The 142,531-nt window shown below is 44.1% G+C and overlaps 9 protein-coding genes, 1 non-coding gene and 1 pseudogene across 18 annotated transcripts in view; 7 read left to right on the forward strand and 4 right to left on the reverse strand.

Moving 5' to 3' along the window:
* LOC126525683 (uncharacterized) overlaps positions 1-9,317 on the forward strand; it is a 14,549-nt gene extending 5,232 nt beyond the window's left edge. The window contains exons 1-2 of one of the 2 annotated variants that reach the window (XM_050173595.3): positions 3,205-3,420; positions 7,965-9,317. In XM_050173595.3, coding sequence (XP_050029552.1) covers positions 3,291-3,420; positions 7,965-8,479 — 645 coding nt within the window. In that variant the 5' untranslated portion in view covers positions 3,205-3,290 and the 3' untranslated portion in view covers positions 8,480-9,317. Of the gene's footprint in view, positions 1-3,204; positions 3,421-7,964 lie in introns of those variants that run through there. The other variant, XR_011896140.1, reaches the window with a different exon arrangement.
* Positions 9,318-18,712: 9,395 nt separating this feature from the next.
* Positions 18,713-49,547, reverse strand: TBC1D16 (TBC1 domain family member 16). Of its 2 annotated transcripts, none has more exons than XM_055067791.2 (14): positions 49,217-49,547; positions 46,429-46,574; positions 44,167-44,387; positions 43,025-43,368; positions 42,245-42,456; positions 41,559-41,766; positions 40,756-40,950; positions 39,653-39,828; positions 38,576-38,740; positions 38,113-38,261; positions 37,209-37,343; positions 34,818-35,004; positions 34,002-34,337; positions 18,713-30,773 (listed from the first exon to the last, which is right to left on the reverse strand). In XM_055067791.2, exons 1-14 carry the CDS (start codon positions 49,305-49,307, stop codon positions 30,552-30,554), a joined length of 2,787 nt encoding a protein of 928 aa, XP_054923766.1. In that variant the 5' UTR covers positions 49,308-49,547; the 3' UTR covers positions 18,713-30,551. The 2 variants fall into 2 exon arrangements, with proteins under 2 accessions (XP_054923766.1, XP_050029983.1); XM_050174026.3 differs by having other exon boundaries at positions 46,429-46,661; positions 49,217-49,306.
* Positions 35,771-35,843, forward strand: TRNAT-UGU (transfer RNA threonine (anticodon UGU)). The gene has a single exon. It is a non-coding gene; the product is annotated as a tRNA-Thr (tRNA).
* Positions 49,548-49,664: 117 nt separating the features above from the next.
* mRpL12 (mitochondrial ribosomal protein L12) lies at positions 49,665-53,947 on the forward strand. Its single transcript, XM_050173598.3, has 5 exons — positions 49,665-49,838; positions 49,987-50,152; positions 50,428-50,502; positions 52,800-52,931; positions 53,625-53,947. The coding sequence occupies exons 1-5, from the start codon at positions 49,756-49,758 to the stop codon at positions 53,739-53,741; spliced, it is 573 nt and encodes a 190-aa protein (XP_050029555.1). The 5' UTR covers positions 49,665-49,755; the 3' UTR covers positions 53,742-53,947.
* LOC126526082 (U2 spliceosomal RNA) lies at positions 51,628-51,802 on the forward strand (annotated as a pseudogene).
* Positions 53,948-54,793: 846 nt separating the features above from the next.
* LOC126525687 (uncharacterized) lies at positions 54,794-55,813 on the forward strand. Its single transcript, XM_050173600.3, has one exon. It carries the CDS (start codon positions 55,101-55,103, stop codon positions 55,500-55,502), a length of 402 nt encoding a protein of 133 aa, XP_050029557.1. The 5' UTR covers positions 54,794-55,100; the 3' UTR covers positions 55,503-55,813.
* A 2,681-nt stretch (positions 55,814-58,494) lies between these two features.
* On the reverse strand, positions 58,495-90,151 carry Tif-IA (RNA polymerase I-specific transcription initiation factor RRN3 homolog Tif-IA). 3 transcript variants are annotated; one of them, XM_072289918.1, is made up of 13 exons: positions 90,054-90,151; positions 77,423-77,512; positions 76,221-76,353; positions 75,953-76,040; positions 73,977-74,145; positions 72,551-72,634; positions 71,888-71,999; positions 70,546-70,688; positions 68,948-69,081; positions 67,270-67,454; positions 64,551-64,800; positions 62,649-62,733; positions 58,495-59,327 (listed from the first exon to the last, which is right to left on the reverse strand). In XM_072289918.1, the coding sequence occupies exons 3-13, from the start codon at positions 76,288-76,290 to the stop codon at positions 59,208-59,210; spliced, it is 1,440 nt and encodes a 479-aa protein (XP_072146019.1). In that variant the 5' UTR covers positions 76,291-76,353; positions 77,423-77,512; positions 90,054-90,151; the 3' UTR covers positions 58,495-59,207. The 3 variants fall into 3 exon arrangements, with proteins under 3 accessions (XP_072146019.1, XP_050029543.1, XP_072146018.1); XM_050173586.3 differs by lacking the exon at positions 90,054-90,151 and adding an exon at positions 78,640-79,183; XM_072289917.1 differs by lacking the exons at positions 58,495-59,327; positions 90,054-90,151 and adding exons at positions 61,512-61,660; positions 78,640-79,189.
* Positions 79,294-89,691, forward strand: LOC126525676 (uncharacterized). Its single transcript, XM_050173588.2, has 7 exons — positions 79,294-79,559; positions 82,147-82,909; positions 85,771-85,899; positions 86,689-86,736; positions 87,989-88,064; positions 88,835-88,896; positions 89,598-89,691. The coding sequence occupies exons 1-7, from the start codon at positions 79,318-79,320 to the stop codon at positions 89,646-89,648; spliced, it is 1,371 nt and encodes a 456-aa protein (XP_050029545.1). The 5' UTR covers positions 79,294-79,317; the 3' UTR covers positions 89,649-89,691.
* Positions 90,152-91,208: 1,057 nt separating the features above from the next.
* Positions 91,209-93,590, forward strand: LOC126525691 (uncharacterized). Of its 3 annotated transcripts, XM_055067641.2 has the most exons (3): positions 91,209-91,589; positions 92,465-92,721; positions 92,881-93,590. In XM_055067641.2, the coding sequence occupies exons 1-3, from the start codon at positions 91,348-91,350 to the stop codon at positions 93,480-93,482; spliced, it is 1,101 nt and encodes a 366-aa protein (XP_054923616.1). In that variant the 5' UTR covers positions 91,209-91,347; the 3' UTR covers positions 93,483-93,590. The 3 variants fall into 3 exon arrangements, 2 of the variants coding, with proteins under 2 accessions (XP_054923616.1, XP_050029560.1); XM_050173603.3 differs by having other exon boundaries at positions 91,223-91,589; positions 92,465-93,590; XR_008611142.1 differs by lacking the exon at positions 91,209-91,589 and adding an exon at positions 91,598-92,390 and having other exon boundaries at positions 92,465-93,590.
* Positions 93,591-97,858: 4,268 nt separating this feature from the next.
* On the reverse strand, positions 97,859-107,500 carry LOC126525692 (uncharacterized). 3 transcript variants are annotated; one of them, XM_055067644.2, is made up of 7 exons: positions 107,363-107,500; positions 106,936-107,221; positions 106,224-106,312; positions 103,829-103,924; positions 103,278-103,357; positions 102,192-102,289; positions 97,859-99,474 (listed from the first exon to the last, which is right to left on the reverse strand). In XM_055067644.2, exons 3-7 carry the CDS (start codon positions 106,289-106,291, stop codon positions 99,322-99,324), a joined length of 495 nt encoding a protein of 164 aa, XP_054923619.1. In that variant the 5' UTR covers positions 106,292-106,312; positions 106,936-107,221; positions 107,363-107,500; the 3' UTR covers positions 97,859-99,321. The 3 variants fall into 3 exon arrangements, with proteins under 3 accessions (XP_054923619.1, XP_054923618.1, XP_054923617.1); XM_055067643.2 differs by lacking the exon at positions 106,936-107,221; XM_055067642.2 differs by lacking the exon at positions 106,936-107,221 and having other exon boundaries at positions 107,274-107,500.
* A 3,411-nt stretch (positions 107,501-110,911) lies between these two features.
* Positions 110,912-142,531, reverse strand: part of Marf1 (meiosis regulator and mRNA stability factor 1-like protein) — a 56,294-nt gene continuing 24,674 nt past the window's right edge. The window contains 11 exon segments of the mRNA XM_055067962.1: positions 110,912-119,556; positions 121,667-122,151; positions 125,559-125,794; positions 125,797-125,887; positions 127,032-127,309; positions 132,570-132,784; positions 134,464-134,509; positions 134,823-135,056; positions 137,211-137,410; positions 139,142-139,317; positions 140,261-140,457. Of these exon segments, the coding sequence (XP_054923937.1) occupies positions 119,438-119,556; positions 121,667-122,151; positions 125,559-125,794; positions 125,797-125,887; positions 127,032-127,309; positions 132,570-132,784; positions 134,464-134,509; positions 134,823-135,056; positions 137,211-137,410; positions 139,142-139,317; positions 140,261-140,457 (2,277 nt within the window). The 3' untranslated portion in view covers positions 110,912-119,437.

The raw sequence follows: 142,531 nt of genomic DNA on the forward strand, positions 1-142,531 counted from the left end.
TGATTGATTGATTGATTGATTGATTGATTGATTGATTGATTGATTGATTGATTGATTGATTGATTGATTGATGCGATTATTACGAAAGAATTCTCCTTCCTGTCTGCACCTGCAGGGAGGAGATTTAGAATGAATTGCTTGTTTACTAATGCGAAAGTATTGTATTTCGTGGATCTTCAGTGGGCAATTGACTATAAATTAAAACGCAAGTGGTCGGAGCCGACGTTAAGTGCAATCGCTTAATCTTTCGACGTGCAATTGCCGCGCGCGTGGTATCTAAACACGCTTAACTACTAAACTGCGCACTGAGACCACGAGCGACGTCAGTGTCACAAATACTGGAGTGCTTGCCCTCGCGGCCCGCACTCCATTTGTCCGAACTTCGCGTGCTATTTTAATAAGCTTTCGTGGCTGCTCCCTAGCCTCTTTTCACCAGAAACAAAGGTAAAGCAATGAACTGAACTGAATTGAATTGAACCTTGGTGGTATGTTAAGAAATACAGAAATTCGAGCGACTTGGTATAGAGATTCATGTTGTCAAAAATGTGCAGATCCAACGCAAATGTCGGAATCTATGTGAAGTCAAGGCTTCCTGAAGTGGTACGACCATGGTTTTGTGCCTGCTGCGATTTGTTTTTGTCTGTGATTGGGTGAACGAGTTGATTGCACTGGCTTTCAGTCCTTTCTTCTATCACACACCCCGTTGACTTCAGTTGAATTCGAAATCCCTTTTGTTAACCTTTCCGTTCCTGTGATGAATTCCGTATTGCTTTGGCTGGATTACATGGAAGTGACTTCTGGTCCATTTTAGATTGCTTATCATAAACCACATATAGAATTGGCCGACAGATTCGCGTTCCCACTCCATTTATTTAGGTTGCCATTAATTTTGTGCATACATTCTGTATATACAGCGGCTAGGCACAGATATGTGAGCGAAGCCTACAGAATGTTGAATGAAATTGGCACAAAAGTCAAATCTCAATTTTAGTAGTACATAGAATATGCAGCTTCAAAAGACCAATGCTTAAAGTAAATTACCCTTCTACAACACCCCAAAAAAAGTCCTTCTTACCTTGAGAAAAAGCTTGGTAACCCAGAAAAGACGCAAAAACGAATGGCGGGGGGCGGGGGTGGGGGGAGGGGAGAGGCGACCCTGGCTTGGAGTTTGCACACCACTACACCGTGACTTCATAAACTTGCATAGCGTCTGTTTAGGCCTAGTAAATTTGTTATCGGTAGACATGGCATGCATTGTATTCTAAAAGGAAGTTAAACACTGAAGTTAAGGGGCTTCAAGCACTTTAATCGACCACTACGACTCAAATACTAGAAAACAAATTGAAAGCCCTGAGGCCACGCTCCTGTATTGGCTATGGGGTTCCGGCAAGAAAATTTAAGTGACGTTGTCCTGCGTTTTCTTTTCTAATAATGAACCTATCACGCTAAACAAACAAACAAAAAAGCTTTCGAAAGTATTTTATCAGTACACATTTATTAGTTTTTCCTCTTAGTTTCACATTAAGTCTTAAATAACTATTGCAAGCATGATCGTCGTCAGCGTCATCGTCTCTTTATTTAGATATGTGCTAGCGCCTAAATCATTACATTCCGCACTCGTCGCCTGCGAACGTTGCTATAACAAAGAATTGTCTTGAGTGGCGTTACGTGAGCTTCTGTATAGCCCAGAAAATACACAAATCAGTAGTGATTAACGCCCATCGTAGGAGATAAATGGCGTGAAAGCAAATATGCAGCCGACTCCCGGAAGAAGATAAACGATACCGGCTTCATGGCTCAAGGACAACGCTCGAAATGCAGGTGATACGTATCGCAACTGTGTCTCGTAATCGAGATGAAAAGAGGACCCCTATCAATTGCGTGATGTCACAGTAATCGGTTGCAAATACGAGTTACGGCTTGGGCCGATGTCATTGCAACAGCTCGACCAACTCCTCTACCAATGTCGGCCAACTTCGATCATCCCGCAAAGAGTCATAATAGACACGTCTTATCGTCGTGGGCACACATTGCTGACTGTACGTCAAACCTTGTGAGTGAGTGAGTGAGTGAGTGAGTGAGTGAGTGAGTGAGTGAGTGAGTGAGTGAGTGAGTGAGTGAGTGAGTGAGTGAGTGAGTGAGTGAGTGAGTGAGTGAGTGAGTGAGTGAGTGAGTGAGTGAGTGAGTGAGAGCATGATGATGATGGTAACCTTTCAACCCGCTAGGGTGGCTCCGCTCAACGTCGCGCTAGGTCGTCGGTTTTCTTCCTCACCGCCGCAGCCGCATTTTTCATAACAGCAAAATGAAAAAAGGGGGGAAGAAACGGTAATGTAACGCGCTTTGGTTGCACATTGGAGAACCTCAGTCCGCCAAATAAATCCTGATTCCTCCACTACAGCGTCTGCCCCCAGTGCTGGACTCGATAAATAAATAAATAAATAAATATTAAGCATTTCTATATATAATCAACCTGCCTGAATTCAAGAAGTCAGTCAATCGATAATTCGATCTCAGTCCCGGTTCACCGAACCATCGTTCCTCCCGTTGGTGTTGATGCAAAAAGCGTAAAAGATAGGTCGTAACCGCGAGGGGTACGACCACACCGCGAGAAATCACATCATATGATAAACAAAACGTCCGACTTCCGTGCCAATTCCCTTTCCCCTTGCAAAGCGATTGTGAGTACGGTGGGTCGAGAATGGGGCATTCGTGATCAGCAGCAGCTCGCCCGTAAGCGCATACAAGTTTAAGAAAAATGTGAATGTTTCCCTGTTTTTCTGGCCTTGTACTGGTTCTCGTGCGCGCCGATCTTCACGACCTCTTCCATTTTGTTTCAGCTGCATCTCGTACCGTCCGGCGCCCCTGCGCATCTTTCTTTATCTTCGTTCGCTCGCTTCATATCGCCGACAAAGCGATATGGCTCGAAGGAAGTGCAATACACAATGATCTATCACCTCTGAAAGGGTGAAGCCGTTCCAGCAACACACACACACACAGAAGAGAGAGATAGAGAAAAGCCCTCCGTGCAAGCGAGAACTCGAGATTCTGAGAAATCAAAGAGCTTAGTTGCTATATATTTATTGTCACTCGGCGTAGGCTCACACTCAAGAGGCTCCGACTTCCGCCCAATGTGCACGTACATGCAGATGATCGTGCCAAGAGATTCCCGTGCTTAGGCCACTTAAGAATACCGTCCCTAGATAGCGAGGTTCTCGGGCAGGGTACTGGTGCACTCGGGTGCGTGCAATCCATCGCGAACCTTCTCATGAGCGAGCAGGACAGCGTGCTTTATGCCTGCGAGCACAGCATTAGCGTCCATCTTCTGCAGAAACAGACCCGAGGGTCGAGTTGGAGGTCGTCTTGACAGGGCTTTAAAAAAACCTCTTATACACCTCTTAAAGAGATACGATATACTGCTTGGTAAGTCAATGCAACTTTCCCCGTGTTTATCTTCTTATGATCAGACCTTCTCCTGTGTGTGTGGGACTTTCCTTTTTCTTTCCGTGCGAAGCAAGATTTCTAAACATTGTAGTTACAGGTGTTCGTTCGCGTTGTGAGAACGTTAAGAGGCATATTTTAGCGGATTCACAGTGCAACTACGCAATTTGTGAACTTAATATTTACGGGAAACCGACGGCACATGGCGACAGCAAGTAGATATATGTATAATCTTTAGCTACATTTTATCTGATTATGCATCTTCTGATATGTAATGTGCGACGTGTCACATCGTATGGAAAGGTCTTTGGAATGGAGCGATGTACCTGACAATTTCAGCACCGTATTAGTACATAAATTTCAACGCTAAAATAGTGCAGAACATTTACGTTTATCAGAGGTTCCTTCCGTAAAGTTGCGCTTTCCAAACGCGAGGGTTTCACGTCGTCATAGACTACAAATGATGTGGATCTATACATTGAGAAATCGCGACAGTCGGCGTGTTTATTTGTTTGTTTGTTTGTTTGTTGTTTGTTTGCTTGCTCCTTACTCGTTTGTTTGCTTGCTCGTTTGCTTGCTTGCTCGTTTGTTTGTTTGTTTGTTTGTTTGTTTGTTTGTCTTTCTTTGTTCGTTTGTTTGTACGTTGGTCTAAATTATTTAATGATGTCTCTGAAATAGCAGCCTGGAGTTCAATGAAAGCATGGTGCCAACTGAATTCGTACAAACCGAATTCAACTGTTTTTTTTCCCTTCACAGTAGCTGGGCCTATAGAAGGGATCATGCACGGGTTTTTAACATCAAACTGATCTTGTATATCACAACACTAGGCTGTCGGGCAAGTAGGTTTATGGCCACAAACTTGCAGCACGCAATAAATATGCCAGAAAAGTATAGTACAATCGGCCACAAAACCTTACGAGACACAATATTTTCGAAAAAGCTAAGTTACCGCGAAGCTGCGGCACATAGTTTCGATTTCGAAGTTTCGGTGTGCCGTAGTCATTGCGACATATTTCAGCTATTTAAATTAACTCACTGTATATATATATATATATATATATATATATATATATATATATATATATATATATATATATATATATATATATTCCGCGCCGTGCCGCAGACTTTTGTGGCCGAACGCATGCATGCGTCTGTCTCTCTCCTATTTTAGAGCTCTGCAAGTTTGCGCCGCTTATAGTTATTAATGTACTACTGCCCTTTAATACATATGATGGCGCCCATGGTTTTTAATGGTGGTAAGGATGACGATGCCTATGGTGATGGTCATTATGACGTCCTCAGGCGAGTCTTCTCTCAAATGCTCTCGCACTGACCATGACAATCCTCGATAGATTGTCTGTATCATAGCTTTTTTTTTTTCTATTCGACACGCTGACCTACAGAAAGGAAGTGCTTAATGTCGTGAAAGTGCCTTTATTGTCCTTATTACACTATACACTACGGCATTTGTTTTCAAAGCGTGTCATTGGAGTGTGACGACTTGAGGCGACATTCCGCGCGTATGCAATTGGTTGTTTATTTATATCGACAGATATACAAGTAATGAAAAGAACATTACTACTGACCGCAGTAACTGTACAGCGGTGTCTTGACAGCTGGACAGTGGTCAGCAATGGAGGGGGGGGGGGGGTTGATGTTAAAAGGACAGGGAGACAGCGTAGCGTTGAAGATAACGTAAAGGTAAACTATTCACACATTTACAACAGGGCGACTACGCAAACACATCCCTAGTTCTCTTGTGAAGCGACTTTGTCGAGAGAGTTGGTCACCCGGCCCCGGCACACTGGCACCGTTAGGTCACGCAGAGCAGCCGGATGGAGAAGCCCGACTGCTCGAGGAAGTCGCACAGTGTTTTGTGAGTTGCCTCCCGCGCGTAAAGGGGGACCACGCGTCCATATAATAGCGCTCGAAAAACTAACATTTGGCCTACATTACACGAGAGTGGGCGATTGCGGCTGGCCAGTCTGTGCTCCTGACGTCACTGCCACCAGCTGTTGCGAACACGCGTGATAAGTATACAGCGAAGCTTAGATAAGAGACAATCAACGATAAACATACGGCTGAGGCTGAAGGTTCGCGTGGCTATGTGAAAAACACACGTGTAGTTATTCGCATCAGAGTTATATCACTCAATTCTTGAAATGCTCTCTTCCAAGAACCAGCAGCTCTGAGCGCATGCACACCGTAGGTGACAATGGAAGACCCTTTCAAGATGTTGTTCATCGTAATCGCCGTGTAAATGTACCAAGTGTAAATGTACCAAAGTTCCGCAAAGGAGCTCCCCTGGTTCGCTGCATGCAGCCAAAGGTCGGCGCTTATCTCTAACCTGGTGATGATCTGATGCCCTTCTGGGGCTATTTTATTGGCGCTAATATTCTGAATCTGAGTGGCCGACCTGCCAGATAAGATAAAAAACCCAGCTAGAAAACTTTTCCGAGGACTCCGAGTGTCCATAAACATACCACGACGTCACCAGCGTGCATTTACAGAGACAACAAAGTGAGCAAGCTAAAGAAGCTAAGCTAATTTTGTAATGACAGAGTATACTTGAGCCACTGGTCAGCTGTCTCCGCACGGTGGGACATGAAGGATTTGTCAAGTTGTTGTTCTACCTTTGCTAATATCAATTGCAATACACAGAGACCAAAAAAGTAGCCATGGGACTCATGTGACACAGCAGTGTCTAGTGTAATAGCATCGCGTGTATATATTCTATTAACTAGGACACACTAAGCAAGGTCTTAATGTTTCATTTTTAGTTTCCGGAGTTTTCGCAGAACTTTCTGTGTATTACACTCCAAAAAAGTTCGCACCCTTTGGGGTGTATATCTGCCACAAAGCGATAATCATCATCTGCCTTGATGCGTTTCCTTTCTTGAAAACGCCGCGCCCGCTACTTTCCTGTCGGGAATGCTATCATGCTGATAACGCGCATGCCGTTCGTTACTGAAAAGTACCGGGCTCGCAGCGTTAAAGAAAGGAAACGCATCAAGGCAGATTACGATTATCGTTGTGTGGCAGATATACACCTCAAAGGGTGCAAACTTTTTTACAGTGTGCGCGCAACCGCTGACACACGAGAGCCAACATACCGCTGCGATTACACAAAGAGAGAAAGAAACTGCAGAATCAGTAGCAGCGTTCAGGGGCGATACTGGTCAGCTAGCCCAAGAAAGCTTTGGAGCAATGTGGTATTTCGGCATAGCATTACTGTTCTACCATTGTGGTTACTGTTCCCACTTGCTACCACATGAGCATGCACGTTGAATCTCGCGCATGTACAGACGGTGGCAGGCGACAACGGTAATGGTAGACGATATGCTAAAATACTATTATATAGGGACGATCATCTCGCATTTACCACGACATATGCTGAGTGTCCCGCGTAACTTAGCTAACGTTTTGAAAAAATGCAAATGTCACGTAGCTGGACCGAATCAAATTTTGTTTGCCGTCCATTGGGGCAAGTCAGGCTATTTTCTTTTTGTATTTCGGCTAACTACGTCATCAGTTATTGTTGATTAATAAAATGCTCGAATATTATGTTCAGCGCAAAAGTCTCCGTGAAAAAATTGTAGACCATCTTCAAAAATTCCAGATCCATCATTTTGTTGCTGAATACGTGGTACATAAACGTTTTTTTTAAGGGCCTGAAAGAAACGCCCCGAAATACGGACATATGTCACAAGGCCCTTTCTTGTACTTCGTATTCATCATTGATACTTTTGCTCTGAATATAATAGCTGAGCAGTTCGTTAATTAATAATAACTAATCCTGCAGTTAAGCGAAATACAAACGATAGTCTGACTTGCTGCAAGCGACAGCAAAACAACATTACCGAGGTTTTGTCGAGCTACGTGGCAGTAGAATATTTTTAACTTATTGCACAAGTTGCATGGGACACATGGTACAATATGTGGTGAGGGCCTGGAGTAAGGGTTCTGTCTCAAATGAATTTTCACAAACCCAAGTGTGTACCCATTTTTGCATGCAGCCGCAGTAACACTTAGACATTACGATGGCTACGGCTGTACCATGACCTCCGTGCAAGAGATAACCCAAGCTGCCCTTTCAATTTCACAACTTTTATGCCTGCTTCTTGTGTATATAGTACCCAAAATGCAGACCACAGTTCGTCCTTCCCTGCTTTCTGGGCTAACCTTGAGAATAGCGACCTCGCTCCCCAGACTACAATCAGCGCTCGTAATTAAGCCAATATGATAGCACTCGAGAGCTGATAGAAGCCAACGGTCGCACAGGACATGACGCGGTTTCTGAGCAAATAGGTTTATCCTGTCCCGTATATCCTGTATCCTCCCGGCATTTGAAACGTCTGCACTGTCTTGAACATACACGTTCACAAATCACTATTGCCGCTCTCTTCTGCTGACGTTTCCGCGTATACTCTTTTCCTTCGTGCTCAGCGCCCGTTTTCGTCTGTTTGCCTTCACGAGTACTCGAAGGCAACGTGCCAATACTGTCGTCTGCTCTCTTCCCGCAGAACCGAAGGCCATGGTCAAGTTCCACCTGCCTTCGGCGCTGGCGCGAAACGCCTGGCGCGCCTTCAACGTGGGCCTCTTCCTCATCGTCATCGGCATGGTTCCGCTGCTGCTGAGTATCACTTCGCGTACGCGCCTAGACGTGGTCTTCTTGGCCGGCCTAGGCCTAGTCTGCGTCGGGGGCACGCTGTTCCTGGTCTCTTCCTGCGTAGCTGTCTGCGACCACGTCCAGAACGTCGCGCGGCCAACGCCGGGTGACGACGTCGTGGTCGGCGGCGGCGGCGAGACGGTGTGGACCATCGATGCACCGCCCAGCTACGAAGAGGCGGTGGCCACGATCCACCTCAGTTCGTCGAGTCCCAGCGTCCAAGATGCAACGGCGCCGCCCGTCGTGACCGTTGCGGGAAGCGTGGCCGTTTCCGTGACTGACGCCGTTGCGGCTTCGAACGCTTCGGATACGGCGAAAGCGAAATGCCTCATATTGACAGTGCCCGGACCAAAGTCTTCCGTGTGTTAGAGAACATTCGCTGCTTTCGCGCCGAGCGTGCGGTGTGAACTTGCTGCTCTCGTGCAGATCTTGGTGAAATCTTTCTCGTCGGATTATCGATCGAGAGTTTTTCGATCATGCCGGGAAAGTTGAGCACGCCTGTTCTTCGCATGCGACGACACCCTTGAATTGCGCCGCCAGTGAACTTCAGGACGGCGCGTTGTTCATCCTAGGTCGATGAGCACTTCTTACGAACAACTCCTGACAGTGCGAAGCATGCGTAACATTGACCGACTGGGGGCTAAAGGCGGCACAGGGTTGAAGACACCTCTAGTGGAGGGATACGAAAGTCTTATCCCTCGTTATATTTTGCCCTGAGAGCACCAGTACCTGTTATCGTAGTCTGCAGTGTTGGGACCGGTGTGAACACCTCCTAGGGCTATGCTTCAAGTTCCTCCGTGAAGGTTGCACGTCATGTTTCTGACGATGCTGCGCGGACTTCAACACGCCTGGAAGTCAACTGTCACTGTCGCTTCGCTCAAAGGCGACGCTGAGACATCGGACGTCTGCTGAAGCTGTGTCACCGAACTATGAAATCGGGAGCACTGTGGATATGCTACAGATTGAAGGGAAACAGATCTGATAACATCAGTCGGGGGTGACAGTTATCCCCCTCTTACACTCGAGTAATGGTGTCATTGCATGAATACTGAGGCAAAAAAAAAAGATTGATTTTTTATTACGTTTTTATTTCCACCTAGAAAAATTGTTTAATCAAACACTGCGCGCATCTCCTTCTACCTGTACAATTGTTCAAAAAATGCTTCCTGATGGCAATGGTGACATAAAGTATTTATTTCCGACTAAACTACATAACTTGCGTTATCTTATATTTAAAGTTGAATGGACCATCTATTCCAAGAGAATTTGACACAACGATAAGAAGTGTGCCCGTGTAGCGAAAGCTTGGTGCATCGACATTTGAAATGTCCGCATAATGCCAACGTTGCGAAATCGCCGACATTGAGTGTCAAGATCGCGTTGTCCAGCTTTGAAACGAAAACATAACCGGTATAGTACTTAGGTGTTAAGGATGGCCTTATCATTGAGACATGAGGTAAAGGGCAACAAAAGCTATTTTTTGGAAAGCCCGAAAGTTTTGGCGGCACTATAACAGTGCCTACAAGGAGCAGTGTCATAATCCGTTGGCATTTCTTGCACACGGATGTATCTGAACAGGTTGGCACGTCGCAGTACGACTTGGCGGCAACCAAGCGTTCACTCATCCATATAGGGCACGACACAACAGGGATAGTTATTACCTTGTGATATTGCATTCGTTCAGGAGTGTCAACTCCTGAACTGATTATCTGTGTACTGCATTCACTTTTGTTTCTCTTTTATTGCGTTTCGAACGTGTACATAACATTAACTTGCCTGAACAAAACTGCCCGGTTGGAAGTAAGCCACATATTGTGTAGCAGCACTTCTGGCTTTCTTGCGTAAGCGTTCGACTTTCGCCCATCGTACGCACACGACCTACACAGCATGATAAACCGAACGCTGATAGCGAAAAGAAAGGGTGCAAAACAACGCGTACAGAGTCAACGTATACGAACAGGTGAACTTGTATCCGTCAAGGTCTTGACAACGAGGCCTTGGCGAAGACCTCGATGTATCAGCTATACGTCCTGATAAAAGTCTCTACGAGACGAGACAAGGCCACTCCTCGAAAAACTGAGAGCAAGCCGAACAAGAGAAGTTACATCCTGGATGATAATGTGCACAGCGCAACAGCGGGCTACGAACAGAAAGGCACGACGGTGGCCTCCAAGCGCCGACTCCCAACTGAACAGATAACAATAACTGGAAATTGGTACTCAGATACCCGCTGTCGGAAATCCGACAAACGACCACGTAACCTCGAGCATTCCATTATATATTTATTTTCTTGAATGCGTACGCCCACGTGATCACAATCGCCAAAACAACAATAACTCTAATCTTTGAGAAGAACCAACGTAGGTTAATAATATGACGCACCCCTCCCTGCAAAATTTCATGTAAAAAAGTTCCTTTTCGTACAAGGCGAACGAAGGTTTGCTGACACAAGAGCCTTTAGCAAAGCCACGGTCATATGTCCGCGGCCAAAGTCACGTCACGATGTCCCGCTCCCACGCGACCACTTTCTGCGTCATGACGTCACGAGAGTGATCAATTTTACTATTCTATGTCGCTCTAACAGTCGCCTCCCGGGAAACGAAAACGAAATTGGATGTAGGAAAGCTATAAGTAATTTAGGGCGCTCGATCACTTGCCAGTATTTCTTGCTTTCGAGGCCAAAGACCTTAATTTACAGCACAAAAAAATATGAGTAGGAATTCTCATGTCAGCACGTCTTTAATTTGATATGACAAACACGGCAATGTTGCCGGTGCATTTCCTAGAGTCCGAGCGGTCGACCGGGGATGTATGCAGGGACCAGCGAATGTCCAGTTTCATCCAAATCCCTATACCACCCTGCACCACCTCAATCCCCGGCCAAACCACTCTCATAAGACGTTCAACCGTTAAAGGCGTGAGCATTTCTATGCCGACCCTATGAGGAGAGCCGTCCGTCTGTATGACCGTCACGTAAGGCAAATCGCCATAAAGAAAATAATGCATAAAACTAATAAAAAATCTAAAGGGCAAACATTGGCGGTGGCGAGTTTTGAACCTTCGACCCTCCGCTCAGAAGCCGAGTATCTTACCCGTGCACTGGGCTGAACAGCGCCCCCCCCCCCCCTTCTTTTTTTTCTTTATTTCCACATTGACCAGCGCAAGCACAGTATAACAAGCATTCGGGGAATCAGTCTCTAGGAACTGGCAACCTTGCGCAATTCCGTTAATATTTGCGCACGTTTAACCATGTTTCAACCCTAGGGAGTCATTCAGGGAGTTTGAAACTGGTAGACAGCTTTAACTCTACTTATGCTATCCTTGAAATATAGCCTTATCGGCTTCATGTCTATGTCAGCGTTGCGAACTGCCATCCTGGATCGTCAAATGCTATGGAGGCCCAAGACACACGCTTGCAGAAGGTGAGCATTTCTGAACCATATGAATGTGTTCTACCGGCGGTACAAAACAAATGTCAAAAGAGAACAGTTTCTATGAAGGCTTTGTTGAAATATTTGGTGATGGTGGAATAAAGGCCATCTCTAGGACCACGTGTAGAGCCGACTTGGAGCATTGTAGACATCAGTAAAGTTCCGACTGCGAAAATTTAATGCCAAACGCGCCACACCTCCGATGCGTTTCGGTGGTCGGGGGATGCCTTCCGTTGGGTCTTTCCTTCACCCACCGAAATGCCGCCGATCTCTAAGGACTCATGGGCTTTGCGTCGCACAACACTGACAGATAAGCAGTCAATGAGTTGGTAAGGATGACAAGCAGTTATGAGGGGTTACATGAGTCTCAACACGGTTGGTAACAGTTCGACGCGGATGGCTAAGGTACTAAAGAGCGATGTGGGCTTACAAATGGGCGCAATTATGATAAGGTTGGTAAGGACTGATAAGAGTTGATAAGAGTCAGACTGAGTTCAATAATGTTGATAAGGACCCATAATAGTTGATAAGGGTCGGATAATGTCCTGTGAGGTTGATAAGGACAGATAAGAGTTGATAAGGATCGAATCAATACGGTAAGGTTGATAACGACCGGTAAGGGTCAGGTCGAGTCCGATAAAGTTGATAACAACCGATAAAGTTTTTATACTGGTCCGATCAAGTTCGATAAGATTGATAATGACGCCGGGCTGCGTGAAGACGAGCAAGTGGCACAATGCTTACGCATACTTCGGACAACTCCAGTGGAGTTTCTGCTGTAATTTTTTTACACTGGCCCGAAATATTGCCTGTGGAATGCCGTACCGATAAGCAATTGTTCATCTCTCCTCCTCTGCAAAGGCTACTACCGTGTATTTAGGAAGAAGTCACTGCAGCCATAGGCTGTCTCTGAGCCCGATGGAGGTCAATGTAACCGCGCGCTCCACATGCACAGTGGGAATAGCAGAGACACGATCACACACCTTTGGCAGCATACGCAGGCCAAAAACGCGCCATGGAATGGTGTCATGGTTAATGCGAATAGCATTATTTGCCTAGCTCAGCCATTTTGAGCATATCTATCTTACGCCGGCCCAATGGCCAAAGCTGTCTACTTGCTTGAGTCACTGGGTATGTGCCCCTGGCCGTGATTCCGTCGTGCTGGTTATATCGTCGTCATTCCAGCTTCGTGTCTGTGTAATTGTGCACTTGTCTGTGTACTGTGCACTTGTGTCTTACGGTTTTATAAGCCAGGAGTTATTTATCCGTGGCTTGAGACATTCCTTTAAGGGCTTGAACGTTCGAACCGGAAAACATGTGCATAAGCATATTTTTTTATAAATGTTTGCAAGAATCTTTCGTAAGCCGCATCTGCTTTTTTTTTTTTTTAGTTATACACACCATCCCAAGAAAGACCTGTGGGACAGTCTCGAAAATGAAGACAGTGTTCTGGCATTTATGAGCCGACCAGAACACGCATGATGCGGCTGTTATTGTGTACCGATGCCAATGGCGATGGATATCAACACGGGTAAGTGATCACTAATTGCGTAGAATAACACACCGCATCTTACAGAAGGCACGTCCCAATTAGTTACATCCTCAGACGTCGCAGAAACGCGCGTAGGAGCCCACCGTGGGGGGCGTATAATCGCTTTAACTTTGCGCTGCTAAGCACGAGGTCGTGAGATCAAATCCCAGCCGCGGAAGCCACATTCTTATGGGGGACGGGAAAAAAAAACGCCCGTGTAATGTGCACCCAGAACCGCAGGTGGTCAAAATAAATCCGGGGTGCCCCACTACGGCGTGCCTTTTACTCATATCGTGCTTTTGGCACGTATATAAAACCCCAGAATTTATTTTTCAACTCGCGTAAGTGACACGATAAAGTTTTGACAGAGATGAATAGTGAACAGAGATTCTCATTCTAATTCCATGTTACTCTCACCAATCATAGTTATACTAAAGCCACCTCCAGAAACTAGTTGATACCTGTTTGTGTTATCAAAATTCTAACAATGAATCTAAGCATGACAGAAACTGCACATACTTTCGTGATGGCGGTCGGTAACAAAAAAAAATCTAATTACTGCATTTAAGAATAACAGCTTCAAAGTGAGGTTCAACGCAACAAAATTCAGAGTGAAGCTATGAATTAATTAAGTAAGAAACTAACATTGACACTTTACCGCCAGGTTAAATTCTCAATGTGGTTCACGTAAGAAGACTTGCAACAAAGGAAAGTATACACATCTTATGAAACAAACCGTGTTTCCGAAAACATGACGTTAAACCACCCTTCTAGTTTGCCCCCCCCCCCCCAAAAAAAAAAAGTCAAGTTCATTTTTATTGTTTCCGCCAGATGCATGATTAAAATGTGTGCAGCTGCATCATTTCGAACCTTGGTTTCTGATTATATCTAAGCCAGCAAGGTTTACTCAGGTCCATGAAAAACAAGGCAATAAATAGCTTATCTAAGTAACACAACTGTTGCACATCTTATCGAGGTCGGCCGCGCAATGTATGATAACCGAAGGTTCGTGTACATTTTTCGAGCAATGATTTTTATGTTCGCGTGCTAAGCGAATTGATAACCATTATTTATTTATTTATTTATTTATTTATTTATTTATTTACACTCGCGAAAAGTTTTCATTCCTTCGCGCGGCGCACAGTTGGGTAGTCGTCCGTTCTGTACGGTCACGTTTTCACAGATTGAAATGCTGGAGTTCACGCTGCTTAAAACTTTCCATTTTTCAATCCACCTGTCTCGCAGTGGCAGCTCTGAAAACCGCACGATGATACCGGGTTAACTGCCTCGTCGGTAGCCTATGCACCACATCCCAATCGCTATAGCCGTCAACTCTGACAGTTTCAACGATTTTCCCATATCATTTAGCTTTGCTAGGAGGTTTTCATTATCGGATACCGGAATTCCATGCACTTCGACGTTCAACCTCCTGCTGCATCATGCAAGGTCATTTACTGAGGCCATAAACATACCCACGTAAAGAGCGTCCACTCGAGCCGTTTCGCGACCGAGCAAGTAAGGGTCCGACCACCCGCCAGGCGGCGTAGCAATGCCCGCTTTCACTTTACCTCAAAGATAGACAGTTTATCATACATCCATTGGGTTGTGCCCACGCGTCCCGTTTCCATAGAGACGTTGATGCTGCGCCGGTCACGTGCCGCTGGTTACGCCACCCCACCGTGCTATTAAACGCGTCGCCTCACTTTTGCGGTGTCTCCGTTTGTGTGCAGAAATAATTTTGCCGTTTCTTGCGTTAGGAACATTGAATGCTGAGGCTCCAAGTTGCTGGATGTCGCCTGGGATTGCATTGTCCTCGATTTTAGAGACCGTTTCGTTCAGGCTGGCTATTTCCTTTTCTTGTGCTACTTGAAGATTAAGTATTGCATAATTTTTTGGACATTAGCTAAGTTAAGGCGTTCACTTCTACCTGCTGCGGCACGCTAGCAAGTTTACCTATGGTTTGGGGGGCTAAGTGTGCCAAAAAGAGCGAAAGTTTGGCATCCATGCATCGCCTGGCCATTTGCTGTTTTAGCTTTTGGCGCTCTTCGCGCCGAACGTGGTCATGCCTTGCGTCCGTCCTTGCCTTGCTTAGCATCTGTATGCTCACTCGCATCATGCGGAACAATCACCGGAACGGCAGCCTTACCCACATTCGGAGCACTTCGTGAAGCGAACATCTGTCGGGTAGGGGTCGTTGCAGAAACACACAGCCTCTTCGTGGCTTCACCCGGTGCACACGCCGCTGTGCACTCAACACCAAACACCAAAGCACTCGATATAGAGAGCACCAAACAGCACGGTGGCAACGGAGGCGGCAGCAGCAAAGATACGGCGCAGAATAGGTAGCTATAGGAATAAACTTGAATTTACAAACCCATAAAGGGTAAAGATGTAAGGGGACTTCTCCTTCCGCTGCCAGCGCCACCGCCCGTGTGACCTGCTAATCAACTTGGCCACCACGAGCGCGACCAGCACAGCCAAGTTGAATATATAGTTCGTGACTTCGGATGCGGGCGTTGTTCGCGACACAGCGCGACGCCGCACGAGAGTATACTGCTGAAGCGCCGTAGAAACAGCGCCCTGGAAGATACCAGGCGTCCCACAACGCTGACGCGATGAGTAACGACGGCAGCGGCGTTACGGGCGTCACAACTCGGTGCTGCACGAGATGAGACCGGCGGGAAAACCAAAACGTCGGCGAGCTTTTTTTTTTTTTTTTTTTGAATGCGCCGTGATAGGATTGAAAAGGTTTAGCTCGACGTTTTCAATCTGTTCCGTCGGTATGCATGTAGCTCCCTTGCAGGAGCACGCTAATATGTGTGCGCGCAACGCTCGTGTCAGTTTAGCGGAAGCCATGGAACGCTGCCCCATGGCTTCGGCATAGCTGATAGAGCGTGAACGTGACGGTGCCGTTCACTTGGTTTCGTCGAGTGCACACGTTCGGCTTTCGCAGCCAAATGCGCTGCGCATTTCTGAAGACCTTCTGTAAACCATTACGCACGGCCACGCGCATGCGCCGTCGGTATACAGCAGCACCGTCTGGGCACCCATTTAAGGTATTTACCCGCTCCACTCTGTATAAAGTGAATAAAAACCGGAACACAGAATCCAATATCAATCCAACGGAATCCAAGGTTTTCTGCGGCGCCCATGGTTAAACGTGCTGGTGAAGCAAGGTGAGGGGCGACGTACCGCCCCTTCTGTTTCCCCCTAGATGACGAAACGCCCCTGCGCCGATACCAGGACAGCACGTCGGCGCCGGCGCGAATGCGACACGACTGTCCGCATAATCGCAATAAGAGAACTGCAGAAGCGAAACAAGGGCTATTTACTGTTTATTTATTTAGTAGACCTCCATCGCCTATACTGGCATTACAGTAGGGGAGTACATCCTACACAAGGAGAGAACATTTTTAAGTTTTATGGAATTTGAAAAAATCGCCTGTGGCAGCTGGCACAATGCTTGTCCTTGAGCTGCATTATTCGAAGAGGCGGACATTACTAACACGAGAAATTGAAACACATATAACAACTAATTAACTTCTTAATTACCTTATAGCACATATTGCAAGGAACTGATTGTAGCCGGTGAGGTTGCAAGACGTATCCAATTGAAATCAATTTCCAGGATGACACCAGTTTGGAGATACATTATTTCCCAAAGCGTGGGGGCGAAACACATGGGCATTCCAGTTATCTTGTGCTTCAATGCATAAAATAGTGTTTTGTTAAGAAAGTGAGTGGAACAACAGTACAATTTTAGAGCATGTTTAATGATACATACCTCCAAACTGGCATCGTTCTGGAAATTCATTCCAAGCGCATACGCCTTGCAAAGAACTCACTGGCTACAATGAGTAAATTTCAAAATGTACCGTAAACTTATTGATTTATAATATAATTAGTAGAATTTCGCTAATTAGCTGAATATGTGTTTCCATTCCTCGTGCAAGTAATGTCCGCATCTATGAATAATCCAGCTCAAGGACTAGAATTATGTTATCTGCAACAGGCTGTCTTTAAAAATTCCCTAAAACTTAAAAATGATCACTCCATACACATCGTACAATTGACGCTAAAATCAGGCACACAAACCATGATAGAAATTATCATTGGACACGATGTAAGCATTTGCAAGATTGCAAAAAAGAAGAAAATTTCAGTGTCTTACCGTCCAAGGGAAAAACGATTAACTCAAGGCGCCGTCACCTCCAAAAGGAAATTCATAAATTTTAAGATTATGGTCTCTCTTTTTTGTACGATATATGATGGCAGTGTAATATACATTCCTTTATTTATACCTGTTTTAGATTACTATATAAAGAATCGCAGTTTTGCCTAAAAGGAGAAGCACTGATTGTGACAGCAAATTATTAGACAGCTGTATGAATTAAGGATAGTAGTTTTATCGGCTGTCTAAACTCGTAAACATACTAGCTAAATTAACAAGTACGGTGTCACGGACGCACAGGCAAACATGAACACATCTCACTCGATGAGCGCAGACACTTGCTGTCAAAACGCTGGCGTTAGGAAGAGCGGCAGCAGCAGCAAACGAATTGACCTTTGTGTGGCCTCTCACTTCAATGTGAACTAAGCAGCGAGAGCACAGAGCGCACGAAGCTATCAGCCCTCGTCGCACTCTGCTCCCATCGCAGATCGCTTTTAGGACGGGGCCCGCGTGGCCGCGCCATATGCAGCAGACACCGGAGTGGACAGCTTGTGCAAGACCACTGACAGCAAAACTTGTTTTACTTTTATGCTTTAATGAGTTAGCATGTGTCTAGTAATCACAAAAATGAAACTGTAAATTATCCAACATGATGTAAAATTATTGAGATTATCATTATGACGATCAATTCTAGCGTCATTTCAAAATGAGCGCCGCACCGCAGCAGTCACAACTGGTAGGTCACGTGATCACATGACCTAAAAAATCGGCGACGTAGAGAAGCGCACGTGTTGATTTTGTAGTTGCGGAATTCGCTGGCTGGTCGCGAGCATGTTACACTATGTCGTCAGCGTCAGAATCATGGTCATCAGCATCGTTAAGGCCGACAACTTTGTGCAGGTCAGAATCACTACTGTAGTGGATGTAGCGAATCATTTTTAGGTTGGCCCCTACAGAGCAGCTGGTCAGAAATTGGCAGTTCATTCCAGTTAACCTTAAGGGGAATTATTTCGTATAAATATCGCTAAAAAAGATTCGTGTGTTCAATATAGAACATGATTCATATTACTTCGGTTCATTAACCCCACGGAGCCTGTGTCACTTTTGTTACTGAGTTTAACACCTTAATATTATAACTTATCCATGGAAAACTTAACGCGAAGGCCTTGTAGAGTTTTCGATACGCTGCAGTGAAGTTTCGGCTGTGTATGACTTATGACCCCATAACGAAGTAATTATTAAGTGTACTAATTAAGTTTTAGAAATTTCACCATACTTTTCGTACGAATAAACTTTCCCTGGCAAGAAGTAAATGTTTTCCCATTTTGCCTTGATATTGAACAGTGTTTGGGCTTCGTGGGCTCATAATTGTCTTGACTGCAGGTAGCACCACATCCGTGTAACTGCCATTGCACATTGCAATGCAGAGAAGTGCACCGTGCGGCTCATGATCAACAGCTACGACTCTCGTCGTTTTATCTTAACCTTTATTCCAGTATATGCACAGCTGTACATATATGCATATGTTCAGGCACATTATCACCGCGGAACTGTGTACACACGATTATGTACAGATACCAGATACAAATCTTGCAGAACACGTACACAGTGAGCAGATACATTGCACAAGCGACAAAAAGTGTCACGTGATCGAACCGAGCAAAAATTTTCCACAGTGAGATGTCCAGGGCAGAGAGAGGTGCAAACATTGTCTCGCCATGTCCTTTACATAAGATGTAAAGGGAAAACACTGAAATATGATAAAATTCAGAAGTTAGAACTCGTATACGTACCAAACAAAATGCACCATGTATGCTTTGACGCATTGTTCCATTAACAGAAAAGTAGTGAGGACCATCCAGTGGACATTGCTGGTAGGTTACCCATCGTGCTGTGATGAATTTCACATCCATGTCTAAATGGAAAGTTGGTGATAGCCACTATGAGATGGCACAGCCAAACAGGTCCTGTATCTTTTCGTCTACTGATCATATGCATATGTTAAAACATGACTGGGTGCGTATATATACTTGTATAATAAGTCATAACTGTGCTTTATCAATTTTTTAAAATCAGATCTCCCTGGAAGTTTCAATTACCACTAGTTGACTGTGTGCAATCTCTTTGCAAGTGAAAGTTTGACCGGCACTGACAACGAAAGAATACTGAACACCTAACGAGCTAAACACATAAACGAATGTGCAGACTCATTTCAAGTGTAACTTAATTGGTCTGAGAACTAAACTTCTTGAGTTCGTGATCTGCAGACAGTTGAAGTGCCGCTGAGGACTTCATAGAGCATCTCAGTCATTTGGTGGGGTGACAGTGGATGCAGTTTCCAATGTACCAGTCTCACAGGCTGATATCAAGAGCCTACAAAACTCACTTGACTGCATAATCTCCAACATTCAGTGCCTGAATCAAAAGAAAACGTCAAAAAATGGCAGAAAGAGATTTTGCTCCAGGATAAATGTTCAATACAAAAGAGAGTTTGCCACTTTTTTCTGTCCTCGTTTCACTAGCCATGACTAGTAATGGCACAATAAAAAAAAATATGACCAAGGCATTACGCTTGGATTTCCTACGAGACTATGTGAAAAGAGGATGAGCTGGCAAATGAAAAAAGCTTTGCTGTTGCAGCAAGATAGGCCTCCATTCAAGGTGGTGACTTGATACTGACTCTACAGCAAACTGACTAGAAATCGTGCAAATCTCAAATTATGGAGGAAGAAAAAAGAAAAAAAATCCATATTTGTAAACTTGTACTTCATGGGTTCACAACTAGGCTGCGCAGTAAACTTGATGGATGCATTATGAAATCGCTACTTTTTGCACTTTCTCTCAAACAGCTGACTGCCAGATATTTCACAGAACCTTGCTCACCCCCGCCCCTCATTACACTATCACATTTCACTTACACAAACACAGAATACAAGCAATGCACAATGCTACCTACACGTCACTGTCACCATAATAGTTGTCCCAGCCATCATCATCGCCACAGAGGGACAAACGCCTTCCTAAGCAGCCCTCTTCTGTGCCAGCCAATCATACCCTACCTCTGCAAGTTCCCTAATATCATCCCTCCGTCCAATTCTATGCTGCCTTGTACCCTATCTCACCAATTCCACGCAGTGCAGCGAAATCTGGAGTGCACATGTCAGCCAATCAGCAACAAAAGCTGGCTACACGGCTGCAATTTTATAGCGATGTGTTCCACTCAATTCTATGCCACTCTTTATCATCCACTCATTCTGTTGATAATGTGGGCGAAGCATTGCTCTGATCACTGATGGAAGTGCAAAAAAGGAATAGCATCGGAAAAGGCATCGCTACAAAATCGCGGCGCATGTTTCCGTGAGGGAACGCTCACCCCATTGCGCACTACTGATTCTACCATGACTCTTTCATTCAGTTAGCATTGCACACACAGAGGATCATCAATGGCAGACAATGGAGGAGCGTTCCTTCTGGTCCTCTGTTCAGGATGGCTGATGCAACCCACAGTTCTCGCTGTACTCCTCAGAATTTACGGGACGGGTTATAGACCTTATTTCCCTTCCCTTGAAACCAGTACCGTTGCCCCAACAGACCAGCCGTTCCATGTGTTACATTATCCGGCAAATGTTTCGCATCAACCTTGCATTAATCTACTAATGCAATGAAGGATAAAATTTGCTCCAATAGCTCCAGTGCACTTCGTAATTTGCCCCGACCATCACAAGAGCCAGTGTAACTGCCAGTGTAACTGTGACTTGCGTGTTTCCACAACTCGGTTACGGAGTCTGACTAGCAGTGCTATGGATTGTGCACGCAATAATGCCTCGTTTGGCAGCTCACAACGGCACATCTTTTATCGGCTCATTTTGCAAAACTCGCGCGTTAGAGCGTGCGTACAAAACACATACAAAATCTGGCACACTAAGACAACTAGAGCTGATTGTGCTCGTGCGTCTTGCAGGAATCACGGAATGGTTCATTTTTCAAAGCCATTGCACCCGCCTGGCTCACGCAACTGCACGTTTGATAGTAATGGAAAAGGCGTAACTCCCTAGACAGGATTGCACATCATAATCATCGTAACACAAACATTACAAGTACAAGGACTAGATCACAAGGGGGTACATAGCACACAACTACAATGCTTTATGTACCAAGGAAAAAACATCTCTTTTTTTTTCATATTTGTGATGAGTTCTTACACACTTTTGAAGACAGAAGCAATATTCAAACATTTTATCGTGCAGCTGCTAACATGAAAGAAAATGTTACAACACATACTCAGTTCTACAAGAGTTGTATGTATGTACATTACTACTCATTACACTTGAGCCCAATAGTATTTTTCTTTAACACACAGCCAAGCTAAGCACTTTAACTGCTTAACCGTTTTAACCATAACCTGTGCCAAGTCATGCTGTCATAATTACAGACTCACTACTAGGGCACTATACGGTTTTCCACAAAAGATCTCATAAAGCGAGCGCTTTAGGTAAGCTTAGCTTAAAAGAATTTCTCCATGTAATGAAACGGTTAAGGGGTTAAAGTTGTACAAATTTCACTTGACCCTTCCACAGTGCTGAACAGGTGACCCGAAACTTTAGCACACTATTACAGCTGCTCCAAGTTTCAAAAGAACAACAAAAAGTTCTCAAAGAGGAAATGATTATAACTAAGCTGTCATTTCGGTTCTTCTTTTTTTTTTCCCATTATCTTTCCTATTTCTTGTACTCTTGATATCACATTTCACCACAGCGTGCTCGTCACTAAGTGAACGCAACAGTAAAAGATGGAATGTATCTAAAATGTGGAGAAAACAAATCTAAGCGTGATTACTACAATATAAGGTGTGAAAAACATAGAATATCCACTATGTAACACTGTATGTGCAAAGCACACAACACACATCTCACATCACACTCGCTTGCGCGCACACAGCTCTGCACGCTTTGCAGTAAAGACACTGTCACAGGCTGCATGCTGTACAAAGGATTTGCGCATTTTGCTCAAACAATTCAACAAATTAATCCAACATGAAAAATAAGGTAACAGTGTGAGGGGTGTAATGCCACAGGGACCAGGTCATGCCAAAGAGTGCCATGAAAAATAAGAACATAAATGGCGAAAAGAAAAGGAAAATTGCAAACTAATGGAACATTTTCACATTTTACAGCTTGACGAAACTTAAAGCACGTTAAAGTAAATGTCACTCATTTCAGAAAAACACTTCAATTGAGCCAGAATGTGCCTTGGCTACAAGCTGAAGAGTATGTTCACTGGCCTAACTATACTATTTTCCAGTTTTCATTTACGAGCAGCTAGAGCAATTGGAAAACCATCAAAATAAGAAATTAAAGAAAAAAAAAACATGCTGCATAAACTGGGAATAGTTGGGAAACAAACCAGTTCAACCAATCACTTATTTCCAGTTGGGCTAGAGAGCAAAAAATGCAAAACTTATGCCAACTAGGACATCGTGCATTCCAATAATGGCTGCAGAGCAAACAATCCTAAAAAATAGGAACTGCAAGTCAATTATCCAGGAACTCGACTAACGTTTAAAGTTGTAACTATTTAAACAGTGTGTCTTACTTTCAAACTGACTAGAATCACTTTGAAAAATGCTGTTTTTGTCACACAAGCCAAAAACACAGGAGGGTCCCTGGTTATTGTCAAGTAACTATTAGAAAACTAAAATTATTAAATATTAGAAAGAAGCCTTGGATCTCAAGTTCCTTTCAAATAAACATTGGATGTAGAAATGGTCCACCCAGGCAACTGCTGTGCTGATTTGAAGAGAATGTGTTGCTCTTAAGATCTTAAGTTCAATTCTGCCTCCAGTTTATAGTGGATGCTTTACTGAGGCTCTGAATTTCAATTAAAAGGAACACTGACGAATAATCATCAGTATTTCTTAAAATCTGAATCGTCATATTTCCAAGCCTGTTAACAATGCAACGAAAAAACACCTAGGGTATCTGCAAGCAGCAGCTGACAGAGCATTCAAAAATATTCAATTTCGCCATGCTAGTTTCCATTTATTCCGTTTTTAGGTCAACACATTATATAGTTTAATAAAGCAATAATTCCATCTATGTGAGCTTTCCAAAGGCCTTATTTCGCCATTTTAAGTCCTTCAATATTACCCGACGCATTGCTGCTACGCTACTCAAGTCATTCTTTCAACTGATGTCTTTCTGGGTCTTTTTTGTTACTCGCGCACTGACCGGTTCTTCTAAAGCCACAAAACATGCCACCAACGACACTCCTGAATGCTCCCTAACCTCTCGCTTCCCCAACACCCTCCCGTGCCCTTCTTTTTTTTTCTTCCTTTTCCCTCTTGGTCTCTTTTCTTTCTTTTGTTCTCCCCACCTTCCCACTCTCCCACTCTTGTCCCCTCGTCTTAGGAACCACGCTTACAGACGTCAGGTGACAGCGCTCATTTTCTTTGCACTCTCTCCCTTTACAACCTGCCGCCACCGACAACAACTGCACATGATGTCACTCTACTAACCCGTTAAAACTAACATGCCGAGGATGCCTTTGGCGAAGATAGGTCCTCCTATCGAAAAGTTGGCCAGCCTTTCTGAGGCACCTTATCCCTGTTTATAACGTTTATACCACAGTGTGCTACTCCATCTGTCAGCCCCTTTCTTGATTTTGGATTTGAAAGGCCTTATTAGTAATTTAGGGGTGTTTTCTGACATCGTGTACGATAGACCAAGCATCTGTTTCTTTAACACTAGATCTATGCATCGCAATGCTTCAACTTTCTTTCATAACTTTTTTTTTCTTTTTAAACTTCTGTAAAATAATTGAAAGACTGCATAAAATTTACTCTACATGAGTTCGCAGCATTTGACTTTTTTATTTTGACTGCCACCAACTTCTCTCAAGTCAATTCAACTGTTGCCTAAGCAGCGTGCACCCGCATTGCCTGTGTGTAATGATGTGGAAATTAACAGCTAAACTTTCCTCTGAAATCACTTGCTGAGAACGCTTCTTCTAAAGTAAAGTGAACCCGCGCTGCACTTAACTGGTGCTAAAGTTTTTCAAGTACAAGAACCGCACATCACTACGACCTTCAGTCAATCTGAAAATAAAGCAGTAAAACGTAGGATGTACCTGCACAAAATATCGAAGAGCAAGGAGGCTGCATCACAGGATAAAACTGAAGCCAGAAAAAAAACTCAGCCCGACACTTCGTCGTGCCGCGGAAAGCTTTAGTGTGTTCAGCCACCGCCCTAGCGTGCTGAGCACACGCTCTTCTGAATAAAGACAACGGGCAAGACAGCAATGTGCGACTGTCACAGTCTTTGGTTTGAACAAAGACTACAAATGTACACGTTGCAACAATCGGTCGAAGTTGCACAAAGCATGAGGAAGAAAATGTGCGCAAGGCGGTTGGCAAAGCGCCCGAAGAAGCGCATGTTGATTAAAAGCTGCTGTGGACCAAGCACACCGGGCCGAGTCTGCCGAGCACAGGGCCATGTGTTGGGTTCACGTATTTAGAGAAAAAGAAAAAGCGAAGGGGATGACTCCATGCACAGTTGGCTTGTGAAGGCTGAATGTGTGAGGTCATAATGCTCCCTCCTAGCTTTCTCTTTCCCCCTTCTTCCGTGCAAGATGTCCTTACTTCGACTTCTCACAATACCGTAATTACATTGTAAACGACTTCAAAAACTAAAGCCATATTTGGCAGAATCTCACTAGGTGAGTCAGTTGTAGGACATGCAAACACAGAAATCTCTAAAATAATGTGTACAACATGACCTGAATTTTGATAATGCAAGACACAGTCAACTCACTTTAAAAGCAAAGTAAGCTTAGAAATCTCTTTACATTATCAGAAGTTCTGGTTAACAAAAAGACTACACTGACTCTAGACAACTAAACAATAGACTATGAACTGTCCAGACTATCGAAGAAACCATTTTAACAGCACTTATCTAAAAGGAACATTCAAGGCAAAGATTAAGTCGAGCTAAAAGCGATCGATTAGTGCTCTAAAATGTCAAAATCACAAATTTCCAAACAAGAATGAAGGTTTTATAAAGTCAAATGGCATAGGCATGTTGGCAGATTAGCAACGACAACAAGAAATCACAGATGCAGCTTCTGACGACATCTTAGTGTGTGCTGTTTAGGATTCGTGTAAGCAGCAGTTGACCACTGACCAAAAAGAAAGGTAATTAGAAGGATATTTCGAGATTTAACAAATTGGAGTTTCTCCAATTAGCTTTTCCTAATGCTACACCTTCGTGCCACTCTGTTGGCAGTGGATAAGAAAATTTGGTGTCACCTCTGTGCAGCCAGCCTTCCGACTCACTGAGTGTCTTGGTGCACAGCAAAGCATGGCCTCAAAGATTGCTGACAAGATGTGAAAGTTCTGTGCTGTGCTGATGGCTGGGTGAAATATTTCCACTTGGTTTCTTTGCCACCCTCAATAATACTCTTAGAGACTCACTCACCTTTCACCATGGAACACGTGCCAATAAATTTTAAAGACTGCAACGTATCGCAGCAGCACTGTAATCTATCGCTCTAGCTGGGCTTAATATAGCTGCCTTTAAAGGGCCCCTCACCAGGTCTGGTCATATTGAGCTGACAAGCGCGGAGCACACATTGCGCAATAACAATAGTGTCTGGAAAGTACTACATCTCTATGCGCTGTGGAAAGACCTGAAATTTCAATCCAAATGCAGTTTCCCTCTTCACTCGTAGCCGCCGCGCTCCAAGCCGGACGGTGACGTAATCGTGCCCCTGCGCCTACGTAATCGTGTCCACAGTGTGACGTTGCTCGTGGTGACACGTGACTTCGAGAATTATTCAAGACAACATCTGTTATCTGTACGATCTGTTGCTTGAATTGACGAATTGAAGTATAGAGAAATAGTAAAACACACAAACGGAATGTCTGCATGTTTTTTGTTTTACTTCGCACCGGAGCAAGAGAGATGTACTTCGACTTCGTCTGCTGTTCCCACGGTCATGCAGTCACGTGCGCAGGTACCGAAACTATGCCATTTTCTACCGTGTTCCAGCGCGTGATCACGCTCTGCGATCCGCTTGTTCTGCCTCAGTATTCGTGTAGCACTTAATTATACCGCTAGTCATGTTTCCTTGTGCACAGCACGCAAAATTGTGCACTGCGCAAACGAGACAACAGCTTGCGCATGGGGCGGTCAGCGGAAATGCATAGTGCAGGCAAAAAAAATGAGGAGAAAAAAAAATGAAGGCGGGGCCTCTGACGAGGCCCCGCCTTACACCCTAGGTGAGTCACGCGATCCTCGAGGCCTGGTATGGGAGAATGCAGGGAAAGAATTTCGCTTGCGAAGGCTAGACGGGGCGAGTGGGGAGAGCGTCTTGCTTGGCAGTGGAGCCCGCCTGCTGAAATCATGGGTTCGCGGCACTGAAATATTTCTATCTCTGCTATTAATGAGCCAACTTGAAAAATTTCTTTGCGGCAGAACGCTCCCTAGAGGACACGTAACAACTTCCAGCTTACAACCAAAATTTGCTATGGGGCCTGGTGAGGGGCTCTTTAGTGTTCCTTTAAAGGGCATCGCTGCAATAACTACCAATGTGAACATGAACAAAATAATTTGCCTCCTGCTGTTTATGGAACTACAAAACTGAAATTCTGAACACCTAAAAGTGTTCGTATCTCTCCAAGCGCAAACCAAATGCTCGTGCCTTTTGCAAGCACTCAGAAAATTTGTCCGGCAACACATCAGACTAAATCCGACGATGTGATGCTCAATGCAGTGAACACTAATGCCATCATTTGTTATCAAAATTGCCGCGCTTATGTGGACACTAAGTCTTGTCTAAGCTGTACAGTCCGCAGTGGTCCAGATACGATTACATATCATAAAGCTATCGCTTCTCTAGACAGTCCACCCTACACACCATTACATAATCAGCATGTAAAAATAGAAAAGATTACGCACACGCACAGGCTCTTATGTTGCCCACACATGTCTGGAGTAAAAGATTGTATTTTTCACAACTGTACTATGCCGCCTGTCACTTTATGAAACACGGCTTTGGAGAAAGAGCGTTGAGTATAATGTCGGGGACAGTTCATGCGCATGAAAGTACCAAATCCTAAACATGCATAATCCACTAGCTACACTCCAGAGAATTCAATGCTACATTTTCATCACATAGCTCGACATAGCATGCAACTTCGGTAATGAAACGCATCAACATTGTGAAATAAGAAAGAGATGAGCAATCCTTTCCTCGTTTCTGCTGGAATGAAATCGCAACTTGCTGTGATAAGTGAACATTTCTACTGTGGGGAATTCCACAATGGCTTAAAGGGACAGTACAGAGAGAAACACATCAGTTAAGACTGATAAAGCAGTCTTTCAAAACTCTAATCTTCATGAATTTTGCGGGCATAGATTGATTATTAAAAAAAAAAGGAGATGAAGGTCAGAGCTCTCACCGTAAAATCGGCACTGGCACGTCAGTGTGAAGTCAAGGATTTCAAAGACATTTTCATATTCAGGCTGTGGTGGTTCAGTAAAAGTTCTTGCAACTTGCTAAGTTCATGCTTTGACTCTTTTAGGATACAAAACAGTCTATTAATACCAACAAAAAATTAAACTGGGTCTGAGAAGACGCTTTGGAACCCTTGTCACTTCTTACTAGCACCAAATGTATGTACTGACTTCTGAGCATGCCGCATTTTATCGTTTTATTTGTTCGGCTTTTTTACCTTTCTTTCTTTGGCGAGTTGCACTCGCTGTTATTGTTTTGGCAGTTTCAATTGTTGTGTTGGCGAGTTCCGTTTACTGTATAGCTATTGTTTCTAATTTGCCATGTGCCGTGGCCCTTTTTTTTTCTTTTATGCACATCTTAGGTGACCCTTCTATTGTAATTATGCCCCTTCTGCATAGGCCTGCAATATTCCCTAAATAAAAAAATAAAAGCGCACAATGTCATGACGAGATGGTGAGGGAATTCAGGGCAGTCGTGCCAGTCCACTATCGTTTATGAAGCCTCTTCTCACAGTAAGAGTGGGTCCTTTCTGCTATTGTAGAACATTAATCTAGCAATACAGCTCAAAGCGTATTTCTCTTAGGTGTCCCTTTAAATCAGTGGCCATTCAAACACGATTGTTCAACGAAATGTTTTTAAAAAGTTACAACCTTCATCATGATACCATTCATCTTCCTTGGACACGACGCACACGCTATGGCTACAGAGAGGGCTTAAAATGTGCGACAAGATGCAAAGAAGGAACACAGAAACTCTCCAGGCTCATGAAAGACTGCTGAAATACTGCGACAAATGCAGCGATTCTCCTGACAAGGTGTCAAAAGTCACCGTGCCACGTTTCTCTTGGCTTTTTGTTTTTGCCTTAACAACGGGTTGCAATTAACCTGGACTCGACTGCGGGAAGTCACGCTCCCGAACACATCGTAAAAGGAAGCTTCACCATGGCAGCTCCCACCCAAATACATTAGATCAGAGAAATAGTTTCAATCAGCATTCGCTGCACCGAATTCGACAAGGCCTGCGGCAGTCAAATGTTGAAACACACTAGCACTAACTACAGGAAACAGGTTCTCGATGTAGGTCATCAATATTTTTCACCAAAATTGTTGAAGATTGCCAAACAAAAAGAATGAAATGGAGCCGTGAAGCTTATAACTCCAACTCGGCAATAATAAAGTATATCGCGATGCTGTGAACGGCCTCCATTGAATGGACGAAATTGATGTTTCACTCTGATATATACCACTAATTTATGAGTAGGGATTTAAAAAGAAAACCTTGTTAGCACTGGAACGATTTTATGCAACCTATAAATTCATACATCACAAGTGCTTGCATCAGATGATTTAGTAGATGCAGTTTACAGAACCCCGGCACCTGTTTTTGGTGAGGAGTTACGAATGTATAAACATGGCGCTTAAATTATTTTTTTTTACACGACTCATTTTTGCCGATATTTTTTTTTGGAAACCATGAGACTCTGAATAAGAATTCCGCTTCTAACAGTCCATAGGCTGCACCTTGCAGGCAGCATCACCGCTTAGGCCAGATCCTGCGGCGCTCTTTTAAGCAGGGCATGCAGAAAGTGTGAATTCCAAGGACAGCAGCTGCGATGAACATGACTGGCAAGACAACTGCTGGAACAGCTGTCCTGACACTAGGGAAGTCATTGCGTCACGGTGGAGGACTGCAATTTTCAACCACTCCGAACTGTCGCACCTTCTCCCCTTCGTTTACCTTCCCTGCATCGCAGGCATGTCTGCATCGAGAGGCCTGCTTTCCTGCACAGCTGAGTTGTCTAGCAGCTGAGCAAGCCTCAGATGGAAGGGTGAAACATGTTATAATGAGCCCAGTATCAGCACACAGCAAAATCACAACAGCCAGCTAGAACAGGCTGAAGGCCCAGCTCAGCAGCCCACGGTTTGCCCACTTCATAATAGTCATCAGAAACCTCAGGTAAGACGGAACTGTATGCTGGAGGCCAATTAAAACATCAACTGCTATCACTGTCAGTCACATTGCTCACATGATCGTCAAACCCACGTGGGCATGGGTGCAGCTGGTGCCAAGTCACATGATTCAACTAGCTGTCGCAGCCAGATGAACCAAGTCACACCTACACTCGACACTGAGTCGAAGTTAAATAAAGCCCTTTGCTGTACACTGCAGTGCACGAAGGGATAGAGGTGAGCGAAGGTGAAGCTTGAGCCACGTGTAAATGCCAGGACATGTTGACTTGTCTTCATCAGGGCAAATATGAATGGAGTCTGCCTTGACCAGAGTGTATCACCGTGGAAGAACGAAACACAAACAACAAGTTACAATGCAGAACGCCTTTCGCAAGTAATAACTAGAGAGCACCACCCGGAACCATTACTTGCCCGAGCACTAAAGATGGTACAGGTGTCACACCAAGTGCATCAACTAAAATCATGCCAACAACGCAAACTGGCCAAAGCAGAAATGAAAGAGTGAATTCTACTCAGGCCCACCTTGCTTGTGTTTCATCTGTCCCTGATATTACTACTGCAAGGCTTGCACATGCGAAGACAAGCCACCATGTCAAAGCATTAGTCACCGGTCCGTGCTAATGCACCCCTCCGGTCTCTGCGAGTCAACGTCCTCCCCGTTGATTACCCCCAACTTCTGCACTTACGCGAAGAAGTCCTGCGCCCTCGAGAACAAAGATGCGCGCGATGAGTAAACATAGCTACTTCCCTTCAGCTGCTCATCATTGTTTCCGAAACGGAGGAACGGGAAAATGCAGCTGCCACCCGGAGCTGCAGAGGCTGAAGATCAGGGAACGTGGTTGGCGGCGGCGGACCCCGCCCCCGGCGAGGAAGGTGCCACCGGGTCCTGGCCCCTGTGCGGACACGACCGGCCACCGTGGCCGCCGCGGCATTCGACGACTGGCTCGTGACCGCTGTCCCACATGCCGGGCCCGCACAGCTCGCAGAGGCCAGCCAGCGTGCACGGTATGCAAGGCAGGAGCCGGAACTGGTGCAAGAGGCCCCGCGCCTGCAAGCGACCGCGAGGTGTAGTAATATCACTGCACCGGCGGCCCTGGTATGTACATATAGGTACGTACATATATTCACTTAGGTCAAACACCTTCTAGGCCCATTTCATCTGCCTAAATGCTGACTTTTCAGTAGTATTTCCATTATTCTGTACCATCTATTAGCTGTTCTAGTATGTAGTCGTTATGCTCTGTTCTGTTGCAATAGTGCAATTATATTCTCAAATGTATAACCTATTTTATTCATATGATTTCTTTGCGAATATATTGCGCTTTACTATTCTGACCGCCCCTTCATTGTGCTTCTTTCACGTTTCGTCTTTCTTTTTATATATCGTATTTCCTTTTCATATGTGTTGGAATAACTGGAGTTGACTGTATACAAAAAAGAAATAAGGTTATTATATTTGTGTTAATGAACTTCCATTGCAGTATTTGTTTTATAATTTGCAGTCGTTCCTGCACTTGGTATTACGAGGTCCAACATTGGCCTTGAGCTACGGGACTTCTTTCTGCATGCATTAAACACAGTGTGCCTATTACCATCACTGTTATCAATAAACGTCTAACTTCAACTTAAAAAAAAAAAAGGAAAGTTTGATGCTATCATGCTATTTCTGCTGTATGGGAAGTCGCAGGTATCACGGTGCTGATGTGTGCTGCTTGCAGTCATTAAGCAAAAGAACGAAGTTGTAATTTCTATCTCTTCCCTATTTTATTTTGTATGGTCCAATGCAACACTCACAGGGAATTCTGAATGAGTTTGTTTATCGGAAGTCTACATTCAAGTTAGGTAATGTGAAGCTTTACAGTTTCAGTTTATTATTATTCGAGATACAGCCTGGTAGATACAGCTGATATAATGACAAGAGTCCGAAAGTCAGAGACTGACATGGCATCCTAGAATATTATTTATCACAGAGTAAACATATACACAAAGCAGCTGACCATAAACACATGCAATATAATGCGTTACGTATGGCAACGTAAAGAAGTAACTGCTTAAAACAAATTAAAACACCACAAATAAAATAAAGTAACCATGATTATATTATATACATATAAATAATAAAACAAGGCACTTTGAAATATGTAAGGTTAATTAAATAAGAAATAACGTTTCAGCTGATATTTTGAAATTTTCTGTATATTTCTCTGTGGAAATATTGCTTTTCAGAGAAGCTGTTCAGGAGACTTCCACAACCATTTTCATGCGACCACAAGTGGCAGCATGCACGGCAGCAATCAAAGAAGAAAAAGCAAGGCCACCTGTATCAGAGCCTTGAATACGTTTTGTTTGAGTCATCATTATCAAGAGTTACAGAACAAAAGTTACCTTGCCTTTAGATCACTCAAATAGACATCGATTTCAGTGCTTGCTAACCTTAGCCAGTAATGAATCATCTTTTTTTTTTCTTAAGACACATTTAATTTGCTCCAGTTAATTAAGGCGTCAGATAAGGGGGGCCCAAATCACTGAACATTTTGCGGGTATTGCGTCTGGTCCCCTTGGCTAAGATCAATTTCGGTCCCGGCACCACACCAAGCACTTCAACGTTCACATTCCCGCGCAATCGTTGTCTCTTCAGCGTCAGCTTTGGAGGCCTTGGCCAATCAGCGAAGGCCTCCCGAGGGACCTGCGAGGACGGCGTAGCAACCTCTGCTCCCAAGGTGCCCTGTTTTACATTTTAGGAGTGCGAGAACTCCCTTATACGGCTTTGCTGTCCTTGAGGTACGAGTTCCTCGGATTCGCATACATCTGCAAAATTTTTTTTTTTTGGTTCATTTGTTTGTTGTTCTCAGACCGTGAGAAAAAAGTTGGTTGTGGGTCCTGCTGCAGAGACACCTTTTTGCATTCTTTCATTCAGCACACGTCATGAGTCTGGAACCACCTGCTCACTAACATTGCTTCTATCATAGATTAACGCTTGTCCAGGCAATCTTCGTTTGCGTTTTTACATTGCAATTAATGTACACGACCATGTCTTCTTTTGTGCCGTTACTATACATTATTTTTTTCTCTTTTCATATTTATAGTTTTATGACCGCTTGAATTTTTTCTTGTTCTGTTTCACCTTTTGATAACTTTCTTTTTGTATGGATCGCCTTGCTCTCACTTATGTTTCTATTGTGTAAATTTCCATATTTTATGCTGTTGCTTACTATCTGAAACCTACTCCCCTCTGCAATGCTTTGCGTTTGAAGAAATAAAGAATTATGGAGATTCCACTCACTGTGGGAATCGATGTAAGCAAAGGTTTCTGTACTGTTTTGCACTGATTGACAATATTTGGTGGGGATGTCGACCACATGCGACAGTAGTTCGGTGATGTTAAATGTTACCTTGCATGCATCACTTGTGTTTGTCTGAGACGCATTTGCTCGAGGCATTGTTCTACGCCACTGTTCGTAGCCTGCATCACCGTTGAAGCGTTGGTTTGCTGGTCGGCTACCTGTGTAGTGTTGTCTTGACACTGCGGTGCTCAGGTTGTCCCAACAGACAAACTTGCACTGTGGTTTCTTCCTTTTTTTTTTTTTTAGAAATAGCAGAAATATGCCATACCGCACCTTGCATTCAAATTTTGTCCTCTTTGTCTGCAACTTTAGCCATGCCTAGTATTACCGTTTCCTTTATTACGAGCCCCCAAACAAGCCATGCTTTCGGACCTGACGGCACCTTTCCCCTCTTTCGCAATCCTCCCATGTATACAAGCTGCCACGAGCCAGGAGTGGCAACATTGTTGTTCACCCATTCCGTTGGCTTTGCCCATTCTCGTTCTCCTCTCTCTACCCCCTCGCTACCATCCTATCTTAGAAGGACGGCAGTTTGGGCTAATTTATTAGAACCTGCTATCCTTTCTCTGGGCTGTTGCACACAAGTACAAAGGTAAGCACTGAAGGTTCTTCAGTTCTTTTGCAGGAGGCTAACGCAAAGTTACAGCCATCTAGAGGGCATTTTGTCCATGGCTAGGGAGTTCCAGAGGTCATTGTGGCAACAGCCAGGGTACTCCAGAGGGCATTGTGGCAACACCCTGGGAGCTCTCATTGGACAGGCCTCATAGACTCCTCTCCCACACCCTTGCCACGTACATCAAACACGTTCTCAACCAACTTCCAACATGGCATGCCAGACAGCAGCAGCAGCCGTAGAAAAGTCGGAGAAAGAGGCAAAGAAGGCTTTGCTTTAATAAAAAATAAACGCAGTTATTCGTGCACTTGACATTCACCTTGCGGAGCACCAGGTCACCATCCATGTGTCCCGCCAGGGAGCTGAAGTGGAGGAGCATCTCGTCGGGACGCATTCCCTGGTCGACGACATCGCCCCCGTACAGGGCCACGATGGCCGCACCCAGGAACAGGTGGAACCAGTCGGTCTGGTAGCGCGCCCAGCACGCCTCCCACATCTGCAGCGCCTCGGGCTCGGCAAACTCGCGCTTGAAGCACAGCACCAGCCAGCGGTGCACGAACAGCAGCTCCAGGGCGTCCGGGTAGTGCTCGCACTGGCTCTCCAGGTGCGCGTAGAAGCGCGGAGTCATCAGCCGCAGCAGCTCCCGCATGTACTCCTGAGCACGTGCCAGAGATGCCGACGTCATGGAAACCGACACAATCAAATCGCGATATGACAAACCTGGTTAGAAGGAATTATCGAATATGATGTAGCAAATATTTTTCTTGCCCATGCTGTATTCAGTGGACAGTGGAGGCATGCATACTCAGTTATTGTGCATAGATAAAATATACCCATTCACAAAGTGTGTGTCAGCTTTCGAAAGATGAGGTCAGTCGGTAGAGCTCTATAGAGTGCACAAAAGTGACCAGTCAAATTTACACTGTCAGAAAAGTTTATGGGATACAGGATTTGTGAGCAAAATTGAAACCCAGAAAGCCTGGGCACATACATAGCCTCAAATTCAATTTTGATCTATAATGGTTTTTGCAACTTGCCCTCCGATTCATTAAATTTCGTCACAAAACTTGTATATCATAACCTTTTGTGGCCAACTGTACTACAGAATGAAAAAAAAAGAAGAAGTTACACGTACCAGGTTAAGGTCCATGTCGCCGTCCTTGGGAGAGCTGACAAAGATGGTCCTTTGCATGAGTCCCACAAAGCACCAAAAGGCTTCCGATTCGTCTTGGATTTCAGCCAGAACAGGTGCGAGGAGATCAGACATGCCCTGGGTGTAGCCCAGGTTCGGGTTGCAAGCCGCATAGTTGAGGAGGATGTTCCTGACGGAGAAAAAGCATGGGCAAAACTAAGCCAGATCACCGAATGACAGCTTGCAAGACATACAGTTCAACCTTAATACCGTGATTACAAGTATAACAAAGTATTGTGTGAAGCGAATCATAAGAGGCCAACAAACAAAGACACCAAAGACAACATAAGGGAAATTACATGTATTTGTTAACTGAATTGAAGAAATGATAAATTAATGGAAATGAAAGTGGATGAAGAAACAACTGGCCATAGGTAGGGCAAGAACTCACGCCTTCGCATTACACGTGCGATGCTCTTTTTTACCAATTGAGCTACTGCGGCGCCATTGTCCCATCCACTTTCTGGATGGGAAACAGATGGGTTCATGACCCACATGCAACCAGTTGTGTTTTCATCCGCTTTCATTTCCATTAATTTATCATTTCTTCAATTCAATTAACAAATACATGTGATTTCCCCTATGCTGTCCTTGGCGTCCTTGTTTGTAGGCTTCTTGTGATATGACTAATAAAAACTGGGCCCTCAGTTTCCTTTCTTCTCACTCATTACACAGGAAGGCCTCCGATCTGGTAGCATTGATACCTTCAGGTTAACGTGTGGGTTTATTGACCAGTTGCCTTCACCCAAAAAGATCACATGCACGTGATGCCTACGATAAAAAAAGGATGTTCTACATCAGCCGTCAAGGCCGTGAGGTGTGGCACTGGCTAACACTCCCAGGTTTAGTGCTAGTGAATAAACATAAATGCCCCAGAAAGTAGACGGGAAAACGGTGCCGCGGTAGCTCAATTGGTAAGAGCATTGCACGTGTAATGCAAAGACGTGGGTTTGTTCCCCACCTGTGGCCAGTTGCATTTTCATCCACTTTCATTTCCATTAATTTATCATTTCTTCAATTCAATTAACAAATACATGTGATTTCCCCTATGCTGCCCTTGGTGCCTTTGTCTGTTGGCTTCTTCGGTTCAGCGAGTTTCGGTTTCGCCTCTGGAGGGCATGTGTAAAATAAACATTGGCTCATGTTACTCGCCGACCCGGGGAGCAGACCTGACGCTTCCTAGGGAAACAGACATGCTCCTGAGGCTGCTGCCTGCAGTCATGTATACCTATTATAATAAATAGTTAAACAGTTCAGTGTGACCATATAATCATCCTCTACATGGCTAATAAAAATTGGGCCCTCAGTTTCCTTTCTTCTTGTATATAACAAAGTAATATAAAATGTTTCTCGCTACTATCAATGCGTAACGAACACATTTTATAAGGAATATTGAATATAACAAAGGTATTAACAAGATATATAAGGTATAAAGGTATATAACAAAGGTATGCAAAATGCATACACGTTGCTGCCATAATGAATGCCTGTTCTCATGTTGACAAGAGTCCTTGCTATTTAGAATTTACCTAATAGAGTTTGAGGAAGCCAAAACCATTGCTTAATCGGCAGGTTAGATAACTTGTCAAATCAAAAAGTCATTTCACTGTGTGCTCACCTGCAAGTAAAACTGTGTTTTATTAATAAAGGGAGAAATTGACAAATTAAAATATTGTTAAATCGAGACTTCACTGGACCCACAGTTTAGTTAAAGATACTGCATACCTGTGAAAAGCCATTCACTAAACGGCGCTGCAACCCCAACAGTTTTACCCCAGAGACACTGAAATCATAGCCATATAGCTATTAACCATGTCGCTATGTATCTAATTAAGCTTTTCATCATGCTTTAAGTACCAAGGACAATGATGGTGATCTTGCAGACTTTTGCAACACCAAACATTTTTATTTACAATATTTTCCCTGCAGTTTCCCACTAAAGCCTTCGTTTGGCCTAATTTCTCCATAGGCCACACTACACCTTACACTACAGTCTTCTTTATCCGATAACACCACTGGTCACCAAAAACATGTAGCCTCTGAACTTGGCATGCCATCATTTTATCATAAAGGATACCCTGTGGTGTGCACCTGACTGCAAGTCAAACTAGCAGCAAACAACAGCAAGCCGAAACATTTGACGAATGCACTCAGGAACTTTCTGTGTACTAGGCAAAACTAGTTTCGTGTGAGCAGTACATTATGTCACCAATGTCTTCATCTACAGAAACAAGCACCATGAATTTCAAGTTGTCTGTCCTTTCGAGCCCATCACGACCTGTGTGAATGGAGAGGCTGCAAAGAGAGAGAGAGAGAGAGAGAGAGGCTGCTCACTTCATGATCTCGATGTTGGGATTGTTGTCGCCTGCATAGAAAGGATTGGTCCGGTCGGTGCGCACTACATCCTTCTCCACGGTACACTCGACGTTCCGCCAGAAGGCCTCGCGCTCAGCCAGGCTCATCCGCTCTCTGGAACGAGACGCGGTTGCTCTTTTGCACTTTTCTTTCACGATGTGAATCCAACACTCTATGGGCAGCATAAGCGATGTGACGGTTCCGGAAACACTACAAGCACCGAGTTGCACTTTCACGCAACCACTGCTTGCCCACTTGTACTAGCGGCACCATTACGTGGAGTTTTGGCACATAAAACTCCAGAATTCAATTTTTTTTTAGTTACGCAGCCCCTCAGCAGTAATGGGCATTACAAACGACAGTGTGCCTCACACAAAAACAATCATACCTCTAGCAATGCACACCTCAAAAACAGCTGAAAATCCACACCACAGCCTGTACGCCTTCTTCTATATGCCTGGTACATATCGTCTACACATAAGACATCACATACTAAAGAGAATTCAGACCCCACGCACTCTGGGAATTGGTATCAACAAAGCTTTGGTGAGCTGGTGAGGCACGAAGGCGCATCTCGATGAGAGATGCACCATGGACTTCAGTGGCAAACGCACTCCACAACCATCAGCCAAGCTAGTGCCACAGCCATCTGAACCTTCGGACACTACAAAGCTCTCGTACCATGCATTCACGATTGCTACTCACTCAAATCAGTGCCTTGTTAAGTAATGCCTAAGTAATGTCAATCAAAAAATCGTCTGCGTTCAGAATGTGAATGGTGCTGCAGCAACTCAAGAATAAAAGCGTCACTTGATGAAATACTGAACTATACTTAAAAGTGTCTACTAGAATCGAATCACCCAAATCATGCACTGGTCATTACCTCAGCTTGCGAATATCCTGGTACTCGAGAAATCGGTCGTTACGAATTTGTTCTCGCTCTTCGAACGTAGTTGTGAAGGCATAATGTTGTAGTAACAATGGCCACGCCTCTCTTCGTAGCCTAGGGTCTAAGCCTCTGAAGAATATTGCCTGCACAGACAGAACAACCCAATTAGTCATACAGTCAGCCATTAAAGCTCATTAGCAAGCCAATGAAACAATGATATCCATGCTGCCAGAGACAGTAGAGTCTTAGCAAATGTAAATGCAAATATGACACTGGACAATCACATAATGTTACAAGGGTACGACCACCATCATCCCCATCACACAAGCTTACACAACAACCTTGTGTTACTGAAAGTACCGATTTACATGTATGACCACACCACCTTTCATATGTCTTAATCTGGTTTGCACCAAACTGTAAAAGCAAGAATGCCAGCACAGAGAAAAGGATGGACCTTTCGCAGTTGGAAGTCATCGTCGATGCTTCCGTCGTCATTCATGTACTGCCGCCAAGTGTCTTCGTCAACCAGCGTACTGTACAGGCCTTCCTCGGGGTGGCACTCCTCTGCCGAGACCTGGGGCTTGGACACCGAGAAGTGGTCGTACGGGCAGTGCTCGTTCTGGATTGTAAAACCCAATCGCAGGACTTTAAGCGAAGCTTGGCAGGCCCCTAGCTTGTGCAGTACTAGTACCTTCTCTTACTGCAAACAGCAGTTGTGAACCAGAAAAATGGATGAACCTTGCTCGTCGGCTCGCTTACAGTGCTTTGCCTGATGCAAAACACAAACAATGAAGAAGGCAGAGACTTTAGCAAGAGCAATTAACAACTGCATGATCAATGATGATACTAGCATGCTGAGAACAAAGGCTCCGACCACCTTGGATTCCTTTATGTGCACCTAAATCTGAACATGAGCATTTTTACATTCTGCCCCTGCCTGAATGTCGCTACCACGGCCAAGAATTGACTCACTGGGCAGAACTGAGGCAGAATTGCATAGCCATCACAGCAGGTACCAGCATGACAACACAGTCGCAATGCACAGACTACAATCAAGAATCTACATGTCTAAATGACAGAAGCGCTCCACGCACTTATGTCGCCGCTAAAGGGCAGGACGAGAAAAGAGAATTTTCTGTGGGATGTGTTAGGCCAGCCAGTGGGCAAGGCATCACGACAAACCGTGGGCAGCAGCAGAGAGGAGACTTTAGGCAAGTGAGAGCGCTTTTTCTTTTTAATCTTTCTTTTTTCAAATGGTGCTCCTTATGTAAGGTACGTGACGTCATGCAACACTGGCACCGCCATGCAAGCACGCTGGTTTCTTGACCAGATTATGTAGAGTTGGTGGAATCCAAGAATGAACAAGGGTACTTTTATAAAGCTGGCTACACGTGGCACAACACGACACCTGCCAGCCTCACATATTGGCTCTTCAGCATGTAGCCAACTGGCGCTAGAGTTCCAGAGCAAAGTGCTATTCCCGGACAAACTTGCAGGGATTCAAAATAGCATGGTGCCATTTATAACTTACTTTCCTGGCCTTGCCCCGCGTCAGGAAGTCAAAGTCTCCGAGGACAGGTGCCAGCCTCTCGAGGCCGCCGTGGTGGAAGTGGAAGATCTTGTACTGGCTCTCGCGGCTGGCAATCACCAGCTGGCCAGAGGTGCACTCACGGTTGCTGAACAGCAGCCGCAGCGATCGCATCTGGCCTGCGCACCGTGGCAGCACAAACGAACATTCGAGCGCTAGCTCCCATCAGAATTCTAACTGGATCGTACAATCGAACTTCCACACAAAAAATCATCAAACGTTAATGAAGTAAATGTAAAATGTTTCTCACCGCTATCAGCGCGTAGCAAATACCTAGTTGTGCTTGTACCGAATGTTGGATATAACGAAGCTATTTTCGCGTCAGATGTGAATTTGTTATAACAAGGTTCGACTGTACTTGAAGGCTAGCAAGTATGTTTTTGACATATGACGATACACAGTTGATTCTGCTTAAATCACACATGATGCCTATTTCTTCGAGCATTTGTGCATTAAAAGAACAGGCAACTATAAAAAGTTTACAATAGAGAGGTACAGTAGCAACCAAAAAAAGATAAGCAGAGAGCTATGTCGGAGGCGGTGGCGCAGCCGACGACATGGAAGGAAAGACAAGTGAACAGTCGAAGAACCCATCGTACAATCCCTGTTTAATCATGGCGAGATCTGTATAATTAGGCATGTCACCTGGTGATGCAAACAGCGCTTGTTCACTGCTGCTTGGAGTGTCACTGTCGGTGGATGCATGGACGATATCACACAGAGGTCACCATCAAACGGAGCAGCGCAATTGCATTGTGATATACAGCACTGATGTTCAGGAATAGTCAATGTTGCCAGGTTCTTCTAGCTTTCCAGTGTGGGGCAAGTTGGCAGTTATCTTTAACTGTGTTCGAGCAATCATGCATACATGGCTTACCCAACCCCAGTTCTAGCTCTTTATGGCACCAAGAATATTAGCAACCCCTTTTGTTCTCTAATCCACGTCGCTGTAGTCCCACCCCTTAATGTTATGGTTACTGTTTTTCACTCTGTCACTTGTTGCGCAGTCATTTCACAGAACAGTTTAAGCATAGCAATACGCTTACCCAAGTCGACAGAGAACTGTCCACATGGGCTCTCCCTCGACATGGATGACCGTGATGGACTCCGTCCGCACAGAGAGGCATTGTCTGGAAAGGTCAGGTTGTGGGCATGTGCGAGCTGCTCGGGTGTCCCTTCTTCCAGCATGAAGCGCGAGCCAGATCGTAGCCGCTCCAGAAGCTGGTTTGAACTGTCTTCCCCTACGTGAAACATTACAGCAAGCGTTCACAACAAAGCCTGGTGGAAATGCTCATTGATTAATACTCCTCCAACTGTACTTTGTTCTGTCCGATTAAATGACTCAAATGCAATGCTGCAATCATGAAAAGTCGTTTCTTATGACATTTAAATAGCCGTATTGTTGTCAACATCTATGATGGTGCAAGTTAACAGCTTGTAAGCGCACTAGCTGCAACATTTATGTTATAAATTATTATAATTCCAAGTTACCCACATATGAAAATTCAGAGATACAGAATCTGCTAAGACAAGCTGGTCTGGTTTCCATGAATAGCTGGCACTTAAGTTCACGAAAACTTCCTAGTCTGGCAACACCTAGCCTAGTATTGCATGTGAATATTCGCATTGTTGCAACCAGTGTTACTGTCTGAACGAGTCTGTGGCTGTAAGTCACAAGCAGATTCGAAGGGAGACAGATGCTGGTTGCAAGCTGCTTAATTAAGCCCTGTACTTATTTATGTGTCAAAATTACAAGGTAGCACAACCTTTGTCTATCGACAGTTAAGCGGTTAGCTAAAAATAATGCATGAGGCACAGCTGTCGGATCAGTGCGCAAAGGCGCACTCACCCGGGAAAGGACTCTGCTGGCCGGAGTCCGGTCCTTCAGATGAGCCCGACGAGACCAGTCCACTGCTCCTGCCAGACTCGCACGTGGCCAGGTCGGCGCTGGAGCAGCCACTATGCCGGCTCACCATGATGGCCGGTCCGGAGGCAATGCCCGAATCGGTCATGCTTCGAAGCGACTCCGGCTGCGGCTTGGCCCGGCTGCTCGACGGCTGCGCGTGTTGCCAGAATGCAAGTCTTCATCGAATGAACCCAGACAGAAGTTCACTTGCGAAGTTATTCATATGTATGACTTGGAACATCTTTCTGTGTTCAGTACAGGTTGTATATGTTACTTCCCACAACAACAGAACACACATCTACCTTAACACCAACACAGCACCTTTATAGTCATCTCCATGGCTAGTCGTACATGTCCTGCCATTTAACACATTATGCATTTTGTACAAATTGTGCTCATCCAAACAAACATGGCGATACTACTATATGGCACGCTTGGTGATATCTATGAAACACAGATTGCACATGAAACATGACTTGAAACTGCTTTTCAGCCGACTACACACCGTCTATGTAGACCACAAACTAGACACAGACAATCACAGGTGACCACTCAAGCGTTGAGTAGGTTTAGGGTACGAAACGTGTGCACGAGTATAGAGAGCATGTAGGCTGACTGCACGTGCTTACGTCATCAATGCTGCCATTCCATTCCGAGTGCCACGGCTGGCCGTAGGGCGTGTCACCACCCGGTCCGACGTCCCCCGCGTCTTTCCACGGTGTGTCAGATATGGCCGTACCGTTTCTCTCAGGTGCAGCTGGCACATTCTCTCCATTTTCCACCAACATCGCAGCACTTTCTTTAACTGCCACAGCTTTAGAATCCACAGAATTTCTGGCCCCTGTCATGAGAATAAAATTTAAGAAAAGGTTCAATCCAATATAGTTGGCCTAGCAAAGACAAGTGACAATGAACAAGCATTCAATGTAAAGAGTCAGGCGAACCAAGGGGCTAAATTCTATATTGATTAGAGCCACATGAAGCTAACAGAAAATGAAGCCAAGGAAAGTATAGGAGAAATTACCTGTTCTTTAATAGAAATGAAAATTTGAACACACAATGTTGCCTTTCCTGTTAGCTTTTAATGGTTGTTACTAATGGAGAAGCATGCACTGAATTTTGGGGTAAATAGTGATCCAATAGTATTAAATGAAGCAAATCAAAATCCAACTAAATTATGGGGCCCAACGTCCTGAAGCTATACAGTGGGCTATGAGGTATGCCATAGATAGTGGGGGGCTCCACAATAGTTAAAAAGAGCTGGACCATGAGAACAACAATTGAGTTACTACGACGAAAATAAATGGTTGAAAGCATTACTGCTTTCACTACAACTTTGTCTATAATGTCACTCTTCTGGAAGTCCTTCTGGAAAGTTATGTGGTCAATGCCAGAGAAGGATAACTAACCGACGTCACTTGCTGTGTCTATCTGGTTCAGGCCACTGATCATGGACTCCAGAGCAGCCGTCACTTCCTCTGGTCCAATGGCAGACGATGACGATCCGTTGCAGTCAACGCCCGACACGCTCCCATTGTCGTCACAGCTCGGCATTTTGGACACGGTGGCACTTGTGCCTATCCCGCAGAGGTCACCATCGCTAGAGTCAAGGGGCAGCCCCGGTGGTGACCCCGCTGTCGACGCCGTCATCTCGGCCTGATCACTGGCTGTCCAAGAGTCCAAGCTGCCTTGCTCCTCCGGCGGACTCCCCATGTCAGAGATGGCCGAGCTGATGCTCTGCTGGTCACAACTCCTGCAAAGACAAGTCCACCGTGTAGCCTTTGTGAGGAAGCCTTAGAGTGTGCTCTCACCACTGATTAACAAAGGTTGAGTGACCGACAACAACTGGCAACCAACAAGCAACTCACACCGGCAGATGTTCACACCAGCAAGTGCGAGCTGCTCGTCAGCATGCCGAAGTGTCTCGCAATGGGCGCCGTCATTTACGTCAACTAGCACCGTTGTCCCCATGCAAAATAACCTTCAGCAAATTCCACTGTCTTGCTCTTGCCACTGATTGGTTCGGTAGTTTTGCGACTCGAAACCGGCCTATGTAGTACAGGATCTTGATCCCCAAGTTAGGATCCATGAGAACTTCCTTGTAATAAAGCAATAAACTATGACAAAGCCCATACATATAATGTCGCCTCATAAGTATTTTTAAGATACACAGACCTGCTATATAAGAGTGCATGATATTCAATGGTTCCATAACAGAGGTATAATACACAAGTTGTTGCAACACCTTTGGTGTTACACTCAAACGTCGGCAAACTGTGCAGGGGAATAGCAAAAAAAGAAGGACGAATAAAGCGTAGTTTATTAATGCATACAGTGAGTCTATAGCAAAACAGGATGCTTTACGTTAAACCAATTCCTACAAGGCATAAGGTTTTTTCTTATAGTCTTTTGTGATTACACAGTTTTTCACCACAACTGACCCAAATTGCTGTTTTTCTTTTAGAACACCATCAATTTCAAAACCCACTTTTACAGCAATTATCAAATCCCTTACCAATGAGCTAAGCTTTCACTATTTACGAGCACTCACAGATGGCATGTGGAGCCTTCATCCGGTGCCGGCTGGTTCCCAGAACTGGTGGAGCCGCGTCGAAATTGCCGGTGGTGTACGGTGGGGCTCGGGCACACGCTGGTGCACACACTGGGGCTTCGACACGGCGAGCTGCATGGTGTACGATTCTCGAGGCTGCGAGGATTCTTCTTGAGTGATGCATTAGGGATCCAACTGAGACGCAGGCTTAGGCCGAGAACCTGCGTGAACAATGGTTTGACATAACGACCACAATAAGCTGAGGTAATGCTAACTCCAGTTTACCACTGGACATTACTACTGGTGTATAATGTTTACACCGGTTTACTCCTGGACACGAATGCAAAAACTCCACCATGTCCTGTGCATTGGGGGCACGTTAAAGATCCCCTGGTCATCATCATCATCATCATCATCATCATCATCATCATCAGCCTGGTTACGCCCACTGCAGGGCAAAGGCCTCTCCCAACTTCTGATCCCCTGGTGGTCAAAATTAATCGGAGTCTCTTTTTACGGCGAGCCTCATAATCAAATCGTGTTTCTGGCACGTAACACCCCAAAATTCAATTCCTGCACACCATATTGGAGTGCTCGAGCAATGTTTTCTTCAGCTTACTCTCACAAATTAACTTATATTAGAGTAATGTTCACTCGAGCTTACTCTGAGATATTATTCTAGTGACAAAGTAATGCTTACTCTAGTTTACTCTTGAGCATTACTCCACTTACTAGTGAGCATGTTACTACCGACAAACCCAAGAAATGTTCACTCCAGGACATTATTACATTAGCAAAGTAACATTCAATGCAGTTAAGTTATGGATATTACTCCATTAATAAATGTTCACTCCAAACCCTTATAAATGTTTGCACCCTTTGGGGCTTATCTTGTCCCACAAGAATAATCATCATCTGCCTTGCTTGAATTTCCTTTCTTGAAAGCTCTGCGCCAGCTACTTTCCTTTCAAGAATGCAATTTCATGTTGATAATATGTACGCCACTCGTGACCTGGAAGTATCGGGCTCGCAACATTAAATAAATGAAAGGCGCGCATTATTGTTGTGGGACAAGATAAGCTACAAAGGGTGCAAACTTTTCTTAGAGTGTAGCTTATGCTTCCATTGCTGGAGTCACGATTACCCCTATACATTACTGCATTTACTAAAAGAGAACATACTGACAAGCTGGAGTAATTTTTACTCCTAGAAATTACTCCATTAGTAGGGTAATGCTTACTCCAGCAAACTCCAGTATTGGAGTTTACTTGAGCACATATAACTGGAGTAAACTTGCACCTCTCAAAACAAGTTTTCATTTAAAGAGAAAGAAAAAAGAGTTTGCCAAATGCACTCAGTTAGGCCTGAGGAGGAAACACAAGTGCCAAAATTTCAACCCAGCAAAGCATAATTTTTTTGAAAAACGTGCACACAACTGAATGTACGCAAACGTTAAAGGGACCCCGACACTTCTTTTGAAACCACAGCAACATGTTGGAATGACTGCAATTCATTTTGAAGAAATTTATTCCCAAGTTAACTGTTGAAATGAAGCCTATATGAATGAAGGTATACTGATGTAATGTTCAACTTCCCGCTTGTCACTATTGTCTTTTTCTACTTTCTGCAGCGCACCAATTGCAAGCCTGACAAACAAATTTCGCCTGACAAACATGCCTAAGAATGAAGTAGAAGCAGTCATAGGGCCGGTGGGACAGTTTAGCAACAGCTTCCCTGTTTCCTAGGAGATCTGGAAGTTTGTGCATGCATGCAACAACTTTGGCGCGTGAGCATTTCATGGTCATAAACGATCATTGCATGGCTGACACTGCATCTGCTGTAATGTCATTGCTAATGTTGCTGAAGGTGGTAAAAAGAGCAAGGGTTTAGAAGAATGCAGGAGAGTGCAAGCAATCTGTTATGAGAGTTTCCAGGCTCACTGCTACCTGCAGTGAAGTAATATTCAGCCCGCATTTTCACAGCAGTGTTGTTTTTCACATTGGGGATGTTTTGTTACTGTGTTCAAAAAGTAATGCAGCATCTAGCTACCACAAGACCCAAATGTGTTCTTTAACACTTTCAGGTGCCATATTTAAATTAAAAAAAAAAAACACTCTCCTGCCGTACGTCACTGTGAAAGGAAACCACCACCACCAGATTACGCAAATGTTTTTTTACATGGCATCCTCACTAGAAGACGCCCTGCGGAATGCAAAATCTCAACTTCTAGCTTATCCCACAGTGCCATAATCGTCTACCCACCTCATCGTGGTGCACCTTGATGGTGAGGTAGCCCGGGTGATGGGTGACCCCATTCTTCGATGACACCGGGGGATGAACACACACATTGTTCTTGCAGAAGACCACCTCCCCATCTGCTGCGGGCGGCTTCAGCTGCTGAGGCATGCCTGAGCTCGCCCGAAAGAGGTCGGACGCACGGCGAAACAGAGTGTGCAACGCAGCCATGGTTGTTCATTTGGCACTTACTGCAGTGCCTGAATTGCAAAAAACGACTTCTTATTGCAAATATAAACATTGTTTGAGGGCAGAAACGAGGATGAACATTGAGGATTCACATAGTGAAAACAGGGCTGAAATAATGTAATGATCCTTTTTTCAATTATATATATATATTTTTTTCACACTTCGTCATGGGTCAGAGAAGCGCTCAGCTTATGTTATGAATGGGATCAGCTAGCCGCAAACCTTGGATGACGAGAAAGGCATAGAATTGAACAAAAGGAATTGATAAATTACACTCATAAAACACATTTGCACCCTTTGGGGCTTATCTTGTTCCGCAACAATAATCGTCATGTGCCTTGCTTGTGTTTCCTTTCTTGAAAACTGTGCGCTCACTACTTTCCTGCCAAGAATAACATGCCACATTGATGATTTGAATGCCGTTGGTGGCCTGGAAGTGTCAAGCACGCAGCGTTAGAGAAAGGAAAGCCACGCAAGACAGGCGACGATTATTTTTGTGGGCTAGACAAGCCCCAAAATGTGCAAACTTTTTTTAAAGTGTATACTGGCCCTGGGCAAAGCTGCTAATTGGGCAAGTTGGCTGATGTTTATAGTGATGGATGCATTGCAGTGAACCACACAGGTTGGCCTGTAGGCTTCCATGCACAGGAAGCACATGAGTACTTCCTGTTGTGCGTGTTTTGCTGCACTGAATTCAGTATGAAATACCAGACTTGCTAATGTACTCTAACATGACAATGCAAAGTGTTGTATTTGATTCTCTAAAATTTCAATGACTGAAAAAAAAACTATAGCGAATGAACAGCAGGCTATCCTTATTCAAAGCAAGACACAAAGCAATAATTTTGAATTCACTCCATAAAGCAAGCCGAAGGCTTGCAAGCAGAAGTACACGCATTGTTTTTCAACAATGAACAAAGGATCAACATAAACTTTTGGCCATCATGCAAGGAGACGTTTTCTTCCATTCTATTCATTTTTTATCACTTTTTGCAACAATTGGCCAACACTGGTCATAGCAAAGGCTTGGCAACAGTTGTGGCAAAGGGCAAAAGGAATGGAAAATAAAAAGAATCACTATGTAATAAGGCCCTTTCCTGCTTTCTTTTTTTTCTTTCTGTGTGCTGTATAACCAGGAGCCAATAGTGATAAGCCAATTATGTCTTTTTGCAACTACAACTGTTTGCTGTGCAGCTTTACAGTCTAATGTCGGAAAGTTAGATTGAGACTAAATAAAGAATATAGGAGGTGCAATGTGATCAGAAACAAAAGGAGTGAGAAAGCATTTCAATGGCCTGACCCGTTTTTTAACCGAGCGACCAAGGAGTCGCAGGTGTGGAACAGCCACTGCAGACTACTAAACGGAATGTGCCAAGGACAAAGCCCATAGTGAATCAAAATATGTGGCAGCTGATCAGTGTACAAAAGCGTGCGTCAAACATGTCCTCGCACTGATGCAGTACATGCAAATGCCACGATATGGCTTTGCCTACATGACTACATTGTGTGACATGGCACCTACAATAAAATTTAAGGCATTACAGAGACAGATGAGATGAGATTTGTTGAGAATAATTACTCCTGTAGCCACGGTGAAGACAGCAAACACATGTCTGCAAGTACTATTATAACCATAACATATTGTGATGGTAAATTGTAAAGAACATCAAGTCTCTTGCCTACAATCACTAGAGGCCACTAACAAAAGATAAGTTCAGTTTGCCTATGCTTCGACTGTTTCCAGGGTGAGGCGGCAATGATGTATGGTGGCCACATGATAGGAGAGGGATAACAACTCAACAGCTGGTGGTAATGAATCGTTTTTGCTTTGAAGCGTTTTTACTTTGGACGTTCATGTTTGCCACACGAACGGCTACACTCTTCTGTTTTCTGCACTATTATTTTCGATCTGGCGAGTACACGACTTAAGTTATTCGATACTATTAAGCCATATGTCCGACGAGATTTCACCGAGGAACTGCTGAGACCAGGCTTGCTTCTGCCAATGTCGACAAGGGGGCAAGATACGCAAATAACAGCTTCGCCACGCGATCGAAGCACGGAACATATGCAGTGCGTCTGACAGGACAATATTGATGTTTATAGATGTTCTCGATGCTGAAGTTAGTATCTCGCCCACGTATATTTCCACCTCAAGACGCGGTGTTCTTAGAACGAGGCGATGTGCTATCAAATACGGCGCTGATGTCCAGACCGAAAGTGGCGTCGGAAAGGTCGCGTTTGAAAACCGCGCAGCGTAAGAAAACGGCGTTCTGTCGCTAACTGCATGCACTTCATATCGGCAATCCCGGCGCGCATCTGGAACATAAGAAAGCAAAATGTCGGGATATTTGTGACAAGTAACCTTGCACCATCGGCGAACGCCAGCTGTGTGCATTCTAGACGAGCGTATCGCCCAACTGCGGATACATCGGCTGCAACAGTTGGTCGCCGGAACTACAACACCTGGTCTGGACGCCTTTCGCGCGATTGGTGCACCATAGAGAGACGACAGAAAATGAAAGGACGTCGAAAGGACTTCATACGATGCCAGAAACACACTCACATCTGCTAGTGAGACGGCGAACATGGGGACCTCCTCCAATTGGGTCGGCGACGTTTAACTCCGTGCTGTTGACAAATCCGTTGCCCGTCATCGCGACTTGGCGAACGAAGCTCGCAGCTCGTCTCTTTCGATCTGATGCCACACAAATGCGAGGAGCTACGCAGACGTTTCTCCCGTGCTTTGAGCGCGGCACTAGCTTACTTTCTTTTCTTCCTTCAACCTATCTCGATCGGTCGTCAACAGATATGGCTGCGAACAACTGCAGTAGCAGACAAGCAGACGCATAGCAGGACCGCATTTATTATTGTTAATGAGAGTTTTTACTCTAAATATCATCATTTTACGCAATAATTTACCCTAAAATAATTAATGTTCTAAAAGTATTTGTGCATTAAATTTTGCGACAAAGTTGTGTTTTAGCTTGAGCAGTTTTTATAGCTGCGGAGTTGCTCTGTAAGCTAGCGGAGCATGTGTTTTGCGGCCTGAGGGTTAGAATCGGTTTCGACGAGTAAAATTTGTTTTGCTTACGACCAGCAAATATGTCTCTTTCACTTGCCCTCGCACATAGGTGTAGGACGGTCCTATCGACGGGAAGACATTGCGTCCGAGCGATTCACAAAAGGTATGCGTCTCGTCGCTAGCAATCACTCAATCGCCCTAGCGCACATGGTTTTCTTGCGCCGACGATGAAGCACGCATTCTACGCATCCGCATTTTCTTTCGCGGAGATGTGGATAATTCATGAGTTTCGTGTCGCCTTTCGATTTCAGATGCACGACGCCTGCCGTATCCACCGTAAAGTACAGCACGGAGGCGCTAGCACAGCCTGCTCCGAGCACAGAGGAAAGGCATTATCCCGAGAAAATCACTCGGATAGTGGACGACATCGCCAAGCTGACGCTCATGGAAGTCGCCGACTTGAACGAACTTCTCAAGGTACGAGGTTCCGGCGGCTCTGTCCGCGCATTCCGTGCCGCTCACGACGAAGCGATCACTTGCGTGAAGCTATTCGATTTTTTTTCCCCTGAAAGGTGATAGCTTGCGTCCCTGCACGGCATTTCAGTGTATGACTTGTGTTGCGGTACGGCTAGAGCCAGGAATGCACTGTGGAACAAGAAAAGGGCTTTTACAAACGCGCTTTTGCAAACGTAGCGTAGTTGCGTACGGGTACAGTGTTAACATTGATGTATTTTTTTGTTTGATCCTTACAGAAAACTCTTAACATTCAAGAAACACCTATGATGGCTGGAGCTTGGGCAGCACCAGCGGCTGCTGCACCACAGGAGGTAACTACGGTCATAGGAACACAGTGGCGCTTTTCAGTGAATGCGTATATAACGATGTGTCGCATGTTATCAACTTATTAACGTGAACGCATTGAATCAAGCTGGAACTTCTTGAAACCTGCAGAAGTATTATGACAGGTCATATAGCATATGCTTTCGCATCCTGACGATTGCGATGTTGCTTGTCACTCACTTTCGTAATCTGACCTTGCAGATGTGGCTATTATGATTGCAAAGATGCGAACTTGTTGAACAGCACTTGGTGTACGCCTTGAAGCGTTGTTAGCCTGCTTGGTTGTCACTGAAGCCATTCATACTATATTCCTGTTTTTACTTCTATATTAGCAAGTTACCATTTACACTCCTTTGTGAAGCTTCCTGTTTGAGGCCTGTTGTGCGTCACATGTGCCTCTGAGATGTGTAGTCACCCAAAATTTTATTTGCAATTACAAGTTATGCTTTTGCACTCATATGGATGCGTGTCTGAAGTCACTTGTTTGTCATGAGTCTAATCGCAAAGAAATTCACTGCCATTCCACTCTGTGAAGGTGGATGACCAGCGAAGCTGTGTATGTGGGCCTCTTAATGGCGTAATACATAAAACGCCATATCCACATAAATGGAAGGTGAGGCACGACTAGTCGCTGCTCCACGATGTTGAGCCTCGGAAGATGATTTGGCACCAAAGGGTATACATACACGTTTATTGCTGTAAAATGTGGCACAACATTTTTCACCAACGAATCCCGGTACATAGAACAGACACGCACCTCACTGCACTGCGAGGGTGCACATTGCTTCACCGTAGCCATGGCGATTGTGCATTGGTCGACATCCCACACTGCAGTAATGGTTGTGAGGGCGCTTGAAAACCACAAGCGGTCACACACAACATAGGGGACACAAAATTGGTTCCCCACAAACTCCCTCTGAAACCTGGCCGTTGCTGCAGTGAAACGTTCCAAGTTGGCGGGATCGGGGCCACATGGACCGTTCGCATTTCTCTCCGCCTTGCGGTGCTGGCAGGCAGCACACTTACGGGATCATCACCAAGGCAGAGCGGAAGGGTAGGAGATACGCAAGCGCTTCGAACGCCGACAAAGAGAAGGCGATGCAAACGTAAACGTGGCTGACACGGGTCAAAGTGTAGTATCTCTTCGTATCAGCTTAATATTTGACTGGTTGTATTTGGACCTAAGATAAACTTATTTTTGCAATTTGGCGGAGTGCTTAAAGCCTGCTTCACTTCCGCCGTGGGTCGGTCTGGTATTGCACTGTCTTTGGGATTGGCCCACGTATGGGGAGAAATTCTCAATCTGCACGGCTCGATAGACGCACACCATTTTTTTCCGGAATCTAGCCATATACAGCTTTGCTGTAAAAGCAAAAGAAAGAGGCATAACGGTGTGCACCTAAATCTCTGAGGCAGCAGATGTCCGCTGAGTGCATGTTTGATTAAGCTACGATATGTGTCGCAACAAACACAAGGCTTGGCCAAGGTGCTTCAGCTTGTGTGCCTTGTTAGTACAAGTTTATCAACACGCATTTAACGTGATGATTGATAAGCAATAATGTGCACGTTAGTGGCATCATTTGGCCAAGGCATACTTGAGCTTGCTTCATAAGTCAGTCCAGTGGCAGTTTTAAGCGACAAACAGTCTGCTTTTCCTTTTTTTTTTCTCTCTTTCTTTTAGTTGTACTGTATTACCCGCTGTTGTAGAGAGCTACTGTCTACCAGAAGGTTTTCTGACGGACAGGTCCGCAGTAACTCTCCGTTTAAGTTAATTCAAATGTTTTTTTCCACTGAGAGCAAACTTGTCTTGCTTATTTTTTTTTTCCTTTTAGAAATGGCCTGCGAGCTGGATTTTTGCACACTGAAACACTATTTTGAGTTGGCAGTTTGCAGTATCAGTTGCCAGTGACTTAGACAGAGCCACCGTGAATGTACATCCATAAAACTGTTGTTGAAACATTTGGGGAGCTTTAGACCTTCATACCAGAAAAACCCACCACGTGAGGCCTGTCATAGTATTTTTTTTTACAGCTCGGATGTTAAATTTATTGTTCCCAAATGTTGCCAGGTAGCTGCATTCTTTCTGGTTGGACTTCCAATCTGCTTAGTATAGAATTCTTGTACTTTTTCATCTCTTGTGTTTCATCAAGTCAAACTTGAATCCCCTCCTATGTAGCACTCACTAGTTCTCTTACTTGTTTCATCTTTTGTTCTTGAACATCCATGCGTTGTTACTGTTGTGTTCTTTTATATCTCGGTTTCAACATTTTCCTATGACATGCAGGAGGACGAAGGTGACAAAATAGCGAAAGTGCAGACGTCATTCACAGTGAAGTTGGTCAAGTTCGACGATGCAAAGAAGATCCAGCTCATCAAGGAGATGAAGAACCTCATGGAGGGCATCAACCTTGTGCAGGTAACTCTACCATTTAGTGTTAGAATTGCCTTGAACATTGCAGATTCTTTTCTGTGGATTACTTCTGTTAAGACAGACTCCTGATAAGTCAAGCAGATTTTGTTGGTTCATACATTCTAAAAAAAGTTTATGCCATTTTGAGCATATCTCATCCCCTAACAATAATCGTCTGTCTTGCTTGTGCTTCCTTTACTGAAAACTCTGCGCTCGCTACTTTCCTGTTTAAAATGCTGTGTCGCATTGATAACGTGCATGCCATTCGTGACCTGGAAGCGCCGAGCACGTAGGATTAAATATATGAAAAGCACGCAAGATAAGACTATTATTGTTTTAGGACAAGAGATGCCTCAAAGGGCATAAACTTTTTTGATAGCGTAGTTCTTTGCAGAAATACTTTGCAGAAATGTGTTGCCATTTGGTGTGCTTATTCAACAATTCATAGCATACCTCAATGTATTACTTCAGCAAAGGCAATATAATGGGTGGATACTAGAGACAGTGATGTTTTTGTTACGTAGACATGCTGCCAAAGGGATCTTGATGAACTGGCTAATGCTAGTAGATGTCATACACTGCTGCTAGATGAAAAGGGGTGCATCCATCTCTAAGGTTTTTTATAAATTGCTTACTGGATTGCCTGTGCCCAGGTTTTTCTATGTATCTTTTGCTTAACATAGAGCATTGTGTTTCCAGGCCAAGAAGTTTGTGGAGAGTGTGCCCCAAGTCGTGAAAGCAGACTTGGCAAAAGACGAGGCCGAGAAGCTAAAAGCAAGTATTGAGATGGCTGGTGGAACGTGCGAGATCATCTGAGGAGATCACGTGACCAGTGGTTCACATGACGCTGTGTAGGAACTGTACAGTTTTTTGAAGGGAGACGTGTCGCAACCTTAAACATTGTCCAGAGACATAAGTGCTATCACTGAAACTGGGCATTTCTTTTTTTCTTCACATACATTTGTTTTGTGCCCCCATCTAAGGTGCCTGTATAGCATAGAAATAAAATAATTCATATGTTTCTTGTTTTGCCTTGTTATGACCCTGAGCTGGGATAAACAAAATGACTGACATGTCCTTCACAAAGAACCTGTAAGTAGCTCAAAATGTTCATCCGTGACTACTTTACCCATCTCTCTCCTTCATTCATTTGGCGAGTAAATGATATTTTGACTTTTCACCGTGACACCTGATAAGGCAAACTGGTTATACCCTTCACAATCTAACTGCTCACAGGTGTGACTGGTAGGTTTCAAACTTGTGACCCTGTTCTTCACGGCCTCTTTTTTAACGATCACTGACATGCATATTATTCATTGCTATAACTACTCCTGACAACTCTTCTGTGTAAGGGCATAGCCAATAAAGCAATTCTTTTCAACCACGCATACAATCTTTAGAGCGCAGCTTTTGGGCGCCTGTTCTTTTGCAAAGCATCGGCGTTGTCCCTTCTAACCGAGCGAGCTAACAGCAAAGGGTAAAAGCCAATCCGGAGCGCAGCGTCAGATGAAAGACTGATAGCGAAGAGAGCGTGACAAGAAAACTAGTGCCGCGCAAGACAGACTTTGCGGCGACGATAGCTACGAGATGTAGCGCGCGTCGTCTGTATAGAAACAAAGCACTGCATAAACGGAGGTCTGTCTGCGGCGGCTGCTGTGAACATAAAACTCTATGGCTGTGAATCGCGTCGCGATTCTCCCGATTAGCTTATGATTCGCGAGGCAGTCGCGCCACACATCGCTCCGTTTGTAACGTGCCGCACGAGACGGATTGTCCGCGCCAACCAATATATTGCAAAATGAAAACACTTAAACAGCTGCGCTCAAATTTCCCATTAGGAAGTATCGTAATCATCGGTGATCTTTTTTTTTTTTTTTTGTGCTTCATGTTTCAATGGTTTTAGCAATCGTTTATAGAGGGCGCCTGTTACCACTATCCTTCACTAATTCTTTGTATACGTGTTCTTGTTTGCTTTCTGTTTAAGACAGGAATATATTTTTAGATTGATTTCATCCCAAGCAGAACTACAACCTGCACATTCCTTTATTTAAAAAAAGGAGTACATCGTACATTAAAACTTTCATCCCCGTGTATTGTGTGGGACTGGCTTCATGCTTTGCGCAGCGCTTGCCTCGCTTCATTAATCCACACGGTGGAAACCGGCGTAAGCAAAAAATGGCCGCCGCCGCCGACCTCAAAATGGAGAGCGCCAAAACCGTGGACGTCCACCTGTTCTCCTGCGACATCAAGCACCGCGGCAAGGCCAAGGCGTCCACCTACTTTCTGCCCCACGTCGAACCCGTCGACGGACAGCCGGGCATCTTCAAGTCGCACCTGCGCGGTCGACCGCTCAAGGGCCGTCACCTGACCCTTCCGGAGGGTTACAGCGGCATCGTCGCGCGGAGTGCGGCCACGGACTCCGGCGAAAGCAGCACGAAGCAACTTTACGTGAGCGGCAGATTCGACAAGATAACCGCCTGGAACTGGAGCATCCCGCTCTACGAGGACAGGTGCCGGCAGATCAACGACTGGATCGTCGTGAACCAGGCGCTGCACGGACAGTGCGACGACGAGTGAAAGGAGGCGCCAAACGAGCGCCGGGTGAATGTGCTGCGCGTGAATATCGCTGCGCGATTGTAGGAAATTGTTTCTCGTTCGAAGATTTGTTCCGTTAAATTCCGCCGACCCGTGTCTACTTGAGGCGGCGATGTTGACATTTGTTCGGTTGTGACGGTTCGACGTCATTAACCACTGTTGTGCGCGCAAGCGCATCATACACGCGTGACATTCGATGTGGTTACTGCAAAGTCCGTTTCATTCCGACCGCGAGTTTGTTGCCGTGTTTGATGCATTAAAATGGCGGCAATAAAGTATACCTTGCAAATCGCGTAGGTGCACATTTCTGCAGTGTTACCGGGTTGTGTGCGTTTTTGCAACTGCTCATCGTCTGTAATACCGCTCTTCTCCACTGACATTTTTGTGTCGATATTCCGCACACTGCATGTATGACACCCAAACCGAAGTACCCAAACTGCAGCCTGATTGCACAACTTGGCACTACAAATTATGTTGCTCATCAGCTCAGTGTTCACCACACGGTTAGCGGGTGTACACACATGGCCTTTCTCTGTTAATCCTTCAAGGCTAGCCATATTTTTCAGCATACTTTCAGCAGGCTTTGCAAGACGTATGCATCCGACTAAGCACTTAAACGACAATAAGTGCTTAACACCTCATGTTGTTTGAGCACTACGGCATTGAAATATGGACAGCATACATCTCCTGTGCCAGTAAAGGAGACAGACTTGCACCATCTTCTGTGGACATGCTTAGGGTTGTAAGCCGTCCATCTACATCATGGACTACATTACATTCTTTAACTTTATGGGGTAGACAGGGCCTCACAATTACATGCAATAACATTCTTGATGCCGAAGGGCAAATTAACATTTTAAAAAAGTTAGGACGGGACATACAACACAGAGAAATAAGAGAGTTAACAGCACATCATGTGCTGCCACAATCTCAAATTTATGGTACACATTATTTTTTCTTTAAAAAAGAAAGAGCCAACAGACTAAAAATTATTCATGCCATAGCACAGTTCAACTTCTTGAGCTAGACTACTCTCAGAGATGACATTATTTAAACAAATTAGAGTACAAATTGATCCAGTACGGTTTATTTTTAATAGCTATGGACAAACTACTGGCAAAAGCTAATCTGAGGCGACTAACAGAGAAATCGAAAGGGCAGCTTGACTTTCATGTTTAAGGTAGTCAAGCATGTGCTCAACAGCCAGACAATGAACTGTTAAATTTTCTTCTGTACATGCTACTCAATGCCATCAATTTACTTTAGCTCCCTTTAAATATCAAATAATTCTTTTAGGTACACCTTCTTTCCTCTAATAGTAATTGAGTAGAATGGTTTTAACACTCGTATAGTCAAACAAAATAAATTAGAGAAATTTCAGGATCTATTGGAACTGTGAAGCATTTTTGATGTGTGTGTGCTTTCTTTTTCCCCTTGTTATTTCTCTTACATTTTTTTTTGTGCCATGGATATCTTCATATAATTTTTTTTTCCTGACAGGTTTGAATTACCTGTCTTGTGTACTTTTATCAATTGTAGTGCTCTACCGCAATCCATACTTGAGTTGGCAATATTCGAAGCAAATAAAATCAAGTGAATCTTTGAATTAGTAATTTTTTGCTAATTAACTTTTAAACTAATTCCCTTATGGAAGACATTGGAATTTACTAGTTGAATTACAGTCATATCCACTTGGAATGAAATCTCAGAATGACACCAGTTTTGAGATAAGTGTTCCCAAATTTGTGATGAAATGCACCGGTGTTTCAGTAATTTTTCAGCTTCAATGCATAGAAAAGCATTACGTTTAAAAGGTGAGTGGAACAACAGTACATTTTTACTGCACGTTTGACACCGCTTATGTCAAAACTGGTGCTAGTTTAAAGATTAGTACCAAGTGGATATGGCTGGTGGATATCGTGGCTTCAATTCGTATATTAAGATATCGTATATACTAGTGTAAGGACCGCATTTTTTTTTCTGCAATCTTAACGAGGCGCGGTTCATACACGGAGGTGGGCCATTGCGGTATAATTTTTCTGTCCCTTGATTTCTTCGTGCAAGAATGAATGGTGTTTTCACAACGCATATATTTGTTCATGCAAGCATGCCACGTAGCTGGTGCCCGTCTTTAGACTTCACTATTGTTATCATAGCAGCCCAAGTTGGGTTCAATAGCATATTCATATACAGGTCATCCTCAGTGCCCTTCATGGAGTTAAATATGACTGTTATGTAAAAACTTTTTGCAATGATATCTGAAGACCGTGCACTCGGATCCAAGACCATGCACAGAAGCTGCGACGCTGTTCTCGAATTCTTTATTTCATCGTTTCTTCAAATTTGGGCTGCCAAGTTGGGGGTGTGGCTCATGTTACATGAGTGCATCCATTAATTGAGTATACATGGTATGTGCACTAAAGCAATTAGTGAAAGTGAAAGTTTGCTAATTAGCCAATTATGCATTTTGATTTCCAGTGTAAATAATGCCCGCATCTTCAATAATACAGCACAATGTGTAGATTTATGCTATATTTCACAGGCAATTTTTAAAAATTACACTAAAAAGGAAAAGAGATAACATAGCATAACAAACTAGCAGCCAAAGCAGGTTGAGCTATTCTCACATCCCATATTTAACGTTCCCACAATCTGCACTACCCTCCAAAGCCTCACACATTAACACAAGACTCCATTTTCGATTATGAAATATTTTCAACAAGAACACATTACCCAAATGCACATTTTGAACACTGTAGCAAATATGCTAACCACATGAACTTGCCCCCGTAAGGTGGGTTGAGCTGACACCTGGCTTCCAACGAAACAAAACAGCTCAACTTGCCGATTTCAAGTAACCACCATCACATGATGCAAGAGGGCAGTAACTGCAGGTTTGTAGAATCAATGGCTGAAAGAGCAGCTAAAGCTCTTGCAACTAGCATGCTCACTTTCAAAAGACAACACAATCGGATCCACTTGTCGAGCCTTCTTTATTCAAAATAAGTTTAAATTTACAAGAGCTTGGCCAGCAGGTAATACACAAATCGCCAAGTGACATCGTGTCCATATTCACTGTACAAAATTCCTTAGTTCATAGAATGTGCAGGTTTAGCTTTTAAATAGTGGAGGTGTACAAGGCAGGGTGGGAATTTTATGGGATGTGGGTTCTGCGAAAAAGTATAATGTCAGCCTAGCTTCCCAGCTTGCAGCCGTTATGACAGTACTGCACCATGTCCGTCACACACACTAGCACATGTACGCATTTGAAATCCAGGCTGCATTCTGAAGCACAGAAAATACTCTTTTTCTCAGATCGCGCATCCCGTAAACTTTTGACCCTTAATGTACCTTTATTGACAGCTCAACAATTACTTGTTTCATATTTACATTTTACTTCCTAGAAATATCCGAAGACTTAAAGTTATAGCCCTTCAGAGTAGCAGAGGAGACTGCCGTGAGATGGTTTCCATTATAGAAGAACCTAGACGAATGACGTCGTCTTCGCGTGAAACCGCTGCATTAGAAGTCAACCACGTCCTCAGACCTTTTGTCCGCGAGTGGCAGTATCGTTGTGGTGGCATGAAAAGCAGCAAAAGAAAGTTAAATGCTACCCGTCTTCATTGCACTGGTAGCGTTTAACATTAAATCCCCAATTTTTTAATTATACTACAACTAGCTTCTGAACTATCGGTGGTGACCAAAAGATAGACTGCGCTTGAAGCCAGGCGACGTGCCGTAACTGAACATTTCAGCGACGCAGCTCGGCGATTTGGGCGACTTGCACATCAGCTCATCATCGTCGTCCTGGAAAAGAGAGAAAAACCAAAATGACCCTTAGCATTAAAAACGAAGGCAGGGTGGAATTGTTGCTGATTTAACTGCAGGCTTTGAGTACTTATTTCTCAAAACTGAAGCTTCCTAGCAAAAGGCTATGCTTTGAGTACTGGCTTGCTTGACTTCTGCAATTGCAACATGCCCCTCATTCATTAAAACTCATTCATTAAAAATTCATTACCAAGGTTTCACTAATTGTATTGAGTAATATCATATAGTGCAATGTGGTACCCACCTCTGCTATAAAGCTTGGAGAATAAAAAGTGATCATTATGGGGTTTTCCGCACCAAAACCGCGATCTGATTATGAGGCACACCGTAGTGAGAGACTCCAGAATAATTTCCATCACCTGGGGTTCTTTAACGTGCACCTAAATCTAAGTACACCGGTGTTTTCGCACTTCGCCCCCATCGAAATGCAGCCGCCATGACATGTGATCCAGTGACCTCATGCTTAGCAACCATAGCCACTAAGCAACCACAGCGGGTAATGAATTATGGGATACAACAAAGTAAACCTGTTTCTTGTCAATCTCAGTGTGTAATGGATAGATGCTAACAATGAATATTGGATATAACGAAGGTATTATCATCTCTGATGTGACTTTGTTATACCGAGGTGCAACTATTTAATTATCTGATAAACATGCAACATATTAAAGGATATTAATTTTGGGTTCTTTTGTGTGTGACAATGTTGCAATGTGATTATGACGCATGCCATAGTGGGGCATTCCAGATTAATTTTGACCAGCTGGGATTGTTTAAAGTGCACGGTACACTGGCATTTTTACATTTTGACCCCATTGAAATGGCCGCCACAATCAAGATTTCATCGCGCGCCATCGGGCTTAACAGCACAACGGCGAAATCAGCACAACACCACAGGGAGCGCATACATATTGCCGCCCTGCAACATCTTTTGTCAAAACTGAGAATGCGCTCGAACGAGTCAGATGCCCTTCAATGAATATGTTATTGCAGAACAGATTTGAAAAAGGAGCAAGGAATAACAGAGATGCATAGAGTGCGATGTGTGCCATCCCCATTGCTCCTCTCAGCACAGCATATTTTGTTAGCTGGGGTGGACACCGATAGCAACACCCTGTCCAACTGATCCTTTCTTACTGTTTCTTCTTTCCGCGGTGCAGTTACGCTGACCCTTCTAGGCTGCCATCTGACCAAGCTGCCGAAAATTCACAAAGGAGCAGCGAGAGGGCAGGTCAGATGCGTTGAGGAAGCTTTAGCTTTGGGGAAAACCCCGATTTTCCTGTTCAAATACACGTAAAATGCAGAAATGTTTTCAAGAGACAACTGCAGAACTAGACTGACTTGAACGAAATTTGTTGCACATGAGAGAGAGAGAGAGTTAAGCTCGAGTGACTTAAGAAAGCGGAATTTTAATTTAAGGCCTAGGGATTTTTGTTTTGCAGAATGCTTTACTTTTTAGACAATTTGAAAGAAATGTGCAGTTACAATGTATTTTTACCTACTGATTTCAAGAATGCAATTATTTTTTGCCTGTGATAAAAGCATTTTATGATATCAAGGTGGGCAATCTTTGTGACTAAGTTTGACAACCTATAATCTCACTTCGAGATGGCCTAAAACAACAATTTATAGCTTACAACATACTATCAGCGTTCAGAATCAATTCCGTGTGCTGTACTTTACCATGCGAGTTGCTGATAATTAGCTAATTAGGCCCTAAACAGAGAACATCTCATTTTGGATATCACAAAAAATATTTGTCACAGGAAAAAAAAATATAATTGCACATCTGAAATCATCAGGTAAAAATGCATTAAATGCGCAAATTTCATTCAAATTGGTTAACAAAATAAAAAGTAATTTTAAATGCCTCATCGTCACGTCTACTGTATACGTATTTAGATTGGAGGCCCAGAACGAAAGCTTCCCCTTGAAGGAGCACAGACACAAAATTTCGAAGATGATATAACTTGTGAGGTCAATTTCTGTAAACACATGCACAACATCTACAAAATATCAACAGCGAGTCTAGCTGGAAACGTACTTAAAAACAATTTCAATGTACATATGTGTGGACGTCAACGCGGGGTGTGTGGTAAACATTTGAGGCCGAAACAACAATAACGACATTAAGTCATGAGTTCTTGTTGCAATTCTGCCTACCATGCACCGAGCAGATAGTGCTGCTTGCACTTTTGCTCCTCCTGGGACCGGCACTACGGTGCTGTGCCGCTATGGAGTCTGCGTTGCCGGTCTCCCTCAGCAGTCACTCGTCGCAGAACGCTGTCCGTGTCATGCTCGTGCATTTTTCACTTAAAAAGCGCAGAAAAAAAATAATTTGCGCTTACCTCTGCCCTGTTCTTACTGAAATTTTGCAGAAAGATCGCATCTTATTGTTCGCATGATTCAATATAACACCTGCTATGCTTACTTCTGCGGTACAGGCGAACCTCGATATATCGAACAGCATGGTGATCGTGAAATAGCTCGATATAGACAGAATTCAATATATACAATCACTTAAAAAACACATCAAATACTTCTGGAAATCAATCAATGAACCAAGGGAGTGATCGGGGATTGTTGCTGGGAGCGCGCATTCAGTTGTACCGAGCGCAATTGGCCTAGGCCACGCCGACTTCGTCCGCCTTTAGCTGCTCAAATTCCTCTTTGCTAGGAGATTCGAGGGGCGTACGTGTGGGAGCTTCCGCTTGAGAGTAATTGATGATCAGAAACAATAGTCCAATGTTAGCATCTGTGAGCCATCATGCGGGTCTGTGACACCACATGAGACCACAGGTGGGGTATAACAGAGGTGGCCTTGAAAGCCGAATGAGAAAGTGGGCTATTTTTGACGCAAGATTGTGGGCCTTCTGCTACAAGCAGCAAAATAATACAGTTGACTACCGTTAAATTGACCCCTTTCAAGACATCCTGTAGAACAGATGGTGCAGCAAAGACAGTGCCTTCAATTTATGCACCTGAATGGATGAAGCCGCAAGAAGTTTTTTGGAGTGTTCACCCTCGCTGGAAACACCATGCAAAACGTTGTTTTCAGAATCGGAGATGGTAACATAGTGACATGTTCTTGCACATGATGTCAAAATTTGGAATTACTTTGTCCCGCTTGGATCTATGAGCACAGATTCGGTGTGCCACGAAGTCGCAACAACAGGCTGGAAGAGACTAATCCGACAGCTATAATTTTGCGTGTCATTGTTCACTGTGTGAGCCTAAGCACAAAAGAGCAGCCCGCAATTTTAGTACCGAGACTATCTGAAAGGTTGACAGAATGCAAACCTCAGGTTCGTCGTCCAAGTCTGCGTCGGCATCGTCGTCAGACTTCTCGAACTTCCTGTAGAGGGAATCAATCCATTTGCTGGTGCTGTAGCACGGAAGAAAAGGGGGCAGAAAAATAAGAGGAGGCAGCTGATCAGAAGACAACGTAAAGGGAGCAAGGCAAATGTCACAGTTCATCATCTAGCAAACAGAAATATGTTCAGCTGCTCTTAAAAGAAATCCTTAAGGCTAATCTACATGGAGCGAAAAAGCAATGAACTTTCAGCTTCTGCCACTTGACGTCTAAAAACTAGCTGTTCGCTGCTGATCTACTCTCTCCAGATACACAGTCGCCGCCCAGCGAACGCCGCCACTGGAAGCGGTCGGCGGCATTCACCAGCTCTTGCTTGCATGAATTGTGGAGTGACGAACATGCAGCAGCGCTCTGCACTAAATTTTTTCGCTGCGCAATATTCGTAGCAAAAGCTCGCTCCGTGGAGGTTGCCCTTTAGCCAACAAAGAACAGAAAACTGGGCGAATTTGTATGAATGCACAGTTGGTCTAATGGTGCAAGTAAGACGAAAATGGAGACAAGAGCGTGACCAGCCAAGCGCTTGCCCAATCGTCCCCTTGCTTCTGTTTTTGTTTTGCTTACACTGCCAGGTCAACCATTGAAGTATCAGCCTTAGTGCAAAACACTGCTGAAAGTGTGGGCAAACTTGTGGCCAGAACGACAAGCGACAATCAAGTCGCAATGACAGTGGCGAGTGCCATCATCGGTTGCCAAAATCTAGACTCGTGGGTCGAGTCTGCTTCCTATTTACTGCAATGTTTCACCTTTGCACCTTCCAGATTAATCGCTGGTGTTTGCTTATATTCGAGGATATGCAAGACTATTTGCTATGCACCACTCAATCTCATAAAACATGCCTAGTTCGCTATAGAAGAACAACACGATACATTTCAGATACTATTAAACACATCTTTTGCAAACCGACAAGTTCATAACAGTGATAATCTGAAAAAAAAAATAAGAAATGAGTAACACAAGAGCATATGCAGAATGTTGAAAGCAGCTTAAAAGGCAACTCTGGCGATTTTTCGATGTCCACTGATCTTAATAGAATTCTGAATATATATTCTCCTTTGCACTCTGATTAACTGTGCCACACTATATGGCTGTAAGTCGTTTAGTTTTCCTGAATATGAATTCTAAAGATTGGTTGCATTCCCCACTCACGACTTTCTACTGGCCACTCTGTGTTAGTGACGTCAGAGACTACACCGTCAGTGTCGTTGAAATTGCCACTTAAATCGCCACTGTCTAGTTCGGAAACTTTGTAAAAGCTCCCTATGCCGTTAGGAGACATCATCAGCTTCGCTTCCTTGGCGTTAGCGCCATGTGTACTGCGTCTTTAGCACGGGTTCCACGTGTTTACATAATGGTAGTGCAGGATCTGACGTCACCGACTCATCGTGACGTCACACCGAAGCAGCTACCCATTTCAGTTTTTGCATCTCGTTTATTGGTTATTTAAAATTATTGATGAATTTCTAAGCAAACTGAACCACCCTGCCGGCGACAAGACTGTCAATGCCATTTGAAAATGACAATATCCTAGTATCGTTAAGTAAACGCCGGAGTTGCCCTTTAACGAGCTGCTTCATTCCCCCGAAAGACAATATTCGTGCACTACTTCTGATGACAGCAGAACCTAGTTAATATGTTCTTAGCTGTTGCCTTGGCTGCTACGTTGCACTTTGACAGTTCTCCATGGTGCCTTCGTTGCTTCTGCAAAGTCAATCTCGTACAATGTGACTCTCTCTCTCTTTTTTGTTTAACGTTTTGTAGTTTCACGAACGGCGAATCAACAAGGTCCAGAGCGTCATTGACGCACGGCAGCAGAAAGTCTCCGCACTCACCGCTTCAGCACATAGGGGTCGAACGGGAAGAACGCGTCGAGGACTGTGTCTCCGTACGGTGTGTTGTCCCCGCCGGCCGTGGGCAGGGCGAGCCGCTGGTTGCGCTCGATGACACTGTAGCAGTAGACAAGCTGGTAGTGGCGTGCTATCGAGGCAAACTGCTTGACCACGGCGGGCAGGCAGGCCTTCAGAGGGTTCAGCGGGCACATCACGAGGGCCTCCAGGTTCAGGTCGCGCAGGTACTGCAGGCCTGCACATAGTACAGTGAACTTGCATGATGAACCCAAAAGGGATTTCAAAAGTCTGTAGTGGTATCGACGGTTCCAGTTAAGCAACCAGAAGCAGAGTGAAACAAGTAAAAAGTCAACGAACAGTCCTGAAAGTGTGCAGATTACCAGACCATTTCATCTTACAGTGAAACCCCAGTATTAATTCAGAATCTTTTAATTTGAACTGATCAGTTAATCCCAGCAGAGTCACATGTATTCAAATAAGGAAAAACTTCCACAATTTCGAACTTCTACAAACACGCAGCAGTTATATAAAATTTCGCTCTTTCAGTAAAACTGAACCGAAGGCCAAAGTTCGATGCATTGCTGGTCACCATAAAATTGTGTACCGGGGATATTCAGCCTTGCAGCTTTGTGTGATACGTTACCCCACACTGCACGCATTGCCACAGAACCGGGGTAATGTGCCACACAAACACCATTTTACCGCCATCGCATGCCGAATTTCAGCAGATAAGCAAATTAATGATGCAGTAAGGAATTAGGCTTTTTAAGGTGTTTCACACCGCCAACAGCTGACCAGTGCTAAATGGTCTGGCATTATCCGATTGGCACATAGTTCACAGGGCACACTCATGCGATTACCCTTCTTTTGCATTCCAAGATCAAATAAGCTACACTGGCTCAGTTATCTGCAATTTTGGAGACCAAATTCCAAAAAAGTACGGTAAGCCACTAGGTCTCGTTGATATGGTACAGTCACTGACCGATCATTTGGACTCGGTCCCACTCCACCTGTACGACCACGTGCCAATTTGGCGACTAAGTAACCCGATTTGAGCAGATAAGCTATATTTCAATGCATTGCTCACTCCTCCTTGAAATAGAACATTACGGTATGCCTAGTCGATACAGTCGCGACCGATTCCACCCAAATCACAGTACAAGCCAATCCAAGCCACCAAGTGGTGGAGGTCTGAACTGCGCGAGTTCTGCGCATGCAGGCTTGTTGCTTTACTTGTTAAATTGCAACACAGCAACTTCTTTGACTGCCACAACAAATTTTTTGTTTGTTGCAATCAACAAGCAGCTTCAAACAGTGCATACTCCACACTCGCTGTCTCCGACGAAGACGGTAGCAGTTTTTAAGTGAAAGAACAGTTTAACAATGACTTTTGCAAAGAAACCAGCAATATAAGGCTGGTGATGGAGAGAGAGAGTCAACTTTTATTGATGCAGCAATCACGGGGACAGACGCAGCCTCCCTTCACCCAGAAGGCAGCCGAGATCCCCTAGGTCTCAGCGGCTGCCTCGGCTAGCTGGACGGCCCAGACCTAGCTTCGCTGGTCTGAGCTCGGCAGCATGGTCGCCCACTGCTGCCGGTTTTTAATTTTGCGGCCCTCAAAAGTTGCCGCCTTCAAGCATGCCCATGCAGTATGTAGCACATCCGCCCTACCCTTAAGTAATTTACATTGATCGCTATATTGCCCTGGACAGAACTTGCTACAGGCCACCGGGTTAGGATACATGTTTGTTTGCAGAAGGTGCCAGGCCACTGCCTGTTTCTTGAGGATGGAGATTAAGAGCATAGAAGACCATACCTATGGCTGCCTGTAGTAACAGCCATAACCATGGTAAAAACATAAGACTGACCAGGTCGCATGCGAGCATATCTGCATGCATGCAGCAATGTGTTGGCAAGCTTTTCTGGCTGCTTGAGAAATAAGGACTTATTTTCTGGCGAATTCAATATTTCTGGCTCCATTTATTTGGACCCGTAGACGGCGCTCACCAATTCTGAATGATCAGACAATCACTGTATTGCGCGCTGTACTGTGCATATTATCGAGTGCAATATTAAAAGGGGGCTTTCTTTTGCTCGAACTCCACTTGATTAGAATAATTTTCCATTCCCCTTAGAGTTTGAATCAACAATGTTCCACTGTATTACGCGTTGTAAAATGTGAATGTGCAAGCAGACGACGATGCAGACACACAGACAACAAGCAAAAGTCCATTTGCGCTTTGCCTGCGCCCCTATTTGTGTCGTGATCTGTTTGCAAATTCAAGACTTACATTGTCGAGTTTACCTGCAGACTATATTCCCTTCGCCCTCTAGATACTGCCTACTGTAACGTGAAACAAGTAGGCTGACAAACCTATTACAGATCAACAGCACCGTCAAGCTTCATGCACGGCACGTATCCTGTGTACACACTCGATTTGTGGAGTTTAACATACCAAAAGAACACTGGAAAAATGAGAGACGACCACAGTCGAGAGCTCCAGATTAATTTTTTACCAGCTGGGGTTCTTTAATCTGCAGCATAATCTAAGTGCACGAGCGTTTCTACCTTACACCATCAGAATGCTGCCCCAGCACGGCTGGAAATCGAACCCGTGAACTTGTGCTCGGCAGCAGCACACAACATCTACTCGGCCGCCACTCTAGAGACAAGGGAGCACACAGAGTGGCACGCAGACCCCACCTTTCTCGCCGTCTGCAATGCCTTTGTGGTGGAAAGCAAACACATAGAACACCGTCTGGCAGACGGCATAGAAGGTTCCGTGCCGCTGGACGTCGTGCTGGGGTTGACAGAATCCGCCGTCGTTCAGCGAGGCCATGTAGCCGTGCGCCCACTTGGACATGAGGGACAGGGAGTCGCACACCGTGCTGCGATACAGAAAAAAGCAAAAATAGAAAAAGTCATTTCATGTTTGGAGCACAGCTGCAAATATATAAAGCCATGTGCTTTGTCAAACCGGTGCAGTTGAACACATAACAGTGCCCAACTGTCATATCTGACACGAAAACACCTTCGGCACACGCAATATTTTTTATGAGCATATGTAGTAAAATCTTGTTAAACAAACACACATGACCAAAAAAAAAGCAATAGCTTGTGCTATATTTGTTGAACTCTGGTACCAGCACATTGGTACCGCCATATCAATTTACAATGCTTTGAGCTCTACATAATTCGTGGTGAGCAATCGCAAAACGTTGGCAGTTTCGTGCAAATGGTGACACATCGACAGTGGAAGCAAGGTTTCATATTACACTTGACCTCCTAGGACGGCGCTGTACCTACCGTAATATCCTGAGAGATGCCCCACCCCCGAAAGATAACTAACCCTCCTCTGTTATTGGAATGATTTTCTAGTTTTTCAAAATCACCGATAGGTGACCACAACGGCACATTGAAAGTTAGCTCCACCTCATACTTTCACTCGATTTTTTCTGAACTTTAGGTGGGCTATCTCTCTGGATCTTACGGTATATGTGGCTGCAACATGGCTTGAAGCAGCACACAAGGCAACTTCTGCTGTGCACAAGGAACAGCGCCCTGGCATCTGAGAATGTTAGCGTCATGAGCACCACCAGTGGCATTGCATGCGCTGCCCATCAACGCTGCACAAGATGAGATTGGACAAGAAACAGTCGGCATTAGTCAGCACTCAGTGAAATATTAGTTTTGTAAAGTGCACTGGCGCCGGTACCAGTGAAATTGCATCGCTTAGAGATTTTTTGCATTTTCTGATGGTTTAGGATAAAAGGCATGCAATGCGAACAGGATGTTTTGTGGCTGTTCTTTGCCTTCTAGAATTGCCGAAATTCTGTCAAATAAATCAGTCGGGACCATAAAACCTGGTCAGAGCAACTATGGTGTTTAACATTTTATGGCATCTACCTAGCTAATTGAAGAATGCATATGGACCACCACACCAATACGAATGGCAAAAATTGGCCAGGAGTGTCCATATAATTGTTATCGCAAAAAAAAAGTATATTTTTGTAAGATTCTTGTAACTGATCTGCACATATTTAAAATGTAAAATTTCGTAGAGACGACTGAATGCTACCTACACTACCCAAGACTAGGCCTTTTACAAAGTCCAAACTATCAATGCAGTTGGCCTTTAGGGTGCCCGAGGTGGAGACGGGCATGCATTTTTCTGTGTAACTTGTATTATGTATATTGATATGCTAAATTTGTTTCACGTTATGATGATGCCAGTCTTTGTTTCTCCAGATTCATAGAAGGGTCCTCTAAATGTAAATACACATTCACTTCTCCATAATAGAGCTCCATTAAAATATTTTTTAAAAACGCTGAATAGAGAAAACACCGTCAAGCAAAGGAAAAACAGCAATGGCTTCCCCACCTGAGAGGCACATATTTCGCTCGGGCCAGAAAGCTTCCGATGTAGTATGCCGACGCTTGCCGCACGATGCACGATGTGGCAGGGTTCTGGACTTTCTTCCAGAGGTAGTCCAGGAATGCAACTGCCAGGGCCGCCTGCGGAGTTGCCAGTAAGAAGAAACCGACTCAGCCACAAGCTATACGTACACAACTACAACAGAACGTCTTTGATCTAAATCTCACAATCGCACATGCAACACATCCAGACTGTCCGATATGGCCAGTAATTTCAGAAGCTTGCCCTCATAATCATTGAGTCCACCACAAGAAAATGGTCTATCTCAGTTGTCTCAATTTAACGACACCTACACACATAAGAACAGAAAATGCACAGAGGTGTGGCGGCGACCTCAGCAAAGAGCATGGCCACTGACAGGTGCATGCATGACCCATCGCCACCTAGACCCGTCTTCACCTGTTGGCTTGACAGTGGTGTGGCATAGTAAGCAGCTCCATCGGAAGCACAGTGCACCATTTTACAGGCAACAATCAAAACCCACGGCCATTCTTTGCCGCCTCCTTGAGCAGGACCGGTGGCAGCGAATAGCTTGCAGAAATGAAAGCGAGCCAGCAGTTTCCGCGCTGGGAATGGACTTGGGTGTCCTGCAGGCTGAAAGCTACTTTCACAACATCTGCCTGGTTGACTCACTGCTGATGTATGAAGATTGGCCGTTTAAATGGCACATTGTAACAGACATGCAACCGAGCATGTTCGCACATGGTTTGCAGTACAAGTTCGCTGGTGGCAGCACGGCCCATATATAGGCTGCTTTGCTTCAGGGCTGCGTCCACATCTACCTTAGCCTGAATAAAAAGATGTAACAAGCCTTTCTATGCACGCGAGGCACACTGGAGTCTCTGGGCCGGGCAATGCGAGGTTTTGGGGTTAGTGCTGCAATCAGTTTATCAAAGAACATTCAGCAGCACGAGTGACTTCACATTCGTCTACGAAAAAACAAAAAATAAGGAAAGTTCTGTGCGTTCGTCGGGGCCTTGGAAAAACAAACTGGTAAATTCTTGCTTTTCACTACCTTGGAGTGTTTGAGGCTCTAATAAAATGATAATGAGGCATGCTGTAGTGGGAGACTCCGGATTAATTTTGACCACTTGGAGTTCACCCAGTGCAAGGAGCATGCATATCTTTGCATTTCACCCCATCCAAATGCGGCTGCCCCGGCCGAGCTTTGATCTCACGCCCTTCAGCTTAGCAGCGCAATGCCAAAGCCATTACACCACCACGGCGGGTGCTGCCCAAGACATGTGGAGCTTTCAGATAACTTCAGATAGGCATACCTTATATTTCGAATTTACCAATATATCAAACTATTTTGTGATCCCCTTTGACTCCGATAGATTTGGGATCAACTGTACTACCTAATAATCGTGCGTTATCTGACATCACAAGCTCATACTCATGTGACAGCAGAAGCATGATAACAAAGGCACATACATAATTAAACATGCGCAGCAATACAATCCTAGCTACTCACTGATATGAGCATATAATCTTAGTATTCTTCGCTTAACAAATAACAATAAAGTGTATAAAGTACTGCTCACAGGCCGGAAGCTGCACAGGTAGAAGAGGAGGAACTGTACGTGACAGCACTTGTGCGTCGGCAGGACTATCTTGTCGAAGATGGCCAGGAAGTCCTTAAAGAGCACTTTAGTCTTCTCCCAGTCCAGCTTGGACAGGTCGTCATCTGCAAGGAGAACATTGCATTCGCCCGACAATAAGGCAACACAATACAGCAAATGACCACAATGAAGGGAATGAGACAGATGTGAAATACTGCATGTGACAAACACTTATGCAGGCCCTTAAACCAGCATTGACATAAATATTTCAGGCCCTACTTTTACTGACTTTTACTGCTTTTTTAGGTACAGTTACACCTCGACACTCTAACGAAGTTGGTAAAATCGGCCCTTTACTTCATTATATCAAAACTATCGTGTGGAGTGCCTTTCAAAGCAATGCTTTCCCGTAGCGTTGTTCCGTCAGCCTTGCCTGCATTCTCCGAAGTGCAAGAACAAGTGCAGGTCGAAGACGGGGCAGTGAGTGCGGCATTTCGTATTCATGAAGGAAAAGCTACAAACGTGCGAACATGTACAGCGATGACATACAGTTGCCGTCGTAGTAGTACGTAACAACGCCGGCAGCGCGAGCCCTCAGCAGCAGGTCACGTTCATCAGTGCTTAAATCGCTGAAGTCGAGCCTAGCATCGCGAGCCAATGTGTCATTGTCAGGGTCATGCATTGCAACGAGCATCGAAGTTGACGTCATAAAATAAAGAACCAGCTTATCGTCTCGCGCTTTCCCTTCCGCTAGCCACCATAGTTCCGCTTTCGCGCTGCTGTTGGCTGTCTTGGCTCTGTTTCTGGCTGCACGTTTGCGTTTTGTGCAGAAAAGCTGTAGCGCCGTCTGCGGACGCCGTTTTACTCACCAACGGCGCAACGTCACTATGAGACCATGACATCACCACTCCTTGATCGGAGGGCGGGTGATTTGAACTGCACTAGAGGTACGTGGACGCTTCAGAACACATTTTCTCTTAAAACAAGTCTCTTCTTCGCATGAAACAAGCGTTTCGAGGTTTCTGGGATGGTATTTCAACAGTCCACATTGACTTAATATTAACCTTTAGTGTCCCTTTAACGCGTCTCCGAAACTGCAGGAAGACAGCCCACGTGAAGCTACCGCCATCTCGGCTTGCTCGGTGGCATTGCAATCCCACCGCAGATCCACTCCATCACAGGGCGCACAGGCCACGTACCCCACTGACAGCCATGCAGCAGCCGAGCTAGAAGAGAAGAGGCCCACTCACCTGCCTCCCTCTACTCCCCTTAGCGTACGCTTGACCAACTATCCGCACTGCTGTTTTTATAATAAATCACGTACCTTTGGCGTTGCAGCGTTGTTGGAAATGCAGGTAGAACTGGTTGAGAACCTGGTCCAGAATGTCGGCAAGGGGATGCTGCATGCGTTCCAAGTCGGTGCCGTTGTCTTTTTCCTGCAACAAATGCAAGCAAATGCAAGAGGCTCCACTAAGAACAACAGATCCCTCCTACAGCAAGAGCTTCGTGCTCGCAAGCAATGACTCACAGGCATCCCCTATACTTGTAGAATCTTATGCTAAGCAAATGAAGCCACTTGTATTGAACACAATATTTAATCGAAAAAGCTATCACTATGTCAGCAATTTGTTATATATCTGTACTTCCTCTACTGTAAATCGCATCTGGTCCTTCTAACTCAGTGAGTGTTATTACAGGCAGACTAACTACATGTGTAAGTCGGTTCAACTTTACATGCACGTGGAAAAGAAAAAAAGGACACACTGGCATGCCTTTGAAATTTTAGCATTACATGTGTTTTGTTCCTTTGAGGAGACAACTGCTAACCCACTCTTTTTGTGTGTGCTGTTTATAGACGTCTTGTAGCAACAAGAACAAAATAGCTGCGAGGCCATAACATGCCACACCAGAGTGCCAGATAAAGGGACCCAGAAAGAAAAAAGTTTGTATATTTGCATTGCAGCAAGATGTATATAACTGACCATACCATTTCAAAGATGTCGCCTCCTTCCATGGCATCGTCCTCGTCTTCGAGTTCAGCTTCACTTATTTCATCCTTGGGGCAGTGCAGCTAAAATGCACATTAAAACACATTTGCAAGAAATTTAAGCTTGCATACTCATGAATAAAAATGATGCTCGCGTTCTCACAGACAAGGAAAAATAACATGCAAAAGAAATACATGCACATGCTAGGCTTTCGTTGAGGAAGCACATGAACTTTAAAGGAGTCATAGCCATCCATCTATTCTCAATTTATCAAAGTAAATGAGAGCAGAGTGGCTAGGTAATATGGTTAAACACACAAAACAATATTTTCATGCTTGAAATTAAGCACTGCACTTTAGAACTGTCCCACAGCAAGGTGGAAAAATTTGCATTCAGTGTGGTAGAGAAGCTATATCAGGAATATTTTTTATCATCATCATCAGCCTATTTTATGTCTGCTGCAGGACGAAGGCCTCTCCCTGTGATCTCCAATTACCCCTGCCCTGCGCCAACCGATTCCAACTTGCAAATGCGAATTTCATCCCCCCACCTAGTCTTCTCCTTTCTCGACTGCGTTTCCCTACTTTTGGCACCTGTTCTGTAACCGTAACGGTCCCCCGTTATCTAACCTACGCATTACATGACCTGCCCAGCTCCATTTTTTTCATATGTGGCCGTGTAACTGTAAAGCGGTCTGGCAATGCTTACAGGAAACGAAATGAAGTGTGTTTTGCATGGCCAGTGTGCGCAGTATATGCGCAGCTTCTTTTTATTTTGTTGTTTCGCACGTACGTGTCTCGCGTAGTTAGCATGAGAGTTTTTCTTAAGGAAGTGAAATGATTGCGGACACAATGCAACGATAGTGCCCTTGCTAAAGCATGCAAAGTAAGGAGAGTCTGGCACAACATGGTTTTGGAGCAGACGACACAGCAGTGGGGACTCCCGTATTTCTTGACGTCACACAAGCCATGTCAAAATGGTGGTCGCTGTTGGGCTTAGAGGCAGTAAATTGAAACTCAAATGTGTGTGTGTGTAACCTCTTCTACTCACAGTTACAATGATTAATTGGGAATGGTTGGACGACCATGTCGTGGCCCCTTTAAGGAAAATGATGCGAGCTGCTGCAGGTTCATGAGCTACGTAGTATTTCACTTTGGCAAACAAGGAGGCTGGAGACTCGCTGCACATGCCTTTGTACTGGCCATACAAGTGGACGGCACACATGTTACACATGACAACGATGTGTGCAGTGCGGGTCCAGTCCTTTTGTTTTCCGACACACAGTGTGTAAACATGAACGGAGTCAGTGTATTGCTCAATAAAAAATAACTAGTATTACTGCCACTTGCTTTGAATCACGGTGCTCAAAAGCGAAAAAAAAAAGTAACAGGTTAGACTACTTTCACTCAGAAAAAGACAACTCACGTCAATCTGCAACGCCTTGTGCGTGAGCAGCTGCAGCAGCTCCAGCCTATGGTCTGGGATGTAGGAGGACAGGCGGAGAAGATGACCCACGAGGGATGCCTGCTGGGTGCCCTCTCGTTTCATGTAAGGAAACACCTCGGCGAGAATCTCGATCAGCCGTGTGGGAGCCCTGCGCATAATTAAAGCCAGATTGGTTGATTTATTGTTTTTTGTGTTTAATGTGCCAAAGCTACACTGAGTTTACAGGAGGCGCTGTAATTGAAGGCTTTGGTTTGAAGGCCAACTGCAATAAAATTTCACTTTGGCTAAATTGGTCGTAAATCATACCGCTCAAGACTGATGCAGTCTTGGCAAAACCGCAGGGCTGGTTATTGTGTAATTTTTTTATTTGCAGCATTGAGGCAGATGACGCATGCACCCGGTGGTAAGCCGCTATGACATAAATCCCAGCATGTCATCCCCAAATTTATTCAACGCTTCGCAGGCAGTCGCCCAATCTTAGAGGTCACGCCAAGGACTTGCATGTGTCACTTTCAAGGAGTGGCAATGACTTTCTTCTTCTTTTTTTTTTTCAGTTTCAGTATAAGAACGGCTATCTTTGCGAGCTATTCACGACACTTCAACTAATATTTCAACTGTAATATTTTGCACAGACTCATAGGTACACTATCATAAACTAGGCATTTTAAATAGTCCAAAATTTCATTGTGGTTGGCCTTTGACTGCTTGAGTTTCTTTAACGTGCACTCAATGTTGTACTGGCAGACAACTTTCCGTGGCAAAAAGCTACAGGAGCAAAGCTCTTGCCCATGTGTTACTGCACCAAGTGGTCCAGCAACACTTGACAGTGCTTTCAGTTTCTTAAAGGAAGTAGCTTCCACAAGTGATGGTTTTGCATTTGCCCAGACACGAAGAGAAAAGCAGAAAAAGAAGTCAGAATTAACACTCATTCCTGCGTTTTGACTTATTTAGCTGTTGTAGATAAGGCACTTATGTTTTCTCTTTCGCAGCTTAAAGTAATACCGATGAAAATGTGGGCTTTTTTTTTTTTTTCGGAAGCGAATTAACTTGCGAGCAATATGCCTCCACTGCCTTCCCTTCAGTGCCATAGAAAATTGTCCTCGAGTTAAGCGCAGGAGCGTTTCTGCATAACCATCGAGCCCCAAAAGTGGGTCAACTGAAGGTGCTAACACGCAAGTGGGAAAAAGTTTTTTAATTTCTTGATGATTCACACACAAGTATAATCTATGATGTGGTTTTGCGTACTGACAATGAAAGGCGTTCGAGCTTTCTGGGTTGCATCATCTTATTTTCTTTCCATGTGTATGTGCAAGCGTAAGCACTTTCTCTCCTTAAATTCAGTTGCAAGCTAGCACATGTGTCGTCTGTCCCTAGTGTCAATATGTTTCGTGCTGGCCGTAATAGCAATGCAAACACGAACTTCCACTTTGCCCCACAACACTGAGGCATTAAAGAAACACCAAAGGAAAATATTAAGCTAAGATGGATTGATAGATTATTCTCTTAAAAGTCTACCATCGTTTTATGTGTGCCAATACATATACGATTTCGTGGCGCAGAAAATTGCCACCAAAGGTCTCGCTGCTGCCGCTTCTTAATTTCAACCACCCATGCCAAAACAGACAAGTCGATGTAATCTAAACATGACCTCCCTCCATGGTGTTCCCTGTGAATCAGCCAGTGCTTACGTCACATCAGAAGTACCACAATCTAAAATAGGTGGCACCACTCACGATTTTTCTGTTTTCGTCATTTCCTCGGTTACAAAAGCTCTATTCACACTACGAGTTATGAATTTGTTAATACAGAAACCTAATCTTTCAATTAAGCTCGTCTTAATATTTTGCCTTAGTGTCCTGTTAAGCTCACTTCCCACAGTGATACTCAGCAGCTGACTATAACGACAAGAAGACCTGCACAGCGAGGACAGAGCTGCAGATTCATGCGATACTTACGTTGGCATAAGCTTGAAGAGCAGCCGGAACAGTGCGTGAAGCCTCTCCAATTTTTCTTCCAGCTCTGGCGTGTCCTTTGAAGTGGCTTCTGCAAACAGTCAAAAGCTGTGGTTACTAAGGCGAACACACACAGAAGCAGCATGGGTCCAAAGGTGGCCTACCGTATGTTTAAATGAAAAATATAACACAGACCAGAATTTCAAAAAGTTTTCTTATTGCACATAATCCAGCACAACAATATGAACGGTGCAAAAGTCATGTCACAAACCTGGAGACATGAAGGTGCCTAGGAGAGCTACGACAATGTTCCTCAGGATCACGGGGTGGATGAAGACCATGTCGCAGGCCAGCTGTGAAAATACGTCTATGACGTGAACATTCCTCCTGAGCAGGTTGATTTTCTGGGGGGAAAAAAAGGAGCAGCAAGCAGTGCAGAGCTGTTGAATATAGCGCAGACTGTCAAAACAGAGCAGCCAACTACCTTTCACCGTCTGCCACTAGGGTTGCTTCCACTGGCAAATTTAGTTATTTCTTCATTGTTCTGGCTTCTGGTTCAACCTCCACATCGGCGCACCACTTGCCAGTTCTACGGCTCTCCCTAAACTGGCACATTATGAAGCTGCGTCATATAACTTAATCCATTAAACTTGCTGTAACTTCTTAAACACCAAATATGTTGTCATCATATTTCTACGCATTCTTTGGTTGTTTTTCATAAGTGACTATGTGGATACAAACAAACTATTTGGAACAAAAGCAACATGATAACTTTCGCAGTGTGGTCAGTGTTTCTAATCCTTTCAATAAAGCTTAATCATGCAAAGTTAGCACTTTTGCATACAGCACTTCTCACAAAAAGCATAATGGCCTCCTGCCCCATCTCAGTGTCAGTTTCCTTATATATTTCGTTTAGTCATGGTACCCTTAAAGACTCTCATTTGAGGCTATTTACATAAGGGGAGGGGGGTTGCAATAGAAAACGGTAAGATGAAGTACAGAATAAAAGTACACTAACAGAGTTGAGCTAGTAAGAAACAGTTATTTGTAAAAAATAAGTGGGTGACGCACAGAACACAATTGTATGATAAAGAATATACAAGATCACACAGTCTATGGTATTAAAGTATTTATAAGCAACTCACAAAAAATTAACTGCTTGACAAAGGTGGAAAGCCTATCTGCAGCACCTTTAATTTTCAAAATCTCAAGACTTCATCATGTGTGCTTTGAAAATGGTGGCGTCCCTCAGTATTGTGTGCTACTATAGCACTTCTTCGGTACACGGGCCTGCACAAGTACAACTGTAATGACTGCAGCATGCGTGCTTGTATTTTCTCCTTGTCTTTTATCTCTAATCACATTATTACACGCGGAGTGCTGAAAGAACGAAGGGGCGACAAAGAAAGCAATACACTTCTGTCATTACGCAGACTACAAGGGTGTCAGCAGAAATGACATGTCAACACTTACCAGGACGCAATCCAGCACTTCGTCGTTGTGCCTTTCAATCAGTGGCGCAGAGTTCTTGATGCGTTTCAGCAACCTCACCAGCGCTTCATCCTAAAGAACCCCACGTGCACCCAAACAGCAACATAAATGTTAACTTTTTCAGATGCTGATAAGAACCAACCAATCTGCACCAATCATGCTCACCAAACATGACCAGGCTGATCTGTACAATGCTAATTAAGTGCACCACATCATTTCCAGCACCAGGACTGAACCGAATGGTAGTTCCACAACTCACATCAGTTTGCCCGCGATGACAGTTCTGGGCCAGATCGATTGAATGTTTGCAGCAATAGGGCCGTTCCTTTCTTTCTTTTTTTTTTTTTCTAGGCTATTTATAAGCATTTTCAGTTTAACAATGATTCAAAGTGAATCACGACAGCGCGCACAAGCGCCTTGCTTAGAAGTAGCAAGCAGCGAATCTGAGGTGCGCTAGACCATCCACAACAACGTCAACCGAAAGCCAAGCTTCTGTACCCAGTACCGGCAGACGTGAATGGGTCCACACTATAATTACTGCAACCCGCCGCGGTTGCTCAGTGGCTATGGTGTTAGGCTGCTGAGCACGAGGTCGCGGGATCGAATCCCGGCCACAGCGGCCGCATTTCGATGGGGGCGAAATGCGAAAACACCCGTGTACTTAGATTTAGGTGCACGTTAAAGAACCCCAGGTGGTCGAAATTTCCGGAGTCCTCCACTACGGCGTGCCTCATAATCAGAAAGTGGTTTTGGCACGTAAAACCCCATAATTTAATTTTTATAATTACTGTCTGTACAAGGAGTTTATTTGAAATTTGCTTTTAAGAAAGAATACATGTATTCATGCCGGGACATTCAACTCCGTATAGCAATGAATAAATCGATCATAAGCCGGCTGCAGACTGGCGCCGGACTGCAGGTCCGTTGCTCAACTGTTGTGGACTCCCTCCCTCCCCACCGCCCTCTCCAAATAACAGCACTTGCGCAACGTGTTGCAACCCAGCGGCGCGCTTGTTTCGGCTTGTTTTAACGTCAGTACTACATTGATTACGACCGGAAACAGGCCAATTCAGTAATCCCGAAAAGAAAAAAAAAGAAAGCTGAGAGTCAACGCTCCAGGAATGTAAGAAAAAAACGTGCAGGAATAGCTATCTAGCGCGGCCAGGTCTTGTCCGGGCAAGGCCCGAAGCACAACTCACGTCGGTGTCGGCAGACTTGAGGGCACTGATCAGCTGCCTGTAGTTGCTGTCCATGACGTTCGACTTGTTGGCTTCCGCGAAAGCCATCTGGACGTCAATCTCGTCGGCAGAAGGCAGCTTGAATCCCACGCGGTTCTCGACGACGACGGTGGATGTCGACGGACCACGTTTCTTCAGTATCGACGTGGTTGACATGGTGACGAAAGCTGGGAGACAGCTCAGGTCCGCGCGAAACCCAGAGGGTTGTCAACAGGCACACAAACTGCCGTCAGCAGTCCAAAGTCTTTCAGGTGTTACCGTACTGTTCGTATGGTTTAGAATGGCGCAAGTATACGTTCGAACCACGCAAAAACACGACGTCGCGCCGTGACATTATATGCTGGCGCAGAACAAATCAACCATGCGGCAACGCAACCTACATAAAAAGACCGGCTTCAAATGACTGGGGATTGTTCTGGCTTCGACTTACACGCAGTTTACAGGCTTTGCAAACAAGTAACAGCCGTTTCAGACTCCAAGCAAACACTAATCGTTCAACATGCACATTATAAGTGATAAATTGCAGAATACTTCATCTCACATTTATTAGGAGAATTATTTGAAAGCGAATCACTATACTACCACGCACACTGTAGAGTACTTGGCGCGCGCTTCAAAACGAAACTGTTTTGTTGAAAAATGGCGGAGGCCGCTTCCGTAATTAGAGTGAAGTTGGATTTACGGTGCGCGATTCCACACCGCGACGCTCACAATTTGGTGTGGATCGTCGTCGATAGAGCGCAGACAGCGACGATCAAACAGTTATCAAAGTTGATACGAACCAAGTACGGCGTTCCAAAGAAAAGTGAGCTCTACCTCGACGATGCGTGGCTGCCACCTGACGAGCCCCTACAGATCTTGAGAGACAAAGATACCGTGAGGTATAAAACAAAAACTGCGAAAAACAGTTTGTTCACGCGAATGATCTAGCTTTATCTATGCTCAAGGCACTGTGCTGCATTGAAAATCACAAACAAATGGCAGGCTTTTCTGCGATCGTTGCCTTTTGAGTGGTCTTTTTGTCAAGCTTTTCAGTGACCGGTGCTGTTTAACTAAACGCGTCGGTGGCGCTCTTCGTCTTATTATTTGTTTTTTCGCCGCTGCATGCGTAAAGGAATCTGTCGATGTAAGCTTGTGGACTGAGACATAACTCCATTCCGGTTCGAAAATTAAAAAAAAAATTAATCGATATTGCACTTCACGAGAAAGAGAACGAAAGACTTCGAGGCCACACCACACCAGGCATTTGGGGAAACTCGGTTGTCATCGCGGCAAGAAAACGAACGGTGGTTGGCCAGAGTTGAGTTCATTTTGTTTCCCACGTACATGGAGTTCCACATAAGTGGTTGGGACGAGGAAAAAAGCTGCATTAGAAACAGCTTGACCAGCCCTACGTCCCCAGTTCACTATGACAGTAAAAGAAAAATACATATCAACGTCAGTGTCAAATGGCGCATGACATACACAGAAAACCATTTTACAGAAACTGAACTTAACTAAGAACATATTTAACACTGCATACTTAAAACAGAAGTGTTAGAGAGTGCGCAGACATTTTCATAAGAAATATTCAAATTATTTGATGGCTTTGGCAAGTAATAAGCTGCAATTTTGAAAGCCATAGTTCGTCCACGGCCGTGGCACGTACCATTGTTCTGAGTCTCTGTTTAGGCGCGAAGAAGGATTTACTTGCAAGCTAGCTACACTGCATATATAACCGGGACATTTTGTGGTATCAGTTCTAAAGGAAAGAAATAAAGTGTATTCATATAGCATGTTTAGTTTAATTACATTATATTAAACGAATAGTTCTGAACTGTGTACATCAAATGGTAGGTTTGCAACAGAACACAAGGCCTTTTTATGTCGGATTAGAAGATTATTTATGGATTGCTTTGCTCTGTTACCGCAAATTAAGTTACAATAGCACAGATCTGATGAGAAGGGCGCCTTAAATGTTGAAAGCTTTTGAGGAACTGGCAATACACGCTGACATTTTCTGAGTACACCCAAGACCTTGCAAAGTTTGTTCCATGGAAACAGCACACGATAACTTCATCTCGCTAACTTAATAGGCTCATTGCAGTGCTGATTTGTGCACGTGCGGAGACTGCACCCTTAACTTGCGCGAACTCTGCATGCGTGACATTTTTTGTTTCCTTTTATTTTTATTCATTGTTATATCTCAACTGGGGTGGCCGCAAACAAAACCACTGGATAATGTCGTTGATGTGGTTTCCTTAAATTTGCTAGGGTCAGTAAAGTGTGTACAGTGTCAGAGGGCAGACCGTTCCAGGACCTTGCTGTTTGGACGAAGAAAAATAGTTAGGTGTCGATTTTGCGGTAAATGCGAGAGAAATGCGTTAGCATGACATCGCACCTCTGTGAGGTCCCAGATCTATGATTTAAACCACGTTCGCCGCATTGCAAATTGTCGTTCAGGAGCTCACTCGACAAGTGCCCTGCCTCTTCGAGGAGTCAAGTGTAAATGATGGTGGTAGACCACCATCACTTGCGCTGTATACATAGGCTTTGTGGTAACTGATGTATTGAAAAAAGCCTCTGGCAAGAATATTTGAAGTGGTGCTAGATGTGGGGTAAAAATTTGGGCTACCCCAGCTCTTGCTTGTGTAGCACAATATTCTGAGCAATGAGAGTAGCGCCAGTAAGTGCACCGACGTTCCACATTGTCCAACAATAAATCTGTACATAAAACCTGTAAGAATAACTGCGTCATACCTTAGCGTGAATCCGTGTGAACTGCTGTTTGTATTTCGGCATAGCTTGTGAACGGTGAAGTTCATAAGCATAGCAAATCAGTTCGGCGAAAGCCTGCGAAGTGGAGGAAAATATTTGAAAGTGAAAATTGTTGTCCACTGGACAACACGAAGCTACAAAGGAAACTTACGCGGGTTTCTCATAAAGAAATTCTCACAGTTAAAGCAAAATTCATCGTTGTCCGGGGAAATGTGGGACCAACACTTTTTCAGGGCAGTCGCTCTATCATCTGAACTAACCACAGAGCTAGCAGGTCGCATCACAAGGGCGATGCAACCCTTTATAGCTTCATGCTACGGTAACGTGCATGACAATTTTCCCTTTCGTAAACATAAACATGGCACAACATTAAGGTTCTGACCACCTGTACAGTGCATAAACATAAGTATCGCAAGAGATTACTCCTTGCATTTGATAAAAAAACACAATTGTACACATTGCATTTAGACATTTAACATTAGAATGACCGCTTCATGAAGGCTTCGCTTCACTTAGATTCCAACATGTGCATTGTATCTGCATAATTTTTATTCCTTCTTTTTTCACAATACTACATTCTTGCTGTCGAATTTTACATAACATGGGTACAAGCTCAAGTGTTGGGCAGTAACACCAGCTGACGCACGTGGGTGGTGTTTGTTCCATAAGGTAGCTTCTTCATCTCCTGCCTTCTTTTTTTTTCTTTGTTAGAGTTGTCACTCCTGCCCAGCAGTCATCAAACTCAAGTTCCCGCCCCAATGATGACCCGGGTCCAACAACAGCAACAGATAAACCTGTGGAGGAGAAGAAGAAGAAGAAGAGAAAGCGGGAACCCTCGGAAAGCACCGATGCACCCGAGGTTGAAGCTGCCCACGTTTCAAGCGCTCCCGGGAACGACGACTCCACTTCGACGTCGTCAACGCTGAAACAGGGTGGAAAGCCTTGCTTTCCAGCTGCGCAGCTGCAGGGCTCGCCCACATTCCAGTACGAGCCAATCTGTTCAACCCCACAGGATCTGAGCGTAGGGAGCGCACCGGGATGGCCCGTGCCCACTCCAGATCCCAGCCCGGCGGGATCTGGAAGTCCTGCCAAGAAGAAGCGGAGGCCAAGGCGCAAGAAGAAGAAGCCAGATGAAGGAGCACAAGTTGCCGCATCGCCAAGCTTGCCACCACCAGATATGATCTGCGCTTTTCCAAGGCAAGCTCATACAAATTCGTCAAGCGGAAAGCACCTTCGTTTCGATGGCAGCATGTCGGAGGAAGAGGGAGTAGCTCCTCAGCAGATTGCCCTGTCCATGGTTGTTGAAGAACAGCATTGCGCTGTTAGCGCGGCTGCACCGACAAAGAGCGCCGAGCCGGAGAGTCAGCCTTCGCTCACAAATGGTCAAACGTTGTGGGCACCAATTGCAGCGAGCTGCTATGGTGCCGTCCCACCCCCTGCAGAAGCTTCCACGCCGAAAGCCACAATTCAAAAGGTAGTGAAACAAGATCTGCTCCCAGTAGACTTCTTTGATGTTTTGGATGAGACGTATCAACTAGGGACGCACACATATTTGAAATTTCGAGTATGAATAGATTATTCTGTGCTATTTAACCAGTATTTGATTCAAGAATTCACTATTTGAAGTTGTCGGATATTCATTCCTTTTGATTATGTTGTTATGTTGTCACGGTTTAGTGATGAAGACGACAATGTGGCAGTGACTGAATGCTCAAGCTACGTGGAAGCCTATGTTTTTGTGCTGTGTAGCTTAACGAGCACCAACTAGCTACTGCCGATTAGATACTCCTCGTAACATCTTTTTGGCGCAGGTGTGGAGTATCAATCCCTGTACCTCTCGTAAAACCTCGTCATTAAGTACTCCTCGTAACAATGTAATGCATGCCTGCCAACATTTCTTATTTTGTCGCAAAATACTGAAATTCTTTTCACTTGGTTTTGACAGTCACATTGACATTAATTACTTCTACAATTTTTGTTTTATTTATGTCTGGTTTAGAGAAAATTGGATTTACAATGACAAATGCAGATGCTGATCAGCTTTAGAGAGTCCAATTTTTCAAACCCCCCTTGGAGCAGCGACACCAACTTGCAGAATCAATGTATAGCAGCAACAAATGTTTCTGTGCCGTTATGTGTAGAACTTCATAAACATTTTGATTTGTATGCGCCGCAGACCATTCTTGGTGTGACTGTAGCAGAGTCACAATGTCCCTACTGTACAAAGACAGCAAATATTTAATAAACAATGAAGATGTTGAGTACCTAATCAAACAGTGTTTAGTACATCTCGCCGTGTTTTAGTGACAGGGTTTGTGCAGCTCCCTGAAATCCTTGAAAACCTGTGAATTTGTAAAAATGGATTCAAGGGGCCTTAAAACTCCTTGGAAATAAATGTGCTCCTTGAATTTCCCGAGAACTGGGGTTGTGGGCGACTTTTGAACATTCACAGTAACAAACTCTGCATAGGGACCGTGCCGTGGACACTGCCTATCGGGAAATGATCCTTTTCTTTCGAGAGCATAGCTTAATGACTGCACTGTGGTCTGTCTGCAGCCACTAACGAGAGCCTTGTTTAAATCACCACTACCATTGTGGAGCTAAACAGAGCCAGGTTAAGTGACCACGTTGTGCCCACATTGTGTCGTTTTTGCTAGTTGCGCAGCCATCGTGGCCCCATTATGGAGCTGTAGGCTCTAGAAATGCCTGGCGAAAAGTAAGTTTGAGCCATTTGGCTTTAACATGACGAGTAGCTTCGGCTGAAGTCGAGCACTACCTGCCGTCATGCCAGAAAGCGGTTGACATCATTAAGCCAACCTATAAGAGTGACCTGAAGAGCCTGAAGCATGTGTCTGACTCGGCAGTTGCGTACTTGCAAGAAATTGCATTCAAGACGGGAGATTTCGCTACTTTTGTGTGTATGTGTACAAATAGCATTTGTTTCCCCCTCCTTGAATTCCGTATCAAATGTTCTGCACGACCCCTGTAGTAACCTCCGGCTTCAACTGCAGTACTTTTCATATTCCAAGGTTGGCAGGTCTGGCAATGGGTAAAAATACTTATTGGAGTCTCTAGGAAGACAGAGCAATAGATGTGATGAGGACTGTTCCGAATGTAGCTGCTGCATGACAGCTGCGGTTGTTGCACAGGGATACTAGTTTCTGGACGTGAGTGCAGGCCAGACAACTTCTGCTCAATAATTTCCAGTCATACATTAAGAGTGGCTTGCTTTTAGGCAGCCTCTACAGCAAATTTATTCTGACTTATTTCGCTAGTCTCATGTTTGCATCCCTTTAAGACAACGTGCGGTGCTGTAGTATTACACTTCTCCCTTTCATCAAACACAATACTCTTTGTACATCTACGTGCTGTTCCCTCGTTTTAATAGTACTTGGCATGATGTCCAATATAATTCAAAGCATTTGTTTATCATTTGTAAGCTCCTCAGTTATCCAGACTTTTTAATTGTGAGCAGTATTACATGCATGTGTCGATGTATTATATAAGCCTGCATTGTTTTTTTTCCCCAAACGGACTCTGCAAAATTTATTTTGGTTATGCCTCAGAAATGAGAAAGCATTCTATATTAAATTCAATATTCAGTGGTAGTGTTTCTAGAGTATTTGATGTTCACTTCTATCAGGAAACTTCACTGTTCAAGCACCGCTAGTGTTAACATAGCAGGGTTACAAAATCTGGAGAACACTGATGTAAGAGCGCGACACATGGTACTGTGGTTTTGCTCTGTTGTGTTTTGCGTCTGCATCATACTATTATTTTTTTTCATTCCCCGCTCTCCTTCTTTCTGGCATGTACTAACAACTCACCCTGGCACACGCCTCAGTTGGTTGCAAATGCTTGCAAGATCAAATGAGCTGCAGACGCATGATTTTTTTCCCCGCAGCTGTTTCTATGCTTTGCCACAGTTACACGTCAAAAATTGATGCACAATTTGGCTTGTGTCCCGACTGCATAGAGCTTGTTGTACTGGCATTGCACTCTCGAGTATTTGTGCTTATTTAGTGTTCTATTTAAAGCTTACCTGTCCCGTTTCATGTTCGATTAGTAAAATTATTATTATTATTATTATTATTATTATTATTATTATTCTATGAGCACAGTGCCCTTACATAGACATGAACTCTGTGATCAAATGTACTGTGCATATTGCAGTGGGGAAAATCAAGTATACAAATCTTCCAGTGCTCATAGAAAGGTCATTCAGGAAGTATTCATGATATGTTTGTTCTGATTCACTAGGAATCCTAATCACCTGTGCCTATAAAACTTTGTAACTTTGTCTTTGTAACACGTGCCTCTGCTATCTCCAAAAAGTTGGTGGAGGACCACAAGGCACCGTCAAGTAGTGACTGTACGGACGGCTCATCCAAACAAGTCAAGGACTACTCAAATTACCCAACGCTCAAGGTGCCGCCGAAGGTGGGAGACATCATAGCATTCAAGGTGAGCAAGCAGTGGTTCAAGTTAAATGCTGTGGCATTCCAACTTGAGCTCACTGGTACGACTTAATGATAGAAATACAGTTAAACATTGACATATGACAGTTTCAGTAAAATCATCACTTTACTTCATTATATTGAAATTTGACTACATTGAAATTCAACCTCACAAGCAAAAAAGGACAGTCGTTGCCTTATTTTTACAACATGGTAGAGGTCCGTAAGAAATGTCAGAAGAAATGGCAGAATAATGGAGCAGTCCAAAAAATCAACTTCAATTAAGAAAAGAGAATGTTGTTGAATGCGATACCATTAACTTGAAAGCATCGGTTAGTTCGTCATTCATGTTCAAGGCAGGAAGACCACTGAAGACATGGACACAGATGAAGGCATATGGAAAACGACTTGTGCTTTTTTTTATTATTTATTTCTCATGCCCTTTTTTGCAACATAGTGCTTTTTATGTGTTTTCATCTGGGTTTGTGTCTTGCGAGCTGTTGCTGCCTTAAATTTGAGAGTACATCACAAAAGTTAGTTTAATTCTGTATCAACGAAAATCACTCCACAACAGCCGTTTGGAGCTCAGAAAGCCAGTAAAAAGAAACTCTCATTCAGATATCATTATTTATCATCATTGCTATCAAAATATTATTTGTGATATCAGATATCGCAAATAATGTTTTGTGCCAGCTGAGACCTTGTTGTAAATATGCTGTACTGTATTCAGCTTACTGCCATAGCTTGAGTGTCTAGTCAAAGTGACAAGTTTCTCTTGCCCTTACTCCTAACACAGATACTGGAACTGGATGCCAACTACTGTCCGAATGTGTCCGACTACAAGGTACCAGCCCTTTAATCGTCATTTTCCATTGCAAGAGAACAGATTGCAGTCTGTTCCAAATACCACTACATTGTTTATGCATACATCATTGCGTCTGCGCATTGGGTACTGGTGCAGCGAGAGAGATCTTGTTCCGAGTAGATGTGGCTTGCTAATTATAATAAATTATATTAATAATAATGAATTGCAGTATGTGCCGTAATGCATTTACTTGAAAATCTTATTAATTAAAATTTGTTGATTGCATTTCAATTTCTCATGCAAGCAGCCTGCCTCTGAGTAATTAAGCTCGAAAACTAGAAGCACACTATCTGCTACAGGCAATTTAAATAAATTCTGCATAGTCCAAGTAGACCAAAGGGGCCATGACACCAAATTTGTGAATGCAAGTTATGCATTGCATATTAAACCACATGCTTCCCACAGGAAGCTGGCAAAATTTAAGTGCATTTGGTCCAGTATAAAATTTTTATTTGAATTTTTTATTTATCACAGTTTAACTGTACAGCAATCAGGCAACACTAACTGGTGACGAAATCAAATCGTCACCAGTGGAGGCCAATCTCGAACACCATGCTTTTTGTGTAACTTCAAGCACCTGAGGCAATTGCAGGCGCAGGAAATACGTCATGGTAATTGTGCATGGTTTCATTTCCGCATATGCGTCTCGGCAATCGGCCGCAGATATGGTTACTGCAGGCATTTGCCGCTTTTGTGCTTCTTTTATCGCTTTTGTAAAAGAATCAACACCTTTGCTTTGTCACTGCAAGCCAGAGCATGCGGAGCAAGATGTCCATGTGGTTCCAGACTCTTTCGGAGAGGACGACACAGCGCGTCCCTTTGTTTGAAAAGTGCATGATTGTGGTAAAATAAGAGGACCAGAGAGCTCAAGAGATTGGTGAAGCATTCCTAATATGTGCAACAGGGATTCTGTGAGTTAGCTCCCCATTTATTGCTTTATCAGATAATGAGATGGATTATCTGTCAGTGTCAAACAAGTGTTAAGCTAGTCTCACCATGTGCTCTTGTCGTGGTTATGTGAGCAATGATAATGCAAATTTATCTTCTTCTTTTTTTAACCCTTTCACCTAGGACTATATATTGCTGTGCGAGCCCTGAAAGAAACTGAACGGTCATTGTTAATGCTCTTTCCTGTCATCTTGTTGCGCAGAATAAGGTTTCTTTTTCTTGGTGAAAGAGTGATTGAAATGTAGAATGGAGGTGGTGCTTTATTCTCAGTTTTTGTTTCCAGGAAGGAAAGGTTCTACAACACAACCCTGTGAGCGATTTTGTGCGCATTGAACTGAGACAAGCCGAGGCCAAGAAGAGTAAGCATGCCAACCTCTTTCGTAATGCAGTTATAGTCAGCCTTAGAGGTGCGGGTCATTCATATTTGTTGCCATGTTCGACGACGCACACACATACACTCTAGCACCACATTTCTCCCTGGTATTTTTGGGATGAAACTCCGTGCTTAGAAAGAATCCAGTTTGGTGCTTTTAAAGAGAAAATGTCTTAGATTAAAAATAGAAAGTCCTGGTCCAACGATGAAGGTGGGCCCATCCCATTTCTGGGGCAGTTGTACCGCCATCTGGGATAACCAGGCGATGTAGCGTTGAACCTCAATGTAACAAACACGGATGTAACAAATTACCAGATATTACTGGTAATTATAATATAAAGAACATACGCTTATAACTTGGGCTGTTTGAAAGTATTTTCATGTCGTGTGTGTCTTTGTTAGAACGAGGCTCAACTTGACAGTAATAGATGTCAATGCTAGTCTGAATTAATTAAGAACAGGCTTGAAACAAATTAACCAGACAAGTTTTACATAACTCTACAAGGTAAAAAAAGAGTTGTTGATTAATGTGTCCTTACAACTACAACGTCAAGCAGCATTTCCGAATCCTGTTCTGCTTGTATAACCGCCACAACATATGTTAGTCGCAATTTTACCAAACCAATTTTTTGTAAGACAATGTAAGTAAGTGTCAGTCTTTCAGGGGGTACTTTCTTGGTTTCGCATTGCTGTATTTATGTGGCTCTAGCCTAAGGACTTAATATGTGAAACATTCCTTTTTTTTTTTTTGACCAGCTTATGGTGGCAAGTTCGAACTTGAGGCGCCCGAAGAAGGAATGCCTCCGATGGAAAAAGTGGTAAGTCTTCATGCGAACACAGCCATGCAAGTAGACCTTTATTGATAAGCTCGCAGTTAATGTGGTTTCTCTGTGCAAGTCCTCACTGTAGAGAACATTAAATATACCTCATTAGAAGCTAAGAGTTTTGACAATACCTTTGTCTGTCTTAATAGATTAGATAAGGGATGGACATTGCCTCCTGCCAAAGCTTGCTTATTGCTTATTGTTATTGCAAGGGGCAATGACCCCCACGGAGGGGACAACGAATTGATGGATGGTTGCTAAGCACTAAATGACAAACTACAAGCAGATCTCGCAGGTTGTCATGTAAGCTTTTGCTGCTAAACTGAAAAACGAAACTTGAATTCTTCATTTTGTCTCTGCATTGCTTCAAAAACATTTGTTGTCATTTCATTTGTGATAACTTGCAATACTACTTTTTTTTAGCAATTGGAGAACAGTAACAATTAAGACCTATAACAGTCAGCTATTCTGATATGTTTGATTAGCTTCAAATATTTTGGAATGCTGAATAGTTGATGTGTAATGTCGTTTACCCCTAGTTTAAAGACTTTGCAAACTTCAACACAAAAAATGACAGGTTGAGAATGGCATGTTAATAATCACTTAAAAGCTCTTGAGCAATGAGTGTGTGCAACTTAAATATTTTATTATCCAGTTAACTATCACTAATTGTCATTACTGAATATTTGTTTCAGGTTTCATTACTGTGGACTGAGCTCCTTGAGCCTGTTGTGCTGCCATCATGAAGTACAAGACTCTCTTAACACATTAATAAAGCAGTTCACAAGATGTCGCTTGCCTTTTTATTACTATTATTGTTGTTGTTGTTATTATACAGTGGAATATCTTTCTAGAAAGAAATGTCTACTGTAAGCTTACTTCACTAGCTACTTTCCCATTTGTATTGCTAGTAATCATGTCCAAACACAATTTCTCAATTCTATTTTAAAGTAGAACTATCTTGCACTGTATTTTAGTTATAATCAGACATTATGTTGTCTCTGAAATAACTGCCGTCTGCGCCGGCGGCAATCTGGCCGCATGGCGAAGCCATCCCAACAGAATGGCTCTTCCATTGTGTTTGAGTAGTGCCCGGGAATTTCCAAATCTTGTGAGGATTCAAAAACCAAATCTCCAAAACGTTCCCGCACCTGAAGTAATCTTTCGGTGTCTTCAAGCAACGTTCCGCTCGCGAGATCTCCAAACAGCTTGGCACTCGGCTAATCTTGATGCTTCTTGTTCGTCAGCGGCTAAATTTAATGTACACTGTTCAGTTTATTTAATTCCAGGCAGCTACACCCGGTGTTAACTTGTGGAATCGCGAAAAAGCGCGAGTAGCGGTAGTGTTGCTGAAGTCGCGTGGCGCTTAGTTTTTTTTTCTTTACTGGGTGTACGTAGGGCCAATGCCTTTGGTAGAGCAGACTTTCTCGCGCTGGGTCAGTCAAGCCGGATTATATACCTTTCTCGCACCTTACGGCGCTCTACCACAGAACACCTATGCTCTACCTTCAAAATAGCATCAATGATTTTCCTAGGGGTGCAGTAGCGGCCGTAGTAGAGACCGGGCCTGCTCCCATGGAGCAGTATCTTAATTCGCTCGCGCCAGGCTTTTCGTGTGCTGCTCTCCGTGACGTTTCAAAAGCATTCTTTAATGGCCCCCTCTGAGTTGAACAAACGTCCTTGTGCAAAAGCACGTGCAAGAATCGGTAGGCGGGAGTCTCGGAGCTAGCGAAACGCGAGCAAAGCAGACGTAAGTAGTACCTTAAATAATCTCAGGTGCCAGGAGACCTCCGTTTGCCGTTTACGTGTGCCCTCCTGGAGCAGTACTTGTAAAAAATCCAATCTATCGCCGTGACAAGAAAAACACTTAGGCAACTAAAAAAAGCGCCCCGCGACTTCTACAGCATCAATCGAAACCTTGCCATGCCTTCGTTTGCTGCCGTGTGGTCCACATCAAAGGCGGGCAATCATGTAAGCTGATTATTTTGTTTAAAAAAAAGGGGGGGGAGGGGAATCTGTACTGAGATGTTAATGTCCCTGACTATGGCTTTGCTGCGTTTTTTATTCACTTCAAGTTCTGCACGCGAATTCACCTTAAATACTTCGCACCAACAATGACTATAATTTACCGCACGTAATTAAGCTACACGGACGTTGCAGTTATATGTCATGCAAGTAATGTCCACCTTTTATATAATCCAGCGGAAGAAGCCGAATCACGTGTATCTCACAGGCGATCCAAAACAAAAACTATTCAACAAAGAAAAATGCGCCAAGATATAATGCAAGCTCGGCTCAGTTGCATTGTATTTTGTCGAAATAGAGTTTTGATAAAGCTGTCGGTGCGTTAAATTAGCTTGGAACTTGAGGAAATGTCCAGGAGGGCGCGAAATATTGAATCGTGCGCTTGTCTGGGCATGCGCTTCAAACCGAAACTATTGAAACATGGCGGACAGCGGCCCAGTTGTGAGAGTGAAGTTGGACTTGTGCAGCGCGATTCCGCATCGCGGCCCACAAAATTTGGTGTGGATTGTCATCGACAAAGCGGTGACGACAACGATCAGTCAGTTCGCGAAGTTAATACGAACCAAGTACGGCGTTGCCAAGAGAAGCGAGCTCTACCTCGACGACGCGTTGTTGCCGCCCGACGAGCCCATACGGATCTTGAGGGACAAGGACACCGTGAGGTAAAAAAAGAAAAAAAACTCTCAGAGCAGTCCGTTCACGCACTTGCTGATTGATAACCGCACTGAAAACCGCTAAGAACACGCCGTAGGGTTTTTACCGATAGTTGCCCTCGTCTGTTGAGTTAGATCGCAACTAGTGCATACTGTAGTTCGCGCGCTTTTTCAGCAGAGTGCTTAAACAAAAAGAAAAGGAAAAGCTACGCATTTGTCAGTATTAGCGTGCTTAACTCTCTTAATTGCTGTTTGAGCAGAAGTATAAAAACAGAAAAAATAATTGTACAGCAACCTTTTACGTCTTTTTGCGCGCGCCTATGGTTGAATCTCGACGATCGTTTCTGCCTGAAAGCAAACGGCGCATTATTATTATTGTTTTTTTTGTTTGCGCACTCATGATTCTAGCCACCCTACTCATGAAGGGGGATTATCCAAGGTTTGCCGTGAAAATACAAAATGGCTACGTCCCGCTTATTTGATCGACAGTCGCATTTCAGCGATGGTTCGTACACGTGCTCACAATTCACACCATGTATGCACTATGCACTGCATCCTTAGACCGCACAAAAAGTTAGTTTTCATCTCATGACTTTTGCTTTCTTTAAATTTCGCAGTAAAATAAATGTACTGTGCTCTACCATAGTGCATATGAATGGGTAAAAGTGCCAACTACAATCACGGAGTACAGTAGCGTAGCCAGGGGCGGGGGACAACGAGCACGTGACCGCTTCCCCCAAGATTTCTTAGTATGCCGAGTGCCTAGTCCCCACCGCCCCGCGAAGAAAGAAATATCTGGGTATGCCGCAGGTACTAGCAAGTGCATGTGTTTGTTTCAGATTATCGATTCTTGAACATTTGTCTTGTTTTTACTCTTTTATCAGAATTGTCACAGCTGCTCAACAGCCATCAAATTCCGGTTCCCGTCCTGACGATGATCCAGAATCGTCGCCAGCAATAGCTAAACTCATCAAGAAGGAGATTAAGCAGGAACGCTCAGAAATAGGTGAAACCATTAAGGAGGAGGTGAAGCGAGAACGTCCAGAAATAGGTGAACACATTAAGCAAGAGGCCAAGCGAAAACGCCCAGATATAAATGAACCCATCAAGAAGGAAGTGGAGCGGGAACGCCCAAAAACAGGTGAACCCATTAAAACAGATCTCGAGGTGAAGCAGCAACCCCCAGAGAGCCATGATACACCTGTAGTTGAAGCTGATAATGTTTCAGGCACAGCTTCGCACGACCACCCCAATTCCTTTGAGTCAACGACTAAGCAGGGTGTGACACCATGTTTTGCAGCTGACCAAGTGAAAAGTACACCCGCATTCCACAGTGCACCAGCCAGTTTAACCCTGCAGAATCAGAGCCCAGTGAGCACACCAGGATGGTCCGTGATCACGCCAGATCCACTGCTGGTGGAATTGCAGAGCTCTGCCCAGAGAAAGCGCAGGCCACGACACAAGAAGAAGAAGCCAGCTGAATACTGCATGCAAGTCGCCGAGTCAACGAGCTCGCCACAACTGCCTCTGGGCTGCATGCCCTCGTATCTTGCTCAAGCAGACTTGTCAACTGGAAAGCGGCGTTGTTTTGATGGTGACGCACCAGGCGAAGCCAAAGAAGTAGCTCTGCAGGAGAATGCTGTACCCACACCTGCTAAACCACCACCTTGCATTGTTCATTTGGCAGTGTCAACCAAGAACACAGAGAAAGGATGTCAGCCCCCAGTCGAGAATGGCCAGGATTCACAGGTACCTGTTGCAGCCAGCTGCCATAGCGCGATCCATCCCCCTCCAGAAGCTGTCACATCGAAAGCCAAGATTCAAAAGGTAGTGAAAAAAATAAGTGCTATGGTTAAATCCCGATTTACCGAAGATGATTGGGCCCAAGATTTTTTTAGTTAAATCAGGAACTTTGTTGAAAACACGTGAGACACGTGAAATTAAAAACACCAGCTGAAATACCCATGCAAACGATATACTTGTTCAAAAAATAAAATTGTCATCTTTGCTTGTGTTTGCACTTATTGTAGATGGGGCAAAGCATATTACAGTTCCTTCATGGTAATGTCAAACCTTCACAGGTTATTCATATCTGTCACCTGAACTGAAACATGGCATACCCACATTTTATCCCTATTTTCCCCTAAAACTTCAACCTTTAAAGAGGAGACAAAAATACCGAAAGCACACATTTATTTTTTTATTTTTTTGTCAGAATGCTCAAAGTACACTAATAATAAGAACATCCAATAAAAGAATAAATAATTTTTGTGGAAACCTTTTCAGCAGTTGCCTGTTGGCAACACCAGGCAGAACACCAAAAGTGAGCTTCACCTCAAGCCACCTATGGCTTCCTGTGGAGCTTGTACAGACAGCCCTCATCGAATGTGAAACAGGTGTACATTGCATTTGGTCTAAATTAATTGAGACGTGACAGCAGCCTGCAGTATTGCATTGGTCTTCTTGTTCTGACTGTGCTTTAAAACAGAGCTAGTAGTGTGCGAAACTTAATCCTCTGTTCCTGCTCTAATCCAACAAAATACACTTGCTGCCTATCTTTCGGTGTTGGCTGAAGCTGAAAACTTCTGCAAAATCAAAACTCGGCAACAGAACAAACATTTTTGTTACGTGTTAGCAACACTTTTCCATAAAAGTTAATTAAAACAGGCAAAAGGTTGAGTTCATTTCGTTGTGTCGAAGTTTTCAATGCATTAGGCTGTATGGATATGGCGGATAATTGACTAGTTTGTTATATTGAAAATTTTGTAAGATCAGGTTTGGTTAAATCTACGATTGACTGTATCAGTTGTCTACTTTATTATTTTGGATGATTAACCCATTAACTGCCTAAAACGAGGCAACTCATCATCACAACAAGCGTTCCACTGATGCTGATGAAAGTTAACTCGTGAACTTTCATGATTTTTTCACATGTGTATATTATGTGTAGTTTCTTGTAATTTTGGCAAATAAATAATACACTATGACTTTTGCAATTTCGTTTTTCAACATCACTAAAAATGCAATAAACATTCCCAACATTTTTTCAGAATAAATTAGTGGAAACCGTGCAGGTCCAAAAAAAAAAAATTCCCCACATTTAAAATTTTTTCAAAATTGTAATGGCAGTTAAGGGGTTAACATAACAAACATGGAAAGTATGGAAGGAAGAAGGGAGAGAGACACCGTAGTGTTGTGGCTTCACTTTTACCATCTGTGTTTCTATTCCAGACATGTACAGCCAGTAACAATGCAAAAAGGAACCTCTAATTCATATTCATGACAACAAAATTTACTTGTTTATGCTGAAAAGCAGAACACACACAGGGGTAGGTTCTTCTTCATTAGGACTAGCTACTCCCTAATACTGATTGGGTGATTCTCTTTATACAGATAGATCCTGTTCAATCTAACTCTCCCAGACATGCAGTTTAGCGACTTTTAGTATTAGGTGCTCTGGTTTCGAAATAGAAACGAAACTAAATATGTGACTTTTCACAGTTCCTTTTGTAACTTTGATGAATTCAAGATTCACATATGGTTTGGCGTGTGCTTTAAAGCTGTGTAGAACTGCTGCACTGGTTCCCTAGGGGAGCCAGTGCTGGTCAGGAGGCACTACAGCCATCTGAATGTGCAACTAAACTATGCCGACACCATCCTGCAGGGAAGCTACGAAAATGACAAAACACTTTAAATGATAACAGACGCATCCTTGAATCAAAGTGTGCCAATGCCCGAAGCGTGCAGCCAGGCTCTGTCCATAGCCGTGCACAGTCGGAGGAGCACTCGCGCTCCCATGTTCTAGCACATCTGTGTTATGTTGGGTCAAACACGGGAACACAGGATGAGCGCTTTGCTGTTTTGTTCGCGCTGTTACCATTATGAATGCATACAGACTCGCCCACCTTTCCACTTTAATACAGATGCTGGACATGCGTGTCTCGGCATGAGCAGTTAACTTGCCGACATGAAATTGCAGCATTTCCTCTTGAAAACTGCTTCCTCTGCCAGCTATACTGTGTTTTAAGGCGCTGCTGTTGGCATGCAAAGTTTCAGTGCTGGTTGCCCACAGTGCGTTTCGTGGTTTCTTACATTCGGCCTCAGCTTTACAGACTTTCCAACACTCGGTGCACTCATATACAATATGTTGTCTGCATGCCTCCGTAATCTACAAGGATTCCTAAGCAGTTGTAGATCCTTTTAATGCTTTAATTAAAACAGTTCCGAAGATCTTGCTTGCAATTTCTTTTAATTTTTTTGTGTGGCTAAACTGGAACACACTTCTGGTAAAGTTGTTGAGACCAGAGAAGGATCTGCAGATAATGGTACTTTGCCATTTTCCCACTGGTACAGTTAGGAATGCTAAGTGTAATAACTTGATCATCCTTTAACCCTTTCAGGCATTAAGTTAATTATGTCAATTGAAAGCTAACTTTCACCGCATTTCTTGCATCTTCAAAATCATAAAAAGCGTACAGCTGCAAAACAGATTAAAGATTTTGCATTATTTTGCGAGTTTTGTCCTACTTTAGGAATGTGGACTTCGTGTGAAAACTCGATACTGCAGCATCAGATATGAGAGCATCAACTATTTCATGTCTAGCAGGCTTGAAACACATCTATCCAGCCACTTGCAAATCATGCTTGGTGCAAAAAACTGCGACAAACAATGAAAAGTTATCCCGCTACACACAATGGCCTACTGACACCAAGCAAAAACACCCAACCGTTTACCTTCCCACTCTTTTTACTCCAACATTTTGAATGCGCTACTCAAACTTGCAGCACATTTCCAATCAGAAGTGTTTCAAGATGTATGCGGCATGTTTGAGATATCATTACTTTCATCAATGCTTTCGCTGTCGCTGTTGATGCACTATCTTGGCATATACAATTGTGTATACAGCACCTAAAAGAGTTAGGGAAAAAGAACACATCCGTGCATAGTTTTCCGCCAAGTCAAGGCATGCAACGCAGTGAAAGCACTGTGTAGTCCACAATGTGGAGTACGGTAGAGTTCAATATTCAAGGCTTTTCTTCCTCACCTAAAAGAATAGTTATGATTAAACTTACTGAAACAAAATTATGTCCTATAAAATACCCCTTCACATTTTTAGTTGGTACCCCTTCAATACGGAATTTACAGCTAAATATGTGACACAAATGTATCTTACATAACTGAGAGACAATTCTTCTTGCACATTTTGGGGTTGTTGCAAGCTGAAATATTTTACCCAAATATTTTAACATAATACTGCCAAGATACTGAACAATACAAAAGTGGGTAAATAAACTTTCTTTTGAAAATGTAAGAAAATGTCCCATATTATCAATTCTACCTGAAAATTATAAATACTTTTCAAACACAAAGTTGGGGCCCACGAAAGAGAATGCATAGTAAATTACAATTATTCGAAGTTATCGAAAGAATTTCCAACTTTCTTCAAATTCAGCCATTTCTTTTGAGATTTTTTCTTGTACCACATTTTCCTTCTAATGGTATAATTCAAATGGTGTTCTGACAAAAAAAAAAAAAAAAATCAGAATATTTTGGGAATGCCTATGTTTAGACTTACTAAACGGCCACAATTTAAAACAAAAAGGAAAAGATGGGAGAAATTTCAGTTACCTGATTGTGCGTTTGGCGTTATCCTGAAAGGGATAACACTCATATGTATGTGGTGGCTTTATTAAGTACCATTCTCTTTCCCTACTTAGGGAAAGGAGTCATTTTGACAAAGTAAATTATTGTAATTCATTCATTAGATATGCACACGTCTTGCTTTCCTGTGTCTACTTTGAACGTGCAACCATTGCTTGGTGCTTAACTGTTTGTAGCACTTATAATGCGGCACCGCTTGGCGCCATTTCCGCTACTGACGCCTCCCATTTTCTGAAGCACAGATAAAGGGAAAAAGATAAAGGGATGCGGCAGTCTTGGCTGCCAGGTGTTTTTTTTTTAATTATGGGGTTTTATGTGCCAAAACCACTTTCTGATTATGAGGCACGCCATAGTGGAGGACGCCGGCAATTTCGACCAGCTGGGGTTCTTTAACATGCACCTAAATCTAATTACACGGGTGCTTTCGCATTTCGCCCCCATCGAAATGCGGCCGCCATGGCTGGGATTCGATCCCGCGACCTCGTGCTCAGCAGCCCAACGTCATAGCCCCTGAGCAACCACGTCGGCTTGTCTGCCAGGTGTCCTCCACCTGCCGTGCGCTGGAAGTTTCCACAAAATGCAACAAATTCAATTTTCAAGAAACACATCAGCAGGCTTTAAATTCAAATGCTATTTATTGGCAATACGTTGCTGAACATTTTACAAAGTTCCTGAATCAGCAAATCATTGAATTCTATTGCTTGTGCTAGTCAGTGATATTAATGGGGGTAGTTAGTGTTCCACAGAAAACATGGAATCTTTTGTTTCTATCACTGTCATCTGAAGACGCCGCGCAGTCAATACTACGGTGCCTTGAAGTTCATTAGAAATCCCGGAATATTTCTATTATTAACAAAACAGGTGGGCTTTTTGTTCCATTCTGCAAGGTCAAAAAAGAACCGAGGCGAGCAACACTGACAGATAGAAAAATTTAAGCTGTGTCACACCCTCTGTTGTATAGAAACGAAACCTGCCAGAAACTTGCAGCTTGACCAACTTCTGTGAAGATGGCGGCGCAACCAGGATGGTCTATGTTCATGAATTATCTTCAAAGGAATGCGAAGGAGTATGCAGAAAATGTGGCACAGCTTTACTCAAGCACGGCCAGGGGCATATGTCAGTGCCAGCACTCATAGGGATAATGGAAAGACTCGTAATAGTGCAAGCTGCTAATGTTTAAATAAGAGTTAAGAAACCTAAATAAAATTCAATTCTGGGGTTTGTGTTCGCGTTCTTCCAAGATTCCGGTATGCTCGAGGTCATGAGATACAGGGTGGCCAGTTTTTCTAGAACAATCTGCCCACCATCCTTCAACAAATCTGCTGTTACCTGATCCTCCCCAGCTGCCTTCCCCCTTTGCATAGCTCCCAAGGCTTTCTTTACTTTTTCCGGCATTACTTGTGGGATTTCAAATTCCTCTAGACTATTCTCTCTTCCATTATCGTCGTGGGTGCCACTGGTACTGTATAAATCTCTATAGAACTCCTCAGCCACTTGAACTATCTCATCCATATTAGTAATGATATTGCCGGCTTTGTCTCTTAACGCATACGTCTGATTCTTGCCAATTCCTAGTTTCTTGTTCACTGCTTTTAGGCTTCCTCCGTTCCTGAGAGCATGCTCAATTCTATCTATATTATACTTCTTTATGTCAGCTGTCTTACACTTGTTGATTAACTTAGAAAGTTCTGCCAGTTCTATTAGACGGGTTAGACGCTTTCATACATTGGCATTTCTTGATCAGATCTTTCGTCTCCTGCGATAGCTTACTGGTATCTTGTCTAACGGAGTTACCACCGATTTCTATTGCACACTCCTTAATGATGCCCATAAGATTGTTGTTCATTGCTTCAACACTAAGGTCCTCTTCCCGAGTTAAAGCCGAATACCTGTTCTGTAGCTTGATCCGGAATTCCTCTAGTTTCCCTCTTACCGCTCATTGATTGGCTTCTTATGTACAAGTTTCTTCCATTCCCTCCTCAGATCTAGGCTAATTCGAGTTTATTGTAGCGAGTGTTCACAGTGCGAAAGGAACACGGTCTTCAAATTGCGCACATTGTACCACCTGCTGCTCCCTAATTATTCCAGGGCAAGCAGGCAGTCCGCCTTCCACTTGGAAGTGTCGAGCAGCTGCGGGACGCTCCTCAAGTACTGAGTTGTCATGCTTCCACGAAGTCCAGTGGCTATTTCACCCCATCGCAGAACTTGTACGATGTCGGACTGCCATTTTCTCTGCAGGTGCAAAAAAAAAAAAAAAGAAAAAGAAAAAGGTGGAAGATATGGAGGACTGGCAGAAATGACAGCTAGGAGGGTTGATCACTGATTATGTTGAAAGTGGTGAAAAAGAAAGCTCCTAGAGGATGAATAAAGAGACAGAAGCGTCGATCACAGATTATCTTGATAGCAGTAGAAAAAAAGAAGCTTTTAGAGGTTGGCAGATGCAACATGAAGATGAGTTAATCACCGATTATCTTGAAAGTGGACAAAAAATAAAACATGAGTAAGAGCTGGGAAAAATGGCAGCGCTTCTATGGCAGCAGCTGTTATGAGGCACTTCGGTTCTAGACGTATCCACCAGCCTTACTTGTACAACCTCTCTGGCTGCCTCAAAAACAGCAGTTATAATGGAGTCTCATTGTACACGAAAATACCGTTGTCATACCCAAGATTTGTTAAAGCACACATTCCTTACGTGCTGATATCAGTGCGAAACATATTTACTTCAATATATCTGATAATTTGTTATAACCAAGTTCATCGTACTGAGGTTCGAGTACATAGTCAAACCTTGACATATCAATAAATTCGGATATATAATGCATTATTACAGTAATGCAGTACTTTTTTCTATTCCCTCACCGATATCACCTTGTAATTAATATATCCTTAAGAAGGTGCCTTTGTGTCAGATGAGACTTCATTAGAAATGGGTTCAAACATACTACATGCGTGCGGAGGTTGTCCGAATGTCCTTCAGCACTTGTGACAGTTGCAAAGTGCTAACAGCAGTGACTAACAATGCTAGTGGAAGCGGCACTTCTTGCCCAATATAGTTGTTATTGCAAAGCTGGGTGAGTCCAAGGTATCGGCAAGCAAGAGTGTTTGACAGAAGCGAACATGCGGATGCATTTTATCAACAATGTAAACGTATTACAAAAATGTCTACACCCTTTGGGACGTGCCTTGTCCCCGAATAATAATTGTTATCCATGCTTGCGTTTCGTTTCATTAAAAACTCTGCACTTGCTACTTTCCTTTTAGTAACCCTGTGTCAAGCTGATAATGCACATGGAGTTCATGACCTTGAAGTGGTGGGTACACAGCCTTAAAGGACGAAAAGCGCATACAATAAAATCACGATAATTTTTTGGAGGGTACATACAGATAAGCTCAATGAACTAGGCAGGCACACTATGATACACACATTTAGACTGTTTAATGACAACTGGACAAAAAAATTGAATTACCAAAGCAGAATACGAATGCCACAACGACCGGTGGAAACTGCCTCCTTGATTGGCTAACCCGGCTGTAATGCCCACAGTATTGTACATATGCTATGTTTCGCATACTTCAAAATTCTCATTTACGAACAGGAAGCTTAATGCATAGACTATAGCAGCATTTTTTTATATGCTGGAGCGAGTTTGTACTTGCAAATAGTTCAGCAAATTAATTAATAATGAATTACTATGCTGAGTTACAACTCGAATGACATTTTTTTTTTCTTCTCTTACTCTTTGTGGTGAGAAATAAGGATGATTAAATTGTTCCAATTTTACTTGATGTGGAAGTGCGTTTGGGCATTACAGGGTTATGGCTAAAGCAACAATTAACATAATTGGAAAGAGAAGCCGTAGTAATCTGTCCTTGAAGTATGTTTAAAAAGCCTATGTGGAAGGAGAAGCTGGTGCTGTTGGAGGCCAAATGCAATGAGATTTTGGACTGCATACAAAGGGTAGTTTCAGACTGCATAGATATAGAGTAGCTTGCCTGCAACACCTTACATTCTTTGTATGAGTGAATGTCTCATGGAAAGCTAGCAGAAATGGTCATTCTTGATGCCGAACCTTTAAGAAGAAAAGAAAGAAAATTCTGAAAGACCTGCTGCCATTAACGCTCACCAGATATGACATAGAACCTGGAACATTGAGAACTAACATGGCATCCAAGCATGACCTCTGAGAACATGTGATGCCAGAAGTGCACCGAACTTTTTGGAGGCCCATGCTATGGGACCTGCTTACCACCAGGTGCCTGCTTTATCTACTAAGGGGCTATTTAAGGGCTGTAAGTAAGCAAATTAAACTACTAGCCCAGCAAATTTGCTAAGATTGCTTTGACAGTACGTACTATTAATTTACAGTTCCAATGTAATCAAAGTGAAATTTCACTGCACTTGGCCCCTAAGGGAACGTTAAAGAGAAAAGTAATGTGAATTGTGTTAGGAAATAACCATCTACGATAACAGAAAAGGCACATTTATTATAAGAGGCTCAGTAAGCTATGAGCAACGCGAAAAATGAGTGTCAATGCTGCTTTGAAGTTTCACGCTAGCTTGCTGTGATGTCATGGATTTTGACAGTGCCTGCTCAAGCCTGGTTGACTTTTTATTGGTAAAGATGGATTACATTGTATTCTAAAGAAGCCAAAGATTGAACTTGGCAAGTTTCAAGAACTTTGACTAAGTCACAGTAGCCAAAAATCTGCAAAAATGCTTTGGAATCCAAGAAATACCGCTTACATGTTGGCACAGAGGTTTTGGCTAGAAATTTAAAAACTTTGACCGTCATTTTCCCTTGCAGTAATCAACCTCTTGCCGTGAAATTAGAGTGAAATTGTACTCCAGTGGTATGTTACAGTTTCCGTTTCTTAAATGCATCACTAGGCTTTCTGCATAGATATCATCACAAGGCAAGTCGACAATTTTACTCAACGAGGTGTTTCACCTGGTCAAGTCCATGAAACAGGAACAAAATGGATGGATTTTGTCTTCGCAGATTTTGAATGTAATCTGCAGGGCAGGCATACTTGGCAACCTTGTCGGCTGTAAAGAATTGGGAAAAGCTTCAGGCAAGGTCATTTTTTAACACTTAGTTTTGCCATATCAGTGGATTTTCTGCCAGACCTATCAGGTTTTATGCTTGCCAAAAACATGCTTTGTACAGACAGCCAATTGTGTTTTAGCAGAGTTCAAATGCAGTTAATTTCAGTGGCTCTCCGCTGGAGTCACAGAAATATTAGGGGATTTTAGAGTACCTATATCTATAATGTCTGAAACCGAATCTTTTGAACGAGAAATTGCACCTCTGAGTTGTGGTGCCTGTCTTTGAGACTACAGATGACGCAACGCCAAAATCTCCTTGCAGAACTCGTCTGACATTTTTATTTATTAAGACAGATTCTCACTTAAAAGGTATTCAATAACCATACACTGTCAACATTTACAAATGCGTTGTAAAACACAAAGACAAAAACAAACAACCAATGAATGAATGGATAAACGGAGAAATATATATACACAGAAACAGGCAGGAACAGTTAAAACACAAAAAAGAAAGACAGGTATGGAGCAAAAACAAATAAACACAGACATGGGAAAAGAGCATTATTAGCAAAGAAACAGCTAAACCGAACAGAAAGTGATAAATACAGAAACGAAACAGAAATACATACACACACATAAAAGAAGATATACATAGACACAGAAATCACTAGTGCTCATTTCACACACATTTTGTGCAATTGCACTTTGTTAGTTGCTTGCATGTTCATCATGTAACTACTAACAGGCCCAAAGGTTTACAGTGATTGCAGCATCGAATCACTAATTAGTTTATATGTGCGCCACAATAAATTTCTTCTCAGCCTTAACTGACATTATATATCACTGAAAATTTTTGTAGTACTCTTTTGGCAGATTTAGAAAAAAAAAGAAGAAATATTTAGCACATTTTAGGTGATATTGCACGTTGGCTTAGGAGAGTATTTTGGGAAAAAAGAAAATAAAGGCAACTCTGCTTATGAGTACGTACCATTGTGGACAATGACACACACTCTGCTCGTACACTGCTGGTTCCGTAGGCTCTCCAGCCATCTGTTCACGCTTGTGCAGCTACACGTAACAACATGCAAGGAAGGCACATGGTTTTCACTTGAACATAAACATAGTGAACTCAGATGTGTCGTATATTGAACTTCATTTGCACCAAGTACAACTTTAGCTGATGCCAGAGGTTTAACAGAAGAAGAATAGAGCCGCAGGCTCCCCTTTAATGGCAGAGAGGCAGAGCACAAGCACATGCAAAAAAGCAAGAATATATATGTACTCAATCTCGGGATATGCGTAACAACAAGTAGCTAGCCCAAATTACATGCACGTCACAAGTGAATAGCATAAATTACCATGAGAATGTGGGTAATGTAGTTGCTAGCCATGTACTTGCCCCTACTACAATGCTCGATTAGCCCTGCAGCTTTGAAGATAAACAAAATAAATAATTGGCACAACGAACGGCCAGAAATTGAATTACTGCCAATCATGTGTGAAACCGTGAAGTATGAAGACTAGAACGTGGACGCAAACCTCGTTAGAGAAGTGATGTCTAAGATGATCACGCAAAGCAGGTTGTTCTGGATGCTTGGAACTTCTTCGAGCGCTTCCACAGACTTGAAAGAGTTGCTGCAAATCGGAAGACAGCATGGGAAAGCAATTAAAAACCATGCAGCCTACGATTAATTGATTGTACGTCTGGCATTTGCCACACAGTTGCCAAATGCACCTCCTGCGCGACTCAACCCATTAAGCTTTCGCTGAAAGGTCACCCAACGTGTTTTTACAAGCTCTCTCACTTCTGTGGAATTCTTCTACTTCCACCAATCTGCACATAAGGGTGCCTCTTAAGAGGATTCAAGCTTGGGTCCTGCCCGTTTTAACACTCGTGTTACGTACATTTCCCTTGTAGTGGCACTACTATCAGTTGCAACCATGGAGAAGGAAAAAAAAACGAAAGCCAGTCAGCGACCAAGAACAAGTGGTATACTGCTGATGCTTTCCTAATAAATGTGGCTGGGGTCGCCTTCACTAGCAACCTCCACACTTGCTGTGCAACACAGTTACACTCCATTAAACTTGTATTGCAACAAATGAATCAAGTTATTGCAAATTATTCATCTAGAAACACAATATTTCTGAAAAGGTAGATGCCAGAGTTGGCACTTTTGAATGGCTTAGCTAATAGACTCATTATAGCTACGACAAAATGCAAAAAATTAAGAATTGTTATTCTGGGCTTGTATGTGCCAAAACTGATTGAGACACGCTGTAGTGGGGAGGCTCCAAATTGCGACCACCTGGGGTTCTTTAACGTGCACCCAATGGATGGTACACAAGCATTTTCGCATTCTACCTCCATCAAAATGCAGCCATGAATCGAACCTGCAACCTCAAGTTTGGCAGCGCGACGCCGCAGTCACTAGGCTACAGTGGCAGGTGCTACACTATGCAGGTAGCACAGTAAACCAAGGCCCCATGAGGCGAGACACAAAGACACACACACGCACACACACACAGATTGTGTCGAAGTTCCAACTACCCAGTTCTTTTTCAGATTAGTCATTCTGGCCTACAGTAACAGGATGATGCGAATGGATTGGCAGCATGAGCTCTATAAAATTCAAACTGCTATGTGAACTCATTTCGAAAATTGATTCATTGCCTCTTATGCACATCACTACTAAAACAAGGCACCTTATAATCCGAGTTTCAAACTTAAATGATGCGTTGTTTGTACGCATTCTACCTCCCCTCCATCCAGATGCACACTCAAACTTTTATGCAGTGCTTCAAAGAGACCAGACAGTACGGACATACCATATTTATTCGAATATAGGTTGACCTTTCTTTTCCAAATATATTACCCAAAGTGAGTTACCAACCTATGTTCAGGACCATAGAATCAACCTATATTTGTGAACAAAGCTAGCAACAGAACAGGGTTAATGGAGTTCTTTCATTGTGCGTATGCTGTAAAGCAAATCTGGAGATCATCCAGACTGGCTTTAAAAGATGCTGCGTATCCAACGCACTTAACATTGAGGACAACATCGTTTGGGGGTGCTGAGGACCCCTGCAAAGCATGCAACAAGGATGACGTCGCTGGAAGTTCCGAGTATTCAGCTTGTGGCATCGGCTAGCAAGATTTAGTAGCCAAGCTTATGTTAAATAAAGGCATGTCACGTTCGAAGTTCTTCATTTTTCTGAAAGGATATGGGGCGACCAATATTCAAATGACTTTTTTTAATCAGTTCAATATATAGTGCTCGATCTATATTCGAGCAAATGCAGAAACAGACTGACATGATGAACAAAAGAGACAGTCTGTCCGATGGAAACATGCCTTGCAATATCAACTCCATTTCATCTTGGTTAATGCCCATTGTGGTCAAGAGTAATCGGTATGTTCAGTGACCACCAATCTGAGAATGCAGTACAAGGTTCTCCCACAAACTGCCAGCAGCTAGCTGTGCAAGCGTGCTTAAAAACCTTGAATCAAATTGCGATGTTCAACGGCCCTATGCAACACAGTGCAGAATTATGACACGTGCTGTAGTGGAAAGCTCTGGATGAATATCAATCACCTAGGGCTTTTTAACATGCACCCAAATCTAAATACAAGAGCATCTTTTGCATTTCAAAATGTGTGGCCGCATTGGCCTTGTATCGAACCCTCAACCTTGTGCATGAAGAAATTGAACTGACTGTCCAGTGCACTCTTAACATGTCCATATGTTACGGCACCCAAACTAACAACACGTTTCCCAGCAACACAGCCCATCAGACCTACTGGGAAGCTATCATTTGACTTTCACAATCATCCACAGATTTATTTCTGGTTTGACATTGCTTTATTAGGTTGTCACCATCTTTAGACTGTCCCGACCAGTGCGCTGTGAAGTGGAACAATACGAACGATACTTGCGATGTGCACGGGCGAAATTCGGGCCATTCTGACAACTTGACGAGTTGATCGCACATTGTCTCACGCATTTGCCGGTCCTCACCAACGACCTGTTGAACAGAAGGTTCATTTCAAATTTGGGACGAATGTTGATGCATCGTTTCATGTTTTGAGGCCACAACTGCAACAATCGGCAAGGCTCTGACTGGTGCTGCAGAAGTCTTTTGTCAGACTGCGGGATCTATACTACTGGGAAACGGAGGCCTTAGGAGGGCACTTCAGATAATAAAGTGCGTGTGTTGGATGTGACGCGAAGGCAACATGCTTCCCTCTCTTAAAACAAACTGTCGTTGTCTATCGCCACAGGAATAAGGTAACGAGGGAAATTGTCGAAGCAGCTGAGATCGCTAGAGCAGTTGACGATTGTATTGCACGCAGTCTATTCTTTTATCAAAGAAAGAGCTTGAATTTTTGGGCATAGTAGCCACATGACTGCTTTTCCTCCTTCCCTTCAGTGTGTCTGCTGCAGTGGCGTCCCAGTGAGTATATATAAGCTCACCCGCTGCAATAAATCAATTGTTGAAAGTTAGCGCTCGTCCCGTGTTCCTACTTCGTCCTTGTGTCATTCTTGCGCTATGTATCCCAGTTTGTATGTATCCCACTAACACGCCCAAACTTCTTCACTGCTATAATACACCACCAGGTCCTGGGGGCGTTCGCAAGCAAAACACACCTTCGGTAAGCGGCAAGCTCCCAACCCACGGACCAATCCGAATTCCAGCTTTATGTGCCCGTTGACCTTTTGGTGTCCTGGAAAAGCCGCCAAAGTGTATTAAATAAAGCCACATTGTTTACGCTTAGTACATGCGCAAACTGTCACTTCCCTCGATGGCGGCCTGGCAGAAGAGACTGTTGCTCGCAACGGCAGCTCGGTTGACATAACAGTGCGACGTCACTCAAGCTTTTCAGGCATGTGGCGTTCGGGACAGCGTACGTGACGAAAAGGTGCCCCGGGACTTCTGCAACGCCAGTCAGAACCAACATTTTGATTGGAAGCGTTCGTTCACTTACCGCGAACTTCATCGCGACAAAAGGACTATTTCGCAGTCCTTTCGACATGTAAACAGCAAAGGCGTTATCCATGGCTGAAAATGAAGTACCTGAGACGCTGGAGTTGTCTTCAGTCATTGCTACGGCGATTGTGCGAACATTAAATGTTTCAGACCTTGCTTGAAATGCCCGCTCATACACCCTGTTACATGGAGCCATGGGCTTTCTGTCGGCTGTGGCTGCCGTTGACTGCTAACGACTGCTGGCTAGCCGTCCAAGAGGAGTCAAATCCAGCAGGAAACAAATGGCGGTAGTTTAAACTGGTTTAAACCAGACATTAAAACACGCTGAAACCACAGTCAGCTACTCTATGGTTCAAGTAGTAGCTTTGAGTTTCCTATGGTTTAAACCATCGTAGCTTAACCCAGTGATTAAACAATGGTTTGAACTTGTGCACTCTAGTTTGATATGCTGTATGTAGCTCTCCGATGTTCAATGATCCGACGTTGATAAAACGCGTTATCATGAAACACCGATGTCGCATATCCGCTTTCGATCGCCATCGAACCCGATCTGGATCGAAATTCTCGACCGCGATTGGCTCCCTCCCCGCAAAGGAGCCAATCATGACTGATAAATTCAGTCCTGGTCAGGCTTGACCGCGATCGCCGTGTGACACGTAAAAACACAATCTTTTTGTAAAAATTAATTATTGCCTTCATATACAAATGGCCGAGCTCGAGCAGGTTAAAAATAGAGAACGTGCACGAGGATCTGCGTAGCAGCTGCGAGCATGCGTCACCTAAATTATAACTGTAATAAGTTTTCTTACAAGTTTCAACACTCCCGAGTCGGCTTTAATGCTCACTGAAACCTTTTCTGGCAGTCGTCACAAGTGAAGAAACTGAAGCTCCAACACATGCAGCGCGCCCACGTAATCGTCGCAAGCTTTGGGATCGTGCACAAGCTTTGCCAGTGTATGTAGTAACACCATGCTGCACCTCGTTCTTGCTTTCTGGCATTCCGCGCTAATAGAAGTAATGATCCTATCATTTGTAAACAGATAATGTTCTTTGTAACTCCCCATGCAACCAAGACAGCCTTTTAGCCAAGCAAAAACTCAATTCACAGAGGTGGCATAGTTAATTCAACTAGGCTGATGGTGATTTGAAATCACGCCTCCCTTATTAAAAAAAAAAAAGTTTCAACTCGCCTTGTTGAAGGCTAGTTAATCTTCAAAGTAAGCTAAAGCAGTGCAACTGAGCTACGGCAGGAAGAAAAAAAAACAGCACTTTGGCTTTACTCACGTACCTGGCGTAGCTTACCTGGAGTACCTTGCTCACGTACCTAGCGTCACATTTGTTGATGCAGCCCAACATTCTCATGGCACACGATTTGTGGCCGTCGCCACACGCGATGGAGTCCTACACCACGCCTCCACCATCACTACACTCACTGTCGAGACGGCTGAAGTGGCCATTGCCCTGGCCGGTCTAGATCCCACCTGTCACACCATCGTGTGTAACTCTCGCTCAGCTGTCACTAACTTCAGCAAAGGTCGTATTTTTCCCCAAGCTCTTTGCATCCTATGCCAGGCACCACACGTCTAAGACAGCATGATCTCCCTGACATGGATCCCGGCCCATGCGGGCCCTGTCCACTGTTACGTTTCGCCTACAACGCGCGGTAATGCCGGCGCGGATGCAACGGACGCCGGGGCTTCGTTCAAAGCGGCGGACATTTTGGCCCGTTCGACGCCGCCGCGACGCCTCCCCGCCAAGCGTGTCCAGGCGTGTTTCAGTGCCACGTGTCTTCGTGTGTGCGTGTGTGTGTGTGTGCCCACGCTTGTCAAAGCGCGGCAGCCGGGGAGCGGAGCTCCCCAAGTGAGGGTTGGCGATGCGTCACTACACTCGGTTCAGCAGGTCTCTCGGCTCGACCGTGCGCGCCGTCGTGGGCTCATGCTCCGCCGTCCCGTGACCTTCATCCCGTGACCTTCATCCCGTGACCTTCCCTTTTGGACCGCGACGCCGAGAGTATAAGAGCAGCTGCCCCCGGACGCCAGGAGAGAGGCTCCGATTTGTACTGTTGAGTTACGTGCTCTCCCGTCTCTCCACTTCGGTCGCACTGACCGGCCGCTCTTTTGCTATGTTAGAATAAACAAGTTGTTCTGTTACCAGTCTTCTCTTGCTTTGCCGGGACCTTCGGATGCTTCCAGTGCCCCAGGCCGCCAGGCCAACGCTACCCTTGGGGCTTGCGACCCATTGGCAATAACGGGCGTCAGCACCGAGACCCCAACAACTCGTGCCAGCGGTGCGATTACAACACCACCCACACTTCCCCAATCTCAACGAGGTCACCCACTCCATCGCACGAGGCCTAGTCAATCGCCCCAGATTCACTGGAGACGAGTTGGACACCAGGGGCAACCTCACCACTTATAACGATCTCAATGAGAGCAGCATTCCGGGCAAGTTGGTAATCCATTACTTAAATGATACTGCGCGACAAAAAACGACATGGATGTGAGAGAAGAGGACACACCAAGCGCTTGGTGTGTCGTCTTCTCTCACGTCCGTGTCGTTTTTTTGTCGCGCAATATCATTTAAATAGCGATCTCGTTAAGGCCTTTTACCTCAGTTGCCGAACCTTCCTCCACCTCACCCCAAGTTCAGTCGAGTGCAGGCTACCACCCTGCTTTTGCTATAAACAAACACGTACCCTTCACCCGCCCGCCTCCACCTTATATTTCCAGACGTCTACACTACCCCCAACTGCAGGTGCTGTGGCATTCACCCGGCTATGCTTCCGCATATGCTGTGGGAGTGCCCAGCACAGTACACACAGACTGACACCACGACCCTCTCGTTGAGGTTGCACGAGGCTCTGCGGCGCTCCGCCCTCGACGACCAAACCTGGGCGATCCAGCACGCCCGTGAGGCGGCGGCGAGGCAAGCCCTCGACGTCCCCTCATGGGAGGCTTAGGCCCGGCCATCATAAAGTGCTGGTTGTACAATAGAAGTTTATCCCCCCCCCCCCCCCGCACTTTGTGGCAGACAGACACACACAGTACTACAGTGTCTTCACCTTACTTTGATTCTAGTTCCTACCCTGTCTGCATTTGTTTTGCATGCTCATAGTTGTACCCGGTTGTGCCTTTCCGGCAAACAATGTTTCGATCCCAAGTGACTAATGTCCCAAGGAAAACAGAGGGAAGGCAAGAGATGGAAATTCATGACGATGAGCAAAACAAGAACAAGGTGAAAGCAGGAGCCAACGTTTCCACAAGAGGACTCGTCTAAGAAGACAAGTCTACTTGTCGAAACATTGGCTCCCACTTTCAGTTTGTTCTCGTTTGACTCATCGCCCTGTCCCAAGGGAATGTATCTCTCACAGTTTCAAACTATTATACAACACAACAAATACAGCTGGACCGACTTTTTAATGGACTGCTAAATTCAAAAACTTCTTAACTTGTGTGGCACTGAAGCCAATCAAATAAACAGTAACATCAAGGACAGTTTAAAACTCGAAAATAAATTATTCTAAATTACTCTAAAATAAATTATTCCTGCATTAACAAGATCCCTGTATTGTGACAAAGCTCCACATGCCAATGGTTGAACATGCACAGGTTTACTTGAGGGATAAACACAACACAATTAGATCAAATCTTTTTATTGCACTTTCTGAGCAAGGTTCACAGGCCACTGTTGTGCAACAATAAAAAGTTAAAATGAGCTGCCCAATCATGCCAAAGGTACGGCAGACACAACCGTGATTTCTCTACGATTACCATGACCCATACAGCTACTGAAAATCAATGGTGTTTAGCCAATCTTAGTGCAAAGTAGAAACATGAAACCTGCATTTCTCATCTTCATGCCTCATAGAGTTTTAGCATAATAGAGATGTATTAGCGTAGACAAACACTGATATGCCCACACTAAATAAAGATATGTTGGGGAACAACATTGCTTGTGACAATATCTTGCAATGCTGTGAGCAGTTACAATGCACGACAAACATTCTTGCATTGCATGATCCTCAAAAAAGGAGGATCGTAACACTTTTGTTACGATTATTTCACCTGCAACTCATTTATGGCAGCAGACAAATGGAAGACAGTTGGTCATTGCAACACATATTCTACACACTGTAGTTAAACAGACTGCCACAAGACGGCGCTACCAGAACTGTTGCTCTTGTCCCCGTCTTCCAATATTCTGGTACACATATAACTCTAGTACATTTAAAACAAGCTAAAACTTTATACTACGATGGCCTGCCCTCTTTTGCCTAATAGAGTGCTTCTCATGACCTTGGAACGAGACATGCCTCGCAGCTAAAACCACATTCCTGGTGACACCCTAATTTGCTGCAAGGTGGAGTTATCTCGCCAATCTTAGGGATTCTGCTGCTGTACAACACTTGTTATACAAAACGTTAAATTCATCTTATTTTCACATATCTTTTCTATTTTACATACATTCATTCAACCCGTACGGGTCTACAGCAGGAAGCTAAGTATAAAAGGGATATCTGTGTTCAAGCAGCAATTGCTGCAAACGTGTAAGCTAGAAACTCACTAAGTTCATCAATCATCATGCCAGGATATTTATTTTTATGGAAACACTGAAGATCTGTGGCAGATATCTCAATTCTCTCACATCAGCTGGATTAACTAAAGAGTTGGAATGCTACTTGCAAGACAATTGCAGAATGACAGCTGAAGAGAAATATTTCACTTATAAACTCTGTAATTGATCCTGATTGCCGAATTGAAGCAAAGTAGTAATGAAGTTATATCCGTTTAGCAGAAATCTTGCACTTACCGTCACCTTATGGAAATACACCCTTGAAGTCTGTGGCAAAATGCGCTGACACTTTGAATTTAACAGTCAGCTCTGACCACTTCAAGTTAACTTTAAGTTAAGTACCGATAAGATGACACCTATCAGCACTCCATTTCTCACAGTGCATAACATATTATACGTTAGAAAAAAGATAAGTGTGCTGACACATGCACAAGAAAAGAGAGATGGACAATAGCTGTTAGTTTCTCTCTTATGTCCATGCCTAAGCGCCTAGCTTTTTTGACACATGAATTCCTGCCAACTAGCTAAATTTTCTACCGTTCTAAGCTTAAAGTGTTAACTGGAGAATCAGAGCATCTCTCCACTGATCTTGAGGATGTAGTTCTCAAAGCTGGTGCCAGGCACAAGATTTATGCTGAATGAATATTACTTCCCTGCTGCTTGACTTCAATTCTGCAAACGAGTCATTCACTTCAAAGTGATTATTTACAAAATTAATCAGTGACTGTTAATTACGTAGCATTACTCTACAATTCTTGCAGATAGTGCCACCCCTTCAACCAATCCGGCTGATGTGACAGAACTAGGATATCTACCATAGGAGCTCTTAATAATAAGTCTGTTTCTGGTAAAACAGACAATATCTTGCACCGACGAATATCTCTCATGAAGGTTTCAAGAATATTTTGTGCGTGAACAAGAATTACCAGCACCGAACACAAATCTGGTGCTCCCTTTCACATTGACAAACCACTTACAGCATGCTACAAAAGTTGACGGGATACGGGATAGATGCAAAATGGGCAAATGTGATTTCCTGCTCTGTTAAGGCAAAGCACTTATAATTTTATGAATCGCTGTGTACATCACAAAAGCTACTGCATACCGAAACAGTAAATTCGAGGCTGGGAGCCAAGGCTTCGCATGAATTCACCTTTTCCACAAATTCCGTGTTCCGTAAGCTTTTGTAGTAAACTGTGTTCCCACACTAAACCCTCTGTATTTCACAATAACGCAACAACAATGCTTGTTGATGAAAATTGAGGCTTTCACTGAATGAAATTCAGTGCATGAATACAGTCGATCCCTGATATATAGAACTCGAAGGGAATTGTGAAATAGTTCGATATATCTATAATTCGAAATAGAAAATATGCTTATCTGAAGCTCATCTGAAACCTCTGCACATCTTGGGCAGTTTCCCGAGATGGTGAAAAGTAGGAACCTAACAATTTGCTTCTTGAGGGCCGTTTCGTAAAAACAAAGGCCGACTTATTTTTTGCTCAAGAATGTTGCAAATAGCTCGCACTGCGGCACGGTCTTTGATATACTGATCACAATGCTAACCTTAAAAGCCTGCATCACCAAAACGTGAGACTGCGGTACATCTTGGTCACGTCGAAGTGCTTGTTGTGCGTTTTTACACCAGACAAGGTAGATATGAGCGCACGATGGAAGCAAACTAGCCTGAACAGATACACACCGTGCTGTCATCAGGGCACTTGTACAGCAAATGGCGCACGAACGTGTTCAACCACTTGTCCGTTACAATACCAACAACACTCCGGCCGATCATGACATGCAAGCAACGAGTTGCATTTCGGAATAGACTTCCTGTTGGAACCAGTAGTCCTTGCAAATTCTCGACCATTCTAAACAGTAAAGGAAAAATCAGACATCCACCTGTACGTAGCAATTGCTACAAAAGAAACCTATACGGGTTCTTCGAAAGAAGAGCCTCGCAGTTGAAGAAAAATTCGTCCTGGTCCGGGACTCGAACCCAGGACCACCGCCTTTCTGGGCCAGCTGCTCTACCATCTGATCTAACCAGGTGGCTAGCAGATGGCAGGGTGAAGTCGAATTTGTAAACAACTCGAAGCAAAGGCAAGAGTTTGACGTGATAGTTCTGCGGAAACCCGCAAGGTGGAGAGAAGTAATTAATAAAGGAAAAATGATTCGTCCAAGTGGAGGTGTGAGTCGGACTTCTTTTGGCTGCTCGTGAAATCCTAAAATGCAATTTGCGATAACGAACGGCTGCAGTTAGCACGGGCCATTCATGTGGCATCGAGCATAACCGAGAGAGCACCTTGCTCATTTTCCCTTCATGGCACATACTGCACTCCAGATTCAATGTCTTGTTTCACAGCATCTGCCAAAACAGTACCATTCAAAATTTGTCAGGATTGAATATTTCCAACAACGTGAGCAGCCATCGCGTCTACATTAGAAGAAGCACACTTACAGGGGCACGGCTCAGTGCAGCAGTCAATATATCGAATGTAGCAATGAACGGGAGTTCAGTGTACGTAAAGTACATCACTATACTTCTTGCATGGGATTTTCAAGGGGATTTTACAACTGTTTGACGAAGGCAATAATTTGATATATACGAGTTTGATATATCTGGGATCGACTGTACAATGCTACTCTTCGTAGACTCCCACAACAATTTCACTTTGACTCACTCTTACAAAATCATGTGACAGACTTCTGCATATGACTTAAGTACGCACAATGATGCTTCACAAGGTTGTCACGACTGTGACACTGGAGATCGGTGAAGCTGTCAAAGTACCATCGTGGATAAACGAAATGTGAATGGAAAAGCACACAGTACTCCCTGTGAGCAAATGATGTGAGCGTGTGATATTGTGTCCCTATATGTCTCCGGTTGCCAAAAAATGGCATAAGCCTCAAAACGAAAAGTGTTCGAGCCGGAATCATACAGACATCGTCCTAAGTGGCAAAAGCACAACCAAAAGAATGCACTCAACTGAGTCTTAACTTCTTGTGTCGTTTGTCCACGATAGTGCAAGTTCCCACAAACTAATACACCTAGGGACACATTATTGAAGGGGTGACGACACAACTAAGATGAGTAAACAAAACAAGAAAATGCGCTTTTCTAATGAGCTAGGTTCAGTGCCTTGAATTGATCGAAGGGTACACAATGTTTTTCACAACATCGGGTAGTCTGTGTGAACGCATTGGCAGCTGTCATTATTCAACCCCAAGGCTAACTACGATGACTGCCACGATCATGCTAACAATGACCAAGAAAACATAAAGGTCATAATATCTCAGTGAAAAACTTAGCTTCTGAGAACATATAATAATGGAAAAAAAAGGTACTATGCCTAAAGCTGTCTTTCACTATGACCAAGAAGGCAGTGACGGCATAACATCTCGGTGAAGAATTTTGTTTCATGAAACACATCATAAAAACAAACGCCAAAGAAACAACAAACGCCATGCCCCAGACATGTCTGTCTCACTATTACCAATAAAGTAGAGGGCGTAAATTTCAGTACAGAATTTTGCTAGTGCAAACACATGGTAAAAACAAACACAAAGAAAACACAACAAATACCATGCCTGAAGATGTCGTCTGTCTCACTATGACCAAGAAGGCAGTGAGGGCATAACATTTTAGTACATAATTTTGATTGTGAGAACATACAATAAAACCAAACAACAAATGCAATGTCTAAAAACACCATCTGTCTCACCATTACCGTGTTCAGGGAAAGAGTTTGCTTGTGCGAACATATAATAAATCCAAACACAGAAGAAAAGAACAGATACTATGCCTAAACACGCCGTCTGCCTCACACTGCCGGTACTGAATAAAATAAAATTAAAATACAGATACATATTTAGGCACCTGTTTTTTAAATTGATGGCATTCTCAAGAGCTACATTATTACTACAAACATCTTTAAGTGATGCAAAGCTTTGCTTCCACTGGCCTTTATGCACTCGTCTTTATGCACTGCATATCTGCATCAGGGATTACGTCAGCCTCATTTTCCCCACAATGCAAAAATGTGTTCAAGTTGCATCGCATTGAACACTAACAAGGTGTTTTTTCCACAAAAGCAGACGACTGTACACCACGTCACATGTGAGGAATCTACAAAGGTCATCATAAAGACAAAACAGACGTTATAAGAGCATGCCAAAAAATGGTAATCGTTTTCACTGTGTTGGCAGTCGCAGTTACATTTCTTCCCACAGATTACAATCAAAGAAACCAAGCAGTCCATTCGTCCAATGCAAGGCCTGAACAGCAGTCCTTAACAGTGTAGTACATAGAGCGTCAAATTGCTAAACTGTGTTAATCAACACAAAAGGCACGTCTCATCTGGTCTAGTCTGACAGGTTGCTACCTGCATTTCAGGCCCACTCTAAAGCCAAACTGAACACGTTGCACACCGCACAAAAAACAAAATGGCTGACATAACAGCAAATGCTATGAAAGAACTTCCCCCCACACATAAAAAAAAAAAAAATAAACTGTTCACGAGCATCACTTGAACGGCAGCTTCCACACAAACAAAACACATCTAATACAAAACCTTGATGAGGCAATCGCTCGCTGTGTCTCGACAGACCTTTTATACATGTATAGTAAGGCTCACTCTTAAAGGAAATAACTAATTAGCATTCACCAATCGTTTACATTTGAAATACAAGATGAAGGCCTCAGATAACTTTTAATGCATGGCCTGGCATTAATACGTCATATCAGCCACGTTTGTGTGACATAGTAAAAGGAATGCCACAGTTATGATGCATTACCACTTAGGTGCTTTCTTTATGAGTGTGCCATACTATACAGCTTACAATTCACTTAACACCATGCAGTTTGCATTTCATGACGATATCACTCTCCAGTCGTCTTAAGGGCGTAACTTCTGCCCGGAATGCAACTGAATGTGGTTCGTTAAAATGAAATAAAATAGAGAAATGTTATAGTCATCTGGTTTCAATATACATGCTCCATGCCAAGCATTCTATGGCGAAACCAAACCCAGTGATAAGAATCTTATCCTGCAAAACGGAGCAAGGTTTGGCCTTCAGGTGATAAGCACAACAACACTTGTGTCCCTCAATACATGCAACAGCACCAGGATGAAAGTTGTTTCTGTGGTCACCAAAGTTGAACTCATGCCACAACGTTTGCGAGGCTGATGCAGGAGGCATTTGTATGCAAAAAAAGCTACTATCTCTTTTTCTATTTTTTTCCTTCATTTTTCTTGTAATTCTAACTGAACTGCCTTAAGCCTGACATCGCAACTGTGTTCCACAGCTTGAATGTGTGTCTGTGAGACAATGTATGTCAGTATGACTACACACTGAGTGAATGATGGTGAAGATGAAGTAAAAAATTGTGAATTAAGATGAATTAAAATGAAATAAACAGTTCATCACACTTCTTTGCTGAAAGTTAAACACCCACACTTTTCAAAACAAGAAAGTAAAGGGGAGGGGGTTCGTTGATGCACAAAACTATTACGTGCACAACTGATATTTACAGAGGTAGTAGTATATGACATGGCAATATCTTACACGATACACAAGATGCCGGTGACAAGCCACCCTAGCTACAGAGTGTTGTATCATTATAGTGGACAAATATGAACAATTTGTTTGCCTCAACTTCCAACTCGTTTTCGCGTTCAAATTACGCATCGAAGTTACATCTAGTGGTGACTTTTGTCAAATGCCACGTTCAACGACAGAGAAACAACATGAAAGACAGGTACCACTGCAAAACGTGACCTTCGACAAAAAATATCACCAGTAGGTGGCAGGTACTGGTAACATTTCTGCGAAAGTGAGGCAATCGTTGAGGTACGAGGAACATTTAAACGTTTATCCTGTAGCAATGCAACACTCTGTACTAATATACATTCATACTACACTGAAGGTTCAGGGCGATGAATCTTTTTTTCTTTTTCACAAGAACGCTGCAGACACATTCTACTGTTTATCACAGTTGAGCCCTTTCACGTCACAAGCAGTAATCGCATGTAAATCTGGAAAACACATAAATACATCGCACACGAGCCTTGGTGGCTAAAAACACCTTTGTGCCCATCTTGAAAAAAATTCTGGGTGCATGCATTCTTCATCAGATGTCTGCTACATGTGCTATTGTGAAATAATGAAATGTGAATGGGATGCTGTCAATTTGAACGGTGAGACTGTGGCTGAACTGACAGAACAACGGTGTGTTAGATTAGTGAAGCAGTGCACTTTTCATAAAAATCTACTGCGCCAGTATTCTACTAACAGCTGGTAGAATCATCTTGTTTTTTTTTTTGTTATTGTGTCTAGATTGTCCTGCTCACATTTTTTAGTCTGCTATGATACGTCGAAAAAAACAAAGAGTAGAACAAAAAAAGCTGGGGTACATACGCAATAAGTTACACCAGCACTTCGCATTCATATTGACAGAACTCATTCTAAATGTGTGCATGAATATGTGTATACACGTATAAATGTATACTACAGTTTTCCTTTGATTGAAGAAAGAAGAGAGAAGAAAAGAAAGCAATGGTTATGTTAAAATGTTGCTGCCCTTTTGCATTGAAAGACAGCATGCATGACGTCTGTCAAACTTGCCATTTCATGAAGCGGCACAATCAGCCCCACAAGTTTACAGGACGCGGGTTCCACGACACATCTGAATTTGTGCTCTCTTAAGGCATAGCACATCTAATTCAAAGAGTCACTGAAGGCTGCAATGACCTAAACCGTGATTCATTAAATCAGAGATCAATGATCCACTCTGAGACTGATTTCCAGGCTACGTGCCCTGGCTTTGTGGGAATTCAGCTTTTCCGTAAGTCCTGTCTCCCGTAAGGTTCCACAGGTGACTGCACTGCCCAGTAATGAGAAATGCAATACCACAGCGTATGCAATTCCAGACCAACAGGTAAAGTGACCATAAAGGCAACAAGCACTTGGCTAAGCAAGTCTCTAAAGCCTTGCAAGTCATGTATTCGAGAGTGTGCACTGATGAACACGCAGTGTCATCATATGAAAAAGGAAGGTAAAGTCACACGCACACACAAAAAAGTGACTGTACAGAGTTCATGAGGAAAAAGGTGAAACGAAACAAGGGGGGAAAAAAAAGAAAGAAAGAAAATGTTGTATACGACTGATGGCAGGACGAAAGAGCGAGCGAAGGACATAAAAAAATGACTGTACAAAGATCACAACAGAGAAAGCGAGAGAAAATGAAAGTATAAAATCATATTGCATGTTAAAAAAAATGTCTCAAACGAGTGGTGGCAGGCCAAGCCCCACCTTGAATCACTTCCACCGGCATCATTCACACGAAGCATATTTGCTGCACAGGTACAAGCACACAATGTTAAAAAAAGGAAAAAAAAGCATGGATAAAAATGCTAGTACTAGTGGATACCGACACTTTGTGAGGTCATGAAACACAAGGAGCGAATCTTTGCAAGTGTAGAAAAAGATGTAGCGATGGAAGTGGTGCTGCTGGCGGCAGATCTGGTCCCCGAGACGTGCTCCTGAGCGAAAAACATGCGCACCCCGTGCCAGTAACCTTGGCGGTTATTGTGCGAGCGGGACTGGGAACAAGGCGGCGAGCCTCTTCTTTCTGGTGGGCTGGGTGGCAGACGACACGGAGTCTAAAATCTCGGCCGAGTCGGCCTCCGAACTGGGCCTAGTGTCTGAAAGGGAGGAACAAAGAAATGTGCTTAACCTTTATGGACGAAAGTTGTCTACCATCAATAAACCTTCCCAAAATATATTCTACAGTGAAGCGATCTAAGGGGCCAGTAGTTCTCGTGTGGTGGCAAAGTGGCCGGCCGGCGTGTTCGATAACAAATGTACGGAGTCGTCCACTCTTAGGGAAATGCGCGAGCGTGTGGCCGCACTCCACGTTGTGCCATCTGTGGCTGCCAGGTGAACTACTTGCACAGGCACGTTGAGAGCCAGAAGTGGCGCCTACGGCATGTCGTCTGCTACTCTGGCGACATGTGCAAAGCCTTGTCCGATACTGGCACCGTAGCTTTGCTTGCATCGTGGTGCACGAATGCCCATCTTTCGTGCCAACTTTCGTAAAGTGCCGAGTGTTTTTGTGGCACAACTAACTGTTTGAAGTGGCAAACAGGTAATCCAAGAATAACAGTTTTTTTTTTTTTTTAACGTCTATGTACTTGTATTTTCACGTTAGGCTGTTTTGCTGCTGCACACAACTTAGCCATCTGTTCACTTGGACGGGGTGGCTGCACTGTTATTGCAGCAACATTGTATGATTTTACAGTTAGTGCATTTAAAATAAATGGATTGGCTCAGCAGGGCGAGCATAGTACTAAGTCAAGGAAGACAGCAAGAGAGACCAGACATTTAAGGAAAAGGAGTGACGAAAACATTGTACAATAGGTTCATGATGCAATATGCGCCTCAGCTCTTCTGACTTTCGATGCCTTATAAACACGATCACCCAAAATGCCAAGAAGCCCCTCATAACCACATAACATCTAAACAAGCAGGCATTCTGCGAGCACTTCTTTACATTTTTGAGCAGTTTGTTTCGCGCTAGGCGATAACAGCCAGTACAGCGATACAAGACTTTTCATCAGGCATACTGCATCGTGATGTACCTAAGCAAATTTACGACACCAGCATGAGGCAATCATGTCTTGTTTGGCAATTTACTTTTATCTAAGGTGGGGAATTCGTGGCAGCTTAGCGCCGAATGTAGCAACTTCAAAATATGCCTAGTTTTCATTACCTGCACATTTCTTTACAGCAGAGATTTCGGAAAAAAAAAGGGAATGGCAGCAACGAACGAGAAGCTACTTTCAAGTGTGTCAGCTAAAAATAAGAAGGAAACATTTCTGGCAAGAAGAAAATTTGCGAATGTTCTCTATTAGCACCAAATGTGAATGCAACACTCCAAATAGCATATTCGCCTTCAGCACAAATGAAACAACTGGTAGCAGCAGTGCAAGGGCGACAGCTGCACTCCGCTGGCGATGGCAAACCAAGAGCAACACGATGTCACGGCAGCACTAATTAGTTTTGTAGCACTGTTACGTATTCAGCAGCAAAACGATCGCTGGTAGTCGGAAAACGGATGACCAGCACCGAAGCCTGGAAGACAATTTCATTTTTCTTTTTGTGAAACCCGCTTTTTGTACACTTCCTGACCAATCACATACGATCAAAAATAAAAATAAATGAGAGTATTGGCGAGCGTGGCAATCCTATCTGAAGATGGAAATGTGAACAAAAAGGAAGCACTGCAGACATAATAAGCACATGCATATTTTATTATGCTTTACGAAAAAAGCACAACTACAGGGAGAAATTGGGCTTAACCTAATTTTTCATAAAACTTGAAAGGAGTGCAAAAATGGGGAATTATTGGGTTTTACCCCAAAACGAGGATCCCTGCATACAAACAACACGTGATGTGACATAACATAACCTTCGTAAGTTACAGTTCTAATATATCAACAAGTTATTATGTAGAAGACGTTGCACACTTGCAAGGTATTGTACTAGATGTTGCAGGCCAGTTCACTATAAGATGCATGGAGTGATGCATTTCTGACACCGTATTACTTGTGTAGCTTTCACAGCATGGCATGGTATGTATGAAACGGAACATAGTGTCAGCTGGCACAAGCTGCATTTAGCTCGAAGTCTGAAATAGGATAACTTAGAGCGACTTCCAAGTGGAGATAGGGAGAGGGTAAATAAGGAAGACTACAAACACTTCGGTGTCATCCTTTAACACCATTAGTGCTGACATACTTATCAAAGGCTCACCATTATCTGCCGTGTCGAACTGCATAAGGTCCCCAGCCGGTGAGATCTCTGGACAGATGACTGGGGACGGCAAGTTGCTTGGAATCGGCCTGTCAAGCAAGTCATCATCCGATGGAGGGAAGAGCTCCAGCAGTTCTGGCTCCGGCAGCGTGCACAGCTGCATGAGCTCTGGCTCCGGACAGAGCTGCATCAGCTCCGGCTCCGGCAGTGGGCAAAGCACCAGCAACTCCGGCTCTGTGCCACTCTCCAAGCTGCTAGCCGTGTCGTCTGCGCAAGCGCTCAAGTTGTTCACCGGAGAAGATGCCCTCGTTGGCTCCAACAGGTGCGGCTCCTCCACGGTGACCTTTGGCCCCCTGTTGACCTTCACCAGGCTAACAGACCGCGAATCCCGGTCCCCGGACAGGGTGAAGTACTTGGGCACTGACTCGAGCAGTTCTTCTAAGCTTTCGAAATGTAGCTGCTGCAGCGGTGGGGGTTTACCATGTCTGCGAGAAAGAAACGAGAAAGGTAGAACACACGAGTAAGAAAAGTCGGTGGGATTCCTAGCAATTCCTTCGGCTCTGAACTTGTTTACTGAAACATAATCGACGGATCGACGGAATATCGGTAGGTCAGGTGCTGACATACCGTATTTTTACACATATAACCCGCATCAAAATTTAATAAATTTGACAGTAAAGTGGGGGTGCGTGTTATATGCAAATTTCGCCTTAAAGTGTGGCTTCATGGAAATGCATGCTGCCCTGCCGTGAAGCCACACCTCATGGCAACATTCTCCGCCATTCAAAGTTTCGTTATCTCCTAGGAAACCTCACCCTCTCTCCACCTCAGCGAACTGAAGCCCCTCCCCTATTTCATGGTCGCCCATATTCCTCCTCTTTATAGGTTGCCACCTTGCGTTTAGTATTTAGTGAACAGCGCACGTGGCCCTGGCAAACCCATATGTCACCCATCCCCGCGGGGCTCTCTCGTTCCATGCAAAATACAGCAGAGAGTCAAATTTATTTTTGCAGAGCCAGAATTTTATTTTTATTTTCTTTTATTATTATTTTTTTGCAGTCAAAAGTCTTTATACGATGATGTTTATGCTGTATTAAACACTTGATGCGAATCCTACTGTAACTCTGTATGTTAACTTCAAGTTATCCTTACGTAAACTTTTTTACAGTATTACTCACATGTTATAATCATGATCCGATATGCATATATGTGCAGTGAACGTCGTATGCTGCCGCTGTAAGGATCTTCAGGGACTCAGTCAAGCTGCCTAGAAAAGCTTTTAGCCCTGAAGACCATCCAGAATTTTGCGGTGAAATAAACTTTGATTGATTGATTGAAATCAGCGTTGGGATTTTCGGCTTGGTTGCATTTTCCCCATCGCTGTTGCCCATACGAGGGTCTCTACGCACGTGCTGTTATCCATTGTTGTGCGAGTGCTAGCTGTGAAGCGATCCAATTCACGTCACACATCATGCGACTTATTCGCCGATATAATGTCCAGCTTGCAAATCCACCTTTGTCAGAATGGGGGAACCGAGCCACTGGCCGTAGATACGTGGATGAGTCATGCATCCGCAAGTGGAGACCATTTTTGCTAAGGTTTGAGCGTTGTTGGATGCAGTTATTTCTGTGGATTATGAGTGCTGATTTTTAAAATTATTCCGGGCTGTTGTAATTGTAACGTGCAAAAATACGGTATCACCAATAGAATAGGTCAATGTCCATAGTAAAAGAAAAAAGAAGAAGGATAACGTTTTGTTTTGTGACCAATGAATCTGTACAGAACCCGAAATATCAAGATGCTTTTTTTCCCACACTGGTCAGGGATCTGTTGCACTACCAATTTACCGAGACTGCAGCAGACCCTTCGCAGCAGGTGCCATCGTCTTCTGAAGACAACGATTTGGTGACGTACGTGATATCAGAGAATTATAGCTTGTCTGTAAACTTATTACTCTTGGTGGAAGGCTGATTTGCCGCAGATTGTTGCGTGATCTCCACACCGGTGACTGACAGCAGTCGCGCGACCAAGTTGCTCACAAAGAGACCAGTCGCAAACGGTCACTTTTCAAGAAATGCAACTATTTTGAGCCAGTCACTCGCAGCTCAATTTTTCAGTCATGCGACTGTAGTTACCAAACTGTTAAACCAATCAGCAATGCGCCAATAATTCTGTTAGTTATATTCTAGAACATTCTAGTTATGTGTTTTCATCCGACATCCTGCGTCACACGAAATACATGGCAGACTGCATGCCTGTAATTGGTGTCCTGCCTTGTGACGCTGGGACGCAGCAGTTCCAGCAATGTGTCGAATGTACATGGTAGCATTTGCAGGAAGCTAAACGGCTGCAAAAGGAAGCACAAAAAGTTTGCACTATAAATTACAACTTAGTCTTGCTAATACTCCCCATCATGTGCACGGAGGTGCACATGATGGTGTGGGAGGTGGGAGGTGGGAGGTGATGGGGTGACAGGTGGGAGGTGGCTAGCATGGCCAGCCACTTACCACGAACGGAAGCACGGGCACATCCACTGACGTTGCTTTTTCTTCGTGGGCTTCCACGCTGCCACGGCCGACACCAGGACAGAGCACGTCAGCACAGTGATGATGTCTTCTTCTTCGCTCGAATCAAAATCCATGGCTTTTGCCAGAACGCAAAACCAGCGAAGTGCGTGTGGACTGTGTAGATCCACAGACTTCTCGTTGCAAACAATAATCTGCGGGATTGCGACTTACAGTTCCCACTCAGCTGGGCTTGCCGGTGTGAGCATCGGTCGCCGGTATGACTGATCCTTTATTTAGTGCAGCCACACAACGTCACACGCTTTAACCAGAGAGGACGGAAAGCTATTATTGTCACCTACACTATTCTGCTGTTGTACAGCGTTGCTGGCAACATCATTTCTAGCATACAATCCCTTCTTAAATTTATTTAACAAAAATGCTCATGAAACACAAAAATTATTAAAACGCGTTGTATTTGTACAAACATCAGATGATGTTGCTTCCAGCTTTGCCACTGTTGTTTATGGCTCCGGTAAACGAGTAATCCGTAATAGGGAAGACGTTTACGGATAGGCTAAAGCTTTCTATAGACTTCGTGCACTACGACCAGAAAGTATCCTACAAAAATCACTCAACTGTGGTGGTAGTGACTATGAGAGCTGCAAGAATGGCGGTTCAGTCAGTGTGAGAATGTGTAGTGAATAAACTCACTCGAGGCAAGTACTCTCTATGAATAGAAGCACGAAGTTTACAAGTTCATAGCTCTGCATCAAGAACAGATTCCTGTAAACTGCATCCGTTAGAGCATCTAACCCTAAATAAATAATGGAGACAAATCCTGACATATTAATTTATACCTAAGTGAATTTGTTACACTGTTTACAAGGGCTTTGCACAATTTCTATTTGCATATTAGTGGTCTATTTGAGAGTCATGCATAACATATCAATTGCGTCCGCTTTAGATGTACTATTAGATGCAATTTAGATAACTGTGACACCATTTTCATTGCCGAATCAGAGTTCTAAACTTCATAGTTTCGTTTTCTGACAATCTGCAATTTTCAAAAATTTTTATGAAGAAATTGAAAGCCTAATAAAAAATCTGCTATCAACAGTCATCAGATTTTAACTTTTCTCTTAAATGCAACAAACCTCACCAAATTTGGCTTAATGGTTGCCGAAAAAAAAAAAAAAAACTATTTCTCTTTTTCCATCTATTTAGATAGGAATCCCCAGAGCTAAAGCTTACTCTTGAGAGATCGTTTTTCTCGAATATTAGCATTCCATTTAACCAGAACATTTTGACTGGAAAATCCCCCCCCCCCCCCCCCCAAAGAGCAAAGTAATTCACACGGGTCTATCACAGATGCTGCCCTCCTCACCTTCGACGGTAAGCGTCTTCAAGCAGGGCCAAGGAGAGCCGTGGTTCCTCGCCGGGTTCCGTGAGGGACCAGAGCAGACGACGCAGCTGCCAGGCAAGCCGGTACCGAGGCGACAGCTTCACTCGGCCAGCGTCCCGGTAGAAGACAATGCAGTCATTGTGCTCCAGGCCACGCAGGAGCGAGAGATTCGGGTACGAGCCGCAGCGCTCGTGGAATGCAACCCACAGCTGGTCCAGGTCCATACTGCTGTCGGGCTCGGACAGCAGGTCCAGGACGCACTCCTCATCCCGCCTCTTCTCCAAGCTGTCTTCTTCGAATTGCCTCGTTTCCTGAGCACGGCGGGACTGGTTATCAGTACTGATTGATCGGCTGATTCGTGGGGTTTAACCACAAAAAGCCCAAGATATCGTTTTGGTAGACCAAGCCAGATACCTTGAAATGCTAATTTACGGAAATAAGAAATCCACAGTAGAACCTTGGATATGCAGGAGGAGAGGTTTAGTTCTAGATAATTCGGCAAATCAATAGGGTTATAGTATACTGTACCCATATATTGCATTTGTGATGAAGTACTTAAATTCTTTTGTTTAGCGAAGAAAAAAGATTTGCAAAACACGCTCGCGATTATATAATGTATTCATATTTTTTGTTTGCCAATATTACCATTTGTACTTGCCCTTCCTGTTATAATCCCATGAGGGATTGACAGTATGTGAAATAAATAAATTAATAATTTACTACAGAGGTGAGGCAGGAGGAACGGGAATGTTTACACAACTTAATATATTGCCGAGTTCATTTGCCACATAGATACAGGATGAATTGCGAATAATTTGCACCAGACATTCACAAGGATGTCAAATCGGGCAGGCTGGAACTCGTTTATGGTAGCAGCGCTCGGCAAAGTGAACACTGCTTTGTTTGATACGGCACATACGTCCGTGTCGGCAGAAAATAAAAAGAATAGCCATGTTTTCCTTATTCATTTCAAGACAAATACAACTATATGCATGCCTTCTGTGTTCTTTACCTTTTCCAAACAAGACTGTCATCTTTTCTAGAAAAAAAAAAAGTATAAGCACAATCACACAGGATGTAACGTTTTAACATTGCCAAGAACCCTTGAGCTGGCAGGCTCTGCCATTTCCTCATTGTAACAGAGGGCTAAGTTACTCTCCAGCTTGGTTTCTTCTGACGTCAAGTGTATGCTATATTATTCGGGTAGTGACATGGACAGACGTCAGAAGTCTGCGTTGCGATGCTGTTATCTTTACCTGTTCCATTTCTTTATATAAGAATATTTTTTATTTTAGCATTATCATGTTTTCCTTTATTTTTGCTGCATAACAGAGAAATAGAATACCCGAGGCACTTTTTTACCACACTCTATCCAGGGCAACTCATGCATAACAGAACAGACCAGAAGCAAACAGACTTGTTAATTGACACTCTAGCCATGTTCTGAACATGTACCTTTCTTTGCCATGCCTTCCATGTCCATGAATAGTGAACAGTTCGCTTATCTCGCAGTACACGTACTTTCCCAGCACACTACGAAGACCGGTGGTGTTCCCCAAGTGTGAAGTGTGTGCATCCCTGTTGGCATACGCCAACGGGTTGCTCTTGTGAGACCGGAGAGTTGATGCCATGAAAAGAAAACACACCTCTTTAGCGACGGGCGGCGGCTGTGACGTTGGATGCCGGTAGCTGGGTGCTAGCCGCACCATTTTCCGACTGCCACTGCTGCGCACCTGGGCCAAACACAAAGTAACGATTAAAGGGGGCAGTAAAGGGGGGCATTCACACGGGGGAAGCGAACCGCCTCCCTGTTGCAGGGGGAGTGCACCCTGTGACGCCGACGTCAAGCCTTCGTCAGGTGGCACGGCCACGGGGATCTCCCCGCAGGGACAGGGGGGGAGCAATTCTTCCCGGCCTACAAACACTCCCCAACAGCTGGGAAGGTGGATGCGCCCAGTCGTCACACACGCATCTGCTCTGCGGCGGCGGACGACCTTGCTGCTCACGGAGGAGGGAGAGGTGGCTCGTGGGAAGTGTCATCACGGATGCCCCTTCCCCTGATCCCCGGGGGAAGTCCCCAGTGCGAACACCCCTTAAAGGAAATAAGTTGATGATGATGGTGATAATCATAATTCCTTTAGCCTCACTGTGGGGGATAGGCCACATTGAGTTGTATTAAAGATATATTGATGCCCTTGCCTTCATGTCTATCATCACTCGGGCGACGCTTCAGTCTGCTCTATGCTTGGGCTCCTCGAGCTGCGTGTTCTCATGAATAAATCACTGGCTTCTTGTTACTGGCCTGGCTGGTCGCCTACGTATCTGTCTAGCCTATGACAAGACCTACAACCTCACTTCGGTTACTATAACACGGCAACTCAGATGTGATGAAGTCGTTGCACGCTATTGCGTCAAGCCTGCATTCACGCTCGTCCCCATCGCTCGTCGGCCCACAAAGCTGTAAAGGCACTTTTGTCTTTCTTGAGGGCGACTGGCCTATCCTAACGCCTTTGACTTGCTAAGAGCCTCTGTGTGCGTGTGTGAGCTCACCGTGGCCCCTTTTCCTCGCCCTTCCCTACATCTGTCTCATCTTTCTATTCCCTCTTTTCCGTCCCCCAGAGTAAGGTAGCCAACCAGACACATTTCTGGTTAACATCCCTGCCTTCTCTCCTTATTTACTCCTCCTCCTACTGGTGTATGAGAACAACTGCCAGGAAATCGTTGCACCGTGTGACTGGATGGGGCACGGTGACCAATGCCAGTGAACTCACTCGAAACTCTGAGAGAGGGTCGACAGAGCTTGCAGGTACCTAGTGTGTTGGGCAGTGAAGTGTCACAGGTTAAAGGCAGCTTCAACCTGGGCAAACCACATGGCAAGATCCCGCAGCAAGAACTGCGGTAGCTGTACCTGGACCACAGACACACTACCCAACACTAGTACCCAACACTACCCAACGTAGCTGCTGTCTATCTATAGACTATCGGTGAACACATGGCAGCCATGCCCGTGGCGACTCTACAGTCTACCGTGTCACGGTTTGTTGCAATTTCCCTGGAAATGGCATCAACGCCTAAGACAATCACAGCCTCAACGAACCCCAAACTCGATATGCACTTACGACCAACACTCCTAAGCTCGACCTCGGACCGTGGTGCACCTTTCGTTGAGTATTTATCGGCGCCAACGTGCCTTTGGGCATTTTGGTCTCAGGCTTCCTCAGCATCTTCGCTCTCAGTTTCAACCTACCGTATTTACTCGCATAATAGGCAAACTATTTTTTCAGAAAATCCGGCGCGAAGTTCGGGGTGCGCCTATTACGCGGGGTAAAATTTACGAAATTTTTTCAACTCGCATTCCCGCGCTTTAAATTTTAACATATGTCAGGAATATGGCTACTCTCACATAATTCACCAATAAATCCAGCATAAAAGGGAAAATAAAAGCTACCTACTTACCTTTTAATGAACAGGCGAGAGACGTTGACTGAACACACACGTAAAATTTATTAAGACTATTCAGAGTCCGAGTCCGAGAGAACATCCTCATCACCGCCGGGTGGAGACTCGTCTTCCTTGTCTGAGCTCCACAGCATGTCGTCTTCGCTTGCATCCAGTGCATTGGAGATCCCAGTCTTCTTGAAACTTTTCCTGACGACGTCATCCGAGATCTCCCGCCAAGCTTCCACGATCCATTCGCACAGCATTTCCATAGGCGGCCTCTTAATTTTGCCACCGGGGGTTAGTTGACGCTGTCCTCCAGCCATCCAATTGGTGTAAAGCCTTCGAACGTTGTCCTTAAAAGGCTTATTTAGGGAAACGTCCAAAGGTTGCAGCACGGAAGTGAGGCCTCCCGGAATCACGGCAATATCCGTACGCACCTCTGACAACTTCTCTCGGACACGTTCTACAAGGTGCCCGCGAAAACTGTCTAAAACGAGCATGGCCGGATACAACAGGCCGCCCGGCCGCCGGCCCCAGACGGTCTTCACCCAGTCCACCATCAATTCCGCGGACATCCAACCTTTCTCTTGGACCCTCACGTGTATGTCTCGAGGGAAATTTCCCTTTGGGAGCGTCTTTCTCTTAAAAATAACATAAGGCGGCAGTTTGCGTCCATCCGCAGTCACTGCCAACATGACAGTACACCTTTGTTTTTCAGCGCCAGATGTTCGAATAAGCACACTCCGTGCACCTTTTTCCTCTACTGTTGTATTTCTTCGCATGTCGAAACAGAGAGGAGTCTGATCTGCATTACCTATTTGTGACAAAATGAAGTTTTTTTCCTGCCGGAGCCGTATGACGAAACGGTGGAAATCGAGTACCTTGTCCTCGTATGCTGAGGGCAAGCGCTGGCACAACGTTGTGCGCCTCCTCAAGGTAAGTCCGTGGCGTCGCATGAAGCGCGTTGTCCATCCGGAGCTTGCTTTGAAGTCTTTCGCTGCGATGCCCTGTGCTCGGGCAATTCTGCGTGCCTCCGTCTGCACTATGTCGAGAGAAACTGCACAACCGTCCTGTCGAAGGCCCCGTATGTGTTGAACTAGTTGATCTTCCACTTGAGGATACTTCCCCGACTTTGCACCGCGGAAGGCCCGTCGCGACTTCTTTGTGGCCTGAAGTTTTTCTTGCTGACCTCGCCAGTAGCGAATGCTTGTCTCTCCGACACTGAAATGCCTGCTTGCAGCACGGTTCCCATGCTCGAGTGCATACTGCACAGCTTTCAGTTTGAATGCAGCCGTGTAGCTGCCGTACTTGCCCATAGCGGAACACGCGACCACACGAACTGCACGCCGTTTGCAAAATGGCGAGATGCGGCGATTTGTCTTTTCTTTGCCTGTGTCGGAATGTGTAGAGCATTGATGGCGATGGCACTGTCGCTTGTGTCGAGTCGCCCGGCCTCCGAGAGTCGCCCAGCTTTCCGAGCTGCCTAAGCGAAGGTAGCGAAAAGCTTATATCCGCGCGGCGGTTTGGAGAGGAGGGGGGTGTTATCGATAGTTGATGGAAGAATTATTTTTCGCTCGTTGATGCGTTTTTTTTTTTCTTTTTTTCTTTTTACGGACGCGTTAAGTCCTCGTGCTCGCTGGCTACGCGGCGGTTCGGGGAGGGGGGTGTCGGTAGTTAATGGAAGAGCTAGTTTTCGCGATGTTCCATGTGCTGTGGGCCCTCAGCAGCTGCGACGGCAGCAACACTAATGAGACTAGTAGTCCAGCAAATGCGTTGATAAGCTTGGGTTGTGAAATGTGCTAGCGTTTCTTTTTTTCACCCGAGATGGAGGGGGCAGGAGGGCATCGGCTTGCAATAGTGTAAATGCGGTACTGACCACAGTGCCAAGTTCGGGGTGCGCCTATTATGCGCGGAAATAAAAAAATCAAATTTTCCGCGACCAAACTGGGGGTGCGCCTATTATGCGAGTGCGCCTATTATGCGAGTAAATACGGTACATTTGAGTAGCCTCGTGGACACCGCCTCACACTTGCCCTTTCAAGGACTCCTTGCTCTGTTCACCTTCCCGATCGTGTTAAGCCTGAGCTCACGTCATACCCTGTGGACCCATCAACGTAGGCTTACACTTTTGTCTCTACACCATCACATAGTATGTGAACTTAGGAGCAGGCAGCAGGCCTATAGACCCTCACATGCTACCTGAAGGCATCAAAGCTGCCAAATTTGAGGTCCCTTGCTGTGCAATGAACAAAACGGGGAACCGAGGACCCTTATTCACCACATTTATTCTAAGGTGGTCATGATTATAAGGCAAGGGTGCATTTGGGGGAGACAAGAAAAAAAAGAAAAAAAAAAAAAAAAGAAACTGAAGTATGCACACTTAAGTATGTGCACTAATATACAATATATATATAAGGTGATTTAGAGTAGCCAATGGGTTCACTCAGTGGGGATAGCTTGAAATACTGAATTAGTTAACAGGCAAAATGCAAAATTGTGACCATGAAATAGGGGTAAGGGAGCTTCCACACATGGAATGCAGGCTACACATAAATTTTGCTTCAAGGCATTGCTTCACGGCAGCGTGAGCTTCACCTTATAACGTGGCCTCATAGCATGGCGGCGTACGGTGCCGTAAAGGTATGCTATAAGGCGAAATGCGTGCTGGCTACGCTAATAGAGTGAAATTTGCACTGCTGTGAAGTCACACTCAATGGCAAAATTTGTGTGTAAAAGGGAGCGGGGAATTCACGGAATAAAACCTCGCCTTATATTCAAATGAATTTGGTATGTCAGTGACCATCATATGAAGTCAACAAAGAATGAAGTGAGGGAAAGCATAGGAAAAATTACTGGTTTTAATAGAAATGTAGAATTGATAAATTAAAGGGAAATAAAAGTGAACAGAAAAGCAACTTGCCGCTGGTTGGGCCCAAACCGATATCTTTCGCATTATGCGTGCGATGCTGTACCAAGTAAGCTTGAGCTATCGCAGTGCCGTTTTCCCATCCACTTTCTTGAGTAGTTGCATGCGGGTACTAGACCTAGCTGTGGGAGACAGCGCCAGTCAACGCCATGGCAGTGGATGTGGCCCATCCTTTTATCATCCTGCGACACTCAACTGATCAGTTATGCGGCATTGAGTTTTCAAACCTTGAAATTCAGATTTAACAAGCATGGGAAACTTCGCGTATAGCCTAGACATACTGGAGTGAGTTTTCCAGTTGTGGATAGTTGAGCAAACCAGTTAATTATTTAATTGCCATACTCATTAGGTTACAACAAAAATAATCCTTGACTTGTTTTTTGTGCAAATGTTACTTCCCATGGCCAGAAATGAAGGTGAACAAGTTGTTCTAATTTTCGTTGATGTGGAACGGCGTTTTGGTGTTGCAGGGTAACCACAATGTGAACAAGGTGCTCGTATTGGGTGCCAAAACGTCAATCTGTGTTTTGAATTTTTTCAGTTGGCGAGAGTACGCTTACTCAGCCAGGGTTAACCACAGGTGACACTTGGTAATGTGAACTGCGCCATCCAATTGTTCCACCCACCTCGGCAACGTCAGATATGGCCTGTATGAGATGGGCCAGCTTCCCAAACGGCCTGTAGTTTGAAATGCGAAGAGGCCGGCCAAACAGCTGCTGGTAGGCGGCGCTCAGCTCGGACAACGGAAGGCCTCTGTCGCCGGTCGGACCGAGCAGACAGACCAGTTCCTTGGCAAACTGGCGCAGGCGCTCTGCTTGCTCCATCGTCGGATCCGGCGACACTATAAGGCAACAGGCCATTTTTTGAAAATTCGCATACCCTAAAGGCCCACAAGTGCCTTACATAGGGGTGCTGCAAGAAATCAAGAATCACTATACAGTCAACTCTTATAAGTTACACTCCGCGGAATTCGACTCGTCACTTGCTTCTAAACCACTGAAAAGTCCTGGAAGAAAACCATGGAAGTAAAATTTGTTTAGTTTGAATGCGAAAGGGTGCCACTTCAGCCAGTTAAATCCTTTCCACTGCCCCCTCATGCACTCAGTGGTTACTAAGACTTGAAAACACAAGGTGTTCAGCGGACGATGCTGCTACTTCCCGAGGTGTGAAGCCGTTCTACTCTATTTTAACTTTACTTTTCGGAAATTTATTTTTTCCTTTCAGCCCAACGCTGAGGCAGCGTTTAAAGACGTCATCTCTCGTCACTGCATGACGGTGAAGTTACGCTTCAAGAACAAGAAGCAGAACACATTACAGACTACATCAAGCAATAAAAAAAAAATATTCGAATTCGTTCATCTTTCTGTTAAGAGTTGTGCTTTTGGTATAGTAGAAGGGTAATTTACTAAAACTTAACTTATGGGGTTTTACGTGCCAAAACAACTTTCTGATTATGAGGCTTGGCGTAGTGGAGTACTCCGGAAATTTTGACCACCTGGGGTTCTTTAACGTGCACTTAAATCTAAGTACACGGGTGTTTTAGCATTTCGCCCCCATCGAAATGCAGCCGCTGTGGCCGGGATTCGATCCCGCGACCTCGTGCTCAGCAGCCCAACACCATAGCCACTGAGCAACCACGGCGGGTAATTTACTAAAACAGGCGAAATCATTTTTCTCTTTGATGTTGCCTTAAAGAACAGCCCCAAATGACGAAAATCAATCCGATGTCCCCGAAGTCGTATACTGTCAAGTTAGTAAGTGCCAGAATGGGTCACTGATGGTTCATGAATAGATCATCATTTTGACTGATTTTATTCAGACTGTTCTTGGCCTGCTATGCTGGCATGTACTGGGGCCCACTGTGATGCCACTTCTTGTTCCCGTTCAGTAGCCAAAGTTAAACAACAGTTAGTATACATTATTTGTCCGTGTGGATGGCTATCAAGATGGATATTCAATATTCAAATTTTTCATCTACCAACTGGGTTGGATTAGCTTGAAAAAGCCTTGTGGCCATTTATCCAAATAAAATCTGCTTGGCTTACCGGACAACATTTTCGAGGACTTTCAAGAACACAGCAAAATTTAAGAGGCCTTCAAGGCTTCGAAAATTGGTTCTTCAGTGTAATATTCAATCATTTTCAATGATCAACTGGACTGAATTTCACAAGCTTTGTGGCAGGATATCCAAAATGTTTCACTAAAAGTGGCAGAAAACAAAATTCAATAATTTTTAAGCACTTGGCAAAATTTAAGGGGCCTTCAAGGCCTTGAAAAACACATTTTCTAATTAAAGCGTTTGCAAAGGGTTTTATGTTCCAGTGAGAGCTCCGTTTGATAAAAATAACAAAAAGAAGTACAGTAACTAGGCCACTAGGAATGCACGCAAGAAGACAAGCAGGAAACATCATAGTCTTTTTCAGCACAATTACCATTCTCTGCTTCTCACAGAAGATTGGAAACATAATAGTCTTTTTCAGCACAATTACCATTCTCTGCTTCTCACAGAAGATTACTCACCCAAGTCAGGATAAGTGATAAACGTATTGCCTTCCTTCCGCTCCACCTGTTATAGAGAAAAGAAAGAAATTCACATATTAGTCACTGTTAACATGCAGATAAGCTTGTAATTAGGGGAGTGTAAATACCAAATGTAGTAGAATCTCATTAATTCGAATTTTCGTTTAATTCGAAATGATGCTGCGGTCCCATCAAAGTTATATGTATTCCAATGAGCGAAAACGCCCAGTAATTCGAACGCACAAGCATTTGCGATGGTTAATTTGAACATAATGCACTCTGACAATGCTCTCAACAACGCACCAAATCAAGCGGCAGTGCAAATCAAGCGACAGTGCAAATCAAGTGGTGGCACTCACCACAAGCACCGTTGCGGGCACAGCATCGAGCAGGTCATCCAGGGTGCACATTCCGTAGTCAGCCACTTCCAGTGGCCGGTTGTATGCACCCTGGAAATGGCTGAGTAGGGTGGACAGTGACATGGTCTTGGGGGCGTCAGGCTTCTTAAACAGGCGCTCAATGTCCGAGACGAACCGCTTCATCTGTTCCTCGTGCGTCAGTGTGATGATGCCGTTAGAGCCGTGGCCCAGGACCTGCGGAAGGTCGACAACCAGCGCTTAATGGCACCTTCAACTGGTCGTTTCGGAGCGCTCTGGAAATGCTACAACGTCCATATTAAGCAATTTTGAAGTTGTACTGCAGATCTACCGGATCTCTTGCGAAGTGGTCCCTTGCTGTGGTCATCAAGGCACCACTACCTGCTGAAAGTGGGGCCACACTGATGTCACCGACCTGACTTCTGTCTGTGCCGTAGATCCTTGTTAACTTCATCAAACAGAACAGCATATAGCATGCAGAACTGCCACACCTTATAATTTGGTACAGAGAAAGCCAAGAAATGCTAAAATTTGATGAAAAATACGAAAGAATGTTTCATTATTCAAAATGTTGACTACTTTTAAGAGACTCGCAGACTTCACTCTGTAGGGATGCTGGGAGCAGGCAAGCAGGAATGCTTACTAAGTTTATTAATGAAAAATTCACGGGACAGTTGTCGACGATTCGGTTGTCGTTGCACATTGGTTCTATCAGTTGATGTCGCGGCTGTGCGGGTTCGCCCATATAATCCACATGCCCGAAAAACGCTCCACAATATATCACTCAGATTATTTGTCATCTTAGAATTAGTTTTGCCCTAACCTATATGCAAATGAAGAATAAGAAAATACAGTAGAACCTCATTCATACGTTTTGAAAAGAACCGCGAGAAGAAATGTACTAACTGAGAAAACGTACAATCTAATGTGACTAAAAGAATTATGACAGACTCAACTATTGTTGACATTTATGTAATGCGAAGCGTCACACAGACTGTTTTGGCATGAGACGCCAACATGCGTCAAGCTGGTGATGCCCAGGTGACCTGAGATGTGTTTTGTTGTTTTGTTATTATGTGGTGTTTTAGGACAGCGACCAGAAACCGAAGTGAAATTGAGCTGGTGGGCGATGCCTAACGCCGCCGAAGCGAAATGCAATGCCTGCATCGCACTGTCTGCAGCAAGGAATGGCAGCGCGTCTGGTTTATCGCCTACTAAAAGCTACCAATAGCACTACGCACCACACGCTGTAAAACAGATAGGTGAAGATGCTTACTGCAATACGTCTGGCAGCAATAGCTGTGAATGCCGTGTGCAACAAGCTGTGCAGAGATTTGTTGGTGCCAGAATAAAAACTGTGTGTGCCGTCATATTCACACGAGACAGGTGACTATATACGGTTCTTGATCGCGTGCACCTCGCGCTTTTTCTTGTTCACACGAAATCTAGCGGCTGGAAAACGTATAGGATCCCAGACTGCACCAAGGAACGGTGGCACGTTTTGGCTAACGCCTACTAAAAGCATGCGCTACGCTTCCGGCGGCACCGTGCATTGTGAAACAGATAGGCGAAGATGCTTATCGCACTAGGATTGGCAGTGGTAGCCGTGAATGCTGCAAGTAACGACCCCGGAGGAGATTTGCTGGTACCGAAATGAGAAAGTGATTGCACGCCGGTGTTTTCACGTGAGGTGGGCGGGCGAGTACTGCGGTGAAGCTGCAGCAGTGGGCAGCTATATACTGTTCTTGATCACGCATGCCTCGCGCATTTTCTTGTTTACATGGGATCTAGCAGCCGGAAAACGTATCATACGATCACAGTTTGGAGACATACTCAACGTTTGTGCCAAAAAATCGTGTATTCTGGGAATATATGAACCAGTAAAAAATAAGCGCAACTCTATTCGGGCATTTTTTGTGTTCTTGATTGTGAATGTCGGTGCCGGGAGAACGTACGTAACAGAAACATATCAACAAGGTTCTATTGTATTTGTTCCAATATGAAAACTGTAAATGAGCACAAAAAATTGTAAAAGTTGGCAGGTGCAAACAGGCATGCTTCATACATTTCAACGCACCTCCACTGACTGATCTGTACAAATCCTGAAATGTCGATGAGAGCTTTGTTCCCGTCTCTTGACTGCAAGTCATGCAGATCATGAAACTTCAATGCACGCTTTGTACAGTTCCCTCAATTACGATCTGCACAGATTACAAAACGCCGATGTGCCACTGTGCAGATCCCCCTGACTGTGATCTGAACAAATTCCGAAACATCAAAGCGTACATTTGACACTATAGTTGGTGACCTGTTTTACTGACGCAGAAGAGTCAGCACAGCAAAGCAGCGGCGGTTAGAGAAGTGTCTCACCTCAACGACTTCTGGGATGTTTGCCATGAGGTCGGACACTTTGCTGCAGGCAAAGTTCAGCAAGCAGATTGGACGGGAATAATGATTCTTGTACACTTCCTGGAACCTTCCGAGTTCCAACCTGCAGTGCGGCTGTGCACATAGCAGGTCCACCATTTTGGATGCAAACTCTTCCATGGTTGAGCCCTTTTTGACGCTGCCTGCAATGAGGCAATGGTCAGAAATGCAAAGCAAAGCATAGCACAGCTCGCCCTGCTGAACTTCACTTCGATTCGGATAGGAGTTATCCGTGTACCATACCTGCCAACATGTGAATGTTAAAGTTTATAAAAATCCAGTGAACACAGGTGTCGCGGCTTGGGCTAGTCGGTACACTGCAACTTTAACGTAACACACAAAAAAGGAGGACAAAAAATAAGAGACCAAGACACGTGTGTCTGCTTTGCCCTTGTTTTTGTGCACTACAACCGTGAAGCCTGTGAACGCAACAACAAGGGGAAAGGAGGGGGTGGTACTTACAACACAGATTCTTTTAAAGCTCACCTTGAGTGCACATTTTTTGGGGATGTATATGCACTTCGTTACCTACTGTTCACATTTACATGCCGCAAACAAGCAGTAGTGAATCTGGAACAGCAAAGGCTGACAAGCAACCCAGTCTTTTTATAAATCAGTGACCTTCTTTTTCAGTGAATTGGCTGTTGCCGATTTCGCCTGCTTCAGGAACTCCTCTGTATAAACTTGCTCAAAGCAAGTATCCCTCTGGTGTCCTTGGTGTCCTTTCACCATCAGAATTTCTTACCCTTCAAATGGAAGAGCAGTGTGCAAAACTCTTTCGTGGACCAAGTTTTTTTTTTCATAGAACTTGATACAACATTCACAAAGTCATAAAGTGAGCCCAAATTTATAAACATTAGGGCAAATTCAGAACAGCTGGCAGGTATCGTTTACTTACTGGAGAAACGGCACAGAAAAACAATAATGGGGAAGAAAGTGAGTTGGACTATGACATGCCTTTTATCGCTTCAGGACTAGTAGTAATTAGTGACAGGACTATTTTGCACTTTCAAATGGAGCCAACACAATTAGATCTGACTCTAAAACTGAAAAAGAAGCAGAAGACACTTGTCTGTCTTGAATACAAAGAGCGAGGGATGAAAAAAAAAGAAGACAGCACGGAGACAGCGGTTACTTTGCATCATAACACATGTTTTGTCAATACATACTCTTTAGTAGGAGTGTACAAACAAGGAACTTTTGAGACTGAGAATGAATAAAAACCAAGTACAGTCAAATAGCCCCATGGCAATAGCCCCATGGCCACTAGCACCAATGTATGTAAATATATACCGTACACTCTGATTGACCTTCATTGCAAGATGCAGCAGATGTAACTTTACCCCACTCAATACATAGCAAGCAATGGCGCAGATGCCACAGAAGTAGTGCAGTCATAGGAGTTTCATTTCGTGCATTCCACAGTGCAGTTGTTTTTGATCCCACCCCTGAATTTGCATCAATTTTTCTGACAAGTGTGATCATTATGCCAGTAAATACAGTATATTGTTAAAACTGGTATCATTATAAGTGGGTTCGAATGTATAGGGCGAGTATTACCACCCAGTCTGGTGAAACCGTATGCGCCGTCGGTATCAAATGAAACACGAAAAGCAGTGCGCGTGGTAGAGTTTGTACAGTCATCATTACTGTAACGTCACCTTTTGTCGCTTTCAAATAAAGAGAGCCAGAACAGAAACAAAAATATCGCAGTATAGGGAAAGCATCATCGCGACATTGTGGTCAAGCCAGATGTGCGCACCTACATGGTGATGACCGGAGGGCGCACACTGTATGTCCAGTTATGCGCTCCGCTGTTCCTGTTTCATTTGATGCCGACGGTACCATCAATCACAGGGTTACCGCGTGCTCACCTATTTGCTTGGGCGGCTCCCGCTTGGCTCGTTTGAAGCCCCGCTTGGAAGTCACGACACTGACACCCGGCACTGATGCCACCAGGTGTTCCAACGGCACGGTGCCTGCCTGCCACTTCTCCAACTTAGTTGCCATGGGCAGCGGCCCAAACTCGGCCCTGTAACACGCCTTGAAGCTGCGCGCCACACGGCATCCGTGCTTTAGCCAAAGCACGCTTCACATCAAGCAGAGCAAGCAAACTGCAATGTTAGACAACACTGAAGTACAGTAAACTACTCATAAATTTGATCTTAGTAGATTTTAAAGATTTCGTAAACCCTGCAGGCACCAATTAAATCTGTACATTTGAAAAGTTGGTTTCAACCCATTTCTTGCATCACCAGAATCGTGTACAAAAGAAAAAGAAACGAAAATACTAGGGCTTTATTTGCTAAAACCGCAATCTGATTATGAGGCCCACTGTGGTAAGGAGCTCTGGATTAATCCTGACCCCTATGTACGGGCACACAAGCAGCCGGGATTGAACCTGCAACCTCGAGCTCAGCAGTGCAACGTCATAGCCAGTGGGCTACTGGGGCAGATAATCGTGAAAAGCTTACAGCTGCAGAAAAGATTCGAATTACTTTCTTTTTTCTTTTTTTTAATGATTCCGAGTGAACTTTGTGAAGTTCACTGAATGTGGACAACAAGGGGGAGCTCTCTACAGGAATAATGGATGTGAGAATATAATAAACTATTTTATGTTCAGCATTGGAGGAAAGCATTAGTCCAGACTGCATCTTTCCCACTGCGTGTGCGCTGCTTTACCAGTTATGCTACCATGGCAACCATCCTCCCGTTCACTTTCTTTGGTTCTGAGCACGTGCGCAAGATTATCCCCGAGAGTGTTATCCAGCACTGCTCACAACCATGGCAACGGACATTGAACATCTCTTTAACTGCAGGCATCGCGCAGCATGTAAGCTTAGGAGCAGGCTGCCGGCCAATAAACCTTCACAGGCTAGTTGAAGCCATCAAGACTGCCAAATTCAAGGCTTTCACTATCAAACCATTTCTGGGGCATCAACCATTTCATTATAACCGTGTTTAACTGTACTATGTGCAAAAGCCCACTTTACCTGTCCAAGAGCAGGGAGCCATCGTGGATGTCCAGCAGCTTCCCAAGTTGTGTGATCCATGTTGCGCGAGGTAGGCAAACCTCGGGCAGTGGTTTGAGCAAGAGTCTGGGTGTGCCAGGTGACGCAGCAACAGGTGTGGAGTTGTCATGAATCGGGCAGTACAGAGGTGATCCTGTCTGTAAATGTTGGGACGGCAACTGAATGCCATCGTTCCGATTCGTTTTTAAAGGGGTCCTTGAAATGCTTTTTGAATGTAATAAGAAAACATTTCTGACCTGTAAACAAGGACCCTGTGAACATGTGAGCCAAACATTATCACACTGCATGCAGCAGGGAATTCACAATTTTGCATCACAAACAGTGAAAGATCACTTGCTCCCTCCTTCACAATGTTGTCATGCAGTTACTTCGCAGGCAGCCAGGCCTACCAACAGTTTTTGACCAATTTTGTGATCGCGAGAACATCCTCAGTAATACCATTGCTGCCACTTTTGAGTCAAATAAAATAAATGATAAGTATGTGTCTGCAATCTCAAAGAGACAGAAAAAGCAATTGATCTTTGCATGACAGTTACGCCCAGCAGCATCTACTGCGTGTGGCCTCCATGATAGCTGCAGCATCTTCGGTAGCATAGATACTGCGGCCGCCAAGAGTGCCGTGACAAGCCCTCTCACTAGCGAGACGTTCAACCTTTGGGCGGGGCTTTTCACCTGTGCCATTTCCCCTGTGTAGCTTTCAGCGTGCTAGTGTAGATGAAAGGAGAGAAAGTCTGCAATCGATGCAACAACTACGTCTAAGTTAGTTGAAGGGCTCGGAAACCTTTTGCAGCAGGGGACTCACGAGGCGACGTCCTTTAATAGTGCGGCTATTCTACGATTAACTTGAGAAGCGTTTCAGAGTTAGTTTATTTGTTTTCAAAAATTGGTCGCCAACCATTGGAGCATGAGCATAATAAAACCTTAGTGCAAATGGCATGATACAGGAAGGTAACAGGACAAGGTGGTTATTCTCAACTTGCATGTTTATTACATCATACCTCTATTTATAAAAATTCAGTCATAAGGAGCATGCATAGAGGAGCCATCGTCACATCAGACAGACAGAGAGAGGGGTAGAAAAAATTGTGAAAATAAAAATTCAATATTGTACAGAGCTACAGAAGCAACACTGACACACTCTGGTCTAAGTGATAATATTAAATAAAGTTTCTGATATAATTTTTGAGCTTCTCTCAACATGCAAAGAGAAGAAAGCATTACAGGCTATACGATAGCTACCTGTGTGGCAATTAAAGGTATAATATTTATGACATCGAGATGCTCCTTTTTATTTTAAGATTTAAGTAAGTTAAAGATTACGCAAAGAGCAATGAAACGAAAATTGATAGGCGAAATGTTAAGAGACAGGAAGAGAGCAGTATGGGTCAGAGTGCAAATGGCAATAGCTAATATTCTAGCTGACATTAAATGAACAAATAACCGAGCTCGGCAGACCATATAATGTGTAACGCAGATAACCGGTGGACCATTAAGCCGAGACCACACGTACGCTTGCAGACGCGCGCTAGCTCGCGTCCGCGCGCCTAGTGCCTGCCGCACCTCGCGAGTAATGGTGGTTTGCATCGACAAAGACGCGCGACAGCGAGCGCTCACTGGGCTCATTCACAGATGCCTCGGCAGGCGCCGCTTCGTACTTTGTTACTGACAGCGTTTCAAGATGCTTCGATACTTATAAACGTCATTGTTATATTTTTATAGCTGTTAGATCAGTGCAAAAAGGAAGGAAGAACCACATTCTTGCACGATATAAATCTGCTTCACTGAGAGTTGAACGCTCCGCGCCGTAGCTGCGTAAACAGGCGCGCCGACGCGAGGCAACCCAAGCGCGCCATGAGCGCGCAATAACAGAGAGGAACTGTTCCCCGAGATCACGCCGCGTTTCGACGCATACGAGCCATGCCGCACCGTGTGCGCATGCGTGGGCGCGTGAACGCGAGCTGGCGCGTGTCCGCAAGCGTACGTGTGGTCTGGGCTTTAGAGTTATGGAATAGGTGCCAAGGGAAAGGAAGCGCAGTTGAGGACAGTAGAAAATTGGGTGGGGTGATGAAATTAAGAAATTAGCAGGTGCAACTTAGAATAAACTAGCACAAGACAGGGGTAATTGGAGATCGGTGGGAGAGGCCTTCGTCCTACAGCAAACGTAAAAATAGGCTAATGACAATGTTTCTGTAGCATGCTGGTGTCAAAAGAGGATTGTGGATGCGATACCTA

This window comes from Dermacentor andersoni, chromosome 8 (genome assembly GCF_023375885.2).
Source record: "Dermacentor andersoni chromosome 8, qqDerAnde1_hic_scaffold, whole genome shotgun sequence".
Taxonomy (NCBI): Eukaryota; Metazoa; Arthropoda; class Arachnida; order Ixodida; family Ixodidae; genus Dermacentor; species Dermacentor andersoni.

Excerpts from the sequence above, each read along its gene's own strand:
- TBC1D16 (XM_055067791.2), bottom strand. The coding sequence starts at position 49,307 with ATGACGGGCAACGGATTTGTCAACAGCACGGAGTTAAACGTCGCCGAC. Across the intron at positions 41,767-42,244 it reads GGAATGGCAGCATTGATGAC|CCGTCGAGCAGCCGGGCCAA; the intron begins GTAAGCACGTGC and ends CAACACGCGCAG. Across the intron at positions 34,338-34,817 it reads GCGACATGGACCTTAACCTG|GAGTACATGCGGGAGCTGCT; the intron begins GTACGTGTAACT and ends GCACGTGCTCAG.
- mRpL12 (XM_050173598.3), top strand. The coding sequence starts at position 49,756 with ATGTCTCTTTCACTTGCCCTCGCACATAGGTGTAGGACGGTCCTATCG. Across the intron at positions 50,503-52,799 it reads CGGCTGCTGCACCACAGGAG|GAGGACGAAGGTGACAAAAT; the intron begins GTAACTACGGTC and ends TATGACATGCAG. Across the intron at positions 52,932-53,624 it reads AGGGCATCAACCTTGTGCAG|GCCAAGAAGTTTGTGGAGAG; the intron begins GTAACTCTACCA and ends TTGTGTTTCCAG.
- LOC126525687 (XM_050173600.3), top strand. The coding sequence starts at position 55,101 with ATGGCCGCCGCCGCCGACCTCAAAATGGAGAGCGCCAAAACCGTGGAC.
- Tif-IA (XM_050173586.3), bottom strand. The coding sequence starts at position 78,834 with ATGTCAACCACGTCGATACTGAAGAAACGTGGTCCGTCGACATCCACC. Across the intron at positions 72,000-72,550 it reads GAGGCGACATCTTTGAAATG|GAAAAAGACAACGGCACCGA; the intron begins GTATGGTCAGTT and ends CATTTGTTGCAG. Across the intron at positions 64,801-67,269 it reads CATTGCAGACGGCGAGAAAG|GCCTGCAGTACCTGCGCGAC; the intron begins GTGGGGTCTGCG and ends TACTATGTGCAG.
- LOC126525676 (XM_050173588.2), top strand. The coding sequence starts at position 79,318 with ATGGCGGAGGCCGCTTCCGTAATTAGAGTGAAGTTGGATTTACGGTGC. Across the intron at positions 86,737-87,988 it reads CGAATGTGTCCGACTACAAG|GAAGGAAAGGTTCTACAACA; the intron begins GTACCAGCCCTT and ends TTTTGTTTCCAG. Across the intron at positions 88,897-89,597 it reads TGCCTCCGATGGAAAAAGTG|GTTTCATTACTGTGGACTGA; the intron begins GTAAGTCTTCAT and ends TATTTGTTTCAG.
- LOC126525691 (XM_050173603.3), top strand. The coding sequence starts at position 91,348 with ATGGCGGACAGCGGCCCAGTTGTGAGAGTGAAGTTGGACTTGTGCAGC. Across the intron at positions 91,590-92,464 it reads AGGGACAAGGACACCGTGAG|AATTGTCACAGCTGCTCAAC; the intron begins GTAAAAAAAGAA and ends CTCTTTTATCAG.
- LOC126525692 (XM_055067642.2), bottom strand. The coding sequence starts at position 107,471 with ATGGCTCCATGTAACAGGGTGTATGAGCGGGCATTTCAAGCAAGGTCT. Across the intron at positions 102,290-103,277 it reads GTGTGTCATTGTCCACAATG|CCGACAAGGTTGCCAAGTAT; the intron begins GTACGTACTCAT and ends AATTCTTTACAG. Across the intron at positions 99,475-102,191 it reads TGTTTCATGGACTTGACCAG|AGAAAATGGCAGTCCGACAT; the intron begins GTGAAACACCTC and ends TTGCACCTGCAG.